Source organism: Argiope bruennichi, chromosome 10, assembly GCF_947563725.1.
Source record: "Argiope bruennichi chromosome 10, qqArgBrue1.1, whole genome shotgun sequence".
Lineage (NCBI taxonomy): Eukaryota > Metazoa > Arthropoda > Arachnida > Araneae > Araneidae > Argiope > Argiope bruennichi.
Genome location: NC_079160.1, coordinates 83,692,672 through 83,815,500, shown reverse-complemented (window position 1 = coordinate 83,815,500; position 122,829 = coordinate 83,692,672). Strand labels below are relative to the sequence as shown.

At 28.1% G+C, this 122,829-nt stretch overlaps 1 protein-coding gene across 1 annotated transcript; it reads right to left on the bottom strand.

Annotated features, from left to right (window-relative positions):
- Nucleotides 1–9,288: 9,288 nt before the first annotated feature.
- On the bottom strand, nt 9,289–106,677 carry LOC129989168 (protogenin-like). Its single transcript, XM_056097533.1, has 22 exons — nt 106,552–106,677; nt 40,941–41,080; nt 34,863–35,034; nt 34,585–34,732; nt 32,995–33,128; nt 31,878–32,009; nt 31,200–31,361; nt 30,485–30,760; nt 29,810–29,947; nt 28,114–28,266; nt 26,495–26,683; nt 26,031–26,156; nt 25,202–25,390; nt 23,680–23,799; nt 23,169–23,328; nt 22,830–22,960; nt 22,025–22,192; nt 21,479–21,637; nt 18,384–18,489; nt 14,576–14,792; nt 13,338–13,445; nt 9,289–11,109 (listed from the first exon to the last, which is right to left on the bottom strand). Exons 1-22 carry the CDS (start codon nt 106,616–106,618, stop codon nt 10,600–10,602), a joined length of 3,705 nt encoding a protein of 1,234 aa, XP_055953508.1. The 5' UTR covers nt 106,619–106,677; the 3' UTR covers nt 9,289–10,599.
- Nucleotides 106,678–122,829: the final 16,152 nt, after the last annotated feature.

Sequence of the window (122,829 nt, the reverse complement as noted above, 5' to 3'; positions counted from 1 at the left end):
TTGGGACTGTCCTTGTCGAACAAGAAAAAATGGGCTTATTCAAATAATAAAAAAAAAAATGTAGTTCAGATTTTATCCATTCTTTTTACTGATAAAAATAAATCCTTTTATTTTTCTAATTCTGCATCATTTGGCTATTAAATGTATTTAAGATAATAATTTTATAAAAAATTATATCAATTCCCAATTCTATTTGTTTTAAAGAGATTATTCTAAATGTTACATACAAAAGATTTGTATGTATACCATATTTAATTATTTTAGCAATTTTTGATAAACATTATGCATAAAATATTCAAAAACCTCCTTAATAAATAAAATTGCAGAAAAAACATTTTATTTTGCAGTCAGTAAAAAGAGTGTTTAAATTCTGCAAGAGGTGGGGGGTAGAAATACAGTTAAAATACATAGGTATACCAAAAGATTACACGTGCAAATTCTACCATCTATTTTTACATCTTTTAAAAGAAACTAACGGCTGTGAGCATGAGGTGAGGGAAAACATTTACATCATAATAAAAGTGAATGACAAAATCTGCGATGCTCTCCTTTCTATCGAACATATGTTTACAACAAAATCAATACTTCGGCAAGTGCTTCATAATTACAAAGCTACAAATGGCTTTTAAAATATACTGTTTACGGAAATAAAATTAAAGTCACTATGGATTTTTTAGTGTGGAAGAAATATACCTTTTTAAAAATAAAAAGGAAAGGTATTGCAAATATTTTAACATAAATGACAAATATAGGATTTTTATAAATTATGCATTAACCTATTCTAATAATAGTTAAAAAAAAAAAAACCAAACAAATTGTTAATATTTTAAATAAATTGCGAAAATGCAAAGCGTCATTTAACTAAAATGAATCATTTCATGTTTTAAATTCTGCTTACAATTTAGGAGCATATATGTAGATTTTCGTAAATATTTTGAAAAACAGAAATATGACTTGGTTAACAATACATCAAACATTTAGCAGTCATATTCTGAAAGTTCTGCTCACAACCGTAGTTATTGAATGATTTTTTTTCCCCAGAAAAAAAAAATAGAGCAATTAGTACTACGAAACTACTCTTTTAAACCCTCCCCTTTCCCATTTACGAACTATATCCTATGAGATTAATTATGCACAAAATACCATTAGGTGTAGAACAGAATGCATCATGCTGCATCCATTGACATATGTTATTTTATACACACGTCCTTTGCGAAATAGAAAAGAGGAAAGAAACATTGAGCATGTCCAACACCATCAGATTTACAAGAGGAAGAAAGGCCTAGAGAAAACGACTTGAGCTCACCGAAACAGCAAGACGAGATACAAGGGCATGTCATGTAGTATGCATATACATACAATATATATATTATTATTTATATTTATATGAAATATATATACTCAAATGCTTCTTGCAGCACTGCATCCTGTTAACCAATCATATGCTGTATAAGAAAACACCTTATAATACTTTCCTGCTTTTTAAGTTTTTTTTTTTTTTTACAAAAGAAATCATTAAACCTGGTATAACACAGAATCCTAGTTATGATTTTTATTTCCATTATATACAATTTATACAGATACAGTCACCAAAATTAAAAAGTTTGGCATTGTCATTTATTTACTTTTAAATTCCTTTTTAATGTTCATAATTAAATTTAGGACTTTAAAATACCCCCTGCAATGATCCATCGCAAAATAAGGTTCCCCTAAAATTGACTCCACAATTAACTGCTGCCTTATGCAAGGGAACAATTAGAATTAATATTAAATAATTAATGGAACGAGAAGCTTGCTGACAGAAAGAAATTTCAGGAGAGAAAAAAAAAGTTTTATACTTAATTTTATCTTGGTGATAGGTAACTCGGAAGTCAAATTAAAAAGTCTCCCTGAGATATGACCTTCCAAGAAACCACACAAACAACAACAACAACAAAAAAAAAAACACAACCACACATATCGGGAGGACATGATGAGGTAGGCCATAAAAGAGAAAGGATTCACTTGTATGTAGGTTACATATAAACAAATACAACCTACAACAGATATTTTCTGAAACTTGATTTCAATCAACAGAAATGGTATCATAAGAATAATAAATAACAAACTACTTACAACTTCAAATGATTTGTTGTAACGGCTGTGCAAATTTAAATTCCAACACATCTAAAAGGTGAAAAATTGCTGTGCTTTTGTTATATTTAAGAACTCAAATCAAGAGTTTTTTTAAAAAAAATTCCTTCCATGAAAATAAAAGCAACCCGTACGAAAAATATATATACCTGAAAGCAAATTAAGTTGTAAGAATAACTTAATGTGAGTCTTGACATTTTTTTTTTAAAAAATCCTATTTGAAACAAATGATTTTTAAAATGTTCTATTATGATACTATATATTTAATGTTATGAAAATAGAAATGAAAGAAATAGTCGAATATTATAGAAGGCATATGGAAATGCACGAGTTTGATAAACACTTATAAATAGTATTACTTAAAAGAAGGGGGATAAACTTTTATAAAAGATTTCAGATACATTGATTAAATCCCAATAGAATAATAATTAAAATCAACTCATACAAATAAAGAATCAAGTGTTATTATAAAAAAAAACAAAAAACATACAGAGTGAAAGAATTTGAACAAGTGCATATCTTGCAATGGAGGAAAAATGGAAATTTGAAATCAAAAGATTATTATGAAAGGAAAAGAAAAATTATTTAATTTCAGCACCTGTATGTGTATTAAAAAAAGTAGACGAGAAATAAAACTAGTCATCTTCATAGTCATTTTTTTTAAATAAGGAATTTCTAAAAGGACATTATAGATAATAATAATAGCATGATCGAATAAAAAAGACCTGCTATATTTTTATGGCCATTGAGAAGAAAATAAATACTATATATCATCTAAGTAAAATACAAAGTTATTCATAAACTTGGATGCATTCTTCAGTCAATTGAATTAAAATATCTTAAATAAAAATAACCATGTCAACAGCTTCTACAAATATCATCAGAAGGATAGTTAAAATAAAGCCCTGCCTAAATCTTCCCCTCTAATACTGTGAAATGAAAACAGCCTCCCCACTGCTCTATGACAGACATGTAGGGGTATCTCCTTGCGACTGCATTGGCAGGGGGTTCAACATATAAAATTCAAAAGCAGCTTCCTCCCAAAACCTCAAAATTTTCTCAGCTCAAAATGGAATTACAGCAATGAATTTGTACTTATAAGTATTCTCTACGCTATTATGCAGTATTAAAATAACTATACATGCTTGTTCTTGGATGGGGAAGAGGCCGTTCAAATACTGCGTCGTCGCAATTTAGAGATTTACACTTCCCACAAACAAACAATATTCTTTCTGTCTTGTTTAGTTAATTCTTAGCAGAATCTCCACTGTATAATGTTCTTAAAAGATTATCCATCGTCTTGGGTAACTAGAATTATACTATTTTCTTGTTAAATTTATTTTGACAGCCATTTCATATCCTTTTTTATTTGTACACTAAATATAAAAAACAAACAGTCGTTGATTTGAGATGAAATTCCATAAAAACAGGATCAATTAATCAAATGATGCAACAGAGCATCTAGTGTTCTTGTGGGAGTTTTATCAATCCAAAAACTAACAGTGTATCGCAAAAATTCTTCATAAAAAAATGTTAAGATTTTAAATTGACATGCAGAGTTTATAATAATAATTAGTATAAACTCTTTAGGAAATAAATTAGCGACCAGTTTTTTTCTCTCTTATCAGTGATAAAAGTTTGAAAAAATACTGAATACTCTGGTTCAGTTATATATATATTTTTAACTAAAGACTCACACAACAAACATACATCTAACTATTTTAGATAGAAAGCACAAAGAGGGGGGAGGGATAAATTATTCAGCTCTTTTTATTATTATTATTATTATTACTGCTGCTGGTCATCTTATTCAGTATTAAGATAACAAATCGATGTCGTCAAGATCTTTCAAGTACAACCCAATATTTGAGCGGCAGTTCGTGTTTCATTATCAAATCCTTTCAGTAACTAAGAGACAGATAGGTTCAGCTTTGCCCAACATAGCACTTCTAGAAGCAATGAGCCACTGCTCGCAGCATAATCCACTAGAGAGAAGCAGAGACAGTGGATCTAGTCTTACTTAGCAAGTAAAATCTGAAATTTATACAACCTCTTCTTCTGAGACAGACAGAAAGAGAGAGAGAGAGATGTGTACAACATTGTAATTAGGTACTGAATAAGGCAAGCACACATTATGTGGCTATATTTTGTAGGGATTATATTAGAGATTACACTAATTTTCAAATAGCACTTTATAAGAAGTTACAATACAGAGAATGAACAAGTGAGAGAAGAGAGATGCATTTAAAATAATACACTTTGCTCAGAATTGAGCATTTCCTACAAGTACAAAGGACATTTGAAATTTAACATCATCATAAGGGTTAATTAAAACTGAAAAGAGAGGGGGGGATGCATTTATTGTTTATGTCAGAGACTTCTAGAAGTACATTTGATCCGAAAGATTATTTCATTAAAATATACCAAGTATCAATTTGTACTTTGCAGAGCACCACTTAGAAATACAACTAGCTTCAATGGTTTCAATACAAATTCTAATAAAAAAATTTAAGAAAAAAGAATTATTACACAGCTGATGAAAGCAGAATGTATTATTTTGACATGATACTTTCCTCCTCAGAGTTCATACACAAGATAAATTTGTACTTTTAGTCACTTTTTTCTTTTATTGATTATGAAACAAAATGTCGATATAATAAAGAATTCAGCTGCAGTATGAACTCAGGATACCAAACATTAAAAATAATTTTTTATTAGTAAATGAAACAGTTTAAAATTCTAAGACGATTTTCTTTTTTTCTTTTTAAAGAAGGCACCAAAGAAATGAGAGATTCATTTGAGGGATGGATGGAGCAGATGATGTTATTGTCACAAACATTTATGATCCTAAGCAGCCATGTGGCAATGCATAAACATTACTTGGAATATTGTATGAATGCCACTGACTTTGCAGAAATGTCACCAAGAAATATCCCATGCTCCTTCAGTATGAGGAAAAGCTCAGAAACTTTTTAACATCGTGAAGTAAACTTCAAGAGAATATCAGGGGAGAAAAAGGCAGAAGACTTACTATAATTGAAAACTATGCATTTTTACTTAAGAGCCCTACTGTTATTCAGTTTAGAAAATTTTGTACAGATGTTGTACTTAAAAAAGAGTTGACTTTAAGCAGTTTTATTTTTTTATCTCAAGAAACTCTTATATTTTCCCCCAACAAATGAGAATCAGACAAAATGGCAATTTCCGGTTTTGTGTCACATGAAACAAAAGCTATGAAACGCATGCTTTTTTTAAGTGGGCTTCTTAAAAACATTTATCTGTACAGTTCTGACGTATTTCCAAAAGAAGTGCTTTGAAATGAAACTTGTCTCTTATTATTCTTTAAGAAATGCACCACAGTCTTAAATAACATATTTATACTCGATATTGTTAAATTTTGAAAATAAAAATTAACAACATTAAAAATGCATTTCTCAATTTAAAATAGATGAAAAATATATATACTCACATATTTTATATAATTAAACAAACATATTCAAAAAATTAAAAATTTCTCAACAAGTTCCTTAATGCAACAATAACAAAATATTTTAAAATATAAATAATAATAATAATAATCACAAAGTTTCAAGTTTTGGACTTTAAAAAAAATTGGAGAATTTGACAAGATTAAACCAATAAAATGCAAAAAATAAATCAACTTCATAATTTCTAGCCTTTCTAGCATATTAATATCTGCATAAAATTTCATTTAATTTATAACATAATTAAATATCAATTTAAATTGAAATCATAAATGAAAGAAAATCACCGGAATTGAATTCAAATCATTTCAAAGTATCCATTACTTATTTAGAATAAATAAAACAAAGTATTCTGAATTCTTTAAATATCAAATAACTTTAAATATTCATATAGGTATCATGAACTGAGAAAGAAATATACAAATAATACAAATGCATCAAGCTGGCAACAGGTAAAAAATAGTCTGCTATTTTTATATAGTACTTATTGCCATTTCATTTCAATAAAAAATTTGTTGCATTTCAAATTTAAACATATCAATTCATCCAAATAAATATTTATCTGACAAGGAAAACAAAACATACAAAAGATTTTAGACTTGTAGATACACAAATCTGGCAAAACAAATTAAAAACCATTTCACAAATTATGCTTTTGACCATTTTCAATTTGTTTTCAGTGAGTATTTAATAAATTGGATTAGCTGATGAATTTAAATTTAACTCACAGCAAATGTGAAAAAAAAGGTACTTAAAGAAACAAATAATTAAACTTAAAAGACAAGAATATTAAATAAAAATGCTATTTTGACCAATGGTTCATTTCAAATGAACACACAAAGCTATTTAATGTCGTTTCCAGTCATAAAAATGTTAATGATTGTCCTTGTAACAGATATATAATATGAAATGAGAAGGATATTACTTGATAAACTATGTTTATGTAGCAATAAAAATACTCAAGTATTATGAATTACACATATTGCAATTGAACTATTTTGCACATGGAATTACCCATTCTGTGAATTTATTTAATGACACTCTATTTTAAAATAATAATATAAAGTAGGGAATCACTTTCAGATCATAATATGTAATGAGTAATCAGTTCATTAAAAGGTTTTTTTTGGAGAGATATAAACGGTTATACAGAGTTTAGATTCAGCGGAATTTACTGAAAATCAATTGAAACATTTTAAAAAGCTTGATATCAGCTAACTGAAGATTTGGTTCCAAAATAGGGGGAAAAAAATTTATGTTTCAAAAAAAAGTTATATATATATAAACCCTAAAAAGAACATTTTATTAATAAATTGTCAGTAATTAACCTTTAAAAAAATTAATAAAATAAACAGTGTTGAAAACAAATCACGGATTTTATATTTAAATGTCATTCAGTATATATTTGTATTGCTATGTTTGGATCTGAATCACCTACACCAATATAAATCAGTTTTCATTATTTTTTCAACCAGTCTGAAAGAAATTTTCATTCATAAAAAGCATTATTTTAAATAAGTAATCCTGATTTTGTATACTCCGATATCATATCAATAGCTAAGGGAGGTTGCATCGGGGCTCCGGCTGCCCTTTCAAAAATATTCTCTCACTGTAATTCAATTAAAATAAGATAGTTATGATTAATAAATGCAGATCTTTACAAGAGCTACATTGACAGTAATAAGGAAAAGCGTTTGGGACCATTCAAGCAATTTTACTTAATTATCACAGAATGGGACTGAAAAAGAAGAGAAGGGATGAAACGACAATAATTCCGAGAAATTAATGCTTTATCTTTTTGTTCCAGTTATAAATAAATAAAATTCATGTATCGATAAAAAGTATTCGAGCATATTTTTTTTCAAAATATACCATGAAACCATTTTTTAAAGAAAATAAAAGTGAAACTATGTATCATAGTACAGGTACCAATTATTACAGTACTTAGATGCATTACAAAACACAACATAAGGAAAAATTAGAGGTAGTATTATGCATGTCATCTATAAGAAAATAAGAATACTGAGTATTTAAAATATGAATTGTAAATATGGAATGCTCATAATTCCTCTACTTGGGCATTTTGTTTGGAGGGGGAAGGACAAATAAAAAAAAAAAAAAGCTGAACACCACTGCTAAACTTATTCTTAAAATTTTTTTTAAGGAAATGAAAAACATTACAAAGTTATTAAAAGTAAATACAATTAAAAATATTTCCTTAACATAAAATAAAACATCAAACAAACAAAAGAAGTAGAAGCCTTTGAAAGGAAATAATTAGCTAAAAAAAAATCTTAACTTTCAAATTTTAATAAATTAAACGAAATCATTACATGTTTAAAAATTAGAAACCACAAGTTAAAAATACAGAAGAGAAAAAGAAGTGAAAAGTATGCTGTCTTTAGAACAATTCTGGTAGAAAGGCATGAAACTCAATAGGGTCTTTGTAGAAGATCCAAACTATTTCGGAGTAAAGTAACACAAAGAGAGGACAAAACAAACAATAAAGCAACAAAATTCTATATACAACATACATATAATATATAAAGAAAAAATGAGGTAGAAAGCATCTAAGTGTAACAGGACCCAAAAACATTGCTTTCAGCACTGGATAAAGTTACAACAGACCAATTGAATAATTGGAATAATAATAAAATAAATTAAAATACAATAGTTTAATTACAAGATTTAACTACAAATGAAGAAATCCATAACAGCCACTAATATATTAAGCGGCTATTAAAATCAGTAAAGTTTTTAACACTAAATCCAATGCTGAATTGTCCCTGTCATATGGAGAAAAACTGAAGCTGCACTATCAAATCTTTCCAGAAAAACTAGTTGAATGCATTTATCTGAATCAGTATTAAAATTGGGATCATTTCTCAAAATACCAAACAAAATCATGCATTTTAAAAGTGTACAATTTGAATAAAAAAACAATATCATAATATTCAGCAAATTCAGTAAAGAAAATCTGCTTAATTTGTTATTTCTTCACAAGATTAGAAGAAAATTTAATCATTTCAGAATTTGAGATAGAATAGTATCATTTTGAGAAGTATTATTTTTTTTCTATATAAGTTAATATTTATAAAGACAATCTCAAAGTTTTAGATTCTCCCTTTTTCAGCAAAAAAAAAAAAAAAAAAAAAAAAGAAGAAGAAGAAGAAGGGAAGGGGACTAAAATACGAAATCAATTAATTACAATTATCAATTTTTAAATTTGCTTTAAATTTCTGCACACAAAATATGAAAATTGAGATATTGTATTTACTACAAGTATATTAGAAACTTACCTAAAGTAAGAATAAGAAAATCAGTTTCTCATTTAAATAAAAACATGTTTTATATTTTAAGATATCTTCCCCAGCATGCATACCAATCAAATTTTACTATAAATCAAATCAGGAAAAATTAAAAGAATAAAATTGGTTTTTCTGAAATTGAAGAGGTACATATAAATGAAATACAGTCTTAAAACTCATGAATATGATCATTCAAAAGTATTCTGCATGACTTAATGTGGAACGGAAAAATTCTGATTATAATAAATGCAATAAGTTAACTATTATGATATTTCTGAAGAAATAGTTAAAAAACTGGCAATAAAAACTGTTATTTCATTCATTATGCCAAAAATTTTTAACAATAAATAAAAGCTGCCAAAGCTGAATTAATGCCACAGTATTATGAAGTAAAATTTAAATTTTAAAAAATTATAATTTACAATACAATACTCAAAATATTTGTAAAATATTTTGTCAATTCTAGCTTCTCTAAGATGGGAGTAAAGTAACAAAGAAGCAGGTTTATGAATTCAGGTTTGATTTGTAAGATATATGTTCTAATTTCATTTCTTAGAACTGCATCGTAAATATTATTTTCAATATTAATTTTAATTTTCATGCCAGAAAATTTCCCATAAAATAACAAAATGCAATTTGCATTTCCTTTCATAATATAATAACTTAGAAGAAAATCAATATTACAGATAAAGAGGCAATGTAACAAAGAAACTGGTTTACGAATTCTGGTTTCAAATTTGGTTTGTACGATGTGTTCGAATTTCATTTCTTAGAATGCTTTGTAAATATTATTTTCAAAATTAATTTTCATGCCAAAATTTTTTTTTTTCCTTCATCAAACTAGCAAAATGCAGTTTGCATTTTTCTTTCACCGCATAAAAACTTAGAAGGAAATCATTAGTACAGACAGAGTCAAAAAACTGCAAGGGTGAAAAATAAAAATTTATAATAGCACTTCAAATGCTACTGTGGCATTAATAAATTCCAAATATGGAATTTTTTTTTTAATCCAATGTCCCCATAAATTTGTTATCCACACAATTATATCCCTATTTCATGCAGCTGCTGTAATACCAAAAATCATACACTCACAGAGACATTCAAACATAAAAATGGTAGTGATAACTGTTATATACAAAACTGATAATGAGAAACAACCACTTATTTTTTCCATTTGGAATGTTGGCATTCTAAAGATGTCATTAATCAAAACATATTTTTCTCTTTCTCAATAAAATATTTAAAAGAGTGCACCTCCAGTTTAACTCCGTAACACAGGTGCCATTTTCACTTGCTTGGTATATATATATATATTTTTTATCCTTGGAAAAAGTTTCAATAAACATAATGTACATGGATTTAAAAAAAAAAAACATCTATTTTTCTTTCTGTTATCTTAAAATGAATAAAAATTTAAATACGTATTCTATGGTACAAGTGAAAAAGTAATGGTGAATGCTTTCGAGTGTCGCATAAACATTTGTAACATAACTATAAAACAGTCCATAAAAAATACCCGCTTCTGACAAAAATCTATGAAATTCTGGCGAGGGAGGATACATACACACACATTTTGCATCCTCCCTCCCCCATGCTCCTTCATGGAGTAGTTTAAAGTTCTATTTTGCACTTCAGTAGGTCTGCGCTGTTGAACGGAGAAATCAGATCTCGTCTTAAGTCGGTTCAGGGACAGCGTCCGAGTTGGACGACTGAGAAAATCGAGGACCAGCAAGTGGCGAGAGAAATGCATTCACTGAAAATGGGAGTGGCTCACTGCTGTTTGCAGAGTTGCGACTCCTCTCGCCAGGGGGAGAGTTTGAGGTGGATGGCACGCAAGTGGGGTCGCTGTCTGACAGACAGTCTCGTGGTGTAGGGTGAGAACGGGGCGATATGGAGACAGGTGGCACTGTGCAAGTGGTGTGTGGTTCTGTGGAGTCTTTTGATTGGATGTTGGAGGAACTTTCGGTGACATTTGTGTTATTAGCACCATTTGCAAGGGTGTCATTCTTTGATGCTGTGGGAGGGTCTGTTTCGGCAGGTCGCGTGTCATCCTCGTCATCAAGGAGGACAGTGGACGATGTGATGTCTCCTGCTTCATCCATCCAGTTGTTCTCGGCAACTTTGCGGTCATTCACCGTGTAACGTTTAGAGTTTGGGGGTACTGGGTGATCAGAATTCGGAGTCTGAATTGGAAAAAGTGCATGGTTATGAAGTTTGCAACAAAAAAAAAGGGTTAAAGTTTTGAGTTATTCATTATTTCAAACAGATAAATTATTCACTTTTAATAAATATCATTTTTATTTCAATGAATGAATGTTTAACTGTATTATATGTTAAATGTATCAACACAACATTATCTATCATATGGTGAATGGTAGCAAAATTAAAATCATATAAACAGAAATTAAAATTATATTAAAAACAAAACAAAAAAATAACAATATGTAAACTTATTTTTCATTACAGCAATGACATTGAGTGTAAATGCACAGAAATGAAAATCGAAAAAAGTAACTAAAAATGGCATGTTAAAAAAAAAAAAAAAAATCAAGAAAAATAATGAATTTAAAAGTTTGCTACAAACAATGCTATTCACTTGTGTAAAAATTCCATGCTTCTTAGAACTATAATTCTCATTTGGGTCACTGCAAATTCATGACTGGAAAAGATGTGTATCACAATACAGCAAAAAAAAAAAAAAATCTATGACGAGAGGGGAAATCCTTATCTTTTGTTTCCTGTTACAGTCAAAGATGAAAATCTTTTAATAGCCAGGTAAAACATAGAATTAAAAATTCTAAGAATGGGATTTCTACATTCTTGTTTAAAATTTGAAAGAAAGTTTTCTTCAAGCTCAAAAATTCTGAAACTGTCAACAAAATGAAAATGTTTGTCCGATGCAAGAATTTTTGTAATATTTTGAGTAGAAAATTTATTACCTTTTTCTTAGAATTCTTAAACTTAGTAAATTATTTTAACCTTTCAAAACAAATTTCGAAGAACAAAGAAAGAACACTGCTTATTCATTCAGATGTTTCCATAGTCTTCCACCCTACTTCAGATCAACTAACTAAAAATTATTCAAAACATCAAATGGAAAATTTGTACATTTAATTTTTCAAATGAAATTTTGAAGTGCATTGAGATATTAAACTACTGATGCCAAATTTTCATAACTTTAAGTAATAGATTCATTTGGTCTAAGCAAATCTACAATCAAAAACTTTCTTTTAAGAATATGGATTATATTTATTAAAAAATATATAAATATTTAAAGAATTTTCCATTACAAATTATTTTCTGAAAATTAATAAAATGACTTTGAATAATTTTGTCACAATTTATCTGTTAAATTTTCATTTACAAAAGTTGTTGTGATTCATTAGTAATAAAAAATTTAAAGAAATTTCAATTACAAATCTCATTTACACATTTTATATGTTATAACATATAAACTTTATATTGTTATAACATATAAACTTTTTAACATAAGAAACTTTTCAGAATAATAATGCATTGTAAAATTCTACATCAATAGATTAAAATATCCATGTGATACAATGACATTAATAAAAAATTAATATAGCTAGGCATTAAAAAAATATTAAATTATTATCCATACAAACAAAATATTTGATTCGAACAATACATTAATATAGCTAAGTATCTGCTAAATTGCTAATATTGTTTCCAGAAGTTTTAAATTACTAATAAAAAGATATATAAATGATATACTACAAATAAAAGCAATGCATTAAACAAGCTTTAAATATAATAAGTACGCTTTAAATAGTTTTAATTCTTATATTTCAAATCAAAGAAACCTATTCAATAACAATAAATAGAAAGCATGCTATTTTTCCTTAAACATAAGACGTTAATGAACAAATGCTGTTTATATGCACATTTCATCTTAGATACAGTAATCTGAGTGAATCTCGCCAAACTAAATGAAGAAAATATTACATTGTGTATTAAACTGATGTCATTAGCTGATTTCATACTAATGTGAAACGATAAAAACGTCCACATTTAACCTATTTTGATATCAAATTCCTGCCAGAAAAATAATCTTCAATTTTTGGAAGCTTCATAGAAACTTTTTGATACAACTGCGTTTTTTTTTTTTTTTAAATAATTTGAACTTAAAAAGGAAAGCTTATTCATGCACTTTAAAGAAAAAGAACTTTTACTTCAAACATCCTTTACCCCATGCTAATACCAATTTATTTTATTGAAATAAATCAACATTTTAGAAATTTATATTATTTAAAAATTAATAACAAAGATTTCATTATTTTAAAAATATTTTTAGGATATCAATAAAAATAAATTTACAATCAAATAAAAAATAATTAAGAACATCAGCAAAAACACATAAACTCAGAATGGCAGTAGTAAGAGAACTTACTGGACTGCTTCCAACTAAACCCTGTTGGCTACTTAATGAAGAATGGCTATTTCTTAATATTTGTGAAGGAATACCATTGGCTCTGCCATTGCACATTCCATAACCACCCTAAAGAAATATATGATACATATATTCAAAATTTGCAGTATTTAAAGATAGTATCACAATTTCTTTAAGATGAATAAAAAAAAAAAAAAAACTTTCATAATTCCCTATCAAATAAATTATAACAACACATATGCTAACTAAAAAAAAAAACCCCTTACATTTTAGTTTATTTCAGATTTTAATATAGAAATCCATGTTATATTTGAATGTCACTCAAAGCAAACATTACAGATTTAAAAAAAAACAACCATAACATAAAACCTAAATAAAAATGCAAAAAGCCACTTCATTCAAAAACTTTAATTTAGCAAATAAACATGGCAATTAAGATATTTTTGCAAATATAAATGCGACTCATTAATAATGACAATTAATAAAACATTAAAAAAGATTCATCAGGCCAGTTAATTGGCAAAATGTGATTTCAAAATATTTGGAAAGCATAATAGAATTGCAATTTAACTAATAGTTAAAAAGAAAAGAAGCAGAAGAAAGAAAATTGGCTGTTATTAGAGAATGAATTCAGTTTTTCTTTTAATTAGTCTTTATAAAACAAGTTGCTTTCTATACAATGAAAGAAAGATTAATTAATGACGATTTGAATCTTTAATTTAAAATATCATAACATGTTACATTTTGGAATCCATTTATCTATCGTTACATTATTTTAAAATTTGCTCTTAATTATAGCAACGATAATATGCATACAAAAATGTATTTCAATGCATTTCATGTGTGTAAACACAGTTACTAAAAGGATGAAAAATATTGTCATAAAATGTACTTAAAAATATGGAGAAAAATTTATTAAAACTAAAGAAAAAAAATGATATCACAGAAATTTTTTAAAAAATAGTATGACAATGTTTTGCGTAATAATATAAAAATATTGAATAATAATATGAGTTAGTACCGCAAAATGTTAAAAACTTTTAAAAACCTATAGCAGTGAGCATTTGCTAATATCTAACTAAATAACAAATTTTATTGAGCTAAAACCAAATTTTTTTTCAAACAATTGTGTTGTTTTAGCTTTGTAAAAAGAAGTAAATGATATTTTCATCATATATACTGCATTTTTCAATTAATATGGCAGAATATAAACATTACAAGGATTTTAAAAATTATACCTTGGTGTCTAAATGGCGATCATTGGAGCCATTAGGACAACTGTTTAACATGGGAGTAAAACACTCCATTTCCTGACTCTCTCTGTTGGAGGATCGTTTCTCAGCTGGCAGACCTCTGAGTATGTGACCATTCATTTGGGGAAGATAGCCATTGCCACGGCATGCTGAGTACCTCCCATCGCTTGCATGAGGATCAGCAGGTGGAGTGGGACAACATCTGAAGAATATATATATACGTAAAAAATTAATTACAGTTGGTATTGAAGGAGTAGAAAATATTTCTTAACAACACTACCACCTACAACATCAATGCACAATAAACTTTTATTTAAATTTCTATTTGTATTAAGCATTGTAAAATCAGATCTTTAAAAATTGTGGAAAAGTTAAAAGAAAATTATTTCTACAGCCTGAGTAAAAACTTTAAGGCCAGAAAAAAATTTTGAGAAAATGGAAACATATAAACTGAGGAATTAAAATACCATTTGATTGATAATTATTGAGCTTAAATAAAAGTAAAAAAAAGTAGAAAAATTTATTTGCAAATATTTTATTATTAGAAAATATTACAGAGCACACAGATGAATATTTGAGCCTGAGTAAAAACTTTAAGGCCAACATAGAAAATAACATATAAGAAAAAAATTACAAATTCTTAGAAGGTTGTGTAGGAACCATTTTTTCGAATTACTTCAAATACTCTTGTTTTCATGGATGAAACGAGTTTTTGACAAAGGGTGGGGTCGGTTTCATACCATTCTTCTTCGCTCTAGATTTCAGCTCTGTTGTTGATGTAAAATGTCTCCCATTTGCATAAACTCTTCTTGCTAAGTCTCCCCCAAAGGTTCTCGATTGGGTTAAGGTCAGGTGAACTAGCTGGCCATTTCACAGTTTCAACATTGTTGACGGAACCAATTTTTGTGCTATTACTCGAATGGATCGATGCATTGTCTTGCTGATATTTTCAATTTTCTCCAGCAAAACATTCCACATTTGGCAAAAGATTTGTTAGGACATTTTGGTATTCTTGTGAATTCATTCTGCCTGAAACGAATGCAATTAAGCCCACACAATTGTAAGAAAAACGACCCCAAGGTCATGACAGACCCTCCACCTAATTGGCGCTTGGAGAATATTTCTTTTTTATTTCTTATATCATGCCAGTAGAAATTCCAGCCATCTGGTCCATCCAAATTCCATTTTTTTTCGTCAGAAAACATAATTTCTACCCATTGGTTGTCCCAGGTCATGACTTTCTGGCCAAAGTTCAAACGCTGTATTTTGTGTCTCTGCAGTAACTGAGGCTTAGTCAATTTTGCTGTATAAGTGAACCTTCCAGACATTCTAATTGTGTTATAAATCGTTTTTTGACAAACTTTTAAACCTGTCGTCGGAATCAGTTTCCAGGTTGAGTACTTTCCAGTAGATGCAAGTTGGCAAACTCTTCTTTCATCACGCGAGGAAAAAGCTTTAGGTCTTCCCCCTGTATTCTTTTTACTGTAATTGTCTTTCAATTTAAAAAAAAATTGTTGACTACAGTCTTTGATCTTCCTATCTTTATCACAATAGCACGACTACTCATTCCTGTTGTAGAAAAAGCTTCGATCTGTCCACTTTCACGATCAGTTAACTTCTTACCCTTCGCCATCTTCACAAAGATCACCAATACTTCGAAGAAACGTATGACAAGTATGAAAATTGCAGCGTTGTCACAAGCTAGTAGTTGCAATGGTAATTACACGATTTTATTATATTTATTTTTAAAAAATGACTGGTGGCCTTAAAGTTTTTACTCAGGCAGAAATACTAACTTTTTAAATAACCACATTTTTTCATAATTATGTATTTACAAATTATGTTTATGGCATTTATTTCTTATCAATGAACTTTAATAATTAATATTATTTTAATCCCTTTTATTTCATTTTACATTTTCTCAAAAAAAATTTCTGGCCTTAAAGTTTTTACTCAGGCTGTATATATCAGTGGCCACTGGTGCAATATAATTGTGAATAAGATTAAACACATCTTATATTGCACAATGAAATTCCTTATGGTAGATCACAAGCTCCTTAATTCATTTTGAATAATTCAATTATTAGTGAATAACAAATCTGATTTGATGTATGCAAATTTAAGCAAAGAATTAATTATTATAATTAAAATTTAAATTTAGAAATGAATTTGAACTTAATAGTAGCTTAAAGTTTAGATAAATACAATTGCAAAGACATGACTTAGATACTTATAAAAAATACAATCGCATAGCAATTCTCTAATTAATTATTAATAATCCTTCATTCTATTGTTTATAATCAAATTTCAGAGTTGTAAAAACAGAAAAAATCTACAGCTGAAAAATGATCTTGTTTTTAATATCTGGGAGGCTTTTGAGGACAGTTAATTATTTTCATAGCATCTTCCTTTCATAAACTGTGAAACAAAAGAAAACGCTTAGCTGTTTGCTTGTACTGTAATAGAAATGAGCACTTTTCTTTTCAAGTGAGGGTAGTATAGCATTTTTTGTTCCATTTCTCCTAAATATCATGTTCTAAAAATAAAGTTGCTAGATTTCTGTTGAATTTAGATACCATAAACAAAATGAAATTAATATTTTTAAAACTATTTAACTTTCTAAAACAAAAAAAAGACAAGATGGTGCAATTATGCAACACTTTAGCTCATGAAGGAGCTACCATTGTTAAATACAATTCATATGAAGTATTAATTTTATTGTTGATTATTATGAAGCTTTTAAACATAAATCTACACACAAACATGATTATAATTGGAATGTATAATATCTAAAGTTACGATTTCACCACAATGAAATTTTTATTTAGTATAAGCATGTGAAATAGCAAGGACAGAAATCATAATTAAAAGTCAATGTCCATTCTCTGCTTCATAAAATTGTGACTGTTAAACATTATTAAATGGCTAATATTGCTTTTCAACGAATGTTGTCTGAAATGTTTTAAACTTTACTAATAAGCACAATGTAGAAATACAAAATTTTGAGTTCTATAGCAAAAACTTCAATGGGATTCACAATTCCAGAAATCCTTCAAATTAGATAACATATTTAAGAAATAATAATAATAATTATTTTGTTCAATAGTATATAATATTTTATTATGTTTATTTAACTACTAAAACAGGGGTGTTTGTGGGACCCCAAAAACTCCCCTGAAACTTTTACGGACTTACTACCGACATTTTGGAGTTTCGAGAAGGGGGGGGGAGAAATGAAAAATTACGATTATGAAGTATTGAATGACCTAATTATAAAAGTTCAATGAATTACTTTTTTTGCAAAATTAAGACCTTTGAACCCAGGTCACGTGATCGCACATCTGGTCGAACGAAGTCTCTCCCTTTTTTTTTCTGCCGCGCCTACTTGCCGAAAAGAATCCAGAAGAGAATGTCCGAGAACCGGGGGAATGAGTCATAACTCGCAATAAGGAAAGAACAAAAAAGAAGTTTTTTCCACCTTTTCACGCATTATCACTGCCTTTGGAGAAAGAAAGGAAAAGTTTTCACCACACACACTGACCTTGCGTTTTCTGCTTTCAAGGCAAACAAAATTACCCAGATCAAAATAAATAATTCATTATTATTCCTACTTCCTTTTGAACGACGATCCCCGGAATTTCCGGGTATCGAAGTTCAAAATCCCCGGAATTCCGGGGTTTCCCCGGAGCACAAACACCCCTGCTAAAATTATATAAATAGATTAATTAGAAAAATCGTCAAACTCATAATATAAATGAACCGAATACCAGCAAAAACAAAGTCTATTACGCACCTATTACGACTTTTAATGATGACTGCACATATTATGAGACAACCTAAGCCTATGAATGCTCCAATAATAATTCCAAGATATTGGTCGGGACTTTGAGTGTTAAAATCTAAAAAGAGGAAAAAACAATTATATATCTCAACAACAACAACAAAAAATTGCTCTGAATAATAGAGAAAAACAACTTAAGTTTTAAATAAAACAGATACAAACATAAGAATAATACAGATACAAACATAAGAAATATTTTATTTCACAAGGGAACGCAGGGGGGGGGGGGGTATTTTGTGTACTTTTATTTTAGGGGTGTTGCATATTTCTGTTAAATAGAGTGACTTTGATTTTATGTTAATAAGGAGTCTTTTTTCCTTCTTCAAATAAATCAATAAACACATTTCATATTCAACCACTACATTAAGCAATGTTAAGAAAATACCTTTATATTAAGATGTTCTAATTTATTTTTAGGTGCAAAGCTTGATTTTTTTTTTTTTTTTTTTTTTTTTTTTTTTTTTTTTTAAATTTTGGCACATTTCTGAAAATCTAAAAAAGCAAATCACTGAACATCCAACTTTCAAATGTCATGTTTATTGTTACATAATTACAAATATAAAACATATCTTAATGAGAAATCAGCAATCAAATGCTTGATAATTATCTAAAAATATCAAAACAGATTCTCATTTACTAATATAATCTACACATGAAGAGTATTTTAAAATGCTATACTTGGTGTCATTTTATATACATTTTAGTAGTATATAAAATTTTATATTACAAAAATTACTCTATTCTTAAGATTTATTAGATAAAATGATCTCATGTGTTCGTAATCAAAAATCTATTGATAAATCAAGCTTACTTTCAAGAGTAGTGATTTAAATACAAATTAAAAGTGTGTCTAAAATAAAATAAATCTTGATAAACTAGGCCATGTAGTCTAAATATGAGCCATTTATTTTGAAAATGAGGCAAGTCCATTTTTTGTTATTGCGAGATATTTAAAGGTTTTTATTTCAATAAATATACAAATATTGGTAAGTATTAATAGATATATTTTGTGTATTTTGTGGTACAAGATAATGTAGGTTTATAATCCAATAGTGTTTACAGTGCTGACTAAAAAAATAAGAGTTCCATTATAATTAAATGAACTTGCCTCACTTTCAAAATTAAAGAATTATTGCAATCATTCATTCAATTGGGAAATAATATTTCAGTTGCATCAGCCTTTTTTTAAGAATAAAAACAAAATACTATTCAAATTTTAATAAATATTTAATCATTTGATAAAAAAGTGAAACAAAACCAAGAATATTCTAGTAGAAAATATAACATAACAACAAACAATTCAATTTTATTAAGAATTTCAATGAAATTATATACTTCAATTTATACGTAGGTATAATCAATTTGAATTCTATTCAAGATTTAACATTTTAAAAAATCCATGATGAACGGGAGGTACATATGGTAATAAATCCATCATATCCTTATATTTTTCAGATGTAATAAATCTGCTTTTTTTCTTACATAAAAGATAATTTTATATTTTTGAAATTATTTGGAATTATTTACCTTCTTCATTGTGTTGACAAATCGATAACTTTAAATTCAAAATCTAGTTCTAGCGAAGTTTTGTTGAACATTTTGTATGGTGCATATCCCTTGTAAATCTGATCCAGCATATAGTTAATCAATTCACAGTTTCTCCATCGGTATTTTTCTTTCTTTTTAAACACGTTTATTTCAGAGGTTGGGTTGAAAATAAATTTCCATGTTTAATTTCATGTACTAAAAATTTATCATGTTTTCAACAAATCTGTATTACTTTATAGTAATCCTGGGGAATATGCAAGGAACTGATTTCTGGATTGAATCGTTACTGGATAGTTCCACTCCAAAATCACGATCATTCTGTAGACATGAATGTCCGGACAATAAAAATTTGTGATCAATGATATTTATTTTGTTGTCACTGGGCTGAACAATCGGTGATGGAAGTAGACATTATTATTGACACATAAAATTAAGATATACTTTTTATTATTTATAAAATACTGTACAACCACTGATTTTCAATATCAAAAATAGATAAATAGAAACACCCTAGATTTCAGACATGATGTCAAACGGCCACATTTCCTTCACCATAGAGCAAAGGGAGCTAAATTTTGCTGTAATATAATTTCAATCTAAGATGGACTTGCACCACTTTCAAAATAAAAAGATTTTCAATACTGTTAAGAACTAAAACTTCCACCTCCAAAATACTAGAATCTAAATATTTTTTTACTATAAATTTTTTTACTCATAAAAAGATCATAACAAGTTTTATCTATAACTGCATTCTTTTCAAAAATGGACTTGCCCCACATTCAAAATAAATGGCTCATATCTATTTACCAATCATTATCAAGAGATACAAATCAGATTTGATCTGAAATAATATTGTTGAAACATATGTTCATCAAAAGATGAATAATGAGCTTCTTTTCAATTAACACACAAAATTATACATATGTACCATTAAACATTTCATAACTTTAAACCTTTCCCTATCTGCAAATTTTTAGTTTCTATTCCTGAATAAGCAATGCAACCAGAATCTTTTTTATTTTAATCTAAACTTGCAGCAAACAAATTAATATTCGTATTAAAAAATTTCAATTTACAATTTTCATCTGAAAAATCATTATTAATACATACTTCACAAAAAAAAAAAAAAACCCTCAGATCAATCAAAATTAAGGTATTTAAAATTTTTAAATATAAGCTTCTGAAAACTTTTATAATTATATGTCATATATTTCAACAATTACAGTGTTTTGATAAAGAAATTGATGTGGAGAGAAGGATGGCAGCTCGGGTGTCGTCCTCATCATCTGACCACGGTTCAAAATTACAAGGTCTGCCCAAAATAGTCCTAGTGTTGCTTTACAATGGAACATTAATATAACTAAACTAAATTAAACTAAACTGATAAAGAAATTTGAAGTAACACTCGATTTTCAAAACAATTTATTTAATTTGTAGCAATAAATTTCAAATAATGTTAGAATTAAAATAAATATATAAATAGATGATTGGAATCTTACTTTCTTGACTAGGAAGTTTTGTATTGTTATGTCTGACAGGGATGTTGATGTTCATTGTCTCTGTAGGAAGGCTCACTCCAGCTCCATTCTTCACCCTCATACGTAAGTAATACAGAGTATTGCTTGCAAGGCCAGTCAATATAGTTGTAGATTCCGTACCTGAAAAAATAAATACCTTGTGGTTAAAAAAATTTTAATGACAGCTGTTAAAAGGTTACTGCAGAGAATTTTATTCAGAATATTTAATTAATTTTTCTTATAAAATCCCATTAAAAAAACTTTTTTGAACATGGATTCCTTATATGGATTTCAAAAAAATTCTTTTAAACAAAAAGAACATGAAAGTATAGTTAGATGTATAATATCAATGAGGTCACAAAAATTTTACTATAAAAAAAAAGATCCAAAAATAAAAAATCTCAATAAACTATGAATTACAACAGAGTAATACTAGCACGTGAATCTAATAATATAAATTCTTTATTATATTGTATGCAAAGTTAAAATATTTGTATATATCATTTAAAGGTAATTTTTAAAAAATACCTTTCTCTTCTTTGTAACTCCAGGTATCGAGATTTTTACTATTCCGAGTACTGTACAAAATGCAGTAGGCAAGAATTACACCATTAGGGTACTTGGGAGGCTGCCAATTAAGACGAATGGAGTTTGCATCAACAGGAGACCAAGTTAAGTCTTGAGGAGCAGATGGTACTAAAATTTACACAAATAAATTAATAATGGAAAAGCACAATTCCCTCAATTGACAGAAAAGAAAATGACAAAAAAAACCCCTTTTCAACACTATAATTCTTTTTAAAATAAAGTCGTTTTTAATTGCAACATTAAATCTTCACCAATTACTTTTAATTAAGCATTAAATAACATTATTTAAAAATAATTATGAAAATTACAAATTTTAATATGGCAACAATTTACACGTTTAAAGTTTACAGAATGTACCTTCAAATTTGTTATTTATGGCTCTAAGAAAATAATGTTTATGTACCTGATATGCAAAAAAATAATATTTACATCTATTAAATTGATTGAAACTTTAACAATAATTATAGATTTCTGGATTGCAATTCAGTAAATTATTCTTTCATTTTTAAGTTGAAATTTTCAAATCAACATAATCATTAATACATATTCATAAATGTGGTAATAATAGATGGCAGTAACATTTTTTCAGAGCAAATTACACCATACAAAAAGAATTTTCCTATAAATTAGAATTTTTCTTTAAAAGTTCTCCCTCTAAAAAGATAGTCAGATAATTAAATTAAATTTAGATCAGATTAGAAAAGAAAAATGTAATAAAATATGCTAAATTCACAAAAAGACATACTAGCTTCTTTAGTTCTGCACTCCACTGTTGGACTAAAAGGACCTTGGCGTTTATCCACATCATGTGAACGAACAGCAAATTCATACAGAGTATAAGGTTGCAAATCCGTAATCAGAACCTCATTATTTGTACTGAAATGAAAGGGGAAAAAATATGAGAGAAGAAATCATTAATAAAATATACAAACGTAATTTTTATTAAAATTAAAATAATTTATAATATCTAGTAATTATAAATTTAATGCTTCCAAAAAGGAATTTAAAGAAATATTTTTCTTTCAAATGAATTTCAGAATTCATATTTAAATAAAAGAAAAAAAAAATCATAAAAAGTTCCTACCTTCGGATATAAGATTCATTGACTAGGCCGCTGGCAGAGACTGGATGATAACGAACAGTGTAGTAACTAATGTTTCTACTAGTTTCAGGAGCTTTCCATGTGAGACGGATTTGTGTTGAGCTAGTTGGTTCTGCTTCCAACTGATGTGGAGGTTCCACAACTGAAATATTAAAGATTAATTAGATCAAATGTACTCACAAAAATTAATCATTTAAATTAAAAAAGAATATAATACAAACAAGACAAAAAAATTATAATATAAAGAACACAAAAAATAATAAATCAAAATTCAAATTTATAAATTCAGTTTTTCAAAGTAAATCCAATATTCTAAATGCAACTTCTAACAAAATGACTTATACCATTATGGGCAATATAAATTAAATGAACTATCAAAAGTTAATGAATTATAATACATATTAACTGCTGAAATCAAACTATTTATGTATTTGCATATCAACATTGTTAATGCATGAAATTATTAACTACAGTGAGTGAATTTCATATTTACCTTCCACAGTCTCAGCCTCAGGATTGTCCCCAGAAGATGTAATGATTTTACGTACAGCTTCTTGACTCTCGCCTTTTTTGTTGAATGCAACTAGGTATACTTCATACCATGATTGAGGAGCTAAAATATATTTTTTAAAATGATATTAATAGCCATTACTTAAAGAATGAATTGTGTGTGTGTGTGATATTTTAAACTCTGATTTCAATTCTAATTAATTTACAACTTTTTATCTCAATTTAGACCATGCGTCCATTCTCTTATTTCTTGATCCAATTGCACTTTCTCTACTTAATTAATTCAAGAGAAGCTTTATAAAATTGCTGAATCGACTAAACACCGACACATTCTCATGCTCCACATGAAGGGATAGAAAAATGTCCAGTAAGCACATTCTTTTAAAAGATCCCTGTGTTTCCCTTACTTGTGATTGACATGCGTCAGAAATCCCCATCAGAATCTAATTAATATATTAGCACTATGAAGAAATATTTTCTCTATCAAAATCTCAGGTTATATAAGACAAGGGATAATTTATTTCGTTCTTTTTCATCTTCTGTTTTTATGCCGCACTGTGGCGGACATGCCTTATCCGCGCCTGCTTGTAAATAATATGTGCTTCTCCAAGATTAAATAAAACGACGTCACAAAAATGTAAAATGTCTCATCTATGTCTTCAAACCTGTCTTCTGCTTCAAACAAAATGCTTATATATATATATATATTCTGCCAAGAATCAAAAAGTAAAATTGCTAAATAAAATAAGAAAAGGGGGTTTCTGAAATATACAGTAGGATTATGATTTAAACTCGATCATGCTGTCATAATTTTATGCTTAAAATTTAATTATGCAACAGTGATAACAAGCACACTCTATATATATATATATTGCAATACACTAGTATAAACACATAATTAAAACGATGAATGTTAAAAGTAATAATATAAGTAATAATGTTTACTTAATAATATACATAACAAAGTATAATTCAGGTAATAATGCTTAAATATCTTTTCAAATATATTTTGAAGATATTTCAATGCTTAAAATATCTTTACAAAACTTATTAAAATTATAGAACAAAACCATACGGGAAGAAAACTGGTGTTATAGAAAACTAAATTTTTCGAATTCTAAACAGAAGTGAAAATGGTTTGTGTTAATTTGTAGTTAAATTTTGAAATAATTTTGATTAAAATTTCAGTTAAAATTAAAAAATAATTTAAAAAAAACTTTTTTTTAAGCACCCTACAACCCAAAGTGGGGGAACCATTTGACAAATTCTGTAGTTATAGATCTAAAGATTTGTCCTATAGTGTATTTTCTTTTTCCTCTTCTCATAATACATGTTGCAATTTACAGATAGTGTGCATCTATAAATATTATGCTAATAATAGCAGCTAAATGTGACATGTTTAGATTAAAATTACTGGTATAGTATATTCAAGTTTGGAGGCATATTTTACATGCATAGATTCAAAAAATTCATAATTTTATTTACAAAAGAATAATAATTCTTACCTAAGTCATAAAGGAGGAACTTGGTAGTGTTGGCAGGTATAGTGATACGGCGCTTTAATGGTTTATTTTGTTGTCGATATGACAAATAGTAGCCATCTACTGGATAAGGATTATCAGGAGGCATGCTCCATTCCACTTGTAGAGCAGTGTTGTTCAAAACAGTCAGATGTACTGTAGGTGGAAGTGGCACTGAAAAATGACAAATAAATAAATTACTGACTTTTCAAACAGGGAAATGAAAAGTAATAAAAAAAGAAAGAAAAAAAAACTAGCAAAAAAGTCAAAATTCACAAAAAAAATAAATTCATTACAATTAAATAAATTTAAATCATTTTATAAACTATGAATTAAATCCATAAAATACATTAATTAATTCATGAAATCAGCATACTTCATAACAGCAAGGCAACTACTGTTGATCACTAACAACAACAGCAAACAAGTTTTCATCTTACTCCAAATCAAATAACAAATAATTTTTCATTTTACTCCAAATTAAATAACAATGTCACATGAAAATGACACTCAACTATTTCAAATATTATTACAAACAATATTTTGCATTCATATATATATATATATTTTACCTAATTGAAACAATATACCTCATGCTGTTAAATGGAAAAGTATAATTAAATTATTCTACAAACAAAAACATTCCTTACAGCAATCAATGCTATCATCTTCATATAATTAATAACCAAACAAAGTAAATACTAGTTTCTTAAATGTTATAAATTTTTAAACTTTCATATGCTATTTTTTTACAAAGATATTTTCACTTTTGAGTAAAAAATTTTTGTATTCAAATTCTAATCTATTTTCATACCTTTTGAACTGGAGAGTGGGGGCATCTCATGTACCACCCATGGCCATGCCTCATCTGTTAAAGTGGGAAAGCCAGCTTTTGTGCCACTGAGTACTCGGACATCATATTTCTGCTTTGGAGTTAGACCTGGATGTTTTAAAAAAAGCATTCACAGTTTAACTATTAAATATTTTTTTAGCATCAATATATAGTTTAATTTTCATATAAATTTTATGTAATATAAATAATTTATATTAACCCCAAAGAAATAAGTTTTACATAATAAAATGCAATAAATAATATACTTGCATTACATAAAGAATAGACTACTCATATAGTTCTTAATATATTTTAATGGAATTAATATTTGCATTTTAAAATTTTGAAATTACTTCTCATAATTTTTTAATTTTTTATTTTGAGGAATTCTAAATCCTATTTCAGAAAATCTTTCCATTTGGGGTGGGGTGGAGGGATTTGTTTACCTGTTATGGTATATTCATTCCCAACATTAGAAGAACGAACAGTTGAAGAAGCCTGTTTATGTTTTCGATAATAAATACGATGCCCCGTTACAACACCACGGGCTTTGGACATAGGTAATTGTTCCCACTGAACTTGAAGTGTAGTTGGACTTATGCTTGAAAGAGTTACTTTAGGTGCAGCAAGAGGAACTGAAATCATTAAAAAAATTATTCATAATGAATTTGAAAACAATAATTATATTAAAATAAGGTGTTAATTCTTTGTGAGATTAAAAGAGAATTTTAAAAAGTGCACTTATTAACATAATAAGTATCTAACTCAACAATTTAAAAAATCAAACTAAGAAATCTTCAAATTCTATAATATTCTGATTTGTACAATCATCAATCAATACAGAATTATTATTTTTTCTATCAATGGACAAATATAAATCTCTGAGTTGTTTGGGGGATGAAAGATACATCACAGGACTAAAATGGTTTATTTTGAGCAGAGGTATTAAGATAAAAATTGTAATCAGCAATAAATTAGAAAATTTTGTTTAAAAATATCAAGCAAAATTGGTGGGTACATAATTTGGGGATTTTTAACATACTAGCTCACTATTGAAAATAGTTTTGACAGGAAATTGTGAAAAATTTTATCAATTGATATTTGAAAAATATTTTTTTACTATGTTTAAGAAGGCAAGATGTTTTGAAATGCCCTCAACTAAGTTAGTTTCTAAAAAGAGAATTCTCTAGTTATTTTTCAGAATTGTGGCAGTTTTAACACTTGCAAAGTGAGTTTTATTTTAAGTGTCAATGATATTTTTATATTATATGTTTTACGTCAATGGCATTTCTCCAATTAAACCATGTCAGCAGCATTCATATTCTTAAAGCGTAAAATATTAAATATTTTAAAATGTTGGACAAAAGGAAGCATCGATCAAATACTAATAAAATTCAGATAATTTAAAAATTAAGATAGTTTCTTTCAGTTGCTAATTTCTTTTAAAGTTTCTTATGCTATATTCAATCTTTGATTAGATAATAAATTTCCTCCATAGAAAGCAACAGCGAAATAGAAATTTCAAACAATTATTAATTCTAAAAAATAATTAATTTCAAAAATTATTAGACAGAATGTTAAGAAATTGTGTGGGACATGTTTCAGGTCCCTTTCCTTTAAATTGTATAAGTTTTAAGATACTGCTATTTTTAGTTTAAAACTAATAAATTTTGCCTCACTAGAAAATGGAATAGATGTAGTTGGAATATTAATTGGATTAATTAATATATTAATTGGATTAATATTAACAAATTAATTGGAATAGATGTAGAAGATAATTTCATGCTGAAAATTCAATTTTGTAATGTTGCACACAAACATGAGGGAAAATTGCAATTAAAATGAAAGCTTACGTAAATGAATCTAAAGCAATTTATACAGTTATATACATTTAAAAAAATTTATACAAAGTATTATGAAATAGCTATAAAGTGGGGGAGTTTTAATAATATTAAATTTTTTTTTCATTATTTAAGAAAATGGTGATAAAAGAGAAGTAAATATTAATTCATGTCATTTTTAAAAGAAAGAAATTAAATCATTAAACAATTCCAAATATACAAACCATCCTCTCCTGTCATTTGTACTATAGGTTGAGATGGCTCACTGGCACTTTTATTGCTGTAGGCCCTAACATAAAATGTGTAGTTTGTATAAGGCTTTAAACGCTCAATCAACAGAGATGTATTTACAGCTACAGCATCCTGTTCAACACCACCTGCAACAAATAAATATATACACATGAATATTATGTCCAAAATAGAAGAAATAGAACACTCTTTAATAAAGTTCTAATACAAATTTGTTAAATATAAATTTTATTGTGAACTATCATTAAGGGTAATATTAATGTACAGGTAATTTTAAGTTTAAAAAAATGCTTAGAACAATGTAGCACTATGAAATGAAATAAAATAAATATGTTAAGCAGATATGTTCAAAATATGAAAGAAATTTAATAGATAGTATAAAACTGATTTTTTTTTATGATAGAATCATTCTAAATAAAAACAATAGACATATTTACCAACAAATTAGAAAGCAAATAATATATGAACCTTTTAAAAACTTATTATGAAATGAAGCATTATAAAGTTCCATAATACACATAATACTCGAGAGAAATGTTTGCATTAAAAGAAACCAATACAATAATTGAATAAATCATTAAGGAAAACTATATAAAAAAAACTTTTATTAAGCTAAAAAAATTCATTTCACTGTTTAGTATAATAATAGTAATAAAAAAAAAAGATCTATCCCTTAACTATAATACTCAAGTTACAAATTAGACATTGAAAGCCATAGCATAGGAACACTGTGAAATGTGAGATTATATTACAATAAACAAAGTTTTGTAAACTAAACAGCTATAAGAATATGATGGTAAGTAGAAATATAGATTAACAACTTAATTATACTTCAGAGGAAAATAATTCTTTAATTTTAGTAAAAATTATTTTGTTGTTATTTGAATCAATAAATTTATTGACTAAAAAATTATGATTTTTGAATTTTTATAAATTTTTTCAGCACTACAAAATTTTATCAGTCATACTAAAATAATGTACATCAAAAACATTACATTTTATACAAAAAAAGATTCCATTCTTCTGGAATCAAAACATAATTCAGCTTTGAATTTCATTATTTTAAGATCTTTTGATATTTATATTTTGAATCATCTCAAAGGTCACTGAAAAAGATCAGCCAGTCAACAGCTGCCACTTCCTTAAAGCAGCCTTTGACTGACTTAAAATAATGAAAATTAAAACTCAATAACTTAGCTTTAAATACACTGTAGTGTCACTTAGTACAATGTGACATGGCTAAGGAAATGTCTGTCAAACACATGTGCATTGTGACCCTTTGGGAAATGTTAATATTGCACATATGTACACACATGACAAATAATATTTTAATAAAATTGAAATACTATAAAATGATTTTTTTTTATCTCAATCCCTAAAGAAATCAATAAGGTAAAGAAAAAGAAAAATTAATTTTAAAAATCATTTATTAAACTAAAAATCGTAACTTAAAAGTATGGGATATTAAAATAATTGTTCAAATTAATGTTCTATAGTTTAGATTCTTTGTTTACAGATTTTTAATGAATTTTTGAATTAAAATTAGACAAAGCTGCATGAAACCCTACCCCTTAAAATAAGAAAAAGAGGGGGGGGGACAGAATGTTAAATTATATTGAGAAAACCAGATCAATCAGAAAGAAGATAAAAGAAAATATGCTTCCTCAGTACCATTAGATGGAACATAGTGGACAGTATAGGCCTGTATTGGAGCAGAAGGTAGAGAAGCAACTGGCTCCCAAGAAAGTACAATGGCACTGCTTGACATGGTAAATGCTTTCAAGCCTGAAGGGGGCTGAGGCTGGTCACCTAAAAAGAAAATACAGCTATAGTGATAAGGTTTGTTTAAAAAAGGATGACAAATTCAACTATCAAATAAATCAGATAAGGATTTGATCACTCATTAAAACTAAACTGAACTTAGAGCCAAATATTTAAATTTCAACTAAGTGAAATATACATAATAATTAATGAAAGCTAGGTAAAAGAATTTGGAAATAGTTAAAAGACCATGAACTAACTACAATTTCATGGATTTTAGTATATATATATATATATATATATATATATATATATATATATATATATATATATATATATATTTGAAATATACATCAACAAAATCTTTCCTTTTACATTTTGAATTAACAGTTCAAACTCAAAATTAACAATTTTTAAAAATGATTACAGATTGTATAACTACATTAAAACATCTGTATGCTAAATAATTAACAGATAAAAAAAATACTGGTACCTGTGGTTAAATTATTAAAACAAAACGTTATTAAAAATTATCTTATATAATGTTAAATATTACTTAACTTTAATTCCTTTTAAACCACTTACTTGAAGCATTCACTTGTAATCTAGCAGCAGATACAACTGTTCCAGCAACATTGGATGCCACACACTGATAAATTCCAGAATCTGTTGTTACTGTTTGGGAAATCACTAAGGTATTACCAGGCTTCAATTTTATTCTCCCATTTATATAGACTTGTTCACCATCCTTCAACCACTGTATAGAGGCTGCAGGAATGCTGTCAACTTCACAATCAAATCGCACTGTCTGAGCAGTTGGGATTATCTGGCTTACAGGAACTTTTGAAAATTTTGGTGGCACTGCAAAAAGAATGAAAAAAAATTAAAGATGTATTATTAATAGCAAATACATAAATATTGTCAAAAATCATAATTTTAAAAATAAAATTTTATAAACAAATAATCTAGGATTCTAAGTTTTGTGTTCAATAAAATGTATAAAAGTGAATATTCAATATAAAAAGTACAAAGCTTTTTAATAGTAGGAGGAAATTATATATAACACATGAACAAATCCAGCTTAAATTTAAAAACATAAATAAATAATAATAAATATCAGATCAAGTTCTTAATATAATACTCTAGCAGAGCCTCAAATATTAATCAATCAATCTAACATCATATGCACTGATAAATAAAGTCATATTCAAAAGTAGCAAGCTTTCTGAGATTAACCGGATCCCCTAAAATCCCTGTCTAGAATTTTAGACGAAATATCGAAGGCAAAAGTCGTACGTACCATGGACAGTAAGTGGTATTTTTTGTATTGCAGCAAGGATTTGGTTAGTTTCTTTATTCACAGCTTTTGCTGTACAGATATAGGATCCAGAATGATTAGGTTGTACTTTGGGAAAGTAAAGGTTTCCACTCCTCAGAAAATGATCAGGTATTTCTTCACCATCTGCAATACATTTTAAAAAAATCATATTGAGTAATATTTAGCAAATCATTAATTTAGAAAATAATTGATTTACATATCAACAAGTTACATTTAAAATTTTACTCTCAAGTTACATTTTGTAAAATTTGCAAAAATAGAAATTTAAATGATATATTTTTATTCACTTAATCATATGGGATAATTACATTAGAGGGTTTTACTTAAAAATATATGTTGAGATGTATAATATCTGATGCAAATTCTCTCAAAATGCTCCAAAAGTTCTTTTTTTTAAAAATATTTTGAAAGTTTAAAAAGAAAATTCAGAAGCCTTTATTGACAGAATTTCGACAGAAAAATTATATTAAAAAGTACCAGCCTTAAACAGCAGGGCAAAGTCAAAGAAAAAAAAGGTTAATACAGATAGAAATTTTCAATTCAAAAATTATAACTAAATACACAAAAGGAGAGAAATAATCTAAAAATTAACATTTAAAATCTCTTATTATTGAATGAAAAAAATGAAATACATCTCACCTTCTCTCTTCCAACTAAGCTCAACTGTAGGAAAACCATCAGCAAGACATTCAAGAACTGCGGGCTTGTTTGCAATAGCTGTCATTTCTTCACCAGGGCTTAAAAATACTGGTGGTTGGAATTGTTCAACTCCTATAATAGAGCATATTGAAATAAAATCAGATGAAAATAATATTTTGATTGAAATAATACAACTAAATTACATGGAACTAGGCAGTAATGTTATCAAATTAAATAAGAAAAAATTAAACACTTTCTTCATTAAAATCAATTTTGATTACTAGCCAACTTTTTAAAACTATCTTATCATGCTTTAAATTGTTCTTAGGAAAATGTAGTTCTTTCAACTTAAGTAGTAATGCTTTCAACTAAAGAGATTATTAAATTTTATCTAATCACTTTTTATCTCTCCTATTAAAAAGCGAAAGGAATTATTAAATGGGGGAAAAAACTGTATTCAAAATACTTCTTTTAAAAATGATGAAATTTGATACTAATTCATAAAAATGAGTGAATGATATAATACAATTCAGAACAACATTCAAACATTAAAGCAAATATATATATTATATCAAACATGCAATTGAAATTTTAACTTTTTTAAAAATTCAGCAACAATGGAGCAAAATTTCACTAAGTTAACTTTTTTAAAAAATTAAAAATTCCTTTACACATATTAATTATTTAAATAGCAAATAATCATTAGATATATTAACATGCATTTCAACATTCAAAGACTTTTTTGATTTATACACAAGGAGAATTTTGATCATAAGCTTCAAATAATTCTACTTACAATAGAAGTTAAAAGAGTAATTTTTTTACAATGTTTAAAATTTTTAATATCAAATAGAACAGCAGAAATGTAGAATTTTTGTAATAATTCATCTCTTATAAGACAACCAACCAAAAATTATGATATCTTGTTTAGAGGACCTTCATACTTTATGTATATATCATTGTAATTTTGAAATTTTATATCAGAAAACCGATAAAACAGTTTCTATTGTACTTTTTAAAAATAAATATTTCTCAATAAATTACAGAAAATAGTTCTGAAATTCATATTTAATTTTTCTTTTAAACTCAGAAATTAAGCTTGAAGAAATCCACTTACTGGGGAGAACTGTTAAAGCAGCTTCTGAGCTGTCCCTTTGTCGAGCAATATTTGAACATTGACATTTATAGTCACCTGCATCATTCAGTGTAACCCCAGTGATTTGCAGTGTACCCGAGGGTAGGAAAGTGTACCTACACAGAAAAGAATACTGTTATAAAAGAATGAAATTCTGAACAATAACTGAACAATTTCAAAAGAAATAGCATTATGTCATCAGTATATGAAGATTTTAATATATATCTTTCAATTTACTTGTAAAAGTTTGGCAATAAAATTAACAAAAAATAAAACTTACATCTTTCAAATTCAATTGAAAAAAGCATTGATTGAAACTTAAATAAATTTTTTGAAGTGTTATGTTATTGTTAAGTGCTATTTTCAGAAGAAGAAAAAAAAGTATTAAATAAATATATTCAAGTTGATCAAAATATTAGAGATTGAATTGTTGATACAAAAAATTTGCTTACAACAGCATATCATAATAAACTTTTGCAATGAAATGAGAAATACAAGGAAGTAAAGTTCTAATATAACAATCAATTATGGGAATGCAAAATAACAATTTTCATATCTCTGCAAGAAGTAAAATATGAATTGAAAATACTGGAGAGGAAATCATCATCTATGAAGGATTAAAGGAGGAAAAATTCATTTACATCTCAAAAATCTGAAAGGAATTTTGAATTAAATCCTTTAAGATTCAATATATAATAATATTTTTTTTAAATATTTGAAGATTAATGCAAAGAATAACTACATATTTTAACATATCAGCAAACCATAGAACATGTTTGATTTTTTTTTTTTTTTTTTTTTTTTTTTTTTGTAGTGACTTGTTTGTCCATTTAATGGCTTACTGTTAAAACAGAAAAGTATTTTAAACCTGCCTTCATCAATTTCAACTTTTACTATTATGCGCTAAATTATTTATAAGTAAAAAACCCTATCATATAAATTAATTAGAAAATTTTCATAATTTTACTTAGATTATTTCAATTATTTTTGAAATTTCAACTAGATTGCAGCAGAAATAATGTAAAACATTGTCATTAACCCTCTAAGATTATTCAAGTTCAGATTCCTCAGAATACTAGAATGTTCAAATTTCTATTTCAAAGAGAAAAATTCCCCCCTCCCCCCTCAAAATCTGCAACAACATGTATGTATTAAAAAGTGGAAATATAAAAAATAGCTCTATTTAATTGAAGAACAACAGAAGTTTGAATATTCTTCGAGTGTTCTCAAAAAATCTGCCTGTTCTCAAAACCAATCTCAGCAAATATCTTAAATGAACAAAAAACATCCTTGGATATTCAATCAATCATACTTAACAAAAGGAGAGAAAATTTCATCGTGACATCCAGAAATCTTGGACACTCATTGTAATTTCTTTGAATGGACGTTTGAGGTTTTTCAGCATTGAAAGAGTTAAACTAACTTATTAAAAGTCAAATCTCATTTCATTTTTGTAACATTCTCAGTCAAATAATCTTATAAAATATTCAATAAGCAAAAAGCATAATAATATGTAAAATAATAATCATAATAATAAGCAAAGAAAATGTAAACATCATTTAAATTCCATACCTGCTGTTATTTTGAGGTAGTTTTATGCCATCTTTGTACCATGAGATGTCTGCTGGCGGCACAGCATAAATTTGGCAACTAAAACGAGCTTGTCCACCTTCATGAGTAGTGAGTGGTTGAGGTTCAGTTGTGAAGGTTTTGGACATACCTTGAAAGATTGTAATTGCAAAGTGTTAAAAAATATATATTAGTACATAGAAATGAGTAAACAATAGAGATTAAAACAATTTTTAACTTTTAAGTTCTTTAAATAGATAAGCATATGAATAATGACTTACGAGCAAAAATTACACGGATGGGTCTGCTTGCAAGACTTCCCACTCTGTTCTTAAGCAGACAGGTATAATTTCCATCCCATCGACGCTCCCTCCTTCTTTGAGATACTGTTCTTTCAATATATAGAGAGCCATTGGAGAGTACTTGGAAATGTTTATCCCTTATGGTAACATCCTAAAAATAATGATTAGTAATGCAAAGAAGCACCAAGGAAATATATTTTAAAAATTATAATTAATAACACTGAGAAATTTTCCTTAATTTCAAATTTATGATACAAAATAAATAACTGAATAATTTGAAACTGCAATTCAGATCAGTTATATTAATATTCCATTTTAAAAGCAACACTAGAACTATTTTGGGACGGATTTCATAATTTTGAACCGTGATCAGATGACGAAGACAAGACCTGAACTAACGCCTCCCTCTCCAAGCTTCCACTCCACACCAGCCAAAGGACTTTTAGTCCCATTGGATTTAATATGCACTAGCCTCACTTACACCGATGAGTCTTCGGTGGAATCGGGTTTCGAACAAGAAACCCTCCGTGTTCCGAAGCCAAGACCTTACCACCAAGCCACACCCCTCCCTTTGAAACTTCAAATAAAGATAGGTATTTACGCTCTACAAAATTGTGAGCCTTATGTCCAATAAATTCATTTTGCTGATGCACTGAAATAATTACTTGCCAGAGATCTGTCCTAAAATTTAAACTTGGATGTAAAAGTGGAAAATACACAAAACTCAATTAATGCAATAGTTCAATTGTTTATTATATAAATACTCATAAACATTTCACAAGTGTGTAAACCAAAGATGTTTCGTAATTTATTTGTATTTCAAAAGATTTGAGAATACAACAAAAGAGTAACTTAAATAAGAAAAATATCAAAATGAATGAGCAATTTAATATTTTTATGCACTTAATTAAATAACAGGAAAATATGGCTTTTTTTAGAAATGGATAATTCAATCTCAACTATTATCCTTTTGAAACTTTTATGTACAATAATCTGTCGCAGGCAGATAGGTACACATGCATGAAGAATTGCTTTCTTTACTGTAAGAAACTCTTCAAATTACTGATGATTTTCCATATCAATTAAATCTATATATGCATGTTTCTTGACAAAGGACTTTTTTTTAAAATTTTCATAGTACAAGAATTTTAGGTGGATGAAATAACTAACCAATCTGAACTTTTAATTTGAAAACAAAAATTATGGGAATTTAAATAAAATCAAAGTATGTTAAGTGGATTAAAACATGTTTACAAAAAACTAAAGAATTGATTAAAATTCATCATTCAAGCATATTAGATACATTTTGATAAATTTACTTAATGTATTAGATTGTTTGGCTCATATATTACTTTAAAAGTTTAATAAAATTAAGTATGAAATAAAAATATTTTTAAGCAGATGCTTTTCAATAATAGTTAATTAGTTACATATTTTAAGATTTATTGGCAAGATAAACTCTACTTGTCTATTAACTATATAGTATAGTCATGTCTATTGCATGATTAATTGTGAAAGATGCCATCTTAGTCTACTGGCTATGTTCACCGCTGGCAGTTAAGCCAAAAGTTCGCCAATGATATATGGCTAATACTTAAAAAGACTTAAATCTAAAATTCTTGGAACCTAATTAAATTTAAATTCTAAAAATACTTGGGACTTTCTTGCTAGATTCAATAAAAGTTGGTTTGGTAAAAGTTTAAAAAAAAAAAAAAAATCCAACTTTATCGATTACCCAAGGTAATGTGCAACTTTTTCAATCCTGTACTCTTGACAAAGGTTTGAAATAAAGCACAGGCGTGCTATGTGTGACATATCGCATAATAGAGAATGTCAAAATCACCAAAAGTCAGTCAATTGTCGCAGTGCGCATACAGCCGCGCGACAGTTTGTCTCATATATATTAAAGAATAGCAGATATTGGAACTAAACTGTCGAAATCAAATAACAGGTGAGGTGCGTAGTATATTTAATCGATTATTATCCATAAGATATTCAACAATTCATCAAAGCAAATGCACCGATAATCGAAAAAATACTTAATGTAAAAATACACTATTATTCAAACTATTAGCGGAAAAATGACACACTAATAAAAAGCTCTCATCGAAATGTTCGGGAAAATAATCGAGATTATTCTACGTAAGTTATTTAACATATTTAATAAGATTGAAAAAGCCGATTCACTGATCAGGAGAATCTCTGCCCAAATCAGGAGAAAAATCTGCCCAAATCCAACTGCGTTCCAAATGAAATAGGATGCACGTATTTGCAGTGATATATCTTAAATGTTCTTTCAAAACGGAATCCTTTTTTTTTTAAATCTATCCCCCTCCCTTTGGTTATCCTTTTTAAAAAAAACTTCCCTCCCCCCATCTTTCTTTTTCGGTCTTTCTCTAAATGCATCAAGCTTTTCGCGGCCCTTTGATTTTGTATACGCGCTACTTTTTGCTTTATTTGTAAATAGCTGTAATCCCACTATAGCGGAATTGCACAAAACATAAAAATACAAAAGCTCAACATTCCTGTTTTTCCATAGCACTAGATCTTTCAAGACACATTTCTTAACAACCTTTATTTCTATCAAAACTTGGTTCCATTCACAGAGATCAGATCGACCTGGTGGGGGTCTGATTGCACGCATGTCTTTGAGAGCATCTAGTAAAATTATTCAGACAAGAATTTCCTCACAACATAGAAAATGTTACCAATATAAAAAATTATTTACAATAATCTAAAAATTATTATTATAAATTTATATACTTCTCAAAGCCAAAATATAGAGTTAAGCTTAATAAAGTTTTTTTTTTTTCCCCAGATCTTGTATTCAAGACTGGTGACTTTAATCTGCATCAGCCTTTTTGGGGTTCAAAGAGAACTATTTGAATTAACGGGTTGCAAACAACTGGTTCATTCTCCTCAATTCATTGAATCCTATTTACATCGCTTATTCCAAAATGGCTTCTTCGCTTCATCTCACGTTATGCTTAGCAATTATTTCCCATCAAGTTCAAAGCAACGTTTCAGATCCGAATTTCGAGAGTGATTATAATATCATATCAAATATATCATAACAAAGTAAACAAATTTGGGGAAAATACGAAAACGCTATGAAATGATCTTCAAAAGCTTTATCAGCAAAAATTAATCTAAATTCATTAATGAACAAAATTTCAAAAAGAATGAGCAAGCAGAACATAAAATGTGTTACATTATCAAATAACAACTCCCTTCCGTAATAGAATAACTCATGCCATAATTTCAAAAAGCTTAAGTAGCTGTTTCGGAAAAAAATCCATGTGTTACATTTCAGTTTCGAACAGAAAAAAATCCACAAAAAATGAATGGCAAAATTTCGTTACTACATTTTTTTAAAGGTGGGGGGGGGACGAAATTATTGCGACAAAATATGCAGCATAACCCGACACTTCTGAAAATTTTATTCAATGTTTAACAAAGTATGGAATCATTCAAATCAAGAAATAAATTCTTCAAAGCTCATCTTTTATCATTATCAAAACATTTCGAATTCAATTCAGTAAAATAACCTTTCTATCTTTTTTTTTTTTTTTTTTTTGCTGATAACACAGCATGGTACACGAGTCTATTCCAATTAATTCTTTTTGGCGATTCAAATATCATTCAAAACTTGACTATTCAGTATTAGGAACTTAGGCAAGTTACCCCCAAAATAAAAAATTCATCATACAGCATCGATAGCATTCCAGTAAATTGGTTCAAAAATCCAAAAATTATAGACTTAATGAAAATCACCTCGATTTTTCAAGAAGAGTTTTCAATTTCTTGTGTCCCAGATTAGTGGGAAAATAAGCCAGTCCCACAACCAAATAAAGATAAAACGAAAATTAATTCCTACAGCCCAACCACACTCATATCCGTCTTTTCAAAAAAATTTCAAAAGGATAATGGCACAACGCATTACCCAACATTTACTATTCAACAAGAAAATATAACCTTTTTATGAATGGCTTCCTTCCTTTAAGGGACATTCAACTCACTGTTTATAGAATTCACACACTCTTTGCTAAAGCACAATATGAAAAGAATTACTTCATTGATTAAGTTTGGACATTAAGAGAGCATACGATTTTGTATCTATCGATGAGCTTATTTAGAGTGTCTGAAGATTGCAAATAATATTATCTGAAAGATTGCAAAATCTGTTCACTATTATGATCAAACGAAATTCTTCGTTGGAGAAATGACTTTCTTAACACTAGAATAATCCAGAAAGGTCTTCCTCAAGGCTGCGTATTATTATTGACAATTCTCTTCGTTTACTACATGGCTGAATTTTCTGAAACACTAGATGAAGGGGTGGGCTGCTCTATTTTTGCTGATAATATCTTTATATTTTGCCCTCATTCTTCATTATAGCTATAAAAAAACTTCCAGAAATAATATGGAAAACGTCCACATATAGTTTATTGGAAACTCACTATTTGTTCAGAAAAATGTTGTATGCCAACCTCTCAAAAAGAAAGCCACATTCAGAGCTTCGGCCCATATATGCAAGTTTTTTACTCCCTTGGAAACAAACAATAAAATATTTTGGATTAATCTTTTCCAAAACAAACCAAAATGAGATTAATATTAAAAAAACTTCTGGACCAAAGACTTTAGAAAAACCAATGCCCTAAAATCTATCACCTTTAATAAAAATGGGTCCAGAACAAAAAATCTTATCAATATCTACAATAACAGTATCAGTAATTTATTTTTTATAATTGTGTAATTATAATATATTTTGTAATTATAATATATTTTGTAATTATAATATATAATAAATTTTCTAAAACCCAGTTCAAAGTTAGCAATGCCGGTCAAACAACAGTCCTCAAATTCACGCTTGATCTTCCTGAATGTAACCCAAACATTACCTTGGTGAAAACTGCTAGTCAAGTAATTATCTCATATAAAATCAAAATAATGGTTTCACAGTTCTTTATCAAACAAATTATACATGGTCACCTATTTATGATCCAAAGGGTAATTTTGGTATCATATCGACATGGTCCAATTAACTTGCTGTTGTCAGCTTACTTAAAGAACTGGATAGTTTTTCAAGGAAAGTTGTAATTCTCGCTGTTCCTCCCATTTTCTGAAATAAATTTTGCAAAATATTTCTTTCTGAGCTCAGTTTAAAAAAACAAAGCACAACCAATTTCTATCAAAGTTCTGTTTAAAAAAACTCTCAACAAAGATTTTCCAAGGTTGTTTTGTTATCTGCAATTTGTCACTAAAATCCAATTAAAATCTAAATTAACACACAATACTTTGCTTACCGAATTCATTCCATTAACTCCATCTTTATAGCCGAAGTGTTAACAAATTATCAAGCCATTGATGAGTTCACAATTCCAACACAATATTTACTTAGTTAACAGATAATTTCTCTGTCCTCAAAAAGCCTTGAAAAGTTGATCGAATCACCGAAAGTTATTCATAGAACAGTTTAAAAACTCAACCAGAATATTGTACAGGTTTGGACCGTAGAGCATTCAAATATTTCTTGGAATGAAAAGGCGAATTAACTCGGATTTGGAGTCGAATCCAAACTTTCAATGAAATGCTATTGAAGATATAATCATTTATTCCCAGAATATTTCACTTCAAAATATATACCAAATTTATGAAAACCCAAGTACCAAGAAACTCCATTCTATCCTTTATACATCACTTAAAAGAAGAGAGAATATAATAAAAGAACGCCTAATTAACAGAGTGACCAGTTCAACAAAATAAATTAGGACTCTTTTATTATCAAGAAAACATTCTTGACGTGTTGAAATATTCAACTTATAGAACACATCTTTGGAACAAGCTCACTTTCAATCACAAAGACATTTCCTGACTTAAGAGTTTTGTTCTAAATATACATTTATATATATAAGCGCCATTTGCAAAATATTCTTCGATTACAGAAGCTTTTTGGCATTCTATGAACTGTGACTCGTGCATTAGGTGATGATAGCCTTTGTCACTTGATATCTCGATATATTCATTTCAATAGTGATATCTAAATCGATTACTCACGTTATATTTCCAGTAAATCTGAAGAGGACCCTCCTCTGAGTATCCAGAACAATTGAGCAGCAATGGATGATTTCTCAGGATGACGACCTCAGGCGGAGACAGAGTAGTGAAGCCTAAGCTCAATTTCAAGGAACCTCCTGCTGAAGAAAAAGAAATAATTCCATTATTATATTCCATTTATATTCTCAAACAAAACAAGAACAGCATAAAAGTTATTGACGCAAAATTTTCATCATAATCTTGAAACAATACTAGATATTAAAATTAAAAGATTTATTGGAAATCTTGATATGAAATGAAAAGGAAAATCCCAAAATAGTGGATATATACATATAAGCTGAGTTACAGAGTCATTTGGGATAAAATATATCAAATGATATTTATCGATTAGAGGAGTCATGTGTTGGCGACCAAAAAGAAAAAAAAAAGGCAAATATTAGCACTATATCGATGTTTTGCTACCTAAAAATGGCGCCAGAATTTGGCGACGTTTTGCCCTATAGGCGCGATTGGCTTTACAGACCTCATAATTGGTAAGTAATGATCAAACTGCCCATCTTCGCAAATAATTGGCAGGGAATTTATAACAACATTCATAATATGAATGAATTTTTAAAAATTAAAGGCATTTAAACTATTTCAATAATTAAAAATTAATATTTCTTGTTTTTATTTGTATTTAGAGACCAGCAATGTCACCGCACAGTATATGAAAACTTATCCAGTAATAAAAAACAATCCAGTTCAAAAAAAAAAAAAAAAAAAAAAAAGCATTTTTCACTGGTATATTTTTTCCCTACTAAATCGGCAAGAATTGGCATAATGCAAAATTATTTATCCGATGTTTCAATATTAATCATGGTGACTATCAATGATGATATAATTAGAAATTATTTTGGCAGTGCGTAGGGATCTTAAAAATGTCCATATGATTTGAATGAAAACTAAATTAAAAATTGTACTAATTCATTTATATAATAATTATTCATATTTGCAATTACAATTTTACACTGAAATCAGATTTCTTCGTAAGTAATGGATCTATCAACAATCACTATAACAGCAATATATAACCCTCATCTGATGAAAGACCACTATTTAAAATTAGCAAGTGCTAATTATGTAGCTTACTTGCATGCGAAACAATTAAAACTTTCAGAATAACAGGACATATAATGCTAAACTGAATTTACAACAACATTGTGTTATGTCGCACACTCAAAAGAAGTTCGAGAAAGAAAATTACTTCCAAATGGATAGAACATTTTCATATTACTATCGCATATGAGTATTTATCTTGATGTAATACCGGTAAAGAGATTATTAAGAAAGATAACACTGAACACCCCCCCCCCTTCTTATCGAATGCTACCTCAATAGATTTCTTCTTGTGAAAAGAAATCTAAGATACAATGTTTACAGCTCAAGATAAGCTATAATCTGCCAGATGAGGGCACCAATTAAAAAAAAATCAGAAATTTTACTGATTATCAAATGCCTGAAATTGCTATCTGAATAATTATAACACAAACAAGAAAGAAATTGATGGAATACTGCAGCCTAAACACTCCCAGCAATAGGAAGGTAAACAAAAAAGTGTACTCGTGAGTCCAACTTACATATAAAATGCATTCCATCCTTAATAACAAATTTTTTTAAAAAAATTCGTTTTTGCAACATTTATTTATTTATTACAAATGCCCAGAAGATTGGCTATGACGCCATTAGATCTCCAGCCTTCCAATATATCGGAGACACAAGTAAGGAGATAAAGCAGTAGCGAATTTAGAGTTAACCTGTATTTGCAACATACCCAATACAATACCCAAAATTTGCTTTACCTTTTTATCTAAAAAAAGAAAGAAAAAAAAATACTAATTTCGATAATAAAGATGTATGTGTGTGTGCGAGTATGCGCTTTACAAGCCAGAACGTTTGGCATACAGCCACCAAATTTGGCACATATATACTTTAGAAGATGGGAATTCGCACCACGGAATGATTCCTTTTAAATTTTAATTAGAATTTAATTAATTAAAAATTAAACAAAACTTTGGCATTTTCCTGTGAAAACTGCCAAAAATATTACTGCACAATTCAATTTCGGCAATATTTTTTTTTTTTAATTTTGCCTAATTTCCAACAATAAACTACATTTAACAGACAGTCACAACAATTCCCGCTTATATGGCTTAGTTCTGTGGTAACGAGGTGAAAACAAAAAATACATTAACATTTTTGCCCTGAAATTCAAACTGTTTTCATTGTTTCATCAAATATTGAATTGCGAGATTTTCATCCATGATCGAAAGCGGAAGATTCTATCTAATATCCGTTTAATTTACAAGACGAATAAAAAGTGAAGAAACAATATGGCGAAATTTAGAAGATAGATGAACCACGCATTTACATTTTTAATATCGCTATGATGTCATGGGACTAGACTCCATAAGAAAGGCCCATGTAACACAATTAAAATAACAAGGCTTTAATGTCCGACAATTTGATGGGCACGAAATCACATCTAAATGATTTATCTGAAATTAAATATAACCAACATTTCCTGCGAGCCAATTAGTTCCCAGAGGCAACTAGTAATAAATATATATAATTTATTTAAAAACTAAAAATCTATTCTAAAACTTTATATTGTTCATCCATAGTGAGAATAATGAACATAATTTCCATTAGATTTATTCCTTTAATAAGAGGAAAGAAGATAATAAGGAAAAGCAGCATTTTTATCACGATTTTTTTTAAAGGTGCTGTACGTGATGAAAGCAACTTTAAAGAATCATTAGTTTATTAAGTTTAATAAAGGATTCATAATTTGACAATGTCAAATAATTTTATAGTAAAAAAATTCTTTTAGTTCAAAAGATCATCAAAAAAATTCACTTGTTATTTATTATTATTTAAACGAATGGAGTAGATAGAGTCCCCCCCCCCCATGTCTGCCATCGTTCTGGTATTTGATAGAAGCAATTACCGTTTTTATATTATATATTTTTTTTCATTATTTGAATTAGATAGAAAACTGATGAATGCATATAAACAATTAGTTAAATTTAGTCGCTATAAAATGGCCTGGCTTTAATCCAAATTAAAATCGGTGAAATTTATCAGTTTAGACATACTCTTATATTCAAGCAACTCAAAATTCAAACAATGGTATAATAGAAGCCTAAACCCCATATCTAAGCATTAACAGATGATTTTATTTGCTGAACATGAAATGGAGAATTAGTAAATATCTTACAATGATTGACTAATGTTTGATATTTTATGACATGTAAACGCTTTAAAATGAAATTCTACTTAGTTTGCTATTCATACTTTCCTTGTTTATACAGTTGTTTATGTAGAACAAATATTAAAAATTTGCAACAACATTTCTTTCTTTTCTCTTTCTCTGTTTCCCCCCCCCCCAAGAAAGAGAAAATTTATTAGTCTATGTTTTTCTCATATTCTATGTTATTTTTGTTGTGTCATGACTCTTTTTTTTTTTTTATTACTCTACTCTTCTTTTCCTATTATTTCCCACTTCAAACGATTTTTTACATTTTTCTTATTTTTTTATTTTTAATTATTTACTGTTTATTGCTATTGTTTGGCATTCCGAAGAATCTAAATACAAATGAACCGGCTGCAGGTCCACGCATCTGCTCTTTGGTAACCTACCACTTTTTTAATACTTTCCTACGGTTGAAATGATTCCAGGTGGCCCGTTTTTTTCCGTTTGGCTTTAGCGGAGTTTGGGCCTTGCATTATTGTTTATTTGGCTCTTCAATAAATAATAGTATTATGTTCCGATAAATAAAATGGCCAATTCTCATCCTTGTTGATACTGAGTGGGTATCCAATTCAAAGATTAAGGATATAATCATCATGTTTATTCTATATAAAAATCCATATAAGATTTTAAACATATGACGAATTAACTGTAAACTATAATAATCTCTCTTTAATGAACCTAAAAATCGGCTATATATAGGATAATGAACTTAATGATTGCCCATTATAGACGCATTTGTCAACATTTTTTTCTTCGCAGAACTAATATCATGTAATCTGACAGCTTCTGCAGTAACTCTGAAAGACTTCTGAGCGAGACATGACATGGCATTTAATATTAAAATCAAAAAGCTTTTTAACAAAAATTTAATAATCTCCACCGAGACTAATTAGTATAACTATCAGGATTTGCTTACTGGTTCAATTTAAAAGCTGTCAGTTTCCTTCAAGACATTCTGTCCACACGAATAAAAAAAAAATTATGATTATCCAGAGTCTGATTCGCCTAATTGAAGACGCATGTAAAACTATATTTTATCCATAAAAAAGAAGGGAAGAGGCTGCCCAAAAAGTTATATTAGCGGGGACTGTTACTCTTCAACAACTGCCAGAATATTTATGATTTCAAAAATAATCCAAGTGCGGATAAACAAAAAATAAGATTGGGCCATAAAACTATTTTCATGCCAAATATTTATGTAAAAATAATATTTTTAAAATAATAACTACTCTATTTGGGGCAGATAAGAAATTATATTTCATAAAATGTATATAAAATTGATTAAAGCTAACTTAAAACAAAAATAAAAATAAATATAGCACAACTAATAACAAAAAGAAAAATTTATTTAGATATCAAACTAAGTAATAAAGGAAAACAGTCTGAATCCCCACCCCAATTTTCCAGCTTATTCAAAATCGCACCATAGAGAAAAAGTGTGGAGAATCGTACATGAAGCGAAACAAAAGAAAATTTCGAACACTTAAATCGGTCATTTCCTAAACAAAGAAGAATCTCTCTCTCTCTCTCTCTTTCTGTTTATTATTATTATTTTAGCGAAGGATATCGGACACAATGAGTCAAGGCTTAAAATCTATTTTCAGTATTTCGAACATCCGATATTTCGGTACTTAACGAGATAAGTAGCTTCTGAGCGAAAAGGAGAAGCCGAAAACGAGTAAAAAGAACAGAATAACTTCAACCGTAACATAGCCGGCCGAAACAGGAAGAAAACACCTGTCGGTATCTCACATATTACGTAACGCAAACGATTTTAATGGGCTGATCCATCAAAATTACTGAAGTACGTATAAAGACGGCTTCAGAGCGGCGGGATGAATGTGGAAAGGGTGGTTTCACGAAAATGAATGATAAGAATCCGTAACTAAAATAAAAAACAAAAAAAAAAAAAAACTCTAGAAGACGAAAATAGACTGTTTTTTTTTTGGGGGGGGGAAAGCACAAATTTGATTAAATAGATCGTTTAATCAAAAAAAAAATTTTTTTTTGAATAGATTCGTAATGTTCCTATTAAAAGTCGTATAAAAAAGGGCAAATAGATTCTAAGAAGATTGGACGACTCTGACTTCAGAGGTCATAAAATGTTTCTCGTTCTTAACCAAAATATAAATAAAATAATGGAAGGGGGGGGGTATTTTCTATAAATTGTAGATGAAAAATCGTTTAAAAAAACAGCATGTAGAAAAAATCATTTGAACATACCAAATTTTGCACGCAGTTCATTTTTAAGTAGTATACGCGAATATGCAAATATATGAATGGGTTTTTTTTTTTTTTTCGAAATCTTAATTCGGCTTTTAATTAAAAATTAAACGAACATTTTACGCTTTTGCTCATTGGAGCATAATATTGCACGTAAATCATTTTTACGCAAGTTTAAAAGTTAAAAAATTAATACTAATTTATTTCACAAATTTAATAAATTTTTAAAAATATTTTAAGCGAAATTTACAATAATACTTTCCATTATTTTATTTCACGTGCGTTGTGAAGATATTAAATATTTTCTTGTATGTGTTAGTGAATGTATGCGCATGTGCGCGCTCACATGCTATCGCTGTTACGTAACTAAGAAGAAATGTCAAAAATGTAATAAAGATAAACGAATCAAAATTTTCTTATGACATTATGCAGTATGTATCATTTTCACATTCTCGTTGGATTATGATTATTATAAAAAGCTGCATAATAGAAGAAAAATATATCACATTAATTTTTAGGAATTATCACAAACCAACAACTATTTCTAAGATTTCCAAGCAATGAAAGAAAACTTTATACTCACGTATGCGTAATAAAATAGCTCATTACTCTTCGGAGTGATAAGGGCTAAAATATTTATCATGTTACGATATTCCGTATTAGAAGTTTGAATCTCTTTTTATTATTATTATTATTATTTATTTATTTTTCAGGCTATGGTCGGAATGAAGAACGATATAAAAGATAAGAAAGCAAATATGAATACAAGATTTATTGACAAATATTTTTTGATGGTAGAGTCATAGAAAATATAATTACAAAAGTTTTTTCTCGTTCTCTAACACAGCATTTTCAGAAACAACAATTACAACAAGAGTAGGGGGGAAAGTTAATGTTAGCTTCAATAATAATTTAGATATTGAAAACTATTCCGATTTAAAACATTATATTTGAACTGAGTAGATTGACTAAAAATATATTTTAGCCATACTCTAAGATTATTTGTTACGAACAGATGTTAGAAAACACAACTTCTCATTGTAAGCCTTTTTGTCTTAACACATGGAATAAAGAAGTTTATGCTAACTACAGCATATTAATAGACATTTTCCAAACTTCTGAAAGGAAATTTTTGGAAATCAGCGAAAGATACTTAAATGAATGATTTTACTATATTATGCAAAAAATTTATTTTTAGGTGGGGGGGGGGGAAAACTAACTGGAATTACGAGTATCAGAAATATTGAAATAATTATTCTATTACAATACTCAAGGTGGCAGAACTTCAAAAGAAATTTCAAATGTTATCAAATGGTGAATAATTTTGAAGCTTTGCTAATAGGTATGAAGTATGTAAATCTAATATAACAGTAAATGTAATGCAAATAGTAAAATTGTAAATGTAATAGTGAATAGTATAATGTAAATAGTAAAATTCCGCAATTTTTTTTTAATTGGAAAGGACTACATAAATAATATTCTGAGTTATATTCCAATTATATATGAAATAATCTCGAAGGTAATAAAAGCAGTTAACTTCAATTTAATTATTTAATTTTTTATTCATTTATTATTATTATTATTTCTTTTACAAAGACAGCATTACTAAAATGATCTTTTAAAGTATACATCCAGAAAACAATATATGTCTCTACATTTCAAAACTTTCTCTCTCTCCCTCCCCCTTTATTAAAAACACCTGCTATCATTGCCTAAAATAACAGAAGAACACTGGGAGCTCATTCCCAAACTAACGCTCATTACTTTATCCAATATATTCATTCATTCACTAAATCAACTTAATGCGAAGGAAGCCCGAAAAAGGAATCAACAGTATATTACATCACTCAAATGATGTTAAAAATGTTTACCGGAACACTAATATCGCTATTTGGTAATCAAACCAAAACATCATTTCTACTAAAAACGCATTCAGAAGCACCGACAAGGAAAAAGAAAAGAGCCTGACAGATCATTTCGCATGATTTCACGCAATTACAGATTATCGTTATGGATGGTTTACTTAAGCGCGCACGTCATTTCATTTATTTACCTTCTAACATTACACCTCCTGAGGATGTGATGAAAGAGGAAATTTTAATTCAAATAAATAATTCTTTCACTTCAAAGAGAAAGATGATATGATTAGAGGATCCAAACGATTATTTTCTCTCCCTCCCCCTCCCTCCAAATGTGTTCTTAAGTGTATTTTGAAATAAGAGCTATCACGAAATTGATTACACGAAAGAAATAAACTTCACTTTTATTTTTAGCATTTCATCTTTTATATCAATGCTGGACATAATAATGCAGACTTTTGTTCTCAATGGAAATTAGGATTATCAAAATAATTAATTAACCAGACTAACCACTACAGAATACACATATCGATAATTGGCTTAGAACAGGACGCCTTTCTAGAATCTTAAACAGTAGGTACTGATCTTCCCTTTCTTCTTCTAAGAGCTGAGCATATCAAATGATTTTTGAGTGGTGAATAGTTTTTTATAGCACTTCTTTCAGAATCATCAAACTTCTATAAACAATTATTAAAAAAATATTTGTAGTTATGATATTTGCATTCAATAAAAAACATTTCATCAAAATTTATTAATATTTTATATTTATCATTTGTTGTCCGTTTTCCAACATATTCCTAAAAAGCAGCATGTGTGATCCCCTCGAAACTTCCTCGCATACTCTGCAATAAAGGTCATATCTCCCTTCCGTCGCATAACATTGTGCACCACAGTTAAGGCTGCAAATATCTGCATGCCCTAGGTGTACAAAAGTTATAAAATATAGATCTTTGAATGTAGCACTTTTATTGAATCTAACATGAGAATATATACTTAGTATGCTTTTTGACACCGAAATTTGACCCAAAACTACAACTGTAATCACAAGATAACATACCGAACTTTACTGATTTAATTCACTGAGTTTATATGCATGCGCATTTGACGATTTTGGCTCAAAATTTGAAAAGAATCTGTATTTTTAAGGGTACCAAATTTTATTTGCCTAGCTTTTAGACTTATTTCCTGAAGGTGAATTTCGTTCAAAATTTGATAGAAATTTACAAATGTGATCGTAATTTCATATACTAGATTTCAGCTATCTAGCTCAAAGCATTTTAATGCAAGCCAGCTAAAATCGGTCATTTTCACAGACAGACAAACTTAATGCCAAAAATATGTTTTTCACACTCGGGTAGGTCTGAAACCAGGAGGAGATAGGTGAAAATTCTGGCTTCAAATTTTTTGACGATTACAATATTTCTATATCAAGTGATTTCTAGATCAAGTTCTTACAATATTTCTGGATCAAGTGAGATCTTTAGAAGAAAAATTTTAAAAGCACTGTTTACTGTGAAAAGAAAGACGCCTCCCTACAACATCATTATTTTTTAGTATGATTTAATTGTTTTGATTTCTAAATATACAATATTTATTTTAACAAATCCCTTTCCAGACAAATTGCGAAAATCATGTCATTCCTAAATTTTCTCTATATTACCACAAATTTACTGAACACAGTGAAAGCCAAATACTTAAAAATATCTATATCAAAAATCGGAAACAAACAACAGAGTGACTTTCAAATCATTTCAGCTTTATAATGGATATTTTTAATGTAAAACATTATATGTGGAAACTTGACGATAATTTTCCGTCGTCGGAAATTTCTAAGCATTCCTTTCAAATGTACTTTTCATTGTTAACACTCAGAAAATTAGAATTAAAATTCTAAGTTATTTTACATTTAGTATCCACAAATGTTTCACCAATTTAAAAGAGTAGAAATATTTTTTTTTATGATAACGATACCTTTTAAATAGGGGGGGGGCTCAAAATTAATAAGAGAAATAAGCATAAAAAGATTTTATTACAAAGAAATTGCCATATTTTTTTTTTTTTTTTCCCATTTTATCACTAGCTGAAAAATTTTACCCGAGGAAGGGGGGAATCAAAATTCAATTATCTAATGATCCCTACAATCACACCATCTTAAACACATCGGTATTATCATTAAGATTTATTTCAAATTAAGAAGATTGCCAATTTGGATCCCACAAGAGTCGGAACTTTTTCGCAAATTCTCTAATAAAGGTATTACAACACCCCACCCCCCGAAACCGCATACACATAGCCGTCTCAGAATCCGTTGACGAACTATACACATGAAAATTAAGTCGTTAACACCACGGAAACTAAGAGTCTTATTTTCAAAATTCCACATGTGAGCGTTTAGTGGTTTGAAGTATAAATAAGGAAATTCGGGCAGTATTTTGAAGTCTTTTTTCTTTTATTTGATCAAATGAAGCCAAAATATGACACGCCACTGCAAGACAAGACTCCATACAAAATTTCATTTATCCAAGTCGGTGTACTTTTCAGTTATCGGATTTACGTGCGTGCGAAAGGACACTTAGACAAGGACAACCCTTTCACGGATTTTGATATGGATACAAATCAACACTTTAGATGCTAAAACTGTTATCCATATACTGAACACGTTGCGTAATTATAATGTTCACTCAAGACAGAAAAAAAAAAAAAAAAAAAAAAAACAGACTTTTTGGCAAATAGACTTTTCTTTCTTTCTTTCTTTTTTTTTTTTTTTTTTTTTTTTTTTTTCTTTTGAATTAGACAGATATTTCAAAAATCGGATTTTGTTCAAAATTTGATAGAAATCTACAAAATTGGTGTTCAGACCATACACCAAATTTTATCCATCAGACACAATCATCGCATTCACATATAAACAGATATAAAGCCAAGAATATGTTTGTTTTGTTTTTTAAGCTAAGCGAGGTCTGGAATATCTCAAAATCTTGATTCGAATTTTATTTTATTTTGAAGATTACATTACCTGCTATATGTAAACTTCGTATATGAAATAGTAAAAAAGAATGGACGCAGAAATAACAAAAAAGAATGAACACAAAATTATCTTTGGCGAAAACGATTAGAGACAGAAAAATGACTGGCTTTGACAAATACAAGCAACGATATTTTAAACAGTAATTATGCAAAATGTATACTATGTTTTTCTTGCCATTAAATTAATACGATATAAGCATTTTTCTAGAGAGATAAAATTTTTCTTTACGTTAATTACTCATATTCAGCCTAGTCCTAATTAATAAGGGCAGTTGGAGTTCTGTCATACTTAGATTTTTTTTTTATTTGTTATTTTATGCTTAGACTGGACTAAAAAAATAACAAGGGATTTTATATTAATTAAAACTGATAATTCTACATTTTTTTTAATCTAATTAATTTTCCAACATTCATAATGACCCTACGATCGCATATACATAAATAAAGTTTATTCATATTTTTTAATTCAAATCTACAATTTTTGTAAGATCTTAAGTAAATTTACTACACATGCTCTTTAAGAAAAAGGGAAAATCACTGCCAATCTTCAAAAATCGAAAAGATAATTAAAAACAAAAACAAAAAATAAAACAAATTTTTTCTAAATATTTTTCAGCTACATCTCCAGCTTTTCAATTCCATGCCATTTTTCTCTAATCTTAATAAAATTTTAAAATTCAATTTGATGCATAAACTGTGACAATGTTTTTATTATAATAAAATTCAAATTAATATCACGATTGCATTAAACCATTCAATCGAGAACTTAGAGCAACACCGAAATTTATTTATTTATTTATTTTTCCTCGAGACATTCATTAAGAATTATCACTGTTTCAAATTTATATATTTTTTGTTAATTTCCGTGTATAATAATTAAACGCAAATGGATTCTATTAACTTTTTAATACGGTAATTATATTCACTAGATTTCGCATTGAAATATTTCGTCATGTCCGATTAACAAATAAAATTCATATTTTTGAATCTTATCCAATACCAAGATAAAGTTTTTAATAAATACATTTCATATTAATAACTTAACAAACCAAGAGAGCCAATATTCTGGACAATCCAGTTAGTCATCCAAGGCCGTTGGTTTGCATATATTTGATAATTATTTTATTTATTCAAAATATTTTTTAATTTGAGCATTTAACTGTGAATAAAAACTACCGCCATGTATGTTATTTCAAACAATTATTGATTTTTCTAACAGTTTAAGTTTGCATAGCGAACATTCGAATTAATCTCACAATTGAATGACGTTATAAATAAAAACCACATCTAATTCTCAACATAAAGCCGATAAGAATATATATATATATTCCGGCCAGGAAGTCGAATTCCCGAAAGATTTCCACAAAGCTTATGCCAAATTAAAGCACTAAATATTCCATTCCTCGAGAAAGCTGCTATTTAATACGGACTCAAATAACGAAATCACGTCATGTGCGAATGGCGTGAAAAGCGAAAAGTAGCAGGTGATGGAATTACAGAGCAGATAAGAACGGCTTTTTAAACATCTCGTTTGTTATTTTACAGTCGTTTAACAGTCGTGGTTAAGCTAACTAGAACTTGCCGACAGCGTCACATAGTTTTATTGTTGTTATTGATCAGTCATCCAAAGAACAATCTACTATTTAAGAAATAATAACAATTTGTTTCTAATTACTTATACAACCAGATGGGATGGTCTTCCCAAAACTTTCTCGCAAACTCACTAATAAAAATTGCATACCCATCCCCTTTTATAAAATTGTGCAATTTAGGAAAGGCTGCAAATGCCTTGCATCACATTAGCGAACAATAGGTACGAAATACTATTGTAGCATTTTTATTTAATCTATCAAGCGATCCTTTTGGAATTATTTTATTTTATTCTTTGCGATTAATTCTTGTCATTTAACGATAGACACTCGAATGTGTGGGTTAAACTCGTTATTTCTAACAGATTGAAATTGACATAAAGTGGCAACAAAATCAAATACAAATTTCATATATTTAAGTCAGTGAGTTATGGGGTTATTGTGTTTGCAAACCGACAATAAGTCAACACCCTGATGGATTTGGTCCCGAATTTGCTACATATTAGATGGATCGCAACCAATTAAAAAAATTCGCCCAAAACTACATTTGTACTCAGAAATCTTCATACCAAATTTGATATATTTAAGTCACTACGTTTTTCAAATATTGCGTTTACATGTTTCTGATAGCACGTATCAATAAACGGTCCATCTCTTGTTGGATTTCGCTCAAAATTCCATACATGTCCACATTATGGATGTTATATCTAAGTATCGAATTTTACCCATCCAATTTTCTTCGCTTTGTATTATCGTGCTCATTTATATTCGGATAACCGGACAGACAAATAACATCTGGATATATTTCATTTGAAGTTTGATAAAAATCTACAAATATTGTGTAGATATGTAGATACCACATTTCATCAGTTTTAGCTCAAAACGTTTATCATTCATTTTTATCATAGACAGACATAGTGACAAAATTGTGTTTTTCGAATTTCATAGTGACAAAATTGTGTTTTTCGAATTTGGGAAGGTTCGAAACGTGAAATACTATTCGTTTCAGGTTCTCGAGACTAGCACTTTTGGATGCTAACATTTTTTTAGCTAAGGGGTGGTATTCAAAAAGATGAACAGCTATTACGCCTCTATCCCGCGAATAATCTGAACTTACCTTATTGCTAATTATAAACATCTTTTCCTTTCATCTTTATTTCACCCCTTGTCTGGCAAAATAAACCCCTCCTGAGGCATGCGCAAAAGCGCTGAAGGTTTCCGAATATCAAAATAAACAGTATATCAAAATGCCGAGTTCGAATTTTTGATGATTGAAATAATTTCTCTACACTTCATATAAGAGAAAGTAAAAAAATAATTTGGATGAAAAAGAAAAAAAATACACCAATTACGTAATAAAAATTTCTAATTGTTTAGAAAGGAAAGTTTAAAAAAAATAGAAGAGAAATCCAAAATGATATCATATCATAATTGGTATGGTCCTTTGCCCCAGATTGCTCACAAACTGGGGTGGGGGAATGTTTTTCAACAAATGAACACATTTTTTTACAGATATCCAGCACACGTTCCTATACGGAGATGATATCCCAGCACTTCCTTGACACTCAAAAATATTATCTCATCAGCATAAAAGAAACATCTTTCATGCAGTTTTGCATCGAAGTTCTCTGGAATGAATTCTTGGTGATAGATTATTTACCTAATAACCTTCATTGACTCAGTAATAAATTTTCAAAGGAAAATTATACAAATACTTATGGACAAAACAGGAAAGGCAAACGGCTATTCCAGATATATTTCAGAACCGAGAAAATAGAATATGACTCATACCAATGAATTGTTGACAAAATAACAATTTAAGAAAATTTTAATTAATAACTAAGATAGATGTTATATCTGTTAAAAGAAAAAAAAAATCTATAAATTCAATTTAATACTATTAAGAAATGAAAGATTTGATGTTAACTTTCAGAGCAACTAACTTACTTAAGAAGTTATCATCATCTAATTTTATACAAGAAATGCGATTCCATTCTTTAACTCTTTCTAGGACCGTGGGAAGTATGTTTCCCACCAAATTTATCAATCTTTGTATGAAATTATGTAGGTTGGCATAAGTACTGACAAACTTTTTTAGAAAGACAGAAACTTAGATGCTTCAGTTCTTTATCTCACATAAAACGATGTGTCTTGATTTATTACTTAATTATTAATTAACCAAATTAAATTTATCTAATAAATTAAATGAATCCTTTTCCTTATTCTCATTTCAAGCCTAAAAATATTTTAACATAATATGACTAGAAAAAAATGGCCCTTTAAAGGGTTAATATAAATGATTTGTTTCTTCCTAAAAAAATTAAACCATATTTGAACTTCTAGTCGAAAACTTCTGATAAAAAAATTGGTTTGATTCTTCTTATAATTTGTTTATATTAGTTGCTGTATTTTGTTCGAAACAATTTTTACACCACTTAATTTACAATAAGGATACAACTTTATAAACATCATCAGTTGAAAAGAAAATCCGATATTTTGAAATAAATTCCAAGCATTATTTAGTTATAAATTAATAAATCCCATGTTTATTTTTGCTTTGTCTCGCGAGAGCTATCAAAACATTTACAAAATTACTCATCATTTTCCTACTTAATTGCATGATGGAACCTTCGCTGTCATATAAAATAGAAAAGCATTATTACAAAGACATATTCATTACTAATTTTTAAAATTTATTAAAATTAAAGAAAAAGATTCACAAAAACAAATTGTTATCACAGAAAAGTCAATTTTTGAATTTTAAAATGGTATAAAAATTACTTTCGTGAGATAATAGGCACTGAAGATATTGAAAAATAAACACAATTTAAATTAATTTTTAAATAATTAAAAGGATAAATTTAAATTTAATTAACATTTTGAAAAATATTGTCTGAATGATCACCTACTATCTAAGAAATCACTATGTGTCAAATTTTATAGCTATAGCTTCAACAATCTGCACGATACAGTGTTTCATACAATTTTTAAATCACGCAACTTAGAGATAACCAATTGATATGTCTGCAGTTAAAATTCTTTCATGTATAATATTTTTAAAGTAAAAATAGCTCTTGTTTATAAAACATTATAGCAGATAAAATCCTTTAATCGTTTGCTTTTAATTAAAATTAAGAGTATAAATTGAAACAGACGATTTTTAAAAACTAATTAAAGTTAACTTTCTCTACAAGTTATTAATATTTCTTACATTAGTACTGCGAATTTTTTTTTTATATATATAAATGCTGAAGAAAGGTTATCTTTGTTGTGCGAAAAACTTAAAATTTAGTTTTAAACATGATTGAATCACTACTTTAAGAACAATTAAAGCATTGTAAAAAGAGGCAATAAATCAAAGAAAAAAAATAGTGATTGAGAATACGATAATTTTGTTCAAATAAAACAAATTTTTCTTAATTTCTAATTAATTAATTATTTAATTAATTTTTGAGCTTTGATAAGTAGATATCTTACGTAATAAATGTTTAAAATTCTAAGTATACACAGATACAATGACTTTTAATAGTATTAAACTAATAAAATTTCCTATACAATTTTAGCCTACACAGTCAATACAATTTAAATTTCACATCCTGGGAAATGCGAAGAAAAAAAATCGATATTCTTCATGAGAGAACAAAAACTCTGAACCAGTAAACTCTGGAGAAGGAAAATGAAATCTTCTGTAATTAAAAGATTAATTTTCCCTCTAAATTAACTCAAATGCCTAAGCAAAATATTGTCTTTCAGAATTGAAAAAAACTAACCGCATATAAATTTACAAATAGTTAAATAAGCTTTCTAGCTGTTATTGTATAGAACCTCTAACGGGTTTTTTCTTCAAAATACAATTCGTAAACTTTAGAAATAATCGCATTATTAAATGAAATTTTGAAATAATGATTAATCGTATATAAATATATAGCGAAACTAAAATCAGTGTCATACTTATTCGATTCAGATTACGAATTATATTTCTAATAAATTATCTTAATTTAAGAGAAATATTATAATAGTTCATTTAAAAAATGCAAAAGTTAAAATTTAGCATTCGCACACTTGGAAGATATTAAAACGTCCGTTCTTCACAAACATAGTAATAGTAGCGTCAGTACTTAAGTCATTCCGCGTTTTTCAGAATGAAAAGAAGATACACATTCTACATTTGTTTATCGCGTTTTCAGTCGTGTCTTCGATGGGGTTTTTCGATATGCAAAATATTTTCTATATTTATTATGCAGAAAAAAAAACAAAGATAATCACAGTAGCTGATTACGGTATTATAACAAACTTCTGAATGTCATTACCAAATAATCAATTGTTTAGACGACCGTAAATTTCCAAAATAGCAAGTGTGCAGCTATGCTTATCACCTTTGGATAACCCATTGTACCAATTATCAAGATGTTTTGAATGCAACAGGAACATCGCGAATTTGCAAAAACTGGTGAGGGTTGGTAGGCTATTATTCATAGATGAAATATTATATATATTATATTATATAAAATCACAGTCGCGTAAACATAAAACGACTGGAATAAAGTGATTCCCTAATTTCAAATCCACATATTAACAATGGTTTGCTCAATTAATTTTATTCGATCTGATGTTTTTGAGTTATATTCTTCAGTTTTATTGTCTGTTTGACAAATTCGCTTTACATATCCCACCCACCCACTATGTGTTTTTTTTTTTTTTTTTTTAATGCTGCATTCTAAGCGCACTTAGCTTTGGAAAAGCCAAAAGACATTATGTGAATATTAAATTTGGAGCTAAATCACGAGGTAGCATTTGTGAGAATATATTAATTCTCAGAAGGACTTATTATCATTATTTTGGTTATTTCTGTCATTAAGTCCTACAGCAGGTTTGTGTGTAGGTCTAGAACTTATATATTAAGTGTTCTGCATGTTATTACTTCTTTGAAACGAATTAGCTAATGATCTCCGAGGAGTTTGCAAGAACGAGATTCTAAGATATTTTCTAGGAACCCTTATCTGAAAAGCCGAAGAGGCCAAGTGTTGTTGAAAATAACTTTTTCAAGGAACTGTAAAAGAACCGCATTTACAAGTTCGCACCATAAGATGAGAGAGAGATGAGAAGTTGAGATATTCTTTATAACTTCTATCCCCGCTCCTTCTTAATTCGTGTAATGTACAAATATTATCTATACTTATAATAAAGCTCAATGTGTGTGTGCGTGTGTGCTGGCGCTCTACAGGCCAGACCGTTTGACCAACAGCTACCAAATTTGGTACATGTATACCTTGGAGGTCGGGAATTTGCACCTGGGATCCCTTTTTTTAAATTTTTAGTTAGAATTTTAATTATTAATTAAAAACTAACTTTCCCGCCAAAAAATCTTCATTTCCCCACCGCCAAAATGAGTAAGGCTTCAGTTTTTTCCCGACACTAATGAGGATAGGCTTAACATTTTTCGATTGATTATTTCAAACGATTCTGTTTATTTTCTTAATGTTTTATGCATTTAAAATTAAATATTGTTAATTAATCGATCTTTCAGATTCATTCTGAAGTACTTTTGAATTGAAATAAAAAATTTCTAATCTGCGTAGCGTTACCCCAACTGGCGTAGAAAAATTCAAGCATTTGCGTTACCATAACTGGCGTTGAAAATTCATGCATGCGCATTGTGTTCTGATTGTTGACAACAATTTTCAACGGATACGGACTTGATATAAATTATTTTTTGGTTAGTTGCATGCTTTTGTAATTAAATTGTATTTATGTTAGTTATATATTTTTTGTATTTGCTTATAGTTTTGAGTACATCGCTTCTTAAGTAGTTTATTTAACCTGTTTTCGATCGATTATTTTAAAAGATTCTGTTTATTTTTTTTAGATTCTGTTTATTTTTTTTAGATTCTGTTTATTTTTTTAAATTAAAAATTGTTAATAAATTGATCTGCTCATGGTGAATCTGAGAAAATTTTGTTGACAAATTCTTGAGATATTACATAAATTAAGAAAGATATGCTTTAGTGCCCATAATGCTTAAATGCAGAGACTCTGTTTTCACTAATCAGATTATTAAAGAAAAAGCTCTGTTTCAGTAAAAAATATTATTATATGAATTGTAGATTAATCATTTACACTTTAACTTAAAGCATAAATTCTACGGGAGCTAACAGAAAATGAGAGAGATACATATTACGTTATGACTGAAGGCCTTTATAAAATTATGAGTAAATTATATGACTCTCAAAATTTGAAGTTTTAAAATATTTTGATGAAGAAACTATTAAAGTATGAATTACATAAAATATTTAATTATTAAAAATTTTAACGAGCATTAAGATTGGTGAACCAGCTGGTCGCCAAAGGCGGCTAGTATATAATAAGTGCATATCACCATCATAATTTTGAATATTTGAATAAGCCAACATCTTATCAATTAATTTCACAGTAATAATAGAATATCGTTTGGTAAATCACTTATTGCTTTATTTACTTTCAACTTCTCAAATAAATAAAGAAAACAATCAAAATTGAAGTCCGATGCAAATAGTAGGATTAGATCGGCAGATAGAGCGAAAGGCAATCATTAATTCAAAGGATCAAATCCACTCAACTCCCTTTTGTTGTGAAATGAAAGATAACAATGGGATTACGATTTTTAACAAGTTGGTTAGATTAACAATGATAAATGTTCTGAGGAAATAAAAATAAAATTGAAGTCAACATTATACAGCACTTTTATTCACAGAAAAATGTTAAATAATTTACTTTTATAATTAAATTAAAATCTGAAGGATCAATTTTTTTAATGGTAGGAATACAACCACTGATATAATGTTAATTGCATCGCCAGCAATTTTAATAGTTGACGCAATAAATTTCTAAATAATAGCAGATTCCATGCATTATAAATAACAGAGTTAAAATAAATGGTATAAAAATAACACCAATTAACAATCTAAACAAAATTCCGAAACAAAACCGAAAGATACTCTCTAATTTACAAGGATAGGTCAATAAATCTTATCATTATCATGCCACGGTCAGATGAAGGTCAAAAAGAAAATTCAAGGAAAATCGAATCTCAAGCACTAAACATCGCAGCCTGATAATGTTTAAGGCTTGATTCATCTATCTTAAATGTATTTTCAAAATTTGTTCTTAATCGCATAGTAGCGATAGCGTGCGCATAAAAAAAATATATATATTTAATATTTTGTGCAAAGAAGTATCAAATGTATGCAACACATTTGAGATCAATTCAGCTACAAAAACAATTCGAAGTATTATGAAAATATTTTTAATAATATTTCAAAACATTTATTAAAATTAGAGAATAAAATTGGATGCAAATTATGTTAATATCACCGTAAAAAGCTTATTAATTTAAAAATAGTGTAAAAATGTCTTTTTTAATACAATAATCTGTTTCGGTACTAACTTTTATTCAGATATAAAATAAAAATTTGTGATGAATTTTAATAAAAAATTTAATCAATATTTTGAACAAATCTTTCTTAGTGAACAATTACCATTAAAGAAATAATTACATGTAAAACTTAGTAGCTCCAGGTTTAATAGCTTGTTCTGCAGGCGATAATAAATCTCTTCAATTAACAGTTAGCATTTTATAGCCTCGTATATTCTGCGAATAAAATTATTTTGTAAAATACCAATACATTCATACCATTTTGCCATCACAGAGAAAATAATTTAGAGCTATGACAGTTGTAATTACAAGCTAATAAAACTCCGACTTGCTGCTTTAATTAAACAGCCATTTTATTTTAAAGCTACAATATTTTAGCTTAGGATAGGACTAACACTATTAAAGGACCGCAAATTTAAAAATCGATTTCAATAAAGATTGCCATGCATGCGAGCGAAAATCATATTAAATATGGTTCACATTAAATTGTTTAAATTATGAAAGTAATTTACCAAATTATTGCCTAAAGTATTCCCCCATTATCCAACTATGAAGGAAAACTAAATTTATATACATATATATAATGCAAATACATATTTTTGAACAATTTCATAGCCGAAGACAGAGAAATATACTTTTGTAATTTTAAAACTTTGCTTTACTCCATCCCGGGAGGCATAATTTATATACCAGTAAGCAGCGATGAGTTACACCAATCTACAACACAACACAATAGCGAAAGAGAGAAATATTTTCCCGATTATATATATCATGAGATTCTGATAGGGATTTCTTTACACGTATCGATTTAAGTAAGAGGAAATAGGTATCTTTTAAAAGAATTTGTTTGGATTGACCGACTTTTATCCCTTTACACGGAATAGGGAAGCTTGACGATTTCAAGCAATTTTGCAGAACTGTGGGGCATTAATTAAATAAAAAAATGGAATTGGATCAGGGAATACGAGAACATTTTAAAATTAAGTTAATATGGGTTAAATGAAGATAAAAATTAGGAAATTAATTAGGGTTTAATTTAGACTTACAGATTATATATATATATATATACATATATATATATATATATATATATATATATATATATATATATATATATATATATATAATTTAATCCAAATTAATTTCCTAAATTTTTGCCTAAGTCAGCCCGTGTCGGCATCATTCTAGTGTTCTCTTGTTTCCTGATCCCATTCCATTTTTGAAATTTTGTAAAAATGATGCGCCATCAGTTCCACGTGTCAAGTGAAAATGATTCCTTCGGTGCCCTTATCCAAGGTCAACATGAGTATTGAATTGACACGTGGCCGGAAATCCCATATTATATAAGACTATTGATCATTTGTTTCGTCTCTTCCTTACTTCTGCTTTTGTTCCGCGCAATTGTGGACGTGTTCTGTCCGCGTCTGCTTGTAAATAAATTGCCTTCCCGGGATGGATTAAAATGAATTTAAAAATGTAAAATGCTCTTCTATGTCTTCGAACCTGCATTCTGCTTCAAACAAAATATGCTTACATATTATTTAGTCGTCAAGGATAATTTCCTGTGAAAATTTTTTAAAAGAATTAAATCTCATTATATATATATATATATATATATATATATATATATATATATATATATATATATATATATATATATATATATATATATATATATATATATATATATATATTATCTGAAGAAGCAAGCATTGAGTTCTTTAATGATTGATTTTTGCTCTAATTTTGACCTTTTGTCAAGATTTCTTTGTTCCGGTCATGACAGTGCAGCGAACTGAATAAGCAGGCAAAAAGCAGGAAAGAGAGGGCATGAAAAAGTATTTGGAACTTATATAATTTTAGAAAGGAATCTATAGTTTTAGTGTTTTGATTTCGTGGGTAAAAGAATAGCAAGCGCAATTTAGAAGTTAAAGTTACAGTGAAGAGGAGTTCATCTTCTTCACTGGGTAATAATCTTTGGAACGCAAACTAACCAGAAGTTATTAAATATTTTATATCTATATAATACATATATATGTCGCCACAGGGCCAACATATTTTCCACTTCTCTGGTTATTGAATTATCAATCTGAAATGCAATTAGTATTATTTAAAATGCTGCCTTCTTATTTCATTAAACTTAAAAATAAGAATTCTAATGGAATTATTCTCTCTACTATATATTACTGTTCATAGAAATTAAAAAGAGTATACTTTACGGTTCATGAGAATGAATTAGTTATCATTAATAATAATGGTTTTATCACACTGGCCGTAACATAAACTAAGAAATAAAAAGCGAAGTGAAACGCTTATTACAGAGTCAATATGCAAAGAAAGAAATTTCGACGTTAATAATGGTAAAAGCAGGTGACTGAGCAGTTTGACGGAACAATAAAATTCGAATTTCTTCAAAGCAATTAAAACATTGGCTTAGAATATCAAATGACACTTTTAAAATTCATTGAAACTGCAATAAATTATGCGAAAATTAAACTGGAATCATATATTAAGCATTTTTTTTAATTTTAATATATTGTAAAAACTACTTTGGGGATAACATTTTTAGAATATTAAAATAAAGAACAAAAGGTTGCTTAATTTTAAATTTTTAGACTTTGAAAAGTTGGCAATGACCTTCCTGCTGCCCTGACATATGCCATCAAATTTTTGTCAAGATTGGCCACGAAGTGTAGATTTGTGTACCAGATATATATACTTCATCATATACACAGGCAAGGATAAATAAACTAATAAATAAAATAGCATCAACACAGAAACCTCAGGTTTATAGCAATAAAGGAATTCATGTCTCAGCTCATATGACAAACTTTTCAGTATTCCTGTATACTTTAAAAAGTTGTTCATTTTCCAAATACAAGTTATTCACATAACAAACTAACATTTCGATATTCATTTTATAGTGAATTAGTTGATAAATAATTTAATAGTAAATCAACACTTACAAACTTTTTGTACACTACATTTCAATAACCATTTATTTTATTAAAATTTTACTATCAAGATGCTTTAAGAGCCATAACGCTACACTAACTTATCTTAAAAGTCTCCCCACTCCCTTCCATTTGGTTAACCACACATAAAAATAACCTCCAAATAAGTTATTTATAATTTTTAGCAGCATCTCCCCCCACGGTATTGGGGAAAGCATCAACAAACAACACAGCTCACTTACGAAAAACTGAAAGAATCCGTGCATATTAAAAAACCGAAAATCATTTCTATACGGAAGAAATCTTACTATTTAAATTAACATTGAATAATTCAAATATAATTCTTTTTTAAAAAAAAGAAATTTGTTAACCAGAGGGCAAGATCACGCTCGCTTGAAGCAAAAAAAAAAAAAAAAAAAAAAAAAAAAAAATGCTTTGCCTGCATATTTATTCCATTGAGAAACCCATCCTCGTGTGCCCTTCGTTTTGTAAATGGAAACGTGTATGCCTTCTCCTCCTTTTTCCAAACGGAATAGAGAGGCTTTTCAGCCAACTAAACGCCAAATTTGTTTTCCACTTCTCTCCACGTGCGCGCGGCTTTTGATCTTCCTTTTTTTATGCGCGCAGGTCATTAACCAGCCTCATTTCGGTTCGCGGCGTAAAAACTCAGCGGAGTGGTGGCATCTACCTGACCCCTCCTCCCCCTAACCTTCCCTCTACCCGTGGGAAAAAAACGATCGGCTCAGAAATGTAAAACTCTTGCAAGATGAGCTATCATCATACCTTAACGTTTCGTTGGTTATGAAACTGACAGTTAAGTGTAGTAAGTGCCGGTGATGGATTTTTTTTTCTCTTCCTCTCCAGGACCCATATTCATGTCAGGTCGAATTTTAGGTCGAACCTTTTGTTTGTTTATGCCAGAGATCCGCGATTTTCCAGCTTACCGAATTGCTCAGGCAGGTCAAATTCGTAGCACGTGCTTCTAATTAGTGCAATCAAACTCCTCCATAATGTGATACTGGCGCGTGCGGAGAATCATTCTCGGGATTCTTGTTGAAAAAGTTCATTTGATATAAGACCTTTTTTTTTCTTAATAGGGATTTTATACAGGAAACCAACTCACTAAAATAGATCAGACGATTTTTAGTGGGTGTTCTTATATCAAGGAAAGCATCTCTTAAAATAGAACCATTTCACAAATGAGGAAAGCTTTTGATGCTTAGGATTATATAAACTGTGTGAAGTGTTTTGCCTTTTACAAAAGAAATGTCTGTTCTAGTCCGGTCAATTCTCAAATTTTCCAACTATGACCGCAAGACTTTCCTTTGTTTTGTTCAGCAATGAAAATACACTGTTCTATAATGTAACGCTTCGTTTTTACTATCCCTAAACTGTCAGTTTCCAAATGTTTTTTTATAGGGTTGCCAACACTTTACTATAGGAATAGTCGCAAATTCAAATCTTGCGTTAATTTTGGGTATTTATTTTCAGTATCTCGCAGATAAGAGTTTCGTGCTTCGTAGTAAAGCATACATAATTTGGATACATTTCTTTCAACTAACTGAAATCAAAATTTAACGCATAACTTCATATATTGAATTTCATTCATCTGTCACAGGTTTATATCAAAATCCGATATGGATTTCAACTTTAGATGCTAAATTTGAGTACCAAATTTTACCTATATAGATCTTTATAGATTTAAAGTATACATCTGTATTATATCGGGCTTCTGAGAAAGGATTTCATTCAAAATGCGATAGAAATCTAAAAATTTGGTATAAATACCACATACGAAATTTCACTCGTTCAGCCCAAAGCATTTTTGATTTATAATGATTATACGTCAACAGAACGACAAACAGGCGAAGAGACATGAATTTAATTTTAAAAAGTGGTTTTGAGGCATAAAGAGGTTTAAAATTTGTAAATTCGAAAAAAAAAGTCTGGCGAAACAAGCTATGAAGATGTACAAAGAAGGAGAAAATAGCAATCTGGACAAGCAACTAAAACACAACTTTGTTGTTAAAAGAGATATTCATTGTATGTCAATGATAATGATTTTTTAAGAAGGGGAGGGGGACGAATACAACTTATACAGTGCTTATGAATACTGCTTCAACCACTAGAACTTGAAAATTTTTAATTAGCTGCCTTTAAATTAGATTACTTTCTAAAATGTGAATACTGTGGAGAAGTTTAAAATGCGTGCTTTCATTTCATACATTGGTACAGCCATTGGTTCATACATTGGTTTAAATTATTAATGTTGTTAGCGGTAATTATATCCATGTACATAACTCATACAGAAAATTCTATAACCGATATTGCATCTAAAAGCAATTCAAAAATTAATACAGTGTGCGGTGCAATATAAAATTAATTACTAATTACACCGGTTGCTACACCATTATTAAATTTTGTAAATTTAATGAATATTTCTATTCGTAGAATCAGAATTCAATTTCTATCCACTGATGGTCCAGACCTTTACTACACAGCCACTTTTGGTAACTATCTATAACTCATACGGAATATGAGAATTTCTGGCAGATGAACTAATAATATAGAATGAATCAATTTAAAATTTCATTATGTTACTTGAAAAAAATGAAAAATGTGAGTGGAATCTGTTTAGTAAAATCTATGTACTGCAAATGAAAAAGTGCATATGTACCATAAACTATAAATTGCCAATATTCTTTCATTTCGATCTTTCAAGTTCATATATATAGAAACGAAATAAAAGTGGAAGTGAAAATCCTCCTCCGGAGTCAATGGCCAATGAAAGCAATTCTTTTTTTATCCTAATTTGAACATTCGCCAAAGTTCCCGACTAAATAGTTTGATGAAGAAATGAAATTAGTTTGAATTTCATCAAAACAATAAAAACAACATTCAACTGAGTATCAAATTAAAAACTTATTAAAAACCAAGTTTAAAAATAATTAAAATCAAGAGAACGAACCTAAATTTAAAGTGGTATTATTAGAAAGATAATTTTTTGAGTGTGAGATGGTAATAACAAGTACATAATGGTGTATTTGTAAGTAATTACAAGTACAACATTATGTAATGAATATACATGTACACTACATTATATGTAATAATTATAATAAGTACATAATAATCACTTTTGTGAGACAATCTTTTCGGAAGATATTATTGTTTAAAAAAAGAATCAGTTTATTTTCCATTATTTTATATTTTAACAAATATAACAACATTTAACATTTTAACAAATATATATAATATTTTTAATGTTGGACTTCAAGATTGACAATATCTCTGGATTACAAAATAGGTAATCAAATAAACATTCACCTTCATATATTTATAAATTTGTTATTTAAAAAAAATATTTGAATATTTTTAATTTAAACAATAAATACAACTACGGAAATAAACCAATAGAACAAGTACATAAATTTTCAACTAGAATATATCTTCCATGTAAGTCAAGTTTACTGAAAACAAGACAATAGAACTAAACGGTAGGAATCAATCAAATCAGTGCCATACACAAAATAATGGTCAAAAGTACTTGAATCCTAGAATTGCATTTAGGCAGAAGATGCGCACAGGAACAGATTACAAATCAAGTATTTGGTAATTTAACACATTTAAGGAGGCATTGATATAATACTTTGAAATTTTAGAGCCTACAATAAAGCGTTTACAGTTGAAACCATCGTTAAGGCCATTTCGTCACGTGCCATTGGCCACAGAATTTCTATGAAAAAGTGGCGCCAACATAGGGTAATTTCTGTTGCAACAATCAATACTCTTATTAAAGTATTTTTATCATAGCTGTTATGTCAAAACATTCACAGTAATTCACAATTCGTTAAAGAATAGAATAATGAAGGCGAAAAAAATCTGGTCATTATTTTTCCCATAATTTTTTGAGATGGCATTAAATACAGCGCAATTTTGATTAGTGGAATTTTTCTCTTTAAATTGTAAATCTATTGCGTAAAAAATCATCTTTTTAGAAATTTCTTTTTCTTTTAATTCAGTAATAAGTAATACTATAAAAACACTTATTTGCGGAAGAATAAAGTTTCATAAGTGTTTTACTGATAAAGATTACTAAATTAAGCATTAACGAGAACATAAAATGTACAGAAAAGCACCGTTTATACAGCTCCCCTTTTTACATCTTTTACATTTGTACACCGTTTCACAGAAGTACCGATTCTTCTCTAAGCACTGTAAAGATAAAGTACTTCGTTAATACGACGCAAAACTTCGATTCAATGTCGTTTGTATTCCTTTCAAAAGACTGCAAAATTCTGACACAATTATTACTTCTCCGCTCATATTGGGGGTGGGGGGTGGGGGGGGTTGCTTGTATTTCCATTATCATGACACTTCGGAATTATTCAAAATCGATTAATACAAGACAAATTGTTAGTGCTAATTTAAACTACAGTGAAAAGAATGCAATTTAGCGCTATGGCCATTTATATATATATATATATATATATATATATATATATATAAACACGTCTATAGACGTAATGGACTCTACTGAAAAACATACACTGAATCATATCTTTTTCATAATACCGTAATTCTCATAGACAATCACCAAATCAGAGATTAAATTAATTAGGTTTTCTTTTTTTTGTTTTGTTTTGTTTTGTTTTTGAGTAAACGTCTACCTGCAAACACATAAATTGAATAAAACAGAAAACACAATTTACACTCAAACATAAAAACATAATTTTTCCCATTTTTACGATAAATGTTTTGTTATAAATTGAATTTACTTTAGTAGAATTAAATTTGAAATATTCAAAGTTATTTCTTAAAATTCTTATTGCATGCCTTTACATTTACACGTCGTTCCATGTCAGTCCCTTGGGAAACATATAAACAATGGTTTACTGAAAGTCAATATTAAGTGTATAATATGAGTGGTAAATAAATAATTTACAATACAAGCCTTCCAAAAAATGGGAATTTTTCACGGCACAAGGAGAAAGCTTAAAGGTATATGACTACGATCGGGATGAACATTCGAAAATAATTATATCTTGAACACTTGCATAAAAAAAGATTGAAAAAACATCAATGAAATCAAAATATACCATTAAGTGGAATTTTTTTATTGGAAAAAAAAAAGTTGTTGTTGTTGTTGCTGATGGTAAAAGCAGGTATAAAAAAAATTCTAGTTTGCATGATGATTATTTTGGCAGAGCACCTGGACTCGATGGCCCTTAATCTCCGAAATCTTATAGCTGATTTAATTCGACGTTGTTTAAAGAAAAAATTATCTAAACCTAAATATTTTACTGCCTGATTAGCTTTTGATCTGTAATGGAATTATTGCTAATTGAAGAGAAAAAAAAAAAAAAGAAACAAAAAAAATGAATAAAAATAAATTTTTAAAAAAAATCTAGTTTAAAGGTTCATCAAATGATTTGCATAAAATTTTGCAGATACGAAATATACTATCTAGTTTTTAAAATAAAAAATAAAGCATATTTCTATAAATATCGGGGTTTTATTGCTAACATTTTAATCTTTTTTCCCCCATATTGTAAAGCACTAATACAACTACTATAATATATTTTTAAACAAATGGACTACTTATTTTCTAATTCAGGAACTGCAAAATATACTGAGAAAATATTGCACCAAATCTGAACAAAAAGCATACATTAAATTTTAATTTATGAGGTTTTTCGTAAGAAAATACTACCAAATTCGAGAGTTTGATAAATAGCATCTAAAGATGTAAAATAGCATCTTGCAAAAAATATGCCATATGTGAATGCAAACATAAAAAAAACAGTATAATTTCCCAAAAAATAGACTTAAAAATATTTTAAAAGTTTCTTCATAAAATTCAGGTTTTATAAAGAAACCTGTTCAAACACTAAGAATATTAAAATTAAAAAAAAATTCGCAAAAAAAAAATCGACATTTCAATGTATTTACCAACCTTAAAACATTTCAGAATACTAATCAATAGTAACAAGGTCTAAAGGTTACCTACATATTTCTTAATCAACTTAAAACTCATTTAAGGTGTATGTACACACTTGAAACTTCGAAAATCGTTCAAAATATCGATTTTTTTTTTTTTTTTATTGCTTAATAATGTTCTCTGATCCTTTAGCTTTCAAACGATACCAAGATGTTGTCCATATTCGAAATATTTCTTAAGTTATAATTATTTTTCTTGGAGCGCTTTCATTAAAAACTCTAGTTACGGTTTTTTTAAAACTCATTTTATGAAGAATGATATTTTTCTTCTATGTTGATTCATTCAAACAATCATAACTCAACAAGAAATTAATGAAATACAATTATTATATATCAAAATAATCTGTATGAAATAGCGGATGTTTTGTCCCCAATCAAAGTTATATTCATAGAAATAAATTTTCATTGGCTATTTAAAATTTAAAATTACAGAAAAAATCACGCTTTTTCTATTCACCGTTAATGAAAAAATTGTTAAAAAAAACTATATATTTGTATAACCTGATTGAGGCATAATTTCCAACTAGAATTGTGTGTCTGTACAAATTAGAATTTAAGATATCATGTTTCAAAAAATATGTTAATTAGCTCATTAAACATAATTTAATTAATTAATAATTTCTGTAATGTGGTTTTTTCTCACTGAAATGAGTTTAAACATATATTAATAACCTACTGTGAAAAAACTGGATTTTTAAAGTTAAAATTTAAAAAAAAAAATCTTCTAGTGTGTACGTACACCTTAAAATATTTAAATCAACTTAAAACACTTCCTGTATAGATAATTACTAATAAAAAATATATTAGAAAATCAAAACGAAGCAATGAAAAAAATATCATGCATTACCAATTAAAAAGCCCTGAAAAAATAATCTGCAGAAAATCATAAAAAATTCGGTCAGAGGAGAGGGGTAGAGGCAGGAAACAGACACCATTAAGTAAGAAAGATATAACATAAAATTTCGAGAATAACTCTCTAAGAAATCTTTACCCATGCAATCCCACCCATAAACATTCATCAACCATTCACTGTTTTAATTGATTGTCGCATAATTTCAATAAAGCTAACACTAACAAAACAAAACAAATTCAAGTGCGAATTCAAGTACAAAAATCAAATAAATTTCATCAAAGAGCAATTCGGATGTTTAAATTTGACAACATATTATCAGGGGGAAAGATCGCAATTAAAAACAACGAGAAAAAAAAAGGCATGATAACGAGCACACTTCTCGTATCATTTTCTATCTGACCGCGCAAGGCTTCAAGGCTATCGGGACACTCGCAGAAAGGAGATATTGTAAACAAACAAGTGAAAATCTCTACGGGCAGATTTTTAAAAGAGCGGTCGCAACCGAAAAGGCTTTTCATGGGAAAAAGTAATAAGCATCAGCTTTCGTGCCGGTTTCTAAGAAACGGTCGTCGGCCTGCCAGCTAAAGAACGGCGGGAAAGAGATGGGGGGGGGGGAAATGTCTTCAAGGGGGTACTTTATTATTTTTTTTCCCTAAAAGAGCGTAGAGTCCACGAAATGAAAACAGTTCCCATTTTTTCTGCGGAAGGAATCGGGCTCCTATCATTACACGCTTAATTCCACGCAGTGATGAATTAAAGGAAAGGGATGCTGGTACTGAAAAGCCAGTTTTAAACCAATTTTCTTCACTCTCATTTTCAGATTTGACGAATTCCGGCCTGCATTATTAAGCTGTAACTGATGTTATCAGATCTCTTCGGAAATTTTAGCGGAATATCAGATCACCTTGAAGGTCTCGGACTCGTCTCTGAATCTGTCGTGTTTTTATGGAATGGGACACAATGGTGTTTTTGTCGTTTACCAAATCCTGTCAAATCTTTTTATTTATTTATTTTACTTTCTTAAGTTTCCACTTTTTATCAAGACGTCAATTTTCGACAAGTTCCAATCGCTGCACCAAGAAAATGTAGTTGACAAAATTCAACGAACAACTAACGATAAATTTGAAGTTATATTTGGTTCTTAGTTATAATATACACTTAGATAAAAAAAAAAAAAATTAAGTCATAAATTGCGTAAAAAATTTGCATTTTTTACAAGCGAGCGGCGATATAAATGAATCATATAGGTATTGTAAATAAATAATAACGCTCACACAGATAAAGGGCAGATAGTACACTTTTACTTTATCGTATACGAACTATGGAGAAAATATTGTAATTGTCAAAAAAATTTGAACTCAAGATTTTGAAGAAACTCTACGCTTTAGATTTCCATGCGTTCGAAAAACACATTTTTGAAAAAGGCTTGCCTGTGACAAAGATAATTCAAAAACTCTCTAAGTTAGAACGATGAAATTTGATATATGGCCTTTACACCAAATTCGTAAATTTCTACCAAATTTTGTACAAAATTCGTTCACAGGAAGTCTGTCTGTCCGGTTATGCGAAAATACGTTAACACGTTAACTACAAAATGAATAGAGTTAGTCACATATATAAAATTCGGCACGTAAATTTACCATCTATAATCAAATTTTGAGCGAAATCATGCAACGGGTTGACAGTTTGTCAGTCTTACTTTCAGAAACATGTAAAAGCGATGTTATAGCTGCATCTGGTATCAAACTTAAAATTCAGCTTTTACCAAGACGATAATTTGTTCTGCTATTTTGTCGAGAAAAATTCGATATTTAAAATATTTTTTTACGAAATTTTTGTTTCTGAGTTATTTTTAACAATTGTATTAAAAAAAGGACTGTTAAAAATTAATCAATATTTTTTTTAAATATATATATTAAATAAGAAGAGTCTTCTTATTTTTAATTATATGCATGGGATAAAAGCATTCAAATCTACAGGAAAATGCACGGAAACCACTTTTTTAGTTCTAGTTCTAAAGCATACCACATCCATAACTTATTTAATTTATTATTAGTGCAAAAAATTATACGAAAATAGCTATATACAGATAATTTACTCAAACCAAATACTTAACACATTAAGATCGTATAATTTATCAATGCCGTTACTAGTTAATGAAAGTTTTCAAACATATAATTTATTTTTTTTAATCCGCAGCTCAGTATTACCATCAAAAAACTGACACTTTAAGCACCCGTACTTTATCGATTAATAGTACCCTGTTAATACATCCCAAGAAGACCACATTTCAAAAGGGCCTTCACCAATTAGCTGACATCCGGTACTTGTAGTTATAAGCATGTACTTAGCTTTTATTTCCGGCATTATTTAATTAAGACCTAATTATTTTCATGACCTTAATCTAACAGGGAGAGGGGAAAAAGCTCATACTTTAGGAGAGCCATCGAGTCCGTTAATTTATTATTAGTTCACACACTGTCTTTTCATGTATTTTTCGCGGGCTCGGAAAATTTCAAGAACGCTTCCCATCTTCCAGAAGCGCTCTCTTCGGCGCAAAATGAGTCGAAATAATGAGCCAAAACGAGTTAATGATGCATACTACTACCTGGCCCGATTCTAATAAATGTCCTAAAGCAAAGTTAATGGCAGAGTACAGATTATTTACTTATTTTTAGCTGGGGAGCAAAAGATCAGCGAAAAAATGCTAGCTCGACGCTTCCGGGAAGAAAAACAAAGCACAAAAAAAGAACGGATTCGAAAACGCAGCTTTTTGAAATATCATGTTCAAATTCGCACCTTCCAAGTTTCAAAAGAGTGTAGTTTATTTATTTATTTTTTTTTTTTTTTTGACGAAGCTAACTGTTTTTCATTTATTCTTCAAATTACTTGACCATATTGTAAGAGTTTAAGTGAAAATCGGAAAAACAATCACTATAATATATACAATAACGAAGCATAATTTTGCCTTTAAATCAGAGGTAATTCATAAGCCCATATAATATGTGTTTTCCATTATATTAAACCCAGCAGGAATGAAACGCAGCTTTTTGAAACATCATGTTCAAATTCACACCTTTCAAATTCGGAAAAGTCTTTCCCCCCCCCCCTTGGACGAGGCAGGTTGTTTTTTATTTATTCATCAAATTACTTAACCATATAGGAAGAGTTTAACTGAAAAATAATCGTTATAATATACACAATAACGAAGCATAATTTTGCCTTTAAAATCAGTGGTACTGGTTATTTACCCGGTTCATGAGCTTATATAAAATGTGTTTCTTATTATACTAAACAAGTTGGAGTGATATCCTTGGCGAGTGTTTTGGCGATTATTCCTTGGCATGCGGCTAATAATATTTGACACTCAAATTTCTGTTTCAAACGCAATTTTCTCATCCGATTGAGAGAAAAAAATCTGACACAACACTACATTTGTAGTAACAAAACCCCATGTTAAATTTGATATATTTAAGTCACTGCGTTTTTGAGTTATTGCTTTTACATGCTTGTGTAAGTATAAAACAACATTCAGTGAAACCCTTAACGGATTTGGTGCCAAATTTCCTACATATCTACCCTTTACACGGTGAATCTATGTGCTGCATTTTATCTATATAGTTTTTCTTCGTTTCATATTATTATGTTAACCTATATTCGGACAGCCGGACAGACATACTTCCACTGAGCGGATTTTGTTCAAAATTTGACAGAAATCTACAAATTTGACGTAATGATCATATATCAAATTTCACCTTTCTAGCTCTAAGAATTTTTTAGTTATCTTTGCTACAAGCAGACGGACGGACATTTTCCTAGAATGTGTTTTTCGTACTCAGAAGGTCTAAATTGTGGAGATTCGTCAAGTTCGAATTTTCGACGGTTACAATACTTTCTCTATACTACGTATAAGAGAGAGTAAATATTATATGCTATTAGCTCAATCTTTTTGTTTCTTTTTATTTTAAAATTTTTTTAAATTATTTTATAGTGGAATTCTAATGGACGCCAGAATCAAGTTCAGGGCTCTTTTCCATTTCGTTGTCATATTCTGTTTTATAAGACCTCTACATTACGATGGACATTTTATTTCTAATTAAATACTATCAAAAAACAAGATTTGATTTTAAAACTCAAACAACAAAAGATGGCGTTTAAGAACTGTTAAATTATTAAGATTAAAGCAATAAATTATACCATCAAGATAACTGTCAATTTTTAAAGAAATATTGCACATATTAAAAAAAAATTCAAAAATAAAAAATAAATGAGAAAATTAGAAAGAAGAAATAATTAAATTTCATTTAAAAAGAATTTCGGCTTTCAGAAAAATTTAATTTCGTGATAATACATAATACTCACTGACATTAAATTGCAACTCCTCGCTATCCTGCCTCAAAATAAACTGCACAAGAGCAATTTAATTAGTTGGATTACATCTAAGTTCGAAGCTAGGTAACCAAAAATTTTGAGTTATGAAAAACATTTTTGATCCTTATATATAACGTTAGGGCAAGATAGTTTCTAAAAGTGCCATGACAGAAATCAACTCAATTTAATTTTAAAAACAACCAAAATTATTTATTTATTTCAACAATAAGCAAAAATAAAAAATAAAAATTATTACTTCTCTTAAATTAATAAATGTGCAATATCAAATAAAAAAAAGTATTTATAAATTTTTTATTCTTTGTTTTGCGAGAAAGGGAAAATTATGGACTAAAAACAGATCCAAATATTTAACAAATAATCTTTTTTTTTTTTTTTTTTTTTTTTCCCCTTTTAACATTTATTTATTGAGTTAATTTAGAATTTTCGACTATGTAATTTCCGATTTTTTTTTTCTGTTTAATTTGGAATTTGGAGACATTTTATGAAAATTATGAGTAATTATTTTTCATGTCAAAAATTGACATTTAAATCTTTTGAACGTTAAAGTATTTTTTTTTTTTCCTACTTCTTTAAGAATTTATATTGCAATCGTTCTAACACATGAACAATTTTAATAAACAGAATTAATTAATCAGAAACATAAAACAGGAAATAATGTAGCAAACGATATTTATATAGAATTGAGCGAGAATACAAAAATCATTTCATTAACAGTCGGAAACTGAACATGGAATGAAAAATAAAACGAAATTCGAGATTTTCATATATGAGATTAGAAAACTATGATTTAACAGTTTTATTTCAATATTTCACGAATTTCCTGATTTAAAGAATATAAATAACTTAACTACAGAATGGTAAATTTTATTTTAGCTGAATATTAAAGAAAAAATGATTTTATTAAGCAGGTGCATATAAAATGCAAAAAAAAAGAAAAAATATTAAAAATACAGCAGAAATAAACGAAATAAAAATAGAAAAATTTTACAGTCTCTTCACTGCTAAGCAAAGAAGTATCTATAAATTCACTCATTTCAAAAACGATTGTAGCTATTCAATTATAAAATTTTGGAAAATTAATAAAAACTGAAAAAAAAAAAAAAAAAATCTGCTATCGCAAATTTCAAGTTATCATGTGAGAACCAATATGTTTGACATTACGAATTTTGAGAGCAAAAATTGAATGTTTAAATCATGGCTACTTTTATGAAATGCAATGATACATTGAAATATCAAAATCATTTAGGGAAAAAAAAAAAATCGGATATAACTTTGCTCTATGACCATTCTGCAGATATTTTTAATATAACTGTGAGATGGTTTTGATTCAGAAACTAATCTCAAACATTCGAGATTTGGAAAATTTTCTCATATTTATGGTCACGATCAGAAAAAAGAATTATGAATTCCAACATAAAATAACATTTTAAAATCATACTTAAGGCTTCATAAAATCATACTTAAGGCATTTTAAGGCTTCAGAAGCACCAAACCAAAACAACACCATGCTCTGATATGATAATACATAGTGTTTTGAAAGAAAGAGTGAAAACATAATTTCTGAACTACTTTATACTAAAAAGCGAACTGGAATGGCTTTCAAATTTGCACTTAATTGAGCCACGTGCAACTCCCTAGAGCCTTCCGAATGTATTCAAAATATTTTTTAAAGGAAGATATTACGCATTCTGCTAGATTTCAATGCATTGATGGTGCATGCATTAGTAAGATGCTGTTTTCGGAATAATTATATTGAAATCCCACCGCCAAAACTCGGTGCATCCCCAAAGAATTTCATCGAAAATTGCTATTGCCGTTTGCAAGAAGCCTAGTGGCCGAGCAACCAGCAGCACATACCAAGCAAAAAGCTTCCCACGGCGTTCTTTTTCTTCGCCGAATTGGACAAACAAGTTTCACTTATCACGGGTACGTGCTCGCGAGGGTTCTTGGCAATTCGCATCACAACGAGTCGAGCCGATATGCATTCCGGACTTTTTCTATGCGAAACGCGCACTTTTATTGACGAAGAAGATCGCATCGTTTGTATGATTTCCAACCGATAGCATTACGAGCGGTGTTTGTTTAATTCCGACGGCCAACTGAATGACTTTTTGGCGAAAATAAAACCCGACTCATTGAAGCGGTGATGTTTTTATCTGAATGGGAGAAAAGCACCTGCCTCACTTAGTAAACGCAATTTTATTTCAGAGAGTGAAACGCGTAAAAAAATATAAAGTGGAAGGAATATGGAATATTTGTTTAAACAGGATTTAAATCACATAAATCAAACATTTATATTTCTTCGCAAAATCACGTATTTATCGAAAGTATGACTCGTTTTCTCTTGGAAATTGTACGTTAGTTCAGCGCATTTTATATCATTTAAATTATTGCTCATAGTAATTTTACTGCGCATGACTCATTTTCCAGTGATCTCGATCTACAGATCATCACAAATTCTGATTTATATGCAGGATTGAAGTCAGAATTCGAAATTAAACATTCTTGTCTTTAAAGACTGTTTTTCTTGTACGGATAAAATAACAATATTTGATATATTGTATGGTTAAAATACATTGTATAGTTAAAATAACAATATTTGATAAATCAGACAGGTAGAGATGATCTATCATAATTCGTTCAAGCGCAGTCCAATGCACATAAAACTTAAACGGTAGCATTTAATAAAAAATAATATCTTGGACTACTTATGCGTAAAATAGCTTCCATTCACATATTTAAAATTGTAAATACAGTGACTAGTTTTCGTGATTAAATTCTAAAAACAAATTAAATTTATTATTGTGTATATTTAAAGTTCAAAATTAAAGTTAAGTAAAAAGAGATACATTATTTCACTTAATCCTTTTCTTCTTTTTGATTTAATATTTCGCAACATAAAAAAGGACAAAGGCATTTTTGAAATGGAATATGGGTAAACGGATATCTTACTGTGCAAAACATAACAGGAAAAAAAAAAAAAATTCAAAATAATATATCTTTATACTAAATTAAAACTATATGCATGAACAAAAAATTAAACTTTAAAATTGTCTTTTATTGCAAAATTAACATTGATTCATACGATTTTTTAAACTTTAAAATTTCTTGTCGAAATTTAATTGAAACGCTTAAACGAAAAATAAAATAGATTATGAACCGATCACAGATATAAACCAGAACAATATTAAAATCACCAAATTATTAAGAATATTGATAAGAGAATATTTAATAAATAAGCAAAGTACCTGTAATATATATGATAAATGAAAATAGTTTTTCCATTTACTCAAAATCATAATAATTATTAAGAATGTAGGAGACACACATAGCTATTTTTACTTCAATGTAAATGAATGCATTTCATTAGATAAATCATGCGACGTTTTCTCGTAAGTCTGAATTGTTTCTTTCCTACATTTTTAACCATTTATTCCTTGTTTTTCTTATACCTGCGAAATAGTTTAAAAATGAATTAATGATGTGGGATTGAGCCCTGTCTCTCCCCGCCAACTGAACTTCTCAGAAATATTATATTTCCTGCTTTCGAAAAGCAATTGCGTATTTTCTCCCTTAAAAATATATTGATTCCTACGGCGTTCTTATCTCTACTAATAATAAACGAAAATAAGCGTGTGTGCTTTGACATTTTACAGGCAACCCGCAAGGAAATTCAACAACAATAACGCAACTGCGTAAAAAAGATTAAAATCATTTGCAAAAATTATTGTTTTAGTCGTCAAATAAAATTCATTCATTAAATTTTTGTTTTTCATTCATTTAAATTAAAAGCTTTTAATTAATTTATTATTGAACGTTTTCTATGGAGGAGAGGAGACACCACAAGTACATGAATGAGAAGTTGCCAGATACTTATGTAGATACTCAAATCTTCTGGTTGAATAATAGAGGTGTTGTGGTTATATTATATAGCCCACATTTCCGATAAGGGAACATGACAAGTGAAAGGGGTTGATGATACACCTGTACCTGTGTTACTAATCATGGAGTCTCGGTCATTCAGTGATCTGCATGCCTAAACTGGGTGGGAGAGAGAGTATTTACGATTATGATTGACCAATCGTCTTAATTGATTCATTCACAGACCTGCAGAGAGAGTTTCGGAGAAAGGAATATCCTCGAAACCCAGCGTTCTAAAAAAAGGATATACATATATAATGATCTTTCTTAATTTAATTAAAATCCTAATTAATTGTCTAATTTTTAACTTAAATCAGCCCGTGTTAACTTCACTCTAAAATGTGCATTTGTTTATTGATCCGAATACCACTTTTTTATTTAATTATTTCCATGTACACGTACTAAAATAAATTATTGATTTCATTGTTTCCACACCATGAGCGAAGAGATAAAAAATCTTTAACACACAATTGCACATGTAGCCAACATATCATCAATTAAGTTTGTAGTATTCTAATTATTGACATATTATACAGTCATGAATATTTTTGGATCAAAAATATATTGCAAAAAATGTTATTTTGACAATGATATATATAACGAAATTACATATTAACCAACAAAATCAATCATGCAGTATACAGTTAAAAAAAACATTCATCTCATTCAGTCAATTCATTCGTCTTGATTTTTTTAAATGATTTTCACTAAATGTTACAAAAGATTATTGTAAACATCTTTTATAAATGAAAATCAGAGATTCCATCTTTCTAAAGAGAAAAGCGATACAAATAGCATCGGTGCAACATCTAATAATATACTATATTTTAAGTTTGTCAAAAACAGCCGGCAAAGAAAATAAAAATAGGAAGTTTCTAATGTATCAAGATTCTTTATTTGAAATTAAATAAATTTACTACTTAAATGCACAAGACATGCACATTTTCTTCACTGAGATTTAAGCAATTACATCTTAATTTTATAAAATTTTAATGCATAAATCCATTTTGCATCATCCATTTTGCTTTTTTAAAACGCAAGGCTCTCCATCAATATAAAAATAGAAATATAATAAAAGGCCTAAAATAAAAAACGAGATTATTCTATGTGCAAATCCAAATTCATGTTTCTAATCCATATGGAGCAAAGTATTGTTTTTCATACTCATCTATCTCCAAACAGTATCGTAAACGAAAATAAACACAAGTTTAGATACGAAATTCTTCACTTCCGTTCGAATTATTTTAAAAAGATTAAAAAAGGCAAAAATAATCCTCTATCTCTCTATATACTATATTAAAAATTCCACATAACATTTTTGACAACTAATAATAATCCCTATTTAATGTTAATAACAATTACGTGATATTTAGTTTAACGTGGAAATCGCTAAATTACAGAAAAATTTTAAATAATTTTTTGAAAAATAAATATTTAAATTCTTCCATAAATAATTTTTTTAAAAGCAATTTTGGGCTACAATAACCACACTATATATCCAAAATATAAAATGACGTCTAGGATTAAAATATTTATTGAACAGTACAAAAACTTGATAGAAAATATCCGAGACTGAAAGAGAGTCGCAAATGTTCCAATAAGAGGCTTAGTTATATATATATATATATATATATATATATATATATATATATATATATTTCAAACTATTTCAATCTAAAGTAAGAAATAGTTTGAAAACGAAACTAAAATGAAAACGGAACAAAACAGTTTCGAAATCGCAACTAAAATTTATAACCTATTTAAACTAAAACCAAAAAAGAATTTCATAGTATTTAGAGAGCGCCATTGCAGCTACTTCTAAAACACAGATGAATTGATACAAAAGTATTAGAATCAAGTTAATAGGAAAATCAAAAAATCAAATAAAAATTAAACCAAAAAAATTATAAAAAATATTAAAAAATCCGGCCGGATTTTTTTATATTTTTTATAATTTTTTTGGTTTAATTTTTATTTGATTTTTTGATTTTTCTATTAACTTGATTCTAATACTTTTGTATATATATATATATATATATATATATATATATATATATATATATATATATATATATATATATATATATATATATATATTATAATTATTTAGCAGTCACCCTGTAATACCCAGTTCCTAACGTACAGAGGATCGCATATTTACCACGAAACCAGTTCAAGTTCACCAATTCTTTTATAAAAGAAAAGCCATTCTTAAAACATTTCTGGCTGAAGTTGATAACTCCTTTTTCTAGAAATTTCATTCCGCTTTGGCCTTAGGAATGACAAAGAATTTACAGGACGAAATTAAAGGAATTCTTATCTTTAAGTAGTTCCAATGGCCTAAAAAAAACTCAATATCTTTGGTTGCTATGACAGGACCAGTGTTTTGAGTTCCTACATTTAGAAAAGCTAAAGGATTTGGCAGCCAATCCGCTCATGAACTATTCGTTCAAACTGTTTTCAAAGAAGCGCCAGTGATCCATGGGTAAAGAACCAACCAATCGCGAACCAGCAAAGTCATTTGTCATATACTCGGAATCGAGGCTCAGCGATTAAAAAATTATTCAATTCTGGTGGTGGCAAAAGTGATACGGTTTTAGTGATGTTAGTATGTGCAAGAAATAAACATTTTAAAGTCTAAAAATAAATTCATTTTCACTTCATTTAAACACATTTTTTTCGCGGAAAACATCTTACACAAATGGTTTTTACGCCATTTTAAAATATGAAATATTATCTTTTAAAAGAAGCCAAGTAATTATCATTCAATTTTATTTTTCTGTAATTTAAAAAATAAATAGGAACACTTTTTTTTTTATTTATTACTTTCAAAATAGACTTTTACTTATCAGCAATTTGATGTTATGCACTTTTTTATTTTCTCGCATATGTATTATGTTATATTATATATACAAAAAGTATAGCAATCGTCAAATTTTGACGAATCTCCATATTTTAGACCTTTCTGAGTTCGAAAAACATATTTTTGTAAAATGTCCGTCCGCCCGTCTGTCAGTGACAAAGGTAACTCAAAAACTCTTTGAGCTAGAAGACTGAAATGTGGTATATGGCCTTTACACCAAATTTGCAGATTTTTATCAAATTTTGAGCAAATTCTATTCAGAGGAAATTCGTCTGCCGGTTGTTAGAATAAAAGTTAACACTATAACTACAAAACGAAAAGAGCTAGATAAATAAGATTGATAGAGATTTAACATCTATAGTGTAAACACTTGTCAAATTTTAAGCCAGATCCAGCAAACGGGTTGATTGCCTGCCAAACTGTACTTTCAGAAAACGCTAAAAGCGATCAAACAAAAACACAATGACTTAAATATATAAAATTTGGTATGAGATTTTGTAACTATAAGTACAGTTTTGTCCCAAATCTTTGTTTCAATCGGTTCAGAAAAACATGCCTAAAGTACAAATTCGATTTTTAAATACTATTAACGGCATGCCAGGGATTTATCTCCAAGTATAACATAACTATTCAGAAAAAAATGCTAAATCTAAGCCAAAAGTTAGTATTTCGAAACTATTGTACGTCAATCCATGCAATGTGCTCTTTGGCATGACAAGTTTATTAAAGTTATGCGAGAAAGTTTTGGGGACACTACTACCGCTGGTTTAAAATGAATTTCTCAACTCAAGCTGACTGGATGAACTGAAATGTAAATCCAATTGCTAAGATTTCAATGAATACTTTTTTGTACCATCTTCAAACCGAACCATTTTATAAAAATGATAAGAGATATCTGCTTTTCGCTTTATTTTCAAACTAGCCGCCTTTGGCGATCAGCCGGTTCGCCAATCTTAATGCACGTTAAAATTTTAATAATTAAATATTTTATGGAACTCCCATTTTAAATGCTTCTTCATTAAAATATTTTAAAACTTCAAATTTTAAAATAGTCATATAATTCACTCATAATATTATAAAGGCCTTCAGCCATAACGTAATATGTATATCTCTAATTTTCTGTTAGCTGCCGTAGAATTTATGCTTTAAATTAAAGTGGAAATGATTAAACTGCAATAAATATAATAATATTTTTTTTACTGAAACGAAGCATTTTTTTTTTAAATATGAGTACTGAAAACAGAGTCGCTGGGTATTTAAACCTTATGGGCACTAAAGAATATATTTTTTTAATTTATATAATATCTCAAGAAGTTTTCAACAAAATTTTCTCAGATTCATCATGAACAGATGGATTCAATAACAATGTTTAGTTTTAAATGCATCAAACACTAAAAAAATAAACAGAATCCTTTGAAATAATCTGCCGAAAATTTCTTAAGCCTATCCTCTTTAGCGTGGGAAAAAAACTGAAGCCTTACTCATTTGGCGGTGGGGAAAATGAAAAGATTTTTTTGGCGGGAAAGTTAGTTTTTAATTAATAATTAAAATTCTAATTAGAAATTCAAAAAAAGGGACTCCAGGTGCACATTCCCGATCTCTAAGGTATGCATGTACCAAATTTGGAAGCTGTAGGTCGAACGGTCCAGCCTGTAGAGCGCCAACACACACACACATACACACATTGAGCTTTATATAAGTATAGATTATAGTTTTTAAGTTTTCAATTTCCGTAACCATTATTAATTTGGTTTTTTTTTCTTTTAGACGTTTTGAATTAGAAGAAATAAATCTTCAATTCTTCATACATTTTATTACTAGGATAACTCTGACAGTTATCAGCTTCTTCTTAGATTACATTTTACTTTTAGTTCAAAATATTAAAACTAAATTGCTTTATTTAAAGAGAAGGAACAGAAAAAATAATTTCTTTTCTCACAAACATCAATGTTCGTAAAATTCCTATTTTAAAAATGTAATCAAATAATGCAAGTGAAAATTCAAAATATGGTATTTATACTTGTAATTATGGTTTTTTTAACAAAATTTATGAATATCGTAATAGCACTTAAAGATGATAGAGATATATAAAGCGAAAACTCTCATAAGAAATTTTCTATTCATACCAAAAAAAGCAGAAAAACGAATCTAAAAGAGGAGAGTTAAGGGATTTGTCACACTTGAGAGACACAAGTTTTCAAAAAAAGAAGGCAAACTGCATCTGATAGAGTTAATATATTTTTTACTTTTCTCTAGTGATAATTCATCTATTTATTATTTGTGCTAAAACTATGAGTTTGATTCCCTATAGATTCAAGTACCAACTTTTAAACAACTGATAGACCAAAATATATAATCTTGTAGACATATCGTAAAGAAGTCTAAAAGGCTTGTGAGGTGATGCATTTTTCACGAACTGTAATTCGATTTTATATTAAAGTTAAAAGATACCAATGAGAATTCTGCTCACAAAAAAGTAAGTGAATGGAATCTATGCATACAAATCAAATATTTCAATACAAAAAACACTAAATTGTAGAGCTTGGAAACAAAAAGGAAAAAAATTACATGACTCATTCATTTATTAGACAAAATTTTGTTTTAATTATTTTTTATTATTTCTTTCTTTATAATTATATTAAATGTAATAAGAAATGCGTCAAATGTAAATTAATGCAATAAGAATCATTTAAATTTCATATATTTTCTCGAACACACAAATATTGATAAAATTTCAAATAACTTAAATTCAAAAAATATTTTTTTAAATTTTACATACAAGTTTCTTTAAAAAAAAACTTTTAATGATTATATCAATCATTTATTTTCAGAAGGCAAATTTTACTATATTTTCAGGTGATATGAAAAAAGTTTCGGCAACTGAAATAAATTAAGAATATATATTCAGAGCATCGCGTATATTCCAATGAATGATATATTAAAAACGAATATTTGAACGGATGATTTTTTCGTCCACAAATTACTAAAACTACAGTTCTGTAACTGAAACTGTAATCAAGCCAGATTTTTCATTTACAGGATTATCAAGAAAATGACTGCACTTTTAGCACAGAATAACAAAGAAAACAAAATGGCACGAAAAAATAGAACATTCATATAATTTATGTTAAGTACTTTAAGGCAATGAATTCTTTTTTAAAACGACCACCAAACTTTTTCATTACAGGACTTTCATATACTTTCTTCTACAAAGTGCTTATGAATATTGATAAATACTCAACATTTCAAACATCTTAAATTCTAAAAACTTATTGACATAATTTTATTAAAAAAAATTTTTAATGATTATATTACTTATTTATTTATTTCAGAGTGCACATTTTACTATGTTTTCAAATGACATTTGAAAAATTTCGGTATCCGAAAACTAAATTAATCAGTTAACTGTTTTGACCTCTTCGAAAAATGTATATCTAAATTGCAACACAGAGTATGTGTGTGTAAAAGGAAAATGACACGAAAAAGACTTCTCAGAGTAACCTAACGTATTTTATCAGTTTTTTTACAGCATTCGTATAATAAAAATATATTTATGTTCAATACTTTAGGGAACTGAATTCATTTTCAAAACAACCGCCCAACTTTTTCATTATAAGACTTTCATATATTTTCTCCCGCAAAGTGCTTACAATTAATTACTGATAAGTATGCAAAATTTCAAAACCCTTCCATTCTAAAAATTAATAACATTTACACCTACACATAAAAATTTCTTTAAAAACAATTTTTTTTAATTATATCAATCAATCATATTCAGAGGGCACATTTTACTATATTTTCAGAAGATATGAAAAAAGTTTCGTAGCCAAACTAAATTATGAATTTATATTGAGAACATCACATATATTCCAACGAATGATATATTAAAATTTTTTTTTAATATTTCAATGGATGAGCTTTTATGTTCTTTTTTTCGTAATTTATTAAAATTAGTTTTGTAACTGTAATTGTAATCAAGCCAAATTTTTCATTTACGAAATAATCAAGAAAATGACCGTACTTTTAGCTCCGAAAAATAATGGAACAAAATGGCAAGAAAAAGAACTTCAGAGCAACCTAACATAGATTATCACTTTTTTCGCAGCATTCGTATAATAAAATAAATTTATGTGAAGTACCTTAAAGAACCTTTTTTGCCATATGTTTGGCGCAGTATGGCCAAATCTGGCTCTAGTGCCATAAACTTCAAAATCAAATTCAAAACCTTAAAGAATTGAATTCTTTCTTCAAAACAAACACTCCGGTTTTTCAATTTACAAAATCGTACTACTTTTCTTTCGATTGTACTACCTTAATGATGCTGACGGGGTTGCGATTCTTACAATAACAAAAACATGTCTAGTTACGGTTAAGATCAAAGAAAAAAAAACTGCATGTTATCGGAACGCTTGTTAATATGCATCTGCCATTCGTCTCATTTGGGGGAAAGTTAAGCGGACATCACGGCGAAGTATTAATCGCCAAGATAAATACACTCGCCAAGCACTTCAATCGCTCTTCAAAGACTGCGAAAACGACACAATTTGCATACTATGGAAGGTCAGTAGAAGAATACGATAAGGACACTATTACTCGCGCATTACATCTGATTTATTGGCAGTTCCAATCCGATATGATTATCTCGCAAAAAATAAAAACCAATGGAAAAGATTCTGGCAAGAAGCTAAACGGTCCATCAAAAGGGATCAAGCGAGATTCAAATCAGAAAATCCCAATTTTTCATCGAAAATATTACAGCAAGGCTGCTGTTGCATTAAAACTTGGTAAATATAAAAGAAAAGAATAAGAAAAGTATAAGAAAAATATGATAAAGTCAATAAAAGTTAGAAGTTAAATTTTAGTGAGCTAAATTGTTTATTAAAACTTAGAAACGTTTAAGATTGCGATATTATTTTATATAAAAAAATAAAAATAATGAGCCAAGCGTAAAAAGTAAAATATGTAAATTGGATATACTATATTGAAGATGTTACCCACCCATTTCATTTAAGAAAATTTCAAAAATGTCAGCAAAAAAAAAAAAAAAAAACGAGAAATTTTCTGATCAATTGAGATAACACACACACACACATACACACACACACACTTCCAAATATTCAAAAGAGAATAAACAAAATTAAGCAAACTGAAAAATTCAGACTGATATTTTTTAGGAAGGAAGAGCGTTACTGGCCAAAAAGTTTAAATCTAAGACAGAAATCAATTTAAAATAAATATTAATTAGGTTAACATTTAAAACAAAAAACTTAATTCTCTAAACCCATAAACACAATTAAGAAGTAAAAGTTAATTATTTTACATTTTGACAGTGATTATTTGGATATTTTATTTGAATCCTTATATATACGTTACTTAATGCTAATTTTGTTTATCTGATTATTTTTAATTATTAATTATAAAAAATACTGGACACAATTTTAAATTTAAAACCTTATTTTAATCCATAACCTTTATTAAAATTAAACTCAGCCTGCAAATGATTTTAATTTTTAAAAAATGGGGTTTTCTCTTTAAAATTAATTTTAAAGACAATTTCTTTATTTGTCTTAACGAGACTCTTTATTTGTCTTTAAAAATATGTCTTTCTAAAATGACATGTATTGAATCTAACTTAAGAAATACCATATTCAGCATCACAATGATTGAAACTGTAATCAAATAAATGCAAAAAGGATTTTCATGCTTATTTTTTTAAACAATTTCGCCCATTTTTATAGAAATTTTACAGTTTTTTGATTTCTATAAAACAAATGAAGTGAAATATGTAAAAAAATATATATATATATTATTTATAAAAGAAAACGTATTGGTTAGAGCCTTTTTTACACTAAGCAAATAATCCATTCCATACGGCACATGTTTTTTTTTCGGAGATATTGCATTGCAATGATATTTTTTACTCATAAGGTGCGCAATCTATCTCGAAAAGATTAAATTTGGCGCAAATATATTTTGGAAGGTGGGAATGTGCCCCTTGGAACTACTTTGCAAAAAATTTAATTAAAAATTTGACAAATCGAAAATTAAGCAGAAATTTGGAATTTTTTTATCTACAATTTCCAAAAATATTATCATTTCTTTGTACGAAGTTAAAATTAAAAAAAAAATTAATGATTTACTGTCTTCAATTTGATCCCTTTAATTTTAATAAAAGTTCGAAAATATTTTAATTCACAATACCTTTTTATTACTTATATTAAATTCAAACCACAGTCATTATTTGCACAAAAGAATTATTTACATATTCTTTGTTTTCCATTGTAGAAAGCTATGCCTTAAGTTCTCTAAGATATTAATTATACAAGGAAATATATTCAGTAAGCTCAGTAATTACAATGCTGATCTAAAATTCTTTTTGCTTAAATTCAGCTAATATGCTGCTCAGCGTAAAATACACCGTACCATTTTTACGTTGAAAGGAAATGCATTATTTTGCACAAGGAATAAGAAAGTGAAATTTTGCCGATAACTTAATGACACGCACAGTTACTTAACTCCATCGGGCCATTTATTTAGACAGTGAACAAAACAGTAGCAAAATTACTAAAAAAATGCGGATTAGAGGCTTGTCATATTTTGAAATCTAATAAAATAATTTTAAAGAAACAATAAACACTAAATTTTACATAAAAGATAAACTACGACTGAAAGAAGAAAAAAATGTATTCAGAGGGAACAAGCCGATCATCAAAGACGGCTAGTACAAAATACAAGACAGTCTATTAATGATAATTCACGATCATAAAAAAATATTATAAAAATTACACAGAAATGTAGTTATTTCGCTTTTAAAAATTTGCTTTAATGTTTTAATCATCTTGAATAATTTTGCAAAAATCTCAATAAATGAAACAACAAGACTAAATTTTAAAATTATATTTTCTAAATGAATCCCGTTTCTCTCCGCTAATCACGTTTAATGAAAAACGAGAAGTATATTTCTATTTCATAAAAAAGAAACAAATTTTTACATCTCTTTACAGGGCAGGCAGTGGTCTGGAGGTAAGTTACTGGGTTTGGGACTTTAGGTTCCAGGTTTGCAACCCGATTCTACCCAAGAACCGATATGTAAGGTGCCTAGGGCACGTTGAAATAATGGGAATGAAATATCCCTCTATTAAAGTGGAGTGGTGGCCTGGAGATGCGGGTACCGATTCAAATGCCATTCAAGTCATCTCACTATAGTTTAACATGTTAACTGGGGCGGGATGTCATGGTGGGCCCATATAAATTACACTGTAAGGAATTCAGCCCGACAAAAATTACCGAGTCCTTAGCAAAATAACCTCTGTGTTGTTTCAGAACGGGATGTAGATCCAGATAAATTAAAGTCGTTTCTCCTTAAACAAGAGATGGGCCAATAAAAAGATAGGGCAATCATATATATGTATCCCCGATATTTCTAATATAAATCTCCGCTGCTTTCCTAAATGAATTCCAAAACTAGGATAAAAATCTTATAAAATAAATAGAATCGAGACTTGAATCTGATCAAGTTCATTGGATTAATATGCATTCATCACGCCTTAAATAAAAAGTTAAAAGTATGGCCAGGAATATGCAATACATATGTTTACTAATACTGAAGTAGGGGGTGTTATTGGTGGTCTACAAGGTAGACCATTGAACCTAGAGCTACCAAATTTGGTACAGATATAATATGAAAGGTGGCAATGTGCAGTTAGGAATTATCTTCTCAAAATTTCAATTAAAACTTAGGAGAAAAATTTGACGTTTTCCCCACATTTTTTTACACCATCTCAAAATGCCTTCTCAAATAATAATAATAATACCGACGTTAATTTAATAATCATGCAAGTTATTCTTGAATTGCAGCAATTTTTTTAACCTTACTATGTATAATAGATTGCACACTGTTGCTCTGAAATCCAAACCACTTTCATTCTTTATTTTCAATATTTAATTGCATGATTTTCTTCTATTATAGGAAATTATGGAAGAAGACTCCTGCTAGTGAGATTCCTATAGGAAGATTATCTATTGCAATGGTTTTCATAACAAAACTTCAGAAAATTATTTCAGTACCGATCATATACCAGAAACCCCCCTTCGTTCAAAAGTTATTATATATATATATATATATATATATATATATATATATATATATATATATATATATATATATATATATATATATATATATGCATGCGTGAACGCTTTGTCCATGTTATCTTGTGAACAGGATAATTAGAGTAATTTTGTTTGGATTTTAACTGGCTTGGGATGTGTTGTTAGAAATGTAAAAATCTCGAACGAGTTCGTAAATGGCCCATCTAGCTCAAAGGAGTGGAAATTTTCATTTCGCTATAACTTTCTTGATTTTGAAGATGGAAAAATAAATCCAATTAGACAAAATAGCGCCTCATTAAGACAAGCAACTTTTACATTTAATGTTTTCGATAATTGCAATATCTTAGAAGTTAGAAGCTGAAAAGTAATTTTCAAGCCCTCATTTTGACTGTTTCTAACATCAATAATTTATATTGCCAGATATTAACTTAGATTAAAGGAATGTACCTTTGCCTTCCATCTTGTCGTGAGGAATTTTTTTATATTTATGTATATTACAGTTACAGTTTAAAAAGTTGGTTAATGAAAGTTAAAAAATTAATATTATCTGGAAAATTACGTTTTCGTGTTTTAAAATTAATACTTACTCCGAGGAATTATACATATTAATAATGAATAATTTATTTTTAATAATTACATTAAAAATTTAATTGAAAGTAAATGCAACCAAAATTCCTGGCGAAACAACTGGTCGCCAAAGGCGACTAGTAATTAGTAATTATGAGTTCACATTGATTAGCGCCGAATGTAAGATAATTATTGGTTGAATTTTCTTTCATACTTTATCTCTCATTTCTTGATAATTCAATTTCAATTAATATCATGAACTTGGCGAGTTGGATATCATATTTTGATGTGTTTTATTTCCAAATCAATTTTTATATTTTTAAATAACAGTAAACATCGTATAAAATGGAAAACAATAATACTAAGACAGCTAATTTAACTTATTAATTAAACGACGAATATAAAAATCAAATGTATAAATGGTTTTTAAATCTCATGCTAGAGAATCATGTTAACTCTCAACGCAATAAAATTACTAAACCAGTCTTTATTTGTTTATGGCATTAATTACCAATCCGAGAACTCACACAGCAGCCACTAACTGTAAACAACACGCGTTGACTGAACGCAGGACACAAGACGGATACCGCAGAAAGAAGCTAACAAACCAAAAAGAAAATGATAATGAGATATCATACTATCTCTCCTTTTTTTTTATATTTTTTTCCCCAAAAGCTTTTAAAACAAACGAAAACACGTTTAGCTGAGATATGACCTTGAGAAGTAAGTGCTTTTTGCCTCTTCAATATCGACAAAAACTTTTTCTCCTATGACCGCTTCAAAAACACTGAATGACAAGCCAGCAGCGGAGGAGAAAGAAATGAAATAAATAAATAAGAAGAAAAAAAAATCGAGTGTATTCTCGTAGTGTTTCTTCAGATTATTTAACTCAGCTAAATTTCTTTGGAAGCAAACGTTTAAGTGATAACCAGAAATTAGTGACAATTGAGCCATAAATTTGATGGAGCTTAAAAAATAATAAAAAAAAAGCATCTAAAACGTGTATGGAAGCTTGAACTTGATACAATGTAGCAAAAATGCGTTTATTGAATGGGATTTTTTTTTTTCATCTGTTATTTCTCCCCTGGCCACTAACAGGAAGAATGCGGATGTACGAGTTGAAACGGTGTGGTAAAGAAATCGATTTGTTTTAATCCTTTTTTTTTTTTTCCCTTGCTTTTTAGCGCTTCTGGGTCCTACAAAAGAACACGCACTCCGTAATTTGCGGAATGGAGTGCCTGTTTTTCCTGTTCGTGATGATAAAATTTAAACCTCTTTTCTATCCTTCTCACTTAAAACTAGACTGTCGTGGCAAAAAAAAAAAAAGTTCCATGTATCCATAAATAATATTATATATATATATATATATCTATATATATAAGAAAGTTGGCGCCAGTTTCACACTGACAAAATTTATTGACATTATAAACAGGATGATATTTGTTTTTAGACGTACAAAGTAACCCCCCCCCACTGGTAATTGATTTTAAAACTTAAAGGGGATAGAAAAGAATTAATCTTTAAAAGGGTGATTAAATATGATGATGAATCACTTAGATGTTTTAATTACAAAAAAAAATCGACCGAAAAATAAAACTGACCTATAACTGAAACAAATCTCCCCCCCCCCCCTTTTTTTTTTTCTTTTCTGTTCTTTGAATAATAGAAAGAATTATTAAATAGAAGATTTAAGTGAATATTCAGTAAAGTTATTAAAACAATAGGATTGTTTCAGTTCTATAACACTATGTACAATTAATCATACAGTATTTTATATAAACAATTTGAAATCAATAAAAGGGCTCGCATTTCATAAAAAGTGCGATTTAATTTTTTTTATTCCGTATCAATTATATCTATATTGTGATTTGAATATAGCCCATACTAGACAGAAAATCTGGAATAAATCACTAGTTTTTGATGAGAATATTAGAAAAAAATAACCAAATATAATTTTCGTCAAAATTTTCTTTTAATGAATTTTACTGAAAATTCCACGATTAATTACTTTAATAATAATATATTTAACACGATCTTATAAAACTCCAGATAAGAAATAATTAATATATTCAAACGGAAAACAAAATAAAAATACGATAAAAGATATTTGATTAAAGAGTTTAAACTATGTAGGCGATTAACCAATATTACCAAAATCATGCCTTTTATTTTCTCCCTCTTTAATTCTAAATTTCCTTAGTTGGGACACTATTGTTCTGACCTTGTTTAAATAATCTGACCAATATATAACTTCAGCTTCGGTCTCCTCATACATTTGATATACAAATCGCACACATCAAAGGACAAATCATAAAGATATTACACTTCAAATCATGATGTCAAAATATCCTAAATATTATCCGGGCATTTATTAAAAAATTCAGAAAAAAGCTCTTTGTTAATGAGACAAATTTAGTGTACAGATTAAGCTTTTCAAAATATGGCCTAAAAATAAATATTTTTCATATTAATTATGTCGATTCCAATAAGGAATATCTTTAAGTAATATGAATTTTATGTAGGAATATTTTTTTTTTTAAATATTCGTGCCAAAGAATTCCATAATTACACAGTTTGATATCAAAAGATGTAAATTACATGTACCGGTTTTATAAAAAGTACATCAAAATTTTACATTTCAAAGCAATTACAGAATACAATTGGCAAGAAGGAAATTCTTATATTTAAGTTGATACTGAAATTAAACTAAAAAGAAAAAAGTTCAAAATTTCAAAATTTATTACAAAGGACAAATAAAATTCCGAGTTAAATAAAACAACGATCATTAACAATACGCTAATGACTAGAACTAAAAAGAAAATAATAATATTTTTAAATATTCCGATAAAATTTTTTGAAATCGTTTGGAAGTTTCAGATCCGGGTTTTATAATGTAGCATATCCTGCAACATATTCCTGAAATCTGCTAAAGTAATCGATATTATGTTAATTAAATATATTTAATGAATCGATAGCTAAAACTAAAATTTCTACAATTTTCTGGCAACTGTGAATCTGACAAAATCACAGCTCGGAAAATTCAAATAAAAACGATTTATTCGAATTTTCTATTACAAAATTTTATATTAAACGGGAAATATAATACGCTACCCTTAAAGTTTCCTCCTTTTTCAAATATGATTTGATTTTAATTCATTTGTAGTAGAAAATTTTTATACTTAATCAAATTGTGATCAGTCCAGTAAATGTAATTAATATAATTATTAATTGAAAAATCTACAAGAGCCAATCAAGATACGAAAGTAAGGATCTGAAAGATCTATATTTTGAAACTATTAGAAGACAAATAATTTTCTGGGCTACTTAGATAGTAGCAAAGAACAACAAATTTTACAAAAAAAAAAAAAAAAAAATCATGAAAATAATATTTAAAAATATTTTTCACATATTTTTTTAACACCCATAGCTAAACAAATAACAGACGATAACTTTTTTTGTGTTAATAATTGAAACAGATATTAACCTATTTTCAACGATTCCTAAAAAATAAATCTGAATGATTAAATAACGAAATGCAACAAAACTAGTTTCGAAATTTAATACATACATATATTACTGCTTTTACTATTATTTAAACCGTTATTTTTAAAATGGTATATTACAGTATATGGCACTCAAAAATTTCAATTTCGCACTTTTTAACGAAATTTGAAATATTTTTCACAATAAAATTTTTTCAACCTATCAAAAAATGTAGGCATGTTTTGTTTCATATCTAATGAGTAAGGTCGTAAAACCCAAACAAAGCTCACTCTTTGTATATTCTATGAAGCACCGATCTTAAATTACATATTGCAACCCTCTCAACAAGATGACAATAACATTAAAACGTTTGATGGGGTAGTAAAAACAGCAAATGAGAAGACGTCCAATGCACACACAAAAAAAAGACTAACATCAAAAAAGAGCAGAGAAAGGAGAAAAAAGCAGCAGCTGAAAAATAAACCCTCTCACCATCGTTAAGTCTATATCAATAAAGAAGATCCTTGTTTAATGTGCCAAGATAACAATCGCCAATTATTATGCTTTTTGTAATAGTATTTGAGCAGCGATTGCTTTACAGAGATAAACTGACAATATTCCAAAGACGTGCAAAAAGAAATCAGCAAGATTTAATCAAAATCAAAATCGTCAAGTCAAAATCATTTTTTGCCTTATGTTACAGATATATTTTAATTTCGGAACCAGAAAACCGAAATCAAATGTGAATTAACAATAGAAGGGATATTTTGAACACATTATAAGGTGAAAAAAAAAATTTAAGCAGAGCAAAATATGTATCGTATTTTATCATGCTAGCCTCCATTCCCCCTCCCCCCCCAAAAAAACATTATTTTTTTTTGTATAAAATTTTAAAATATTCAATCAGCATAATAAGCTAGTATACAAACTTTAAAATTTTCTATCAACAATTTACGGTATCCGACTTGGTTGTAAAGATGCTTTTTCTCGTAACATTTGAATTTTTTTTTTTTTTTTTTTTTTTTTTTTAATGATCTGAAGTCCAAACTTCGTAGATTCTAAAATAGACTTTGTTTTTAATATATGTAAGATAGAACTATAGATACAGTAGTTTCAACAATACACAACAAATAAAAATGAAATCGGAAACGGTGGTATTTTTAACCGAAAATGAGTGATTTTTTTAAATTTTAGCTATAAAATTCTCTAAAATAATATTTGATACGTTTATATTAACTCTCAACCTACTCACCCCTAGTTGGCTATTTTTTGGCGTTTCTGATAATAAAGCTTGAAAATTACATTTGTTTCCAGCACATTTGAATGAACTAATTTAACAAATACAATATATAAAAGCATTTTCTGAAGATTAAATATTTCACTGTGATTGATTCACGGAATACATGATATCTCAAATTCAATTCAATAAAATTTCTTGAAATTTGGTATTAATGTATCCAAAATCTTTAAAAGTGTGATACACTGCGAATTTTAAGATAACTTCATTTAGACCTGTTTTACAGGCACTTTAAATTCAAAACATAGACAAATTTTGACAAAAAAAAATCATTAATGGCGACTTCAAATGCTCATAAAATTTTTATTAAAATAATTTTTATCTTGCGGTCTGTCACATTTTATGTAGTTTCAGTTATATAGGTGAAATAAAAATTAAATATTTCCATTATTTTTTAGCTTATTCTGTTTTTTCTAATATGGAAAATTTAGCTACATTTTTGTTAAATAAGCAGGGATTTCCCCCCCCCCCTTCTAATAGGGACATTTCAAATATGTTTTAGCTATCTGGTACAATAGAAAATGTTTTTTTTTTTTTTCCCCATTTCCAAAAACATTTTCCACCCAAGTTGGATCCTTAATAATAAAGGCGATGTCAACATTTCTCACAATTTTCATATAAATTATATAAATTAAATTTTATCAAATTTTGGATACTAATGGTATCAAGTCGAGCTGCATATTTTCGAAACGGAATTTATTAATATCTTACTATTAGTTAATTAATTCATATAATTATCTAATAGTATCAAGTCGAACTGCATATTTTCGAAACGGAATTTATTAATATCTTAGTATTAGTTAATTAATTCAGATAATTATCTAATTAAACAAGAGAAAACAAAACGCGAATAAGCTAAAAAAAAAAACTCAATAAAGAGTAAGATATTTTTTTAAATCAATTCAACACAATATAAATTAGACATGAATTGGTCAATTCGATGAAAGTTTGATATCGCCTTTGTTTCCATAGAAACTGAAGCAAACTTCTGCTTCGTGTTCTGTTAGATAGATGACTGAACAAGAGAGCTCCGATAAAACTATTGGTTGAATCAAAATGCGGATTCTTCCAGAGGGTGGGGGGAGGAGAAGGTAAGACTTATCATCTGTGAAAGATAACATTCATTTACATCGGAATATGCAAATCAGCAGGAAAATGAAAATATATCATTCTTGCGATTCGAGTACGCGTTCATTGTTCTTCTATTTTGAATTACGCAATGATAGGCTATAAAAAGCACATGGAAAATATAAATTATGTAGTGTAACGGATGAGACAAAATACAAAAAAAAAAAAAAAAAAAACTTTAATCAATATTTCAAAGAACTTTAATCATATAATCAAAGAAAAATATATAATGGCACAATAAGGAAATACATGAAATATAATCTACTGCAATTTAATTTTTATAATTCTTTTTATTAAATATTTCGCTGTTTTTTTTTTTCCATTATCTATTTTTGTACTTATTTATGTACACTCAAATCTTGCCTTGAGAGAACGTTTCGATAAAGAAAAAAAGATTTAAATCACAAGTTTCTGATAAAAATGGGTGCTGGTACTACTTTATTTAGATTTGCATTATTCGAGAAAAAAAAAGTGTGTATTGTAAATGCGCATGTTAAATGAATGAAATTTGGAAAAATGAAATCAAAATATTTGGAAAAGGTTAAAACTTAACTCAAAAAACAACGAATATGGAAAAAAAATCACTCAATGATCAGGGTCTTTTCCTACTTTTCAGCTGTAGATGAAAGCATGAAAATATTAAATTATTGATTGATTTAAATATTACATACAAAACTAAATAAATAAGAAATAAAATTCATATATTAAGAAAAAGCGCCGAGGCTGCAGTTTCGTAATCGCGGTTCGTAATGCAGTTTCCAAGTCATATGACTTTTAATCGATTATAGCAAGTTAAGTAGAAAAATTTATATTTAATTAATCATTAAGTGATTATCGCTCGCACTGAAATTAATCAGAATAATTATAGTTAGAAAAGAGTTTAACCAAGTTCAGTTTAAACCATTAATTTTTGAATTTCTCATAAACACTGCCAAATTAAACAAGGTGTTTAGGCGACTCATGCGCAAAAACTAGAAACTGCATCACAACCAATATCTGTACCTACACTAGCCTGGGTATGCGGTTTGGATTTCAAAGCCAAAAAGTGGTAAGAAATTCATATTTTAGTCGACAAGAGTGGATTTCGCTGCTGAGAAAATAAATTGTTTATTTTTGACAAAATATCTCAATTTACATTTTCAGAAAATGTGAAATTATTAACTTGCATGTAGACTATTGTTATCAAGCACATTTGTTAAAATTCACAATAACTGCAGTCGCAATTTCTTCAACTCTGCATTCCAGTTGGCATGCGGCTCCATCTTTTTCGTTTCGTTTAATAATACTAACATCAGGTTTGGAATAACATTAGGACTATTTTAATACTGACCCCGTAATTCTTAAATATGATCAGATGATGAGAACGATACCCGAGTTGGCATCCATTCTCCAAAAACCTTCGCCCCGAATTATTTAAGGCGTATTAGACTGGTTTACGCGACGGTTTTTAGGTATTCTTGTTTCGAACCTAGAATCCTTACTAACAACGCAATGAGACACTCCGCTTTAAGTTTCAATCAAAAAATGTTAGTCTCTCCAAAACGGAGAGTCTTCTACCGAAGGTTTGTTATAAGAGAACCTCAGTTCAAACCTTTTATCTGCCTAAAGTGACTCTTTTTCAATAAGTTTCCTTCTACTTAAGTAACTTCTGTGGGAAAAAAAAAATTTTTTTTAATGACAGTACAGTTTATAAATGAACGGAAGAGGATATAATAGAAAAAAAAAAGTAAACAAGAAAACTTTTAATTAATACACATTAATATCATTAAAATGAAAAATCGCGTATGCATGAAGGGGGAAGATGGATTGTCGGTATTTTTAACATTTCCAATTATATTTCAGAATATCTTGACAAAAATCTCAAAATGAATAAATATTATTCAAGGCAAGACAATTCTTGGATTGTTTAAGCAAAATGTGCGTCTCAGTTTAGGCATCTAATGTAGTTCAAAACCACAGCCGGACAGGATCGTGTTTATCGAATGTTCAAGGAACGCTAATTTACTCAAATAGTGGGCGTAGCATCGTCCTTAGTTAAAGTTCATTTATTCCGTCGTCAGAAAGCATGGCTCACGAAAACAAAAACAACGTCACGTCTTACCAGAAATATGAACTTACAAATCAAGAATATGTGGTCATACACTAAATAATTTTAAATAATAGAAAAGAAAAAAAACTAAGGATTTTTCAATAAAATGAATAGAGATCAAGATTTTTAACAAAATAACACAGGAGACGTGATTTAATATTTATTTTATCTAAAATAAAAAATTATAAAAAGCATTCCATAACAGTTTCAAAAACTCATTTTCAAATTTTCATTTAAAACAAAGGAATAAACATTTAGCCCAATAACAAAAACCAAAATAACTAAAAAAATAAAAGAATGGAATCCAAAAAAGTCAATTTTCAATTGATTCTAAATTCTATCAAACGATTACTTTACATACGATCAAAAAATATAGATATTGGTATGTATATCATATTTTAGGTAAAATTCAAGGAAAGAAGGGAAAAATAATTATGTTCGATAAAAGAAAAGCAACTATAGCAATTAACCATGTATAATTTTTTAATATTCAGAAGAAATAAAAAAATGCATACTTCTTCTTCACAAAAAACAAGAATAAAATTACTTTATAACTACAATGATTTTTTTAACTTACAAAAACGTTAATGTTAAATTCGCACTCTCTCATAATTCGGAATTTTTTTGGTTTTCATTTCCATTTAAATGAATAATGAATTACATACTTGAAGCAACTGAAATTTCATTTATAAACATATGATACATTTAATTACTAATTAATTATTGAAACCAAACAATTTTCTAAATAATGTTTTCAAAAAATGTTGCAAAAGATACATCATTTATGACGCCTTAATTTGAATAAATCAGTTTAAGTAGTAAACAATAGAATGCTAATGCACTATAGTAATTAATTATTAAAATAGTGTTGTTTAATAATATTAGTATTAATAGTGCTAAATGCGTTAAAATCTTTCTACAAATATTTCTACACGGAAAGTCACCACGAATTTCTTTTCCAAATTCATTTAACACTTGACATGCTCATCGAGTAAATAAATAAATGATGCAAAACATTTCAGAAAAGAATCAATAATATGAAAAATAGGCGAGTAAAAGAAAAATCGGTGAGTAAAAAGAAGCATAATGGCATTTGAATATTGCACAGGTAATAGAAAAACAGATTACACAATTACAAATTATTATGCAAATGTGATAGAATAAAGGTATATCAAAAAAAAAAAAAACACGTATGAACCTCTCTTGGAGGAAAAAAGTGTATACGCAGAAATCAAAAGAACGACCACCTTGCCTCATAGAACGACAAGCTCTATCAACAAATAAAAAAAAAAAAAAAGGGCAGAGGCCGATATCTTTTTTCCTGTAAATAGGAACACCTTGAAACGCCATTACATTTCTTGGACCGCTTTATTGCAACTGATTTACCATTTTCTGTTTGAGCAATCTTTATATCAAAAACCCCTAGTGATTCAGCAATAAAAATATTGTAGATCACATCGAAAGAAAAGATACACTCCCTTCCCCCTCTTTCCTTGGCACAGTGCCAAGTGCGTAAAAAAAGTTGTACTGCTACCTTTTTGCTCCCACGAATCGCAGAAAATTAAGTAGTATTGGCAAGAAAAGCGTCCTACTAAAGAAAGAGGACGTGAAATGAAATCGGATGATGAAAATATGTGGCACTTATAACCTCTATTAATATACTCGTATTGCTTTTTTTTCCTCTCTTTCGTTTTCGGACAGTAGAAAAATACTTATGACACAAACAAAAAAAATAACAGCACTCAATAGCTTGAGCGTGTAAATAATGTAGTGAAATGAAATGTAGCTCTGATCTCTCTAATATTTACAAACAATAGAGTGAAAAAAAATTCAAAATAATTACATAAAAAAATTAAGCGTCAAGTCAAAATTAGAGAAAAATAAATAACACTCATTTTTAATGTTGCGCATTATGTAATTTGCAATTCAATAGACTATTACAAAAAAAAAAAAAAGCTGTTTATAAGTTTTAAAATTTCAAAAAATGATTCTTCCACGAATGCGGTTTAAAAAAAAAATGACGGAGCATCCAAATGCTGCAATTACAATTCCGCAGCGTTTTGAAAGGGAAAAAATTAATTTCTTTTTAGTGTCATTTCTTTAAAAAAAAAAAAAAACATTTTAGAACATTCGATATGATAAAAAATTATGAGACATAAAAAAATTTAAAGCATAAAATCTCTTTCTTCATTCCCCCCCCCCTTCTCTCATGTTCTCTTTTCTCCTCCCTTAGAAAATAAATTTAACTAAGAAATAATCTTCAAAGCAATATGAAGCATTTAAGCATTTCGTTATTTCCACGTCTTACATAATAAAACATTTGCACACTAATTCCACAATATTATTCTAAGACAAATTAATCTAAGAAAGAACCGAAATTTCATATTTAAAGATATCAAATTTATATAATATAAAAATGACATTGAAATCGTGCATGTTTAAAAAGATTAAACAACTTAATTTTTAAGCAATAATGCTTTAAAAAATAATAAAAGGATAGAGGGAGGGGGTTCTTTCCACTTCTAAAGTTAAGAAACACAACAAAACAGTTCTTCAAAACTCATTTTAAAATTTTGTCAAAAAAATACATTAAAATATTTCTAAAATCTGATTAATAAGATAAACAAAGTAAACCACATAAAAAAAATGCAATAACAGAGATGAGATTCCAAGTAACAAAAATCTGCCCTTTTTTTCTCCCTTTATTCTGAAGTTCAAAGAGCCTATCAAGATACTCCGAAATAATGACCATGACATTTGGCAAGTTGCCAAAATAGCGGAACTAATCGCATTTTCTTCCTACGCTTTCGTGTTTTTCGGGCCAATAAGCTTTTAATTCGGAATAAAATTTAATAACTATTTATTTGCTTTAAAAAATTTTATTCAGCAAATCGAAAAATTATCTGAATAAAATTACTGACACATTTTTTTCCTATTTCACTTACAAAACATATTCATTCAAAGCACTTAGTTCCAGCAAAATTTGAATATTTTCACCAAATGTTAAAAAACAAAATTGTTTACATCATTTCAAATTCTTTTTTATATAGGATAATTAAAAAAAATAATCGTATACTTATCAGCCTTCTAAACACAATCATCTTTAAGAGGGAGGGGGAATATATTTTATGGAGAAACTTTTTTTTATTACCTGAACCTTTAATCTTAAAAAAAAATGTAAAAACGCAAATTTATCTCCAAATTTATCACCTTCAAAACTTTAATAAATGTTTATTTTACCCATTTAAAGAAAAAGTAAAAATAATGTATTGTTAAAACTACAAAGAACCTAATCCAGATTCTTTGTAAAAATTAAAACAAAATTAATTAATCTACCAACAAATGACAAATCATATTTTGTGTATGAGAAAATGATAAAAACTTTGTTTAAAGCAATTCAGTAATATTTCAATCACCTTATAAATGATTAATAAACACCAATTCGCTTTAAAAATATTTTTTATAAAGCGCTGTTTTGATAATCTATTAGTTCATTCAGACTTTTTAAAAACATATAGTTTTTTAAATAAAAATTCAAGCAATTTTTCAAATTAAGTCTACAAAATTTATGCTGTTTTAAGGTTGTATCAAATACTATAAAATAAAGTAGGCAAAATGGAAACAGTTTTCTGATCTCTCAAATCAGTAGAAAGGATGTTAGAAGGAATCTTTCTTTTAAAATGAAGTTCGTAATAAAATAAAGGAACAAGGAATCATTGAATACTTCCATTGTCATTTTATTTATATTACAGAGTTGATACTAAATAAGGCAGAAAGAGGAAATACAACTTTTTTTTACAGCTGAATAGAGATTTATTACATTAGGATTGCATACTGAATAATAAAGGACAATTTAAACTTTAAAAATATATGGATCCAAATTTTGTAATTAAGTTCATAAATTATTTAAATCTGATGCCATATGATTTATTTCTAATTGATAATTATATTTTAAAATTGTACATAAAAAGGAAATACTTTATTTATAGATAGTTATGTATCCTTCTTGTAATATAAAAATAATTTGTTGGCCATATTTTAGACCAAACAATCCAGAAAATATTCATATCCCATTTTTTTTTTCTAATATGTTATTTCTATAACATTAAACAAAAATTTAATTATAATTCAATCTTGGGATTTATATGTTGAGACAACAATAACATTGACATAATAAACACTGAGAGCTCATTTCATGATTAATGCATTATAGTCTTGATTTCATAAATTGCAAAAAGCAGCAACTTTCACAAACTGTGAATAGACAAAAAAGACAATCTTCACCAATACTCATGCTACATTTCCCATGAATCATTTCCATAGTTTTCTTCTAAACAGCATTTTTTTTAAAGTGGTAAAGTAATTGTAAGAGAAAGAGAGATCTAAAATTACTCATTACTACACATAATAAAAGAATGAAGATAATGATTTATCCTAATTTTTCATTGAAATAAAAACAAATTCAAAAGAAGCAATGAAATTAGATAAATATGAAAAAAATTATGACAGTAATATCCATGGAAATAAAATTAACTACAACATATGAAGGCCAGAAATAATGACTTAGAATGAGAAAACATCGATCTATTTTAAATTCCAGTTGCATTAAAGAAGACAATTACTCAATTTTACTTGTTCGATAAGAAAGATGAAAATGAATTTCATTACTAACTTAGTAGCTGTTCCAATTTCTTTTTTCTAATAAAACCTCTTATTTAACATATCTTAATAATCTTACTATGGACTGAAATGAAGTAAATTTCACTTTATACTCAATTTTCCCATAGCATTTAACAAGTCATTCATTTAAACTGAAAAAGCAAAAGCTAAAACAAAGCCTCAAGCCATGGTGCCTATCGTATTTCCCTAAATTTGGAGCCATGACGGCACTGTCAGTTGGATAGGTATTTCTATAGTACAAATGACTGTCAATGAATAATTGCAGTGAAAAGTGGCCTATGACAGCTGTAAGCAGAGTGAATAGGCCACCTGGCAGATAATTTGCAACTATCCCATACAGATGGTGTAGCATTTTAATTTCTAACAGCATGTGGCTTTATATGCAAGAATCATAACTTTTACAAAGCTTTAAATAATATTGAGAATGTTCTATTCTATATTTTTGCATGTTCTGAAGTTTTTCTTCATGGCTCTGTCATAAAGTGATGAAATTTTTGTGTATATCTTTTTATAATTAAAATTAGTACTCAATTTGATTTGCCACAGATCTACAACTTTAAAATAAAGTGCAATGACCTCAATTTATTTAGCTTGTTTGTTAACATGTTCGTATAAAATCACCCCTTTAATTGACATTATCCAAAATTGATACAGATCTTTCTTTAATTAATTTAACTGCTAATATTTTTTCTCTCATTCTTCACATTAAAAAAAAATCAGAATCAAATGCACATGGACAATTAGTGTGTTATTAGATGTGTCTAGTACTAGATTTGATAATGTTGTAATATTGGTATAATGTCAAATTTCATTTACCTCCATTATTTCAATTTAAGGAAAACAAGTTCATGCATATACAGTAAGATGAGGGAGATATTTCAATATTATATCAGAAATTTCAAAGAAATAGAATGATTTCAATGAAGATTAAAGGAAATAACTGTAATTGTGATGTAATTTTGCAGCAGAAATTATGTAATGATATAGGATAAAGAAGCAAAATAGATTTCCAACAACAGAAGGGCCATGGCAAGATGCACCTCAGGGATTAGATTTTTAACGTTGTAATAATGATCATAGCAAAGGTATTTGGAACCCTTTTTTTTTTATCCTTGCCATACTGCCATTGACTCCCTTGCCATTTTTTCTCCCTGGGCAAAGAAGGGAAAATGCACTTCTTTAAAGTAGACAAATAGGAACTACTATTCTGCCTCTAGAAGGCATCCCTAAAACTAATGCTTAAAGCATTTAAGTCCTCCCTTGTCCACTGCTGTTATTAAAACACAAGAGCTTGCATCTATCAATTATAGATTATTTAAATCAAATATGAATACTTCTGACAAGTTACATATATATATATATATATATATATATATATATATATATGTGTGTGAAGAATTCTGAAGAAAATAGTTCCTAATCAGATTTGTGCTGTTTGCAGATGCACAGAAAAATTTTATAATAATTTTCTGCTATCCTCTACAGCTGAGTAATTAAATTTTTTTACAGTCAATTTCTACAGTCAAATAATTTTTCAATCTGAAAAACAGCTGTTAGCAAAATAAAAATAGTTTCAGCCTTAAAAATTTACATTAAAATAAATGTATAACAAGGATATATTGCTCTAACATTTCATTGCATGTAATGACTTAATCATAATGTGTATATTCTAAAGAATATAACCTATACAAGCAGTAAAATACAGCATATGTAGCTATATAAAGTTTATAATTTAAAATATTTAGTTTGTAGTGTATGTCGTTTGAATTCATAAAGTAATATAGGCAAGAATCATTTTAAATGCATAAAGTATTAATCATTCTTTAGTATCTAACAATTTAAATCTATAACTAATTTTATAACTTCATATGCAATAAAATATAACTCGCAGAAAGAGAGGTTTCAGGAAATATTATTCGTGAAGTATTCAGAATTGTAGTAAATATATACAATTTATGAATTAAAAAAATAATATGCATATAATATTATTTCTATAAAATAAAAAAATATATCATCAGATTATTGCAGTTCATATTACTTGGACAAAAATTAATATACTGATATCCAAAATAGTAATATTACATAAAACGTTAGGTGACAAACTAAGTTATAATTTTTAAATATGAAAGTAAATAATGAATGAAATGGCTTTCAGAAGGAACAAGCACACTAATTTTGAATAACGCACAACATAACCTTGGATCGCATAAAAAAAGTTTGAGAAATCAAAAAATAGCATCCAAATTTTTAAAAAACATGCCAGGAAGAACAAAAGCATATGAATAAGAGAATTCATGTCAATATAATGATACATAAAATAAAATAAATAAGGTTCAGTTTGTAAGATACAAAATAAATTACTAGAAAGAATCATTCGATTAAATGGTTTTCACTAGCAACCATCAAAAATGAATCACGAATTCTTAGCATGAGTGAAATAGGAAAACAGAAAAAGGAGAACCACAAAATTTGGAGATACAGTTTAAATCATGAACATCAACTTAAAGAGGTGTGCTTGTATTCTTAAATTATCATGCAACACATGAAAGAACAACAAAAAAAAAAAACAGTTAATAAATAAAGATACACACACCAGAAGAAGATTAATTAAGATATTTTCAACATTCTCTATGGTGCATGTAAAACTCAGGATAAATGACAATTACGTAAGAAAATAAAAAAAATATATTTGACGTTTATAAAAGGAATTAAGAAATTAGAGAGTATTAATATTAATGTTTTTAAAAATTAGGAGCACTATGGTCAAATTTGTTATATAATATGAGTATTATGTTAATGTAAACAAGATTGTACATGAAGATTCACACATAAGTTTTCTTTAAAAAAACAACTCTATTATACAAATAATTAAACATTTTAAATCTAAATTCAAACGAGAAACGTATTTTAAAATTTTAATATTCAAACTGAAAAAAAAAATTGAACAAAAAAAACACTAACATCAAATGAAACTATCTGATTTTATTTCAGTGACATATAAATTGTTCCAAATAGTAATGATATGACAAGTATTCTGCCTTTTATATAAAGTCTTCTTAATGGTCTTCTTAATAGCATTACAGAAACTGTATAACTTTCTCCATACAAAATGGATCTATGACTTTGGGAAATGTTTACATCGCGCTTTTTTGTGGAGAATTCCTCTTGCGATTTGATATTATTGAAAAATAGCGGCAGGTTAGTTTATGCCGCAACTACTGTTTGACTGCAAATTTAAAAAATCAAACAAATTACAGAGTTGATGAAAACAGTGCGCTTGTGCATCAACTGCTGGGAACAAGAAAAAGAGGAAAACTCAGCTGCGGCTAAGATTACAAACACTAGCGGAACTCACTAACTGTTTACAAAACTATTTGTCATTGCGAATGAATATTCCCAAAGCAAGAGTGACATTTAGAGACCCATTTGACTTGAAACAAACATCGTTTAAATAGGGAAGAGACAGAAGAAATGAATGGTTAAAAACAAGATCGTATGCCAAAAACAAAGAGGAGAGAGAGGGGTACCCCTGGAACAATTTTACGTTCGCTTCATCATCCAAGATGCTTCAGGAAAAACCGACGTCACAAGCCCATGCGCAAACTATCTATTCTGGTCAAGATAACCATTACTGCACTACTAATCAGGTGCGTTAGCTATCACAAATAGTAGAGGGGTCGTATGTCAGGGTTCTTGGACATTCCTGCGGGGTGATGGGCCCCCGCAGTGAGTGAGGAGGGGGGAGGGGAAGGGGGTCAGCCATGATAGGTTGACCGACCAAAAACACTTCCGTTCGCGAAGATGCTCTCGCGCTAGCTCTACATATACATATAGCAAAGCAAGCGCGTAAAGCTAGAAATGGGACACTTACCTTCTCCGGAATCTATTAGTAACCCTATTATTACCAAACAATAAAGTGATGATATTCTGGGCGCCATAAATTCTCGTTCCTGAGAAACTCCATAGAAATAGTTTATCCACTTTCAGCATGCGGTGGTGTTACAGGAGTATGAATACATGACAGGGACCGCTTTACACACTCTACAGTAGTTTGTTGTTGCGCGGGCCATTCTCGCAATGGCGACTCCCGCCTCGAAAATAATTCTCAAATCAGATTTCAATTTTACCTTTGTTCACAGCTTTGCGATCACTCGAAATGAAGTTCATTTTGAATGACATAAAAAACTCATCTCCTTCCGACCAATAATTCCGGTAGGGAAATCTTAAAAAATAATGACGTTGTACGTTTGTAGTAAAGGGATGGCGGGCAACTGTTGGATCAGCGTGAATGGAGGATGTAAACGTAAGTGAGCGGCATTCCCGCCTAAATGCTACACAACAAAAGCGCGTGGGTTGATATTTAGTAACTATTTTCACTGTCAAGAATGCGAACAAATCTTCGCTCTGAGAACTTTAAGCTATAGTACGAGAGGTGTACTTGATCACTAGGAGGAGTTTCATATCGATTTGAGGCGTGTTTCTAAAGTGATTCCGCAGAATTTTTTAATGCGAAAAATATTTCATTTTTAAATTAATTATTGATGCGCTTTAATTTGAAAGTGCAAAAGAAAACTAAACACTAAATGAGTGGGCAATATTTTAACTAGCAATGAAAAAAATTATATTTTAAAAAAATGAGGAATTAAGTAATTAAATATAACGCGAGCAATAAGCAGCTTCCATTTATAATTTAAATGTCTATATTCGCACTTTTATGATTAGCCCTGAGAACTTTAAACTATAGTACGAGAGGTGTACTTGATCACTAGGAGGAGTTTCATATCGATTTTAGGCGTGTTTCTGAAGTGATTCCACAGAATTTTTTAATGCGAAAAATATTTCATTTTTAAATTAATTATTGATGCGCTTTAATTTGAAAGTGCAAAAGAAAACTAAACACTAAATGAGTGGGCAATATTTTAATTAGCAATGAAAGAAAGTTATGTTTTTAAAAAATGAGGAATTAAGTAATTAAATATAACGCGAGCAATAAGCAGCTTTCATTTATAATTTAAATATCTATATTCGCACTTTAATGATTTTTTAAGAAAGATTTACAAATGCATTTTCTATGATTTTTTTCACTGCTTAGTAAGATTATTTTCAAGCTGCCAAAACAATATTAACAAAAAGACAAAGTTATTATTTATAAAAAAAATTATAATGTTTTTTAACAAAGAAATTATTTTTTCATATAAAATTTTTCCAGGCATCTCTCCTGAACATTGTCAATCTATTCAGTTTCCAAGCAAAGATCCCAAGCAATTTGATTTTTAATGTGGTACTCCTTTGAACAGATCTTATAAATTATGATAATTTTTTTTATCATAAACTTACATTCCTGATTTTTTTTTAATCTATGATTAAAATAAACAACTTAAACATAACTTAGAAAGCATCTGATGAATCAACTATTTAAATTAAACTATCCTTTGTTCCTCCGCATTAATATCTGATATAAAGAGAAGAAATGTATTTCAATATCTCTTTTATTCAGTTGTAACTTTTAGTAATTATCATTCAAACAATTAATGTCAAAAATATATTTTTAACTAAAATAAGAAACTTTAATTGTAGTTTAAAATTTTTCTTCTACTAATCTTTTTTTTTTTTTTTTTTTTTTTTGTCGACTTACATTATTTAGTTCATTCCTTAAATAGTTAATCATAAGTTAAACTTAGAAATAAGTCGCACACATTTAACTTGAAATCTTATATTAATTCTTAGCTCTCCAAGGCGACATTGAGTTGTATGTATACTTTAGGATTAAAGAACAAATAATTCAATTTTTTCATTCAATAATTATTACTGAGATCACAGTTATAATTATAAATGCAGATCAAAATAACCATAATATGATCATGAATTTAAAAAAAAATTAAATTATATGTGTTTTAAGTATTAAATAAGCATGCAACCCAATACTGCCGTAGCGGCGCCATTGGACTAATGAAGGTTAATATTCTATTTAGAACTAATTACAGTAATTCCTAAATAATTTATCGTGATTTTTCTTTATAAGTGATACAGATATTTCGGAAACTTATTTACCCAATGAAATGAAATTTTAATTTCAGAAGAAGGAGAAAAAGCCCATTAGTTTCTCTTAGTTTTAAAAGTCGCAGCTCTTAACGCAAACTCTACTAAAAAAAGTCAAGTACCATGTTCTTATGTAACAGCTATCCTAAAGAACAGCAAAAGCGCGTTTCCGTAGCTACACAAGAACTTCATCTACATCAGTGTTTTCTAAAATGTCGTCGCAGTACCTAGGATGTTTTGACTTTTTCATAGCGCCATCGGGAGATATTATATAATTTTTATTCTTTTATTTCTAGTTCAGTTTCATTGGTCAATATTCTTACAGAATACTTATCACTCGCATTAAGAAATATGTTTTCAAAATGATAATATCGAGCATTTTGTATGAATTCAAGATCCATTTAATGTCATATCTGCATCCGCCTTTATGGCTACAAAATAAGATAATCTGATTAGGTTATTTTGGAACAATCCGTTAAAGCAAAATTTAATGTCGCGAAATGAAATGACTTTTAATTGTCAGCTTTCTGAATTTTACTATTTCTAAGTGTTAAAGTTAAGAAATTTTTAATTCTGTTTATCAATTATTATTTTTGCGAAGTCAGATTTTCAGCTATCTATATTTTTTAAATCTATGATTAAAATAAACAACTTAGACATAACTAAGAAGAATGTGTATGTGAAGAATGTTTATATGTGTGTCGGGGCTCTACAGGCGTTAAACCTAGAGCTGCCAAATTTGACACCAACAGACTTTAGAAAAAGGGGATTTCTTTTCGAAATTTCATTTAGAGTATTAATTAAAATTTAAGCCAAACTTCTGTATTTTTCCTCAATTACTTCCAAAAATATTGCAGCACAAAAACTATTTTTTCATCATCTTAAAAACGCTACGAGATATCTTTTTAATGATATTCATTTAATACTTGTACAAACTTTTCCTGAATTTTGACATTTTTTTCAAAAGAACTTGTTGCCTAATTTTGAATAGCATAATGCATTGTTTCCTTGAAATTCAAACCGTTTTTAAAGTTCCATCAAATGTTTAATAGCATGATTTTTTCTCAGGTTTGAAAGTTACGAAAGAAGGAATTTGTTTTATTCTGTATAGTTTAGAAGAAGAATAAGAAAGTGGCAGTTAAAGAAAGTGATAACAGTTACGAAAGTTAGAAAATAGATGAATTGTATATTTATATTTTTAATAGATCTATGTTGTTATTGGACTAGTTTTAATTAGATATTTATGTTATACTTATTGTGTAGATTAGCTTTTCAGTTAATCTACGCAATAAGTATAAAAGGTGTTGGTCTATTAAACAAACATTTTAATTTTTGTCTTAATTTGATGTTTCATAATATTCTCTTCGGAGAAACATGTATATAGATAAGAGATTCAGTTGAAAGTAACCACAACCAAAATTCCTAATGTACCATCTAGCTGCGATCATAAAGGGATCCCTTTCAGCAAGCATTTTAATTCCATAATTCTAGAAAATGTGTAATGACCAAAAGTGTACCCAAGCCATTCAATTTATCTGTAAAAAATTTGTTCAATAAAATTTTATATAATCTAAAGTATATTTTTACTTAAGCTTTACAAAAAAAGGATTGCCTTTCAATAGCAACATATTTATATTTTTCATAGTAAATCTTGGTAAAAACTGGATTCACCCATTTCACAACGAATCAAAAAAACGTTTGGGAGTTATTGATCTGTATGTTTTTCTTAATTGCTCGTTTCTATTGCAGTAAGAGTAAACAAATATTTTTTAAGTCAATTAGATGTAATATTTCTAAACACATTTTTTTCAGCTAACAATTTTAGAAGAAACAAAACATACTTCATTTGGGAGACTGAAAAGCTATCTATTAAAAATATGTAAAAAAGTTTTATGAAAAGTTATTTTTTAAGATTAGATTATTTTTGTAAGTGTTTCTTATTGCTGTTTAAGAAAAATCTCGCAAATCTGATTTAATTTGGATCAAATCAATATGATAAATGAATCAAAGAAATTTTTTTATAGAATTTGACAAACTATTATGTACAACTTAAAATAATTTCTAGCAAATATAATTGCTTTTACAATACAGAAGAAAAGCAAATCTATAATCGAACGACAAATAATGATTTAGCTCCTAAAGATAAATATAAAACGTTACATTCATTCAGGATAAATAATAGTAACCATTTTTAAAATATTTCCTGGCGTTGTTGGATGTTTCTCTTATCCTAATTCTTCCTCCTTACTGTATCACATCAGAAGCGACGGAAAAATTTTGTATTTATAACAAAGTTAAAATAAAGCAAATATATTCCTCTCACTTTTCTAAATTTTTGTGAATTATTTTTTAAGCTTTTCATCTTCTTCTAGTTTTTTAATCAGGTACAATTCGAAAGTTCTTAAATCTTTTCTCCTCTTTCACTCCCTCACTCTCTCAATCAACATTGCCATGACCAACAATCTTTGATAGAACTTTACTGAGACAACTAAAACAGAGTTATCTGCTTCGCGTTATATGTAGTATAAATAATTAACAGGAATTAAGAAAAAATCCTAATTGGAAAAAGACACTTTTAATTTCAAATGACATAAATTCGACAGCAAGTTTAATGGAGTACAAAGTTTCCACGAAATTCCATTACAAGATAATGAATTAAATATTCACTGTGAATGAGTCTAGAAGTTGAAACTATCATTATTGAATAGCTTAAGTAGTATAGAAAAAGCATCTTAGGATAGATATCTAGAAAGAATAAACTTAGAGTTGAATGGAAAATTATCCGATAACGATTTTCTTACACGGTAAAAGAATAATAAGTATATGCAAATCTTGGTAATTTTATTATCTATAAAATTATAAGAAAAAGTAAGCAATAAACTTAAAAGGAATTATTTTAGCAATCCTGAAAATTCCAAAGTAATGCAAATGTTTCAGCTGTTGTTGACTTATTGCAAATCCATCTAAGTGTGATTTCATAAATCCAACTCATTCTTTCCCAATTATCTGTTTTCAAAATAAAAGTTCAAATGACTCGATTTAGAATTTCTGATCAAATTATTCATCCACTCATCATCATTACACAATCTTCACAGTAACCAGATTATATACATTTATATATGTGTGTATGTAAATATAATTTTACTGATAGTGACCAAAAATAAGAAACTTTTGAAATTTTAATTTCGATTCATTTCATCCGAGAGTCATTTTATGTACTAAGAAGAAGCGATGATCAAAAGACGTCTGTTTACATCGCGATACAAGAGCAAAGTCACTGAAAATTTTCTCTTCGGTAATTTTACTATAATTAACTATTTCATTCCGATAAGGATTTCTTTGCCATGTATCGAGTTAGACAAGGGAATCTTGGGTATTTTTGAAAAAGATGCGTAGGTGTCAAGGATTTTTTCCCCTTCATTCACGGTATGGGAAACAACGAAGACAGCAATTTTTTTTAAGCACGTGTTAGAAAATTAAATATTAATTAAAAAGTGAGAATTGGATGAGGAAAATGTTAGAATGAAGTTAACATGGACTAAATTAAGATACAAATTAGGAAATCAATTAGTATTTAAATTAAGCGATATCATTATATATATATATATATATATATATATATATAAACGTGAAGAATTTACGCACTTTTATTATGATTAATCCTTCAAATGAATCTATGAAGATAACTTTCTAAGACTTCTTTTAAAAGCAAAATGTTATCTTGAGTAAAAATATTACTAATATTTCATTTTCTTTTTTTAATTTTGGAGATCTAAATATATCACAAACGATACAAAGCAAATACCGTTATATAAAATCCAAAAAGTTTTAAAATTTATCTAACGAAAATTTTTTTAATCGGGAGTTAGTGAAGGAATAAAAGAGTAGGGATTAATAATAAATAAGTACTCATAGAATAAATGAGGTCAACGTAAGCACAAAGCCCCATGGGCTTGAATTGAATAAAATATAGATATTGTATGGAGATTTCCCATGAATCGCCCACGTGAGTTTCTCTGAATAGACTGTCAGCCCCCGCGTTTTCCGAATAATTGATTCACCTAAGTTATTCGGCAGAAAATGATTGTAAAAATACAACCGAAATAGAAATTTTTTATTTTATATTTAAATTAATTCATTCTGATGAAAACTAGTTTCTCAGAAATATTTCATTTATGAAAGAAGTTTGCACTCCTCTAAAATATGCCGATAAAACATTTCTTTAAAGATAGTAGGTATTATTACCTAGCAGCTTAAATAGTAGAACTAAAATAATTGATTTTTATGAAAGTAAGTTGTATGCTATTTTAGATATAATGAGTTTTAAAGATTTATTAGCTCAAAAATATTTCAAAGAAATAATAATGTAAGTATTTTTAATTTTTAATAGAAGAATTGATAAAAATACTGATTTTGAAAAGTATACTTCATTTAATCGGTAACTAGTAACCATAAACCGAAGCAAACATGTATATAGAGTAAAATAATTTCAAATATAGCTTGATTTATGAATAAGTTTGATCTATAAATAAGTCTATGAATAAGATTTTGAAAACAAGTTTCGCCGAAATATTTCATTTATAAAAGTTTGAACTCTGCAATACATCGGATAAAACATTTCTTTAAAGATAGTAGGTATTATTACCTAGCAGCTTAAATAGTAGAACTAAAATAATTGATTTTTATGAAAGTAAGTTGTATGCTATTTTAGATATAATGAGTTTTAAAGATTTATTAGCTCAAAAATATTTCAAAGAAATAATAATGTAAGTATTTTTAATTTTTAATTGAAGAATTGATAAAAAAAATACTGATTTTGAAAAGTTTACTTCATTTAATCGGTAACTAGTAACCATAAACTGAAGCAAACATGTATATAGAGTAAAATAATTTCAAATATAGCTTGATTTATGAATAAGTTTGATCTATAAATAAGTCTATGAATAAGATTTTGAAAACAAGTTTCGCCGAAATATTTCATTTATGAAAGTTTGAACTCTGCAATACATCGGATAAAACAGTTCTTAAAAATAGTAGGTATTATTGACGAATCTTATTACCTAGCAGCTTAAATAGTAGAACTAAAATAATTGATTTTTATGAAAATAAATTATATGCTATTTTAAATATAATTAATTTTAAGGATTTATTAGCTCAAAAATATTTCAAAGAAATTAGTATTTTAAGTATTTTTAACCTTTAATTGAAGAACTGATAAAAAAAATACTGATTTTGAAAAGTTTTCTTCATTTAATCGGTTTATTAGTAACCTTAAAACGAAGCAAATATGTACAGTACACTCCCAAGTATTCGGTTCGCGACTATCCGGGTTCCGTGCTATCCGGTCTAGTTTTTCAGAAACTAAAATCTGTAAGTTTTGACTCTTAACTTAGGGTTACCTTTTTATATCAGTGTTTCATTTATCAGGGAAAATTAAAATCAGTTTGAGTCAATTTTCTTAAGAACTGCGATTTACGTTAATGTTTTGATTATGTTTCCTGCGTTTAAGTCAGGAGTTACAAAATTTATGTTAAAATGAGAACTGTTTATATCCTTTAACTCACTTTTTATCTTAAAAATTCTTGAAATGTACAGTGCAGTGTATAAATATATATAAACTACCAGTACAGAATCTTCTATTTTAATTCGACACATTACACTCAACGGCTTCCATGATTCACTTCCACGTTCACCTTCTACGTGGCGTGAGAAAAATGGAGAGTTTAGTACTGAAAAAGAAGTGAGAAATTACGTATTCTTATAGTCAGTTCTGGTATAAAAACGGTCTGATATTGTTGATTTTCGCTAACTTAAACTGTTTGTCTAGTGTTGGTGGGTAAAGCTTGGTTTGGTTTTAGTTATATTAACGTCCCGTTTGAAGCAACACTATGGCTATTTTGGGACGCAATTTTGAACCGCAGTCAGATGACGAGGACAATACCTGAGCTGGCCCTTACTTCGCCGCACCAGCGGGAGGACGTTTGGTCAGGACAGAATTAACGTGCAACAGACCCCTTACACGGTGGAATCGGGTCTCGAACCTGAAACCCTCCGGTTCCAAAGCCGAGACCTTACCACCAGGCCACCGCGGCCAGTTGCCGGGTAAAGATAATGAGTTCATAGAAATACGGCATATCCGGCTTTTTTGTCATCCGGCCTACCCTTTCTCCACATTAGGCCGAATATTCGGGAGTGTATAATAGAAGGTAAAATAATTTTATGTATAAAATAAAATAATTTCAGAGCTTGATTTATGAATAAGATGCTATAAAAAATCGGGTTATAATATATAGCAGAATTTTTTTTAAACAAACTACACGTCAAAAACTAATATTCATATTAACTGCGAATAGAAATTCTTTTTTCTCTTTTTCTGCAGAAATTTATTTTAATTCAAATACAAAATGAAACTCATAAGAATGCATTCAAGAATGTTGAAATGGCAAGGAAATCCCTATTATTATCAAAACTAATAAGGAATTGGAGAAAATTGAGATAATACTCGGAGATGATAAGAAAAAATATATATTCATATGTTTGAATGAATGATTCAACAAAACATTCTTGGAAGTTTTGCAATCAAGATTCGCATGAGAAAAATGAGTTTTTCCTCGAAATTTAAATTTTAATTAAATTCAAAGAAATCATGCATTGTTTTATGCATGTTAACATAACCACAATTTTGGGAGAAATCCTTTAAGGAAAAACAATTTTATATAATGATGATTTGATTCGTTCTTCAAAAATTCATTCTCACGTAATACTTTCTAGGATTCATCTATCCATTAGGGTGAAATTTTTTAGATATTTATTTTTTAAAAAGAAATTAAGTGTTAGTTAGAACAGATGGAACAATTATTATTGGATTTCATTAAATCAGTATTCCACTATGAAATATATTATTTCAGAGCAAAAAAAAATTAATTAAAATTGAATATTCAAAAGGGAGTTCAAAAAACTTCTGTTGGCAACTTAAGTAATGAGGATTAGGGGGGGAAAATCCAATTAAATTAATTATGAATTTTATTACGAAAATAAAAATTATTATGAAAATAAAAATTAAAAATTAAAAACTCATTAAGTTTGCTTGTATTTTTTAGTAAAACTTAAAAAAAAAATTGTATGCCCAAAACCTTTAAAAATTATACAAAAGTCATTATGAAAATGAAAGGATAGAGATAATATGAAGCTGAATATTAAGGAAATAAATAAATAAATTGAAATTTGTCTCGAGATTTTATTTTCATAGAATGTTTAGAAGAATTAAGAAACAAAAATGTTAAATATTTTTGACAAAAGTTCTTAAAATATTATTCTATTGAGTATGCAATATTTCTAACAAATATGTTCGTATGTTCAAGAAAAAGGAAAATAAAAGAATTTATTTAGACTTAGCATTTTTAATTCTTAAAAAAAAAAACTAATTAATATGCAAATTTTTCAGGATATTGCTAATTTCTGTATTAATTAGCAATAAAGTTTATGATACACCCAATTTACTTTCTTATAGTTATTACTTTTGTTATTTTAAATGGCTGAGCCAGAAATTTACTAGCCTACAATTTGACAATTATAGGCTAATAGATTTCGGAATATTACATTTATTATGATTAAAATAGATACCTTCTTGTAATAAATCCAATGAAATCACAGAGTAATAACACTAGTAAGAATCTGGATTTTTTGTATTTTCGTGAAATGTAAAGAGTAGAATATTGAAAACACTCAGAAGCGATAATTAGTATATTCAAAGGATTTCTTAAAATTAACATTTGTCTTGAAATTTGAAAAGAAGATCATTAATTTTTTTTTTTTTAAAAAAAAGAGCTTTTCATGAAAAACTCTTATGAAAAATATGTATTTGAAGAAATTTATTTACTAAACTTTTAAGTCAAAAGTAATAGAGGAAAATATACATATAATTAAGGTCTATTTGATTTCTTTATTTTTTTAATGAACTTCACAAATAAAAATAATATACTAATATACTTTATATGAAAATAATATATAACATTATTTATGGATGTAAAGTATAATATTCCTAATATACTTTACATTCATAAATATACACTGAAGAGCCATTGCATTATGTGTCCACCCTGTTAATAACATGTGGAACCGCCTTTAGGCCGTAAAACTGCCAGCACCCGACAAGGCATTGACTCCACAAGGTGCTGATAGATAGTCTGAGGTATCTCTGGTACCAATGCAATTCCCTCACATTGCGAGGGGGTAGTATTTTCACTTTGATGAAATATAGAAATATGATGTCTGAAGGAATGATAAAGATAATGTCTTCATTATTTGACCCTCATTTAGAATCGCAAGGTCATTCTGCAAATAACTATTCTAATATTATACCAAAACGTGATGCCAAGCAAATCAAATTCAGAAACATTACAATATTATTTGAATCTATTTGTGTACATGAACAATAAACTTTTTAAAAACTTGCTTGATTTATGTATTTACAAAACGATCGCATGATTCAGCAATTTTTATTACGTTTTCTGTTTTTTATTTACTGAAATAATAATGAGGAAAATAATACAGGATTCAAAGTGCATTGGAGATTCTTTTCTGAAGTGAACTTAATAAATGAGAGACAAAAAAAAACATTCACTCAGCGTTTTCCCTTTCTTTATCTTTTTTAACCACAGTCATGAAAAGTTTACATAAAAAAAATTATTAGTGGTTAAAAAAATAAACGGCATAGTGTTACGCCAACACCTCTCAAACAATAGAGCATCAAGTTTGAATTGAAACCTGAACTGTAATATCGTTGTAAGCAGGTGTACTTTTTCATGGTTATGGATGTTCGTTTATTTTTTGTATTTTAAGCACTGCAAATGGAAACATTGTATCAATGCAAATGATTGTTCTGCCGTTAACCTTTTCAAATCGGTGTTAAAGTGTTTTTCTCTTATTTATATGGCACTAACAGATATTTTCATTCAGATACGACTTTTAAAATAACTTTAGTTTAGATGTAAATTTAGAAAAATACTAGAAATTTGTACACATATATTTCTGAACAGAATATAAATTTTTACTACGTGGCATTTTAGTTAGAAATGAGTGTAGGAAGAATTTACAAAGCTATGAGGATCTTAAATCCATTATTTCAGCTTTAAAGTATGCGATTAGGTTAAAATCATGAATTTGGATGAAAATTCGCATTTTTATTTTTACTTATTTATTTTATAGATTAAAAAAATAGGTGCATTTCTGTTTCCAGTGATATTTTTATTTGTCTCTATGTCAATTAGAAGCCAAGTAATAACAAACTATTGACATGTAAATGATGCTTATTTATAAGCATTCAAAAACTTTAAATTCATTTTCTGGAGAGGAAGTTTTTTTTATATATAATTCTACTGTACGAGTATCGTCATATCTCAAAAAAATAATAAAGATATCTTAATGAAATGTATAATTATAGCTCGTTATGTTATGCAGAATGTTATGAGCTATGATTTGATTTTGAATGTTCTAGAATGATAGTTTAATGTAAATATTGTTGAAAAAAATTCTATAATTCCATAGATAATTTTATATATTACACACACAAAAATTACATTTTTGAATATAATTCTTAGATAATAATTAGTTACACTCTAAGATATGTTACAAAGAAAAATGAAAAACTGTAATAATTGTTTTCTCTATAAAAATCTTAGTTTTTGTAAATAAATGCTAAAATTTACATCAAAATGTGCTTTTTCTTCAAAAGCTACATATATATTTAAATAGTTTCACTTTTATTCATCATTTTTTATCCCTATATTGATAAAAAAATATGATATAAACATTATTTTTTATTTTATTTTAATTAATTTATTTATTTTTGAAAAATCCCCTTCAAACCTAGTCGGATTCCTTATGCTAGAGAAATACATAATAAAAAGAAGAAAACATTTTTAATTTTCGAAGATGCAATACCTTTGAGCATTTTTCTTATAATGAATGACTAAATATTATAATCAACAATTTTACTATACATTTATTTAATTATGATTGGCTTCAGATATTTTAATATTTAAATAAAAATATAATGATAATTGAATTTATAGAAAATCCGTCATATAATCAGCAATGTTCCTGTATTGCGACTTTTTCTTGGCGCCATATTAATTAAAAAAAAAACATTATTTAAGGGTGTCTCAAAATTAACGCAAGATTTGAATTTGCCACCATTAGTTTCAGTAAAGTGTTGGTAACCCTATTGAAAAAACCATTTGATAGCTGATAGTTTAAGGTTAGTAAAATAGAACAAAGTGTTAGCGCAAGATTTGAACTAAAAAAATTTCTTTAAATTGTTATATATTTATTGAATCTTAAAGTACACGGGATAGAGTTATCTATGGAAAAACACATGGCTTTGCTGACACATACGCTTTCTTTTGTCGAAATTTTCGATTTCACTCTGCTTAAATGTGGTTGAATTTCGTTGATGCAGCGTTGAATTTTTTCTACAATGCACGTGTGCTTGTTGGCATAGAACTTTGATTTAAAATAAGCTCATAAAAAGAAATCCTATAATGATGTTAAATCACACGATCTAGGGGGCCAATTCTCAAATTTTCGAACTGTGACCGCGAGGGCTTTCATTGTTTTTGAAATATCGTTCAGCAATGAAAACACGTTGTTATATCGTTTGACGCTCTATTTTCACTTACCCTAAACTGTCAACAGTCAAATGGTTTTTTAATAGCGTTGCCAACACTTTACTGCATGAATGGAGGCAAATTCAAATCTTGCGTTAAATTTGGGACACCGTTTACATTAATTTTAGGAACGCCATTCATTACGATATTTTAATAACGTTTTATTCCTATTTCTAAACAAAAAATTACTTTTGATTTTACTCATTGTAAAATTATTCTTATTCTGTTAATAGTTTCATTTGCACTTACTGAATACCAAGTACGATTGCATTTATAATATTTAACAGTTTTACAATAGCGGCGCAGATTAGAAATTTTCATCGAAAATTAAACAATCGTAAAATAAAAATTTTCTGAAAAGAGGCTTCTCTTTAATCCTTTAAGCTTTCATTCCATATTCTTTTCAACACATGGTATTTTCAAAATTTATTTATTGACATTCTTAAATTAAAATTATATCAAAAACATATTTTATTTTTCCAGTTATAGAATAATTTACTTTAAAAATAGAAATACTTAATGCATTATTTCCAGCATCATACTAATGGAAAAGAAAACGACACCCCACAAATAAATAATTAATATTCAGAGCTATTTATATCGATAAAAATATTTCTACAGATTAATAAAACAACAAGGACGCTATTTCTAGACTGGAGACCAATTTCTATTTTTAAAATAAAGTTGTTTGCATAGATTTTCAATTATACTATTATGGGTTATATTTTATTTAACTTCTTTAATAATGTAGCTTTAAAAATACTATACTAAAAAGAATTAATTATTGAAATTAACAATAATATTTATCCGAAATACTTTTAATTATGTTTGTTCGTAAAAATTATGCAAAAAAGAAGTAGTCGTTAAAAAATTTCATCTCTAGATATTGACTAATGTCCATTTGAGATTTCTCCATAAATCTGAAAAATATATTTTTGAAGTTATATCTATGTGCCGAGAGATGTATGGAAAATACAGAGAGCCATATTAAGAGCATGGGATTTAATATTCAGATTTACCATCAGAATCGTAGATGTTTATTCGATTTTAATTCAAATTTGTCAAATAGATGCATTTTATTAATCCGTTTTGGCCATTTATTTGTATTCGCGTGCGTCTGAGCGCTGTAATTGAAGAACCCGACTTCTAGATAAATAAAATTTGGCATATAATTTCAGAAACAAAATTGTTGATATATATCGAATTCTCTATCTATCAGGTTGAAAGAAAGGTATTCGCAATACATACTCAGTTTTCTTCATTATTTTACGAAACGCACTACACTGCATCATTAAATTAAAAAAAGACATACAAAGCCATTCTCTTTAATTCTCTGTTCTGAAAGAGAAAATTCATATAAATATAAACATTTTAAGAGTATTCTAAAGCATGTTAAATATTAAATATGATTGATTTTAATTTTTCCAAAGCATATTAAATATTAAACATGATTGATTTTAATTTTTCCAAAGCATATTAAATATTAAATATGATTGATTTTGAATTTTTCCAAAGCATATTAAATATTAAATATGATTGATTTTGAATTTTTCCAAAGCATATTAAATATTAAATATGATTGATTTTGAATTTTTCCAAAGCATATTAAATATTAAATATGATTGATTTTAATTTTTCCAAAGCATATTAAATATTAAATATGATTGATTTTAATTTTTCCAAAGCATATTAAATATTAAATATGATTGATTTTAATTTTTCCAAAGCATATTAAATATTAAATATGATTGATTTTAATTTTTCCAAAGCATATTAAATATCAAATATGATTGATTTTAATTTTTCCAAAGCATATTAAATATTAAATATGATTGATTTTGAATTTTTCAACTGATTTTGATCTTTTTTAAATTGATTTTATAAATATATAGATTACAAAAAGGACGCTATTTTTTAATTTAATTTTTTCTGATTTTTTTTAGTTAAAATTCATATTTTGTGTTGTCATGATATCTATTCAAAAAATAAAATTTGCATAAATTATTTTTATCGACTGTATAAAATGTGCAATTTAGTACGAGGAATACAAATATTTTAATTAAGTAATTAACAAAAAAAATCAAACAACTTCCTTATATGAATTTAAACAGAAAATCTAAGTAAACATAAGTTTTAATAAGTAACTCTAAGTAAATATAAACTTTTCGATAAAATAAGTAAGTAAAAATATAATTAGTTAAAAATATAATTTAATCCATAAAATGACATTCGATGGTATTATAGTTAAAAACAAAAACTGAAAATATGAAGAATCTAGAAAGCTCTATTATTGGCAGCGATTAACGAGTTAGTAGAGCTACAGATTTTGACAAATCGACCAAATAAATGGCAAAAAAAAAAAAAAAGTCAGAATTGTTTATTTGATAATTATCATCAAACAAAAAAATTCAAAATCGAGGAAAAAATAGTTAATTAGATGAAAATTACATTTTTCAGTGTATTATATAGTAAGAATTTTTTTTCTACAGAAATTAAATATCGCTAGCATATTTTATTATTTTTATCTTTTAGCTATAACTCATGCTTTATTTTGGATTTTAATCCGCCGACTTTAGCGATCAGCTGTTTGTCTAAAACCTGAATTGCATTAATTTAGTAATGTCAACCAAATTTAAAGAAATGCACCTTATAGCAACAAATGAATGTACTAGTTCAAATAAACATAGAGCATTACAATTGCTGAATTATACGCATAAGGTGGCGAGATTAATAGACAAAATCGATTCAGTTACAAGACTGGGAATTGTATCAAAGTTGTGATATCTTTGAAATGTTGAGGATGGAAAGAACAGTTGACCATTGATGATATATCTAAATATCATGGTATTCAAATGAAATAAATTAATGATTGGAGTACTACATAATATTTTTCCCGCTGAGAATGCACAGGGGGTCGGGCACGTGACTATTGACGACATATTTACGGGTCATCAGCTTTCGAATGAAATAAAAATTGACAAAATCAGACCAGTGTTTGGACTAAAAAACTGGTTCTTTGATTTTTCTACTTATTTTATATGTTAAATATAAGATAAGATAAGTGTTTCCGTCTTTAAATGCTATCATCAAGACGATTCAAAGCAAAATTTTAGAACACAAAACTAATTTTTACTACGAACTATATGAAAGCATAGTGTACATTCGAAAGCATAATAACAGAAAAGTGTTCTAAAACACTTTGCTACTTCTTGTGAGAAAAACATAAATAACAAATGAAAAATTAAAGTAAAGAAAACAGGGGGTTTTATATTCACAGAGAAAATAAGCAATACATTTGATAAAAAGTATTCAAACTAAGGAGTTTTTCGTTGTTGGTTTTTAAAACTCTCGGTTTTTTTTTTTTTTTTTTTTTTTTTTTAATATGGAAGTTGAATAAATTATGTTTTTTTTCACATGAAAGATATATAGAAAAATAATATTAA

What these genes read in the sequence shown, in the direction of transcription:
- LOC129989168 (XM_056097533.1), bottom strand. Translation starts at nt 106,618, where the DNA reads ATGGCGCCCAGAATATCATCACTTTATTGTTTGGTAATAATAGGGTTA. An exon ending in CCACTATGTTCCATCTAATG is followed by an intron (nt 28,267 to 29,809) that starts GTACTGAGGAAG and finishes TATTTGTTGCAG; the next exon opens with GTGGTGTTGAACAGGATGCT. An exon ending in ATCATTAAAAGTCGTAATAG is followed by an intron (nt 14,793 to 18,383) that starts GTGCGTAATAGA and finishes TATATTCTTCAG; the next exon opens with ATGTTGTCCCACTCCACCTG.